The 144179-nt window shown below is 36.0% G+C and overlaps 5 protein-coding genes and 1 long non-coding RNA gene across 6 annotated transcripts; 3 read left to right on the top strand and 3 right to left on the bottom strand.

Moving 5' to 3' along the window:
• The first annotated feature begins 40335 nt into the window (after window positions 1-40335).
• On the top strand, window positions 40336-108427 carry LOC142504360 (uncharacterized). The gene is made up of 4 exons (XM_075617238.1): window positions 40336-40772; window positions 41272-41515; window positions 43186-43339; window positions 108175-108427. The coding sequence occupies exons 1-4, from the start codon at window positions 40482-40484 to the stop codon at window positions 108425-108427; spliced, it is 942 nt and encodes a 313-aa protein (XP_075473353.1). The 5' UTR covers window positions 40336-40481.
• Window positions 77697-79166, top strand: LOC142555112 (uncharacterized). Its single transcript, XR_012822330.1, has 3 exons — window positions 77697-77875; window positions 78114-78190; window positions 78746-79166. It is a non-coding gene; the product is annotated as an uncharacterized LOC142555112 (long non-coding RNA).
• On the bottom strand, window positions 92093-93118 carry LOC142504610 (uncharacterized). Its single transcript, XM_075617479.1, has 3 exons — window positions 92923-93118; window positions 92495-92821; window positions 92093-92263 (listed from the first exon to the last, which is right to left on the bottom strand). Exons 1-3 carry the CDS (start codon window positions 92966-92968, stop codon window positions 92103-92105), a joined length of 534 nt encoding a protein of 177 aa, XP_075473594.1. The 5' UTR covers window positions 92969-93118; the 3' UTR covers window positions 92093-92102.
• Window positions 104591-105797, bottom strand: LOC142556538 (uncharacterized). The gene is made up of 3 exons (XM_075667998.1): window positions 105578-105797; window positions 105150-105476; window positions 104591-104918 (listed from the first exon to the last, which is right to left on the bottom strand). The coding sequence occupies exons 1-3, from the start codon at window positions 105621-105623 to the stop codon at window positions 104758-104760; spliced, it is 534 nt and encodes a 177-aa protein (XP_075524113.1). The 5' UTR covers window positions 105624-105797; the 3' UTR covers window positions 104591-104757.
• Window positions 108428-132249: 23822 nt separating the features above from the next.
• On the top strand, window positions 132250-132585 carry LOC142504359 (uncharacterized). Its single transcript, XM_075617237.1, has one exon. The coding sequence runs from the start codon at window positions 132250-132252 to the stop codon at window positions 132583-132585; it is 336 nt and encodes a 111-aa protein (XP_075473352.1).
• Window positions 132586-141118: 8533 nt separating this feature from the next.
• Window positions 141119-143517, bottom strand: LOC142504358 (uncharacterized). Its single transcript, XM_075617236.1, has 3 exons — window positions 143056-143517; window positions 141516-142908; window positions 141119-141288 (listed from the first exon to the last, which is right to left on the bottom strand). The coding sequence occupies exons 1-3, from the start codon at window positions 143515-143517 to the stop codon at window positions 141119-141121; spliced, it is 2025 nt and encodes a 674-aa protein (XP_075473351.1).
• Between the last annotated feature and the right edge of the window lie 662 nt (window positions 143518-144179).

Raw genomic sequence — 144179 nt, 5'->3', positions numbered from 1 at the left:
TTTTGTGTTTCAAACTTCATTTTATCAGAGTATGAAAATAATTTGAATAATATATATTATGTGAACTGGTTTCCCTAAAATAGATGAGACTCTTCCTTCAAGAAAGTTCTGCAGGTTTATTAAAAGTTTTAATTGGATTTTACCCTTTTTAAATCTTAAAAAAATTGCATACTCGAAAGAAAAATAATCAAAACAAAGTTAATTGTGTTAATTGGATTATACCCTTTTTAGCGTCAACTTTTATTTCCATGAAGTGCATCCAGGATTCTATTGTTAGACTTCAGGAAACTGCATGTTTTATTTTATTTTTTCAAATTTTAGTTGTATTAATTTTTACTATTTCTGTTTGAAAGTACCTCTATGTTCCATTGATTTTGAGCTTAAGGTTCTGAAAACCTTGAGTCAGATTTCTGCTTATTTACATCATGGCCTGTACCGAGATTTTTTCCCCGTATTTTAGCTGCCAATCTTAACACCTCTTTTTGATCCAAACATAAACATGTCGCCAATCTTAATACCTCTTTTTGATCTAAACATACACATGTTCGATAATTACTGTCAGATTTGTTGCTCTTGACTGTTGTAATTCTTTACTAGGAGGTTGGCATGATTGCGCTACAGCTGTATATGGATGGGTATTAGGACAAACGGTACTAAGTTTACTATTATTGTGGATATTTTATGTTTACTTGAATGCAAAACAAGAATAGAAGACTGGTGGTAAAATATTTTAGTGTTTTCTGTTCATATATAAATTAAGTAATACATTCATTATTTGGTGGTAATTATATTTTAAATTAATATTTGTTATGATTGTGAATGGTTTATGCTAATATGTAGATGTCTCAAAGTTTACTGGCTTCATTTAGGATGTCGCAACGTATCCATGGTTGGGCTTGATGCATGTACTGTATCTACTTGAAGCTTTCCTTCACATTTCAATTTACTTTTGTCCAGTTGCTTGCTTGGTTATTGGCAGACTTTGTGGGTTCAGAATTATGAAAAGAACAAACTAGTTGTCACACATATTATCAAATGCTTATTACTTTATATTTGCTACAATCGACTATTTTTTTCCCTTTCTATATGGCATCAAGTTTTCTATCTTTAGGCCTGACGTGATTCTCTTTTTTGTGTTTTATTGGTTCCGTTGGTGATTCTTGAGATTGAATACTTTAACTGTTTCTTCTATGATAAAGCTATTGTTTCAAATATTTTGAGCGATCTTTGTGGGTGCCATTGATCTTTTCTTATATCTTATAGGACATTTTATCATTATATATATATATATATATGATCGAGCTCTTGTCGTTTTACCAAAAGTTATAGCTGGTGATAATGGTGCAACTCATCAAATTTTTTAAACCGCAAAGCAACTCAAGCATCACGGTTTGATCGCTCTAGTAAGCATAGACAATTATTGGACCTAACAATCTCTCTCCAAATAATTGCACTCTTTGCAAATCGAATCCGTGACTTTGGCTCTGATACCAATTGTTAGGACCGAGCACTTGTCACTTTACCAAAAACTATAGCTGATAGTAATGGTGCAACTCAAATATTTTAAACCGCACAGCAGCTCAAGCACAATGGTTATATCGTTCTACTATACAAGGTCAATTATTTCATCACTTGTAACTCATCATTGTTCTCTTTTCATAAAATGTTGTTCTCTTGGGTTGGTACATATTTGTTTGATCACACTCCGAAGTTCCCAGGATTGCATAAACTTTAGTTGTTTAATTGTAGTGTTGGAGTTAGTGAGTTTTTCTCTCAAGAGTGGTGGCTCGCTCGGTTGAGAATTGATCGTAATTCCATGCATTCTATTCATTTTACATGAGTTTTGATATTGCAGAAATTGTTTTCACTTGTTCTTTCATTATTCTGCTAATCTATTCTTTATACTAAAAAAAAACTAGGAATTGGTTAAGAATTAAATTTTCTATTTGATATATGATAGTGATTGGAATTATGATATTCTTTCCAACATATGTTTTTATGGTATTTATCTTGAATTTTCACTTCCCTATTTTTAGGGTTTACTCTCCTTTTCCAAGATATCTCACCTTCATAAGCTCAATGTGTGTGTTTGGTTTATTGTGATTTATATTTGGATATTTAGTTTCTTTCTATATGGTGATTTAAACAAGCATAAAGTGATTTAATTTGGTTTATTGTTGTTAATTTCTTTCTCTCGGATAATGAGATTTATATGTATATTTAGTTTGTTTGACGGTGTTTTTTTTTTTTTTTTTTTGAGTTTTAGATTCTTTCTTTTCTTCTGGATGGATTTATCAAACCGGATACAGTAATTTTGGTTAATGACAAGTTGGAAAAGAAAAATACGATAATTCAAAATAGTGAAATAGGAGAATATATGTTTTAGGATTAAATTTTTGATATTTTTATGATTTTTATTTTATTTTGTTCGTCATGTATACTTAGAAACTGTAAGAGGTTTAAATTTGTATTGATATTTAAAATAATTATTGTTTAGATTTGTTGGTTATAATAATGTTATTATTTTTAGAACTTTTTTTACATGTTTCCATATTTTATATTCAAAATAGATTTGTAACTAATAGTCTAATTAATAGGTAAGAAACGATGTCTTTGCTAAAAAAGACAGCATTTTTTACATGTTACAAAAATGTTGTTTTTGTTAAAAGACAACGTTTTTTATCTATTGTTAAAGCGTTATCTTTGCTAAAAAACAACGATTTTACTTGTTTTCTTTGAACGGATTTTTTTAACATTGCTTTTAACAACAATTTTTCAGTCACAAAGACAACAAATAAAAAGCGTTGTAAGACAATAGATTAAAAAACATTGTTTTTCAACGTTTTTTTTGTATTGTTTATAAGTGGGCTCGGGTACCAACCACCGATTATTAATATATTTTTTTAACTCCCACAGTATGAATTATATGATACACGCTTGAATTCAACGTCTATATTTGTAAAAGAAGTGTTGAAAAAATACATTCGCTTGTTGGTATATTGTGATTAAAATAATTTTTATTAAATATATATGAGCATACGATATAGGGGTGGTACGGTACGGTATACCGTATCGAACTACGGTACCGTATATCGTACCGAAAATAAAAATTCGAAATACGGTACCGTATACCAGTACCGTACCGACACCGAAAATTTTGTCGGTATACCGAACTTAAATTTAACGGAAAAAAAATTCCGTACCGATACCGATACCGAAAATTTCGGTACGGTATGATACCGATTTTTTCGATAAGTTCGGTATTTTTTCGGTACGGTTTTTCGATATTTCGGTATTTTTCCCACCCCTAATACGATGTGTCTTTTTAAAATCTATAATTTTTTTTATTCTCTCTCACACGTATTGATTTATGGTAGCCATGTAATCTACATGATTAATATATATTAATCCTAATCCACATTAATATGAGGTCAATATAAAATTTTATAAGTGTATATATAATGTCTTTCGATCAAGTAATTAACTTGACTGATGAATCATTTTCGTAAGCTCGAGAACGGATATAAAACAATAGTTATCACGTATGTCAAATCTGTTTAGGTGGTCTAGGTTTTGTAAAATCGAAATCAACTTGCTATGCTTTTGTATTTGAAACCTAGAATCAAGCCACGAATGAACTAATCGAATCGAATCGAATCGAGAATTACATTGCATTGGTTTCAATTCGAATTATGAGGCAAATTGCAACTTTTTTTTTAAATTATTTGCCACCTTTTTTTGGGTGTTTTTGTTCGTTTTATTTATACCATAATTTTTCTAAATTTTTCACAAATAGAAAAATTTTATCCGGTTATTTTTTATTGAAAAGATAACCACAATATAATAATTTATTGTAAAGTTATTGAATAAAGAAACACTTAAAAATTTAGATCTTTTAAAATTCTTACCAAACTCACCCTTACAACGTCGCCAGTCAGTCTCCAACTAATGAATCAGGGATCTCTCGTACATCTGCACCAAACAAAAGAAATCAATAAATTTATCATATACCTTCAAAACCAATTAAAATAGCTCACCAATTTGCCAACCATATATATTGGTGGTCAATACAAACATTTGCACTCTCTACCAACAAACATTTAGAGTATACAACTACGAACTATCTAATTAGAAAAAACTCGATTAATCGATCTGTCAACGAGCTGCAATTTTTTAATTTAATTTTAGTATAAAACTAGGCTTATTTGTCCAAATTTTAAGGAAATATAGTCGATTTGGCCCTTTAAGTTATCATGATTTCTATTTTTATCCTCCAACTTGTCGAAGTTTGATCATATAACTTCGCTTTTTGTTGGTATTAGTTGTATTCAACTGAAGTGCAGACGGGGCAAAAGACATGTCAGAAATTTCTCGGTGTCATGATATGGGTTGTTTTTGCATGTGTTATTATATTTTTTAAAATTTATTATTGCATGATTTGGTGTCGAGTCTGCATTTTATCCTTTTTATTAATAATTTATGCATATTTTTCGTTCTTCACGTGTTTTGGGTTGATTTGTAGGTGGATGCTATTAAAAAGAATGGAATTGTGGCTGGAAGTGCGAGCAGGGCAAGCTAGAGTGGATTTTTTGTCCGCCGCAGGACAAAAAAAAAGGAAAAAAAATCAAATCTTCAAATAGCTTGTGCTAGAGCAAGTGTTTTTGCCCGTCCCAAAACATACGAGGGAAAGTGAAAAATTAATTCCATCAGCTTGCACAGGGGCAAGTGTTTTTTTCCGCCCTAGCACGATCCAAAAAGGAAACAAGATTTTGCTCGATTTGTTTCCGATTTTCTGGACTCTTGGCGTCATGGGTAGCCCTGATACACGAGATTTGACCATCATTCAACACTTTTGACATATCACTTTCACTTTGTAAAGCCCCAGGCGATACGGAATTCACTCCATATTTTGAACCACATGAGACGCCAGTGAGAAAGCAAGAAAAAAAGGTGTAGGACCGAGTGCTTACCACTTTACCAAAAACTATAGCTAGTGGTAATGGTGCAGCTCAAATCTTTTAAACCGCACAGCAGCTCAAGCACCACGGTTCGATCGTTCTACCAAGCAAGGACAATTATTGCACCCAACAATCTCCTTCCCAATAATTACACTCCTTTCAATCAATAGAAATCGAACCCGTGACCTTGGCTCTGATACCAATCGGGCACCGAGTGCTTACTGCTTTACCAAAAGCTATAGCTAGTGGTAATGGTGCAACTCAAGTTTTTTAAACCGCACAGCAGCTCAAGCACCACGGTTCGATCGTTCTACCAAGCAAGGACAATTATTGCACCCAACAAAAGGAGAGCAAGAGATCAAGCAAAATACAATAATTTCATAGTGTTGGAATTAGAATTTCGGAGTTTAATAAATATTTCAAAGATTGCAGAACTGATCGACTCAATTGAATTAATTCGATCTTAAACTGAAGTTGCCCGAAATGATAATTAATACGCAAAATAATCGAAGGCTATCGAACTGATCAAAGCTAAATGAACCATCAGTTAATACTGATCAGTTATACAGACAACTCAACTGATCGGCTATTTAGTAAACTGATAATAAGTTTAACATGTCATCGGTTAAGAGCGTAGCTAATAACTGACAATTTGTACAAAAACAGACTGTAACTCGTAGTGGAAGCGCCGTATATCAGAATCCCACAGTGTATTATTTTCAGAAGAATGTTGACACATTCAGAAAAGACAAATCAACGGATATAAGTTGTTGGAAACTAAATTTCAGTGATTTGACAAACTATGCATCGAATTTATTGGACTAACTGATCAAGTTACCAAGCTTCGCAAATCGACTATCACTTGTCTAACTGATGATTAATGTGCTTAATATTAAAGGCAATTGATACCATCGCAACTGATTTACCGCAATTGATTTACGCAACTGAATGAGCAGTCAACTGACTGGTCAGTCGTAAACCTATATATTCAGCCGAGATCACTCTAGCTATTATCCTTCAGCTGATCTCTCAGTTGTACACGTCACCAGTTGAGAACGACAACCGACAAATAGTACAACAGATTGCAACTAGTAGTGGAACCCCGCATTTCAGAAGTTCAGTGTACGAATGTCAGAGAATAATGACGTGGCAATCAACGGATATATGGATTCAAATGTTATTTAATATTACCGTTGAGAGGGAAGCCTATAAATAAATGAAGAGGGCAGCTGAGAAGATAATATACGGACTACTATTCTATTCAAGCTTGCTGTTACTCTGCTAAAATCACAACTCGTATTCAGATATCCAAAGCTTACTTCTTATCAGATATATCAGTAGCAATCAAGGCTATATTTACGAGCTTGCTAGCACTTTGAAATCTTTGTTAGATTCATTCAGTCGTGTTTAAATTTCAGTCACGCACTGTAAAAAGTTTTTGTGTACTAAGAGTTTCAGTTTGGCAGTGTTAAGTCCAAACTGAAATGGGTCAATACAACTCTTGTATTCGATCAAAGTCTTTTAGTGGAAATCCTATCTTCGTGATAAAAGGGGTGACGTAAGAGTTATTCCATTCTTTGAACATCCAGAAACAAACCGTGTTCACTTTCATTTCAGTTATTACTATCAGTTAGCTATTCTATCTATCAGTCAGTTTACTTCTGCAACTGTTTTTCTCAGTTAAACTGATTGTTATCGACTGACGAGTTACCGAGAATCAGTTTGTTACTAAACTGAACTCAATATTCGAAAAGAATACAAAATACGCGAGTGTTTATTCAACCTTCCCCCCCCCCCCCCCCCCCTCCCTTTCTAAACACTTTTCACCTTCTAACCGATCCTTTCAAGTGGTATCAGAGCAGTTGTATCTCGTCTCAGAATACTTCTACTCAAACTAATTATCATGGCATCCTTCAACAAGATCCCAATGTTTTCCAGAGAAGACTTCGATGATTGGAAAATCAGGATGCAGGCTCACTTAGCTGCACAAGACGATGATATGTGGTACGTCATCACTGACGGACCAATGAAGATTCTGAAAGCCAACACAGCAGTTGCAATCACCGATGGGGCACCTCACAGAATTGAAAAGCCCAGAGATGAATGGACTGCCGAGGATAAAAGAGAAGCAAATTTGGACAATGTGGCAAACGATATACTGTACAAAACGCTGGATAAAATAACTTTCAACAAGATCAAAATGTGTAAGACAGCTAAAGAAATTTAGGAAAAGCTGATCCAGCTTTGTGAAGGAAACGAACAAACCAAAGAGAATAAACTTTCTGTTGCTGTTCAGAAGTTTGACAACATAAAGATGAGAGCTGGAGAATCGATGCATGAATATGATGAAAGAGTCAGCTGTATCATCAATGAACTTAATGCACTTGGAAAAGTGTATACCAACAAAGAAGTTGCCTTAAAAGTGATCAGAGGTCTTCCCAAGGAGTGGGACGTAAAGACCATGGCAATGAGGGAATCCAAGGATCTAAACAAGGTTGAGCTTCATGATCTATTTGCTTATCTGAAGGCCTATGATTTTGAGCTGCAAACTCAAGAAGGAGAACCATCCACTCCAGCAGCCACAACTGCCTTAGCTGCTGTAAGAACAGAACCAACTGGTTCAGTCGAGAAGGTTGCTGATCAACTAAGCAATGACGCTATGTCATTGTTCATCAAGAAACTTGGAAGGTTCATGAGGAAGAATCAAGGGAACTACCAGAAGCGTTATCAGAGAAACAATTCTAAAGAGGAATCAAATGCTTGCTACAACGTTGGCAAACCTGGTCACTTCATTGCTGACTGTACCAAACCCAAGAAGGACATTCAAGGCTCGACTGAAAGAAAGAAGAAGTCATATGAGGACAAAAGGAGACCCAAGGATGATAAGAAGTCTCTCAGGAAGAAGCATGAGGTACTCTTAGCTGAAGAGAGTAAATCTAAATGGGCAGAAACTAACAGCGAAGAGTCAGAGCCAGAAACCTCATGCAGTTCCAATGATGAAGAGGAAGTGAAGTGTCTAATGGCTTGTGATACAGAAATGGAGTCAAGCACTCAACAGGTATTTGACTTCACCTCAACTGATTTCACTAGAGAAGAACTTAATTCAACTCTTCATGACATGGTTAATGAGTACCAAAAGCTTGCCTTATCTTTTGAAAAGGCCAAAGAAAAGCAAACTGATCTCATAGACAATAAAACTAAAACTGTTGAATCAGTTGATGAGTTGAGTCTAAAAAGGAGAGATTGCTGAGATCAATGCTGAAAGAAGCAGGAATCAATCAATGATTCAGAAGTTGATGCTTGAAAATTCAAAGCAAACTGAGCTTATTCAGGCTTGGAACAAATCATATGCTGCATTAACTGATATACAGAACTCTCATAAATCAATTACTGAAAAAACTGGTTTAGGGTTCAGTAACCAAGATGAAATGACTTCCAATGATACTCAACCAAAACTGAATATGGTCAAAGGGAAATACATTCTGATAGGATCGATTAACGTATCAAGAGTGTTTAGAAGGGGGGTTGAATAAACACTCACAATTAAAACTGATCTTTTCGAATTTTGAGTTCAGTTTGGTGACAAACTGGTTCTCGGAATCTTGCTGGTCAATGACAATCAGTTAAACTAAAGTAGTTGCGGAAAATAACTGACTGAAAGATAGAATACAAAACTGAAATAAAATACACAAGGATTGTTTCTAGATGTTCGGAGATTTCAATTACTATTACGTCACCCCTTCTATCTCAAGGATAGGATTTTCACTAAAAGACTTTGATCGAATACAAGATTTGTACTGACCCACTTCAGTTTGGACTTATCACTGCCAAAAGCTGAAATTCTTAGTATTACAAAATGTTCTCAGTGCGTAACTGATCTTAGCACTATCGAATTTAACGATTATTACAAAGTGCTAGTGAGCTCAAATTGTAGCCTTGACTGCTACGAATAAACCAAGTAAGAGAGATCTAAGATTTTGGCAGAGTAACAGCAAGCTTTGAATATAGTGATCTTTTTTTTTTTAGCTGTTCTTCTGTCATATTTATAAGCTTCCCTTCCATCGGTAACTTGAGATATATTTGAATCTTTGTATCCATTGATTGCCACTTCATTATTTCTTGGGCATTGTTTGCTTCATTTATTGTAATGCGGCGTCTTAACTGCTTTAGCCGAAATGCGTTGTTCTAAGCTGTATTGATTGAAGTGCGGCGTTTCATATTCAGTTGCAGTCTTCTATGTCTCTTTGTCGGTTGAATGTTCTTTCCCGAGACATGTTCAGTTGAAGGATGCTTAGCTTAAAAGTATACGGCTGAATGTATCAACTGATCGGTTTCCAACTGATCAGTTTTCTTTATTAGATCAGCTGATTTCAGTTGTAAAGTCCAGTTGCTGAATATAATTGCGCGTATCAATTGGTTCATATTTTGTCAAACGCCGGAATTTAGTTTCCTAACAATTTCCCCCTTTATGGTGTTTGACAAAACTAAGTAAATAATAACTGAACGTCTAAACTCATTGTAGATAAAATAAGAGATTGATCAACTGAATAATGGACTACACGAATCTGTAGAGATTTTTCTTCAACGAGAAGATTTCTTTTGTTGTTCTAGAACCTCTTTGATCTCTTCCCCCTTTTTGTCAAACAACTCCATCTTCAATGAGAATTTCCGAACATATGTTGATAAAACATTGATAGTAGTGGATATGCTAGAGACAACATAGAGCATTGTGTTTTGCAACGAGTCTATTTTTCTTGTTACAAGCGTCTCCAGATTTTCAACTCGTTTGCTGATAACGTCTTGAGTGATGGAGAGACTCTCAGCCAAACCTTTGTTCTTCTTAATTGCTTCCATTGATTGAAACAGAGAGTTTAAGGCTTCTTGAATTGCTTTCAGTTTCTCTGAGTTGAATGCCTCAGAATGTTCTAGCTTCAGAGAATGTTCTAATTCAGTATGCTGAATCTTGTACAGATCATTAATCACTCTATATATATCATGCTGAATTTCATGAATTTCTGCAAGAACAAAATCAAGATCTTTGGCGGAGTTAAGATTTGGCTGATCCGACGCTCCAGCTTCCTATGAGATTTGATCAAAAACCACCATGGTTCTTTCAGATATCATTGTTTCAGCAATATTCGGTTCTGGAACATCTGTTTCAGTTACTGCCACTTGGACCAGATGAGGTGAAGACTGATGTTGTTCAGCATTTGAGCTTTCCTGCTGAATGTGAGAGTTTGCAGGATCTTCAGCTAGTGAGTCATGAACTGATGCTTCTGCTTGATAGTCATCTGAGATTCGAGCTGACTCTTTAGTTGGAGGATTGTCAGAAATAGGCAACAGAGCCTCCAGATTCTCAGCAATTTGTTGATCTGGTGATTGAGCGGACATCATTCTTGGATCATTTGGTTCAGAAATGGCGGCCTTAACTGGCTCTTCAGTTAAGATGGTATTCTCTTCAGTTGCTTGATCAGCGGAGTGAATCAACTGATAAAGGTTCATTAATAACAGATTCTGTCACCACTGCTTGAATAATTTCATCAATGTTGGCAAAATTCAACTCGGCTTCAGAGTACAGCTGATGTTCCACAGCAGATGATTGTGGCACATCCTGAACTGTTTCTTCAGTTGTAACAATAGTTTGTTCTGAGGGTGGCTCTTTCTGCTGAGAGGAGGGTTCTTCTTCTTCTTCTTCAGAGGCTTCCTCAGGAAGAACTAACTCCTGATCCATTTCCCACACTTTTATCTGAGCTTGCAAGCTAGTAAGATCTGTATCTAGCTGATCGATCACAGATCGATCATTATAAGCAGTTGGATTGGTGGGAATGTAGTTTGCCTTCAATTTCTCAAGCAGTTGAGATAGCTTCTTAGCTCGAATTTGGTCAAAAAAATAGGTTTTCCTCTCCAAAGCCTGAACAATTGTGGCAGCTTTGACCATCTTGAGGACAATTGCTTCCAGTTTGATAAACTTGTTCAGCTGGGATTTTTTTTTCAGCTGCTTAGCAAAAATCTGAGTTCTGTAAGCAGTCCAGGCATCATAGGATTGAAGTTTTGATGCTGCAAAATTATTAACCTGTTCCCAAACAAGGTCAATATGAGTTTGAATGGGATTGGATGGCCTGAGCTCTTCAATCAATTTGCCCTTGCCTTTTTCAGTACTGAGGATGTGTGGAATTTCCAATCCAGTACGAGTAGTATCCACCAGTTCTATAATCTTTATACCTTTGGGTCTGGCAGGTGCTAGAACAGCAGGACGATTGATATGGATTAGAGGAGCTTTGATCCTAACTGCTTCCTTTGTTGCACCAGCTGAGATTTCTGGTGGGATGATCTTCAGAGGAACTGCTTTGATAGGCTATTGGGCATCCGAAGATTTCAGCCTTTCAGTAGGAATAGATTCTACTGTGGTTGGTAATTTTGTCCTTTGTGTTCTTGGTTTCTTGGCAACTTTTGGAGAGGGCGTCTTCTCAGAATCGGATTCACTGATAATCAGTTTTCTTTTAACTGTCTTCAGTTGAGCCAATGTCTTGGTCTGTTCAACTGATTTTGGAGCAGCCTGTTGCGTGTCAATCTCCTTTTTGATCTTCACGAACTGATCAGGAGAGATATCTAATTTAGTCTTAGGTGGCAGAACATTCTTCCCATTGAAAATTTTGAATTTAGATAATCGCTCCGAATCATCAGCCACCAACCCTTTGACTTTCATCAAATAGCTCAGCGGCACTGCAAATCCTTTGGATTGCTTGGTGGAGGAAAACATATTCTTCAAGATACTGTAGTCAGGGCGGCATACGATCCTGCCTTAGCCAATAGCCCTTTGGCTACGATATCAGCCAGCAACTGAACCTCATGCTTCAGTTCCTTCTTAGGATCGGAAACTTTGATTTTCCGTCCATCAGCTGAGAGTGCAGTTTGCATTTCTTCAATATCTGATGCTTTAACATCAGCAAGGTGTACCAGTCCATCAGAAGGTAATGAAAAGATTTTTCCGAAAGAATCTTCAGAAATGGTCACCAACTGACCATTAATAGTGGAAATGATGCTTCTATCAGAGTTGATATATCCATTTGAGTAGAGGTCCTGGAGTTCTTTTGGTTAAATCTCCTGCGAGTATTGCCCCAAGAATATCCTCAGCCCAGCTGATTCAAGCTTCAGAAATACATTTTTCACATCGAATTCTTAGACTGATAAAGCTGATTCAAAGTTGATAGCCATAGCATTCAATATATGAGCAGGGATCTGATTTGCCATTGCTGAGAGTAAGGAAACCTGAGATTTTGCGAAATTCAAGCTCTGAGTGTATGAGTTTGCTCTGAGAGATGATGTACGTGTAAGAAAGAAACTGAATTGAAGCGGGGAATTATTTATATGTATGTGACTGTTTAAATTCTGGACACATGTCAGTCCATCAAAATTTTTAATAAAAACGTGTGCTGTAAGCGTGTGTACAATTTAAACGGTTCAAATGCTTCCACGTTTTTTTAAAATAAGATTCATCATTAGATAGTAGACAGTCACGTCACTTGATTTGGAATATAATATGATTAATTAGTTAACTTATGTGAGAAGATTAGTGAAATACCCAACTGAACGATCAGTTGTAAGACTGTGTCCTTTCAGTTGAGAGTTTACTAACATTTGTCTTCTCAGTTAACCTCTTAAAAACTGATATTCCCCCTTAATCGGTGCATAGAATAATTAAAGTGACGATATAAAAATAAATTTAAAGGTCAGAAAGATTATCGTTTGCTGAAACGTTGACGGCCCTTCAGCTTCCATGATTTTCGGCTATAAATAGAAGTAACACGGTTAGTTTCAGTCATATTGGTGAAAATATTCAAGACAAAAAGAATGGCAGACGAGTAGCTCGAGTGCTTCGCCGTTTGCTCTGGAGACCAGGAAGGCTGTTATAGAAGATGAGTCTTCTATAAGAGTCTTCACTACTGGGAAAAGTTACAGAAGCTTGAGTTCCTGTATAATACTCGAGAGGCTACCACTCCCGAACTGGTGGCAGAGTTGAAAAGAGTGCGGGAGCACTTGAACATAGCTATGAGGGTGGACATCTTTAAGGATGGTCATATCTATCAGCTAATGCTTCGAAAGGAACTGAAAATCCTTAAACGCGTAGCTGTTTCTCAGAGCTTTGTCAAGACATCTACCGCACCTTTATCCACTTGGTTGAACATGTGGATAATTTTTGTAGAGGAAAAATATGATGATGTAATCCGTGCAAACGTTTATGGTTGAATGAATTATTTATATGAGCTTAATTTTGTTTTTCTCTTTCTTATATAAGTTGACTATGAACTGAAATCAGTTAAGCATTAAGTAATAAATGACAAACTGATATCAGTTGATAATGAACAACTGATAAATAAGAAGCCTGGGTAAATGAGAAAAACGCTTCGGTTGACTTGAGGACTCTTTGGTTTCTTCAACATTTAATGTCATCTGTCTATAAATAAGACAAGAGAGATAAAATGTGAGACAATAACAGTTCAATATGTCGGATTCAAGTAATTCTGATGCATGCAGCAGTACGCATATTCAAGTTACTGAACAATTAAGTCCTTATTTAGAAGAGTTGAAGAAAATGATGGAGGAATATGTCTTGACGAAAGTGATGTCAACATGGTTCAAAATTCATGATTTGCAGAGGATAAGTAGTAGTGGTGCTGCTCCTTCTCGTGCTCAAGCAGCAACAACAAGAAAATACATTGATCATTTTGAAGTCAGGCATGTTACAGACCTGGTTGATGACAATGTTCTGTTACAAGCAATGCTATGGAAGGAATGGCATGTGATTGAGAAGATTTCTACAACTGAATCATTTTCTAGAATCCGAATTTATGAGTTGAGTAATTGGATTACAGAATGGCAAGATACAGTTGGTCCTAAGTTATCTTCTGTAAGATGGAATCGATTTTATTCTTAATAAAGTATCATTTCCAATTTGTTGTTGTGTTCTTATTTTCTGCAAAGAATTTTATTAGTAAAACAACATCAATAATAATTTTAAGACAAGTCAATTAAACCAAGAATATTGCGAAAGTAAGAAAACTTAGTCTCGGGTAATGGTTTGGTGAAGATATCAGCTGCTTGTTGCTCAGTTGAAATATACTCCAGTCTAATATTCTTCTTCAAAGCATGATCTTTAATGAAGTGGTGCCTGACATCTATATGCTTGGTCCTTGAGTGAAGAACTGGATTATAGGTGATGGCAATTGTGCTCGTATTGTCACAAAATATGGGCGATTCATTTGTAATTACTCCATAATCTCTCAGTTGTTGCTGGATCCAGATCAGTTGTGCACAAAAACTACCAGCAGCAAGGTATTCTGCTTCAGTTGTTGAGGTAGCTATTGATGTCTGCTTTTTTCTGAACCAAAAGATCAGTCTGTCTCCTAGAAACTGACAAGATCCACTTGTACTTTTACGATCAAGCTTACATCCTGCATAATCTGCATCTGAATATCCAACTAAATTGAAAGTAGAGTCTTTAGAATACCATAACCCAACATTTTGTGTACCCTTAAGATATTTCAAAATTCTTTTAGCAGCTGAGAAATATGATTGCTTAGGATTTGCTTGAAATCTAGCACACATACAGACAGCAAATACAATATCAGGACGACTGGCAGTTAAGTACAACAATGAACCTATTAAACCTCGATATAATGTTGCCTCAACTGATATTCCCCCTTGATCAGTGTCCAATTTTACTGATGAGCTCATGGGAGTATTTGCAGCTGAACATGATTCCATGCCAAATTTCTTCAGCAGCTCCTTTGTATATTTAGTTTGACTGATTAATATACCAGTCTCCAGTTGCTTCACTTGCAGTCCAAGAAAGAATGTCAGTTCACCCATCATGCTCATTTCAAACTTATCATGTATTAGCTTAGCAAACTGGGGGTTGTTCAACATATACTTCCTCTTGTAGTTGACCGTTCAGGAATGCACTCTTTACATCCATCTGATAGACCTTGAAGTTCTTGTGTGATGCATAAGCAAGAAAATTTCTGATTGCTTCCAGTCTTGCAACTGGAGCATACGTCTCATCATAGTCAATTCCTTCTTCTTGCCTATATCCTTGTGCCACTAATCTTGCTTTGTTGCGTACAACTGAACCATCATCGTTCAGTTTATTTCTGTATACCCATTTTGTACCTATAATAGTTTTTGAAATTGGTCCTGGAACTAAGTTCCAGACATTGTTATAAGTGAACTAATTTAGCTCTTCTTGCATTGCATTTACCCAGTTAGGATCAGCAAGAGCTTCATCAGTTTTCTTCGGTTCTAGTTGTGAAACAAAAGCTGAATAGATAAATAAATTTAGCATTTGATTGCGAGTTCTTACTGGATCAGATGGATTTCCTATTACCAGTTTAGGTGGATGTGATTTTCTCCATCTGTACTCAGTATTTGTTGTATCAGCAATTTCTTCACTTGGTAACTTAACACAGTTTTCAGTCTCAGTTGGTGCTTCGTCAACTGGTATTTGAATGTTATCATTATGCTCTATCAACTGATCATCAGCAACGACTTCCTGCACATCTGATTGGTCCAGTACTTCTGGTTCAGGTGTTTGAAGTACGTTTTGATTGCCATGACTTTCATTTTTGTCATCATCTTCCAAACTGATATCTGTAAATCGATCAACTAGCTCAACTTGATCAGTTGGCTTATCAGTTAGTTCAGTTTCATCGAAATCAACATGAGCAGATTCTTCAACATTTAGGGTTTTCTTGTTGAAGACTCTATAAGCTATACTAACTGATGAGTATCCAAGAAATATTCCTTCTGCAGATTAAGCATCAAACGCTTTTAAATAATTTTTACCATTATCAAGAATAAAACATCTGCAGCCGAATATTTTGAAATAAGTAATTATACTTTTTCTTCCATGCCAGATCTCATATGGTGTTTTCATATGATTTTTATTAATCATTGATCTGTTTTGAGTGTAACACGCAGTGTTTACTGCCTCTGCCCAAAATCTTTGAGAAATACGTCCGATTTCTCCTCTCAGCTACCCCATTTTGCTGAGGAGTTCTGGCTGCTGAGAGCTTATGCTTAATTCCAGCATTTTCTAGGAAATTTGAAAGAGTTTGATTGATGAATTCAGTTCCTCGATCAGATCTGATTCGATCAATTCCAACTGATTTTTCATTTAAAAGTCTTTTGAAGAGCTTTATTAGTTGCGAAGCAGTATGGTCTTTAGATTTGAGAAAAATAACCCAAGTAAATCTTGAAAAATCATCTACGACTACCAAGGTGTATTTCATTCCTCCTAAGCTCACGATTGGTATAGGACCAAAGAGATCCATGTGCAACAGTTCTAAGCATCGGGATGAAGATTTACAGCCCTTATTTTTAAAAGAGGATCGTACTTGTTTACCATACTGACATGTTGAGCAAAGTGTTTCTTTTGAAAAGTCTATTTTGGGCAAACCAGTTACAAGTTCATGTTTACTCAGATAGGCAATGGTTTTAAAGTTTAAATGATTTAGTCTCTTATGCCACAACCAGTTTTTAGACGATTTGGAAGCAATAAAACAAACTGGTGCATAAGTTTGATCATTCCAACTGACTTTATATGTGTTTCCACAACGTTTGCCAGTTAGTATGATTTCATTAGTTGAAGTTTTGACTGAACATGAGTTTTTGTCAAATTGTACTGAGAATCCACTGTCGCATAACTGACTGATGCTAATCAAGTTATACTTCAGGTTTTCTACTAATAAAACATCTTTAAAAGTAAAGTTGCCATGGATAAGCTTACCCTTACCCACAGTTCTACCTTTGGAATTGTCCCCGAAACTGATGTTTGGACCACTGTATTTGATCAGTTGAGATAACGCATTTGCATCTCCTGTAATATGTCGCGAACATCCACTGTCCAAATACCATATTGATTTCTTGTTTGTACCTGTTACCTGCAATCACTCACATAATATAACTTGATACCCATATCTGTTTGGGTCCTGAACTGATTAGTCCCTGAGGAACCCATACTTGGATTAGTCTAACAGACTTTCCAGTAGCTGTATTCCAAATGGTTTTTCTCGGCTTTTGTGTGCTTGGTGTGTAGTGTACAGATGATACAATATGTGTTTTAGCTTTATTCAACTGATTGTTCAGTCTATATCTCTTCTGAACTGGCTTGCAGTTATAGTAATTGAAATAGCTATTCGAATAGTTCTTGTGAAACCTCTTTGATGACTGACTTTGTGAATTAGTTGAGAATTTTTTATTATAACCAATCACATATCTTCTAGCCTTGTTCATATTCTCAGTAGGTTGCTCAATCAGTTTACTGGGCTCAATTTGTTCTTGTACCACTGTTGTTTGGACAAAGTGAATGTATTTTCCTTTGTCTGTTTTTAGCTTTGGTTGAGTATCATTTGGATACATTTCTCCTTGAGTGTTGAACCGTAAACCAGTTTTATCAGAAACTGATTTTTGTGAATTCTGCATCTCATTCAGTGCAGTAGATGACTTGTTCCAAGATTGAATGAGCTCAGTCTGTTTTGAGTTTCAAGAATCAACTTCTGAATTAATGATTGATTTTTGTTTCTCTCTGCTTTTAACTCAGCAATTTCCTTTTTTAGACTCAACCCATCAACTGATTCATCAGTTTTGGTTTTATTGTCTGTGGGATCAGTTTGCTTTGCTTTGCTTTGATTTTTTCAAATGATGATGCAAGATTTTGATACTCATTTACCATGTCATGTAGTGTTAGAATGAGTTCTTCTCGTGTGAAACCAGTTGAGCTGAAATCAAATACCTGTTGGCTAGATGATTCTTCTTCTGCATCATCAGGCATCAAGCACTTGACTTCCTCATCATCACTAGAGCTGCATGAGCTTTCTGGTTCTGACTCCTCACTGTCAGTTTCTGCCCATTTAGATTTGTTTTCTTCAGCTAAGAGTACCTCATGTTTCTCTTTGAAGGACTTCTTATCTTCCTTGGGTCTTCTTTTGTGTTCATATGATTTCTTTCTTCTATCAGTTGAGCGTTGACTGTCCTTCTTGGGTTTAGGACAATCAGCAATAAAGTGACCTGATTTGCCACAGTTGTAGCAAGCATTTGATTCATCGTTGGAGCTATTCCTTTGGTATGGCTTCTGGAAGTTTCCTTGATTCTTTCTCATGAACCTTCCAAATTTTTTGATGAACAATGACATAGCATCACTGCTCAACTAATCAGCAAATTTCTCGACTGAATTGATTGGTTCTGTTCTGACAGCAGCTAGAGCAGTTGTGGCTGCAGGGGTAGATGGTTCTCCTTCTCTGGTCTGCAGCTCAAATTCATAAGCCTTTAAATCAGCAAACAGATCATGAAGTTCAATCTGGTTCAGATCTTTAGACTCCCTCATTGCCATGGTCTTGACATCCCATTCCTTGGGAAAACCTCTCATTACCTTCAGTGCAATCTCTTTGTTGGTATACACTTTTCCAAGTGCATTTAACTCATTGATGATACTGCTTACTCTTTCATCATAATCCTGCATTGATTCTCCTGCTTTCATTTTGATGTTATCAAACTTTTGAACAGCAACAGAAAGTTTATTTTATTTGGTTTGATCATTTCCTTCACACAGCTGGATTAGCTTTTCCCAAATTTCTTTGGCTGTCTTACACATCTTTATTTTGCTGAAGGTTAATTTGTCCAGCGTTTTGTACAGAATGTCTTTAGCCACATTATCAAGATTTGCTTTTCTTTTATCTTCAGTTGTCCATTCATCTCTGGGCTTTTCTATTCTTTGTGGTGCCCCTTCTGTTATGGCAACTGCTGTATTTGTTTTTAGAATCTTCATGGGTCCATCAGTTATGACATACCACATGTCATCATCTTGTGCAGCTAAATGAGCCTGCATTCTGATTTTCCAATAATCAAATTCTTCTCTGGAGAACATAGGAATTTTGTTGAATGAAGTCATGCTAGCAAGTTTATAGATCAAAAGTATTTAAGAACAAGATTCAACCCTCTGATACCACTTGATAAGATCGATTAACGTATCAAGAGTGTTTAGAAGGGGGGTTGAATAAACACTCACAATTAAAACTGATCTTTTCGAATTTTGAGTTCAGTTTGGTGACAAACTGGTTCTCGGAATCTTGTTGGTCAATGACAATCAGTTAAACTAAAGTAGTTGCGGAAAGTAACTGACTGAAAGATAGAATACAAAACTGAAATAAATTACACAAGGATTGTTTCTGGATGTTCGGAGATTTCAATTACTCCTACGTCACCCCTTCTATCTCAAGGATAGGATTTCCACTAAAAGACTTTGATCGAATACAAGATTTGTACTGACCCACTTCAGTTTGAACTTATCACTGCCAAAAGCTATAACTCTTAGTATTACAAAATTTTCTCAGTGCGTAACTGATCTTAACACTATCGAATTTAACGATTATTACAAAGTGCTAGTGAGCTCAAATTGTAGTCTTGACTGCTACGAATAAACCAAGTAAGAGTGAGCTAAGATTTTGGCAGAGTAACAGCAAGCTTTGAATAGAGTGATCTTTTTTTTTTTAGCTGTTCTTCTGTCATATTTATAAGCTTCCCTTCCATCGGTAACTTGAGATATATTTGAATCTTTGTATCCGTTGATTGCCACTTCATTATTTCTTGGGCATTGTTTGCTTCATTTATTGTAATGCGGCGTCTTAACTAGCTTTAGCCGAAATGCGTTGTTCTAAGCTGTATTGATTGAAGTGCGGCTTTTCATATTCAGTTGCAGTCTTCTATGTCTCTTTGTCGGTTGAATGTTCTTTCCCGAGACATGTTCAGTTGAAGGATGCTTAGCTTAAAAGCATACGGCTGAATGTATCAACTGATCGATTTTCAACTGATCAGTTTTCTTTATTAGATCAGCTGATTTCAGTTGTTAAGTCCAGTTGCTGAATATAATTGCGCGTATCAGTTGGTTCATATTTTGTCAAACGCCGGAATTTAGTTTCCAACACATTCACTTTGTCAAATCAGTTATGGTACAAGAACAACCTGAGCCAAGTAAACTGGTTGAACAGCCTACTGAAAGTACGTACAAGGCTAGAAGATATGGTATTGGTTATAGCCCAAAAGTTTTAACTGACTCACACAGTCCGTCGTCAAAAAGATTCAGCAGGAATTATTTAAATGGCTACTCCAATTACTATAACAACAAGCCAGTTCAGAAAAGATATCGGCTGAACAATCAGTTGAACAAAGCTAAATCACATGTTGTCTCATCTGCACACTACACACCTACCACACACAAACCGAGAAAGACCATCTGGAATACAGCAACTGGACAGTCAGTTATATTGATCCAAGTCTGGATTCCTAAAGGACTAATCAATGTAGGACCCAAATAACTAAGGGTACCAAAATTATATTTTGTGTGTGATTGTAGGTAACAGGTACAAGCAAGGAATCAATATGGTACTTGGATAGTGGATGCTCACGACACATGACAAGAGAGGAAAACTTGTTATCTCAGCTGATCAAATACACTAGACCAAACATCAGTTTCGGAGATAATTCCATAGGTAAAATTGTGGGTAAGGATAAGTTTATCCATGGTAATTTTATCATTAATGATGTTTTATTAGTTGAGAATCTCAAGTATAATCTGATTAGCATTAGTCAGTTATGCGATAATGGATTCTCAGTTCAGTTTGACAAACATTCGTGTTCAGTCAAAGACTCAACTGATGAGGTCATCCTAACTGGCAAACGGTGTGGAAACACTTACAAAGTCAGTTGGAATGATCAACCTTATGCACCAGTATGTTTTATTGCTTCAAAATCTTCTAAAAACTGCTTGTGGCATAAGAGATTAAACCACCTGAACTTTAAATCCATTGCATATCTGAGTAATCACGATCTTGTCACTGGTTTGCCCAAAATGGATTTTACCAAAGATAAAATTTGTTCAGCATGTCAGTTTGGTAAACAAGTTAAATCTTCTTTTAAAAACAAGGGCAGTAAATCTTCTTCCCGATGCTTAGAGCTGTTACATATGGATCTATTTGGTCCAATGCCAGTCATGAGCTTAGGGGGAATGAAATATACCTTGGTGGTTGTGGATTATTTTTCAAGATTTACCTTGGTTATTTTTCTAAAATCAAAAGACCAAACTGCTGCACAACTGATCAAGCTTTTCAAAAGACTATTAAATGAGAAATCAGTGGGAATTGATAAAATCAGATCCGATCGAGGAACTGAATTCATCAATCAAATTCTTTCAAATTTTTTAGAAAATGTTGGAATTAAGCATGAGCTCTCAGCAGCTAGAACTCCTCAGCAAAATGGTGTAGCTGAAAGGAGAAATCGGACCCTCAAAGAAGCTGCTAGAATAATGCTTGCTGATTCTGGCAATTTCTCAAAGGTTTTGGGCAGAGGCAGTAAACACTGCGTGTTATACTCGGAACATATCAATGATTAATAAAACTCATTTGAAAACACCTTATGAGATCTGGCATGGACAAAAAAGTGTGGTTTCCTACTTCAAAATATTCGGCTGCAGATGTTTTATTCTTGACAATGGCCAAAATCATTTAAAAGCCTTTGATGCTAAATCTGTAGAGGGAATATTTTTGGGATATTCATCAGTCAGTAAATCATATAAAGTGTTTAACAAGAGCACACAAAATGTGGAAGAGTCTATACATATTGTTTTTGATGAAACTGTCCTAACAAACAAGCCAACTGATCCAGTTGAGCTAGTGGATAGATTTACAGATATCAGTTTGAAGGATGATCATGAAGAAGAAAATCACATCAATCGAAACATCCTTCAAACACCAGAACCTGAAATTGTGGATCAATAAGTTGAACAGGAAGCTGTTCCTGATAATCAGTTGGCAGAGCCTATTGAGGAAAATCAGCTACCAACTGATGCAGCAGCAACTGAAACTGAAGAGAACACCCAGTTACAAACTGAAGCAGTTGCGGACATGGATACAACAAACGCTGAATACAAATGGAAGAAATCACATCCTCCAGAATTGGTAATATGTAACCCATCTGATCCGGTGAGAACTAGAAATCAGATTCTCAACTTATTTATTCATTCAGCTTTCGTATCGCAATTGGAACCGAAGAAAACTGATGAAGCTCTTGCTGATCCAAACTGGACAAACGCAATGCAAGAGGAGCTGAATCAGTTTACACATAACAATTTCTGGAACCTAGTTCCAAGACCCGTTTCAAAAACTGTTATAGGTACAAAATGGGTGTACAGGAATAAACTGAACAAAGATGGTTCAGTTGTGCGCAACAAGGCGAGACTGGTAGCACAAGGATATAGGCAAGAAGAAGGAATTGACTATGATGAAACATATGCACCAGTTGCAAGACTTGAAGCTATAAGAATATTCCTTGCCTATGCTTCATTCAAGGATTTCAAAGTCTACCAGATGGATGTAAAGAGTGCTTTCCTAAATGGTCAGTTGCAAGATAAAGTCTACGTTGAACAACCTCCAGGTTTCATCAATCACCTTTTTCCTGATCATGTCTACCATTTGAATAAAGCCTTATATGGTCTTAAACAAGCTCCAAGAGCTTGATATGAAACTTTTTCAAAATTTCTAACTGATCACGATTTTTCTGTTGGGTCAGTTGATAAGACATTGTTCAAATTTTCAAAGAATGATCATATTTTACTCGTTCAAATTTATGTTGATGACATTATATTTGGGTCAACTAACCCCAAACTATGCGAGAAGTTTGCTAAGTTCCAGGATAAATTTGAAATGAGCATGATGGATGAACTGACATTTTTCCTTGGACTGCAAGTGAAGCAACTCTAGACAGGAACGTTTATCAGTCAAACTAAATACACAAAGGAGTTGCTGAAGATATTTGGCATGGAATCGTGTTCAGATGCAAGTACTCCCATGAGCTCATCAGTTAAACTAGACACTGATCAAGGGGGAATATCAGTCGAGGCGACACTTTACAGAGGTTTAATAGGTTCATTATTATACCTAACTGCTAGTCGCCCTGATATTGTATTTGCTGTCTGTATGTGTGCCAGATTTCAAGCAAACCCTAAGCAATCACATTTTTCAGCTGCCAAACGTATTTTAAAATATTTGAAAGGCACTCAGAATGTTGGGTTATGGTATTCTAAAGACTCCTCTGTCAATCTAGTTGGCTATTCAGATGCATATTATGCAGGGTGTAAGCTTGATCGAAAAAGCACTAAGTGGATCATGTCAGTTTCTAGGAGACAGACTAATCTCTTAGTTCAGCAAGAAGCAGACATCCATTGCTACTTCCACAACTGAAGCAAATATCTTGCTGCTGGAAGTTGCTGTGCTCAACTGCTCTGGATTCAGCAACAACTGAGAGACTATGGAGTCATCGCCAAAGAATCGCCCATATTTTGTGAAAACACAAGCATGATTTCTATCACCTACAATCCAGTTCTTCACTCTAGGACCAAGCACATTAGATGTCAGGCATCACTTCATCAGAGATCATGCCTTGAAGAAGGACATAAGACTGGAATATGTCTCAACCGAACAACAAGCAGCTGACATCTTCACCAAACCATTGTCTGAGACTAAGTTTTCTCACTTTCGCAATATACTTGGATTAATTGATTTATCATAATCAGTTTTATTGCTAACATGTCAGTTGTCAATTAACTTGTGTTATATATCAGTTCTTACTTTCTAACTGATGTCAGTTTGTTATTTGTCATTTATTATGTTCATCAACTGCTGAGATTAATCTTTGCAGGAAAATAAAAGACAAAGATAAACTGATAAACATTTCATTCATCTAAAGAAATTATTACGGATTACATCAAAGTATTCTTCTTCAACAAAAGACCTCCACTTGGTCAACCAACGGGTTAACTCTCCGGTGGAAGTCTTCAGGAAGCTATCTGAGTCAGCTATACGCTCTAGGATCCTCTGTTCCTTCTGGAGCATTAGCTGGTAGACATATGCATCTTCAAAGATGTCCACCGTATCAGCAACGTGCAAGTATTCTCGATATTTCCTTATTTTTGCCCACAGTCCGGGGGAGGTGGCCTCTCCACACTCGTAGTGGAACTGGAGCCCTTGAAGCTCCTCCCAGTATCGAAGGATTTTGTGGAAGACTTCATCTTCCATAGCAGCCTTTCGGTTCTCCAAAGCTGCATCCATAAACGCCTTGGCCATATATGGAGATCTTTCGATTGTTATTTGCTGATATGAGTGAAACTAACCAAGTTATTCTTATTTATAGCCCAGGGTCAAGGAAGATAAAAGGACAAAGTCATTACGACAGACGATTAAACTTCTAAGCATAAGATTTTATTTGATTCATCTTGCTAAAATTCTCGTAACCGTTATATGCATTTGTTAAGGGGGAATATTGGTTTAAGAGGTTATATGAGAAGCCAGCAGTTAGTAAATCTTCAACTGAAAAGACACAGTTTTACAACTGATCGTTCAGCTGATTATTTCACTAATCTTCTCACATAAGTTAACAAATTAACCATTTTTTTTATTCAAATTTAGTGACGTGACTGATTATCCAAGCATTAAATACTATCTTTCATCAAATGACAGGTTAAGACGTGGATCTTTTTAATCCATGTATTTTCAACACACGTTTTTACCACACGTACACACGTCCTTTAGATCAAAAATTTTCTGGAATAACACGTGTCCGATAATTTGAATAGTCACGTACATAAGTACTTTGTCCGCTCCATTTCAGTCTAAAATTTTCAGAGCAAAAGCAAATTCAAGCTTTCTTTTTCGCAAGAAATCATTCAGTGCTAATGGCCAATCAAATTCCCACTCACATGTTGAATGCTATGGCTATCAACTTTGAATCAGTTCTATCAGTCGGCGAGGCTGATGTCAAGAACGTCTTTCTGAAGCTAGAATCGGCTGGGCTGAGGACATTTTGGGGCAATCTTAACAAGAGATCTACCCGAAAGGAACTTCTGGATTTCTATTCTAATGGAAATATCAATTCTGATGAAAACATCATCACTACTGTCAATGGTCAGTCATTGATCATTTCTGAAGAATCATTTGGAGAAATGTTCTTATTGCCTTCTGATGGGCTGGCCAACCTTGCTGAAGTTAAGGCATATGATATTTTCTGATGGGCTGGCCAACCTTGCTGAAGTTAAGGCATCTGATATTGAAGAGATGCAAACTCTTCTCTCTGCTGATGGATGGAAAATCAAAGTTTCCGATCCCAAGAAGGAACTGAAGCACGAAGTTCAGTTGTTAGCTGATACTGTAGCCAAGGGGCTATTAGTAAAGGCAGGATCATTTGCTGCCCTAACCTTGGAGCAATTTCAAGCCATCACTGTCATTATGGCTAGTAGACGACTGAACTGGAAGCACCTTATTTTCAATATCTTGAAGAATATGTTTCTATCCACCAAGCAGTCCAAAGGATTCGCCGTGCAACTGAGCTATTTGATAAAAGTCAAAGGATTAGTGGTTGATGATTCAGAGAGATTATCGAAATTCAAAGTCTTTCACGCCAAGAATGTTCAACAACCCAAAAATAAACTTGACATCTCTCCTGACCAGTTTTTTAAGATCAAAAAGGAGATTGGGACGCAGCAGGATGCTCCCAAGTCAATCAAGAAGGGAAGAACGATGGCTCAAGCGAAAACTGATTGTCAGTAAATCAGATTCTGAGGAAACACCCTTTCAAATGATTACCAAGAAACAAAGGACTCAGAAAACAAAGCCAGTAGCAATATTGGCATCTGTCCCAACTGATAGACTGAAGCAAACCGACGCTCAACAGCCCATTGAGGCTATTCCATTGAAAGCTATCCCAACTGAATCCTCAACTGAGGACCAGTTACCCCTTTCCAAGATTCTACCTCAGCAGAAAGTCACTGAATCTAGTGACAAGAAAAATCTTGTTGGAATTACGGCTCCACTGATCAAAATCTCTGCATATAATCCTTTACCTTTTTCCCGACCAAAAGGCGTCGTGATTAGAGAAGGTATCGATACAACCACCTCAGGATTAAGCATTCCACATATTCTTACTGATCCAAAGGGCAAAGGCAAGATACAAGAAGAGCCCAGACCCACGAATGCTATTCAGACACACATTGATCTCATTTGGCAGGAGATTAATGAATTTGCAGCAGACAAGCTTAAAATCTATGATGAATGGGTCAAATTTAGGACTCATGTTATTGCCAAATAATTTCAGAAGCAATCTAAACTGAGGAGGTTTATTCATATGGAAAAAGTGGTGAATGAAGACAGTGAAGGCATCTGCAGTTACTCAAGTTCTTGAAAGGAAGAAGTATTTCTTCGATCTTATGAGAGTACAAAGACTACAGCGGTTGGTTGCTAAGCTACGGACAAACTTTGATCCAACCAGTCCTCTCGCATTCAATGGTAAAGTACTGTATGCTCAAATGGAAACTGATCTTATCAGACTGCAAACTGAAATCAAATACTGTGAGATGGATCAAGAGTTAATCATCCCAGCAGCCACTCAAGATTTCTCAACTGAAGATTCAGTTCAAAAGTCTCCTAAGGACGATGTTCCTTCCTCTCAACAAGCAACTGTTCCTTTAACTTCCGATGCTCCACAATCACAAGTGTTTGCACCTCCTACTGATAATCCTCAGCTTTACTCTGAAGCTGAACTGACATTGGCAAATTTAGATGAAGTCATCGAGTCGGTTTCGAATGACATTCTGCTTGCATCAGTCAGAACAGATGAAAATATGACTATAACTGAAGAACCAGCAGATGTTCACACTGCTGCCACTGAAGAACAAGCCGAGATGGCTAATTTTGAAGTACTTTTTGAACCAGTTCAGTCGGAGGTTGTAATTGAACAGGCAGTTCTTAGTCCTCCAAAAGAGGCTCAACTGACTTCAGCTTCGACTGAACACATGCAAACTGAAGAACCATCTTCTTTGGTGGATCCTCCTAATATCTCTTCTCCTCCACAGAATCTGCAAGAGTTGTTGCATGCTGAAACAGAGATTTCTGACCGGACTTTGGTAATATTTGATCAATCTACCAAGGAACAAGAACCAGGGCCGTATGAATCTCCTCGTCCATCTTCTAACATGGACTTAGTCCTTGAAGAGATTCAAGACATTCAGCTCAATATGTCAAAAATAATGCAAGAAATAAAGGAGACTCAAAGTACTCAGCTTGCTCACTCCCTGAAGCTGAACTCCTCCAGTGAATTCAACTCAAAAAAACTGAAATATATTCAAACGGCTGTGACCTCCATCTCTTTTGTGATCGACGAGCTTAAAAAGAACAGAGGCTTAGCTGAAATTTTCTCACTTACTCAAGACTTAATCAGCAAGCGAGTAGAATCTATGGAGACATCTGTTTCAAAGAAAATCGACTTGCTGCAAACCACTGTGTTGACTGCCGTCAAAGACATTGCAGCTGATGTTAGAATTTTATCTCTCAAAGTCTACGTGCTTGACAAAAAGCGGGAAACAGCTAGATTGATGAAAGAATAAGAAAGGATTCAAAGAGAGTATTCAACTGAAGAGACAACTATTATTAGTTGAAGCTTATTTGTTTTCTTTGTACGAATCTGTACACTAGAAAAATTATTTTATCTACAAGGATTCTTTTACTTCAGCTGATCAGTTTATTAAATTCCAAGTTTTGTCAATCACCTAAAAGGGAGAAATTGTTGGAAACTAAATTTCAGTAATTTGACAAACTAAGCATCAAATTTATTGGACTAACTAATCAAGTTACCAGGCTTCGCAAATCGACTATCACTTGCCTAACTAATGATTAATGTGCTTAATATTAAAGGCAACTGATACCATCGCAACTGATTTATCGCAACTGATTTACGCAACTGAATGAGCAGTCAACTGACTGGTCAGTCGTAAACCTATATATTCAGCCGAGAACACTCGAGCTATTATCCTTCAGCTGATCTCTCAGTTGTACGCATCACCAGTTGAGAACGACAACCGACAAATAGTACAAAAGACTGCAACTAGTAGTGGAACGCCGCATTTCAGAAGTGCAGTGTACGAATGTCGGAGAATAATGACGTGGCAATCAACGGATATATGTATTCAAACGTTATTTAATATTACCGTTGAGAGGAAAGCCTATAAATAGCTGAAGAGGGCAGCTGGGAAGATAACATACGAACTACTATTCTATTCAAGCTTGCTGTTACTCTGCTAAAATCACAACTCGTATTCAGATATCCAAAGCTCACTCTTATCAGATATATCAGTAGCAATCAAGGCTATATTTACGAGCTTGCTAGCACTTTGAAATCTTTGTTAGATTCATTCAGTCGTGTTTAAATTTCAGTCACGCACTATAAAAAGTTTTTGTGTACTAAGAGTTTCAGTTTGGCAGTGTTAAGTCCAAACTGAAGTGGGTCAATACAACTCTTGTATTCGATCAAAATCTTTTAGTGGAAATCCTATCTTCGTGATAGAAGGGGTGACGTAGGAGTTATTCCATTCTCCGAACATCCAGAAACAAACTGTGTTCACTTTCATTTCAGTTATTACTTTCAGTTAGCTATTCTATCTATCAGCCAGTTTACTTCCGCAACTGTTTTCTCAGTTAAACTGATTGTTATCGACTGACGAGATACCGAGAATTAGTTTGTCACTGAACTGAACTCAATATTCGAAAAGAATACAAAATACGCGAGTGTTTATTCAACTCCCCCCTTCTAAACACTTTTCACCTTCTAACTGATCCTTTCATCAGTCATTTAAACACATTCAATATTACTGTTGGAATCAAAGCCTATAAATACCCGTGAAATTCAGCTGAGAAAAAAGGCTTTTTGTGAACAATTACTCTGAGTGAATTTTGAATTCAAGCTTACAAGCTCAGCTACAATATTCAGATAGAAAAACTCAGAGTAATATTCATAGCTTCCAGGCTATCATCTGAGCAAAAATATTAGCACATTACATTGTTGTATAGATCTCGTAAGATCAGTTGTGCTAAGATAAGAAAATCAGTTGTATACTGATAAGTTGTAAAGATACTAAGAGTTTCAGTTTGGCAGCGTTAAGACCAAATTGAAGTGGATTATTATAGTTTCTGTAATTAATCGAAGTCTTTTAGTAAATATCCTATCTTTGTGATAGAAGGGGTGACGTAGGAGCATTTGAAATCTCCGAACATCCGTAAAATCTTTTGTGTTCTTTACTTCAGCAATTTCTTGAGTATTCAATATGTTAGTCAGTTTATTTCCGCACTTATACTAGTTAACAGATTGACATTGACAACAAGATTCTTGAATTCATTTTATCGCTAAACTGATTCACCTTTATCGAAAAAGAGTCAAATATATTTAAGTGTTTATTCAACCCCTCCTTCTAAACACGTCGACCCTTATAATCGATCCTAACAAGTGGTATCAGAGCGATTTCAATCTTGTTTCTGAATATTTCTATTCATACGTCTGATCACCATGTCTTTATTCAACAAAATTCCTATGTTTCAAGAGAATAATTCGATGATTGGAAAATCAGAATGCATACTCATTTAGCTGCACAAGATGACGACATATGGTACGTTATAAATGATGGACAATGAATATTATGAAAGCTAACACAGCTGTTGCTCTAACTGATGGAGCACCTCATCGTATCAAAAAACCACGTGAAGAGTGGAAAGTTGAAGACAAAAATAAAGCAAACTTGAATAATGTGGCCAAAATTCGACAAAAATAATTTCAGCAAAATAAAGATGTGCAAGACTGCCAAAAAAAATTTGGTAAAGCCAAGGGCAATGAGCAGACAAAGGATAACAAACTCTCAGTCGCAGTACAAAAGCTCTGATACCAATTGTAGGACCGATTGCTTATCGCTTTAACAAAAGCTATAACTGGTGGTAATGGTGCAACTCAAATCTTTTAAATCGTACAGCAGCTCAAGCACCACGGTTCAATTGCACTCCTTGCAATCAATGAGAATTGAACACGTGACCTTGGCTCTGATACCATTGACATGATCGGTTAGGGGGGTCATCGTTGAGCTACAATAGCTCGGTTCTTGAAATATTGAACACCGATGAATTAAATCGAGTTTGGTTTAAAAATCAAGCGAAAAATTCTCAAATAATCATTCGTAGAAACCGGTTAAATATTTTGTAAAGTATTTAAAATATATGCAAGTTGAATGAGTAAAAAATAATTTGGTTGAAGCATTTTATCAAACACTTGATATGAAATAATTTTGTATTTGAAGAAAACATAAAATGCTTCAACAATACATCCTTAAAACAATGGAAATGATAAGTGAATGCAATAAACAAATAGACACGAATTTGTTTATGGATGTTCGGAGACTTCAAATGCTCCTATGTCACCCCTTCTTCCTCTTGGGAAGGATTCACTAGAAGATTTTGATTTATACAACTCTTTGTACAAACTCATTCAGCTAGGACTTACGCTACTGCCTAACTGAACTCCTAGCACTGAAGATTGTAGGCAGCACCTCACAATCAACATATTGTTTAATGTCTCATATGCAAAGACTACACACAAGTTTATTGTCTTTGTGCAAGACTCACTCAACTAATATTTGAAGTTCAACTCTCTTGTATATGTGTGAGTGATTGTGTGTGAGAAATTTATCCTTTACAGTGTACATCTCAAATGTATCCTCAGACAAGGGCTTGTGCTCTCAACTAGCTGATTTCTTCATGCTAACTGCCCATACTTTGAATCCCATTCAAAAGCTCTTGTTTGATCTTTTAGATGTTGTATTTATAGGCTCCAACAATGATATATACGTTATATACAAGAATATGATCGTTTGGAAAGTTTATGTACTGTTTTTGATATTGCAACGGTCAAATTCACCTTGCTGGATTTTTTCTCGACTGGTCAACTCAACTAGTCGTTCAGTTCAACTGGTCAGCAGTTGGTTCCGTTCAGTTTAGTTGGTCAGCTGTTGGTTCCGTTCAGTTCAGCTGGTTCAGTTCAACTGGTTTGGTTTAGTTTCAGCTGGTCTGGTTCAGTTCAACTGGTTCAGTTTCAGTTGGTCAGCAACTGGTTCAGTTCAGTTCAGCTGGTCAGTAGCTGGTTTGGTTCAGTTCAGTTCAGCTGGTGTGCTGAAATCATCCTAGCTAATTTCAGTTTATGCAGAACCACTAGCTTCATCTTCATTTATCAGTATCTTAAGCTTCGATTCGGACTTTGATTTATGAAGATGATTTGTAGACATCGTCTTATCTTTCAAATGCATACTGAATCGCTTCATTCTAATAACCAGTTGAGAGATATGACCAAAATACCGCAACTGCTCATACCCAACTGATTGCTGTTTTTGTTCAATCAGTTTGGTAATTCAGCGATCAGTTAGACCTTGATAACATCCGAATTTGCCCAACTGATGTGAAATACAACTTGTTTCAAATTGAGTTTTCTGATCAGTCTAGTGGGCGGATTGTCATTTGGATGATCCAGTTGAGAGATATCATCAAAATACCGAAGCTTTCCAGAAATTCAGTTTGTGCATAATTCAGTTTCAGCTAACTTCTTGTTTTAATAATTTCACACTTGAGTAAATATGTTAGAAACACAATAAAAAGTTTTGTTAACATCAAAATAAAGATTGTGAACATGAAATGTTCCAACACATCAAAATGAAGATTGAAGAATCTATGAACGAGTCAGCAACATCATAAAAGAATTGAATGCACTAGGGAAGGTGTATTCAAAGAAAAGAAGTTGCATTTGAGCACAGCAAAAGAGATAAGTATGATAAAAGATCATTTAAAAAGAAGCATGAAGTCCTGATAGCTAAAGAAAAAAAATCCAAATTGGCAGAAACTGATTGTGACAAATCAGATTATGAGAGCTGTAGCAGCTCCAGTGATGAAGATGAAGTAAAGTGTTTAATAGCTGATGACATAGACTGAAGTCAAACAGTGAATAGGTATTTGATTTCAGTTCAATTGATTTTACAATGGAAAAACTTATTTCAACACTCCACGAAATGGTAAATGAGTATCACAAGTTTGCTCTCTCATTTGAGAACGTCAATGCAAAGCAAAATGATCCCCAAGACAACAAAACTGAAAATGATGAATCGATTGAATGGTTGAGTCTGAAAAAGGAGATTGCTTAGCAGAAAGCTGAAATGATTGAGAACCATTCTTTGATTCAGCAGTTAAAACTTGAAAATTCAAGAAAAACTGAGCTTATTCGAGCTTGGAATAAGTCATCAGTCACGTTGATTGAAATAAAAGATTTACATAAATCAGTTACTGATAAAATTGGTTTAGGCTTTATTAGCCAAGATGAATCTTCTACTAGTGATACTATACCAAAGCTGAATATGTGCAAAGTGAAATATATTCACTTTGTAAAATCAACCATGGTACATGAAACCTCAGAACCAAGTAAACCAGTTGAGCAGCTGATTGAAAAGAAGAACAAGGCTAAGAATTATGGAATTGGATAGAGCCATACAAGTTCAAATGATTCGCGAAGCTGGTCACCTAAACGGTTCAGCTATAAAATCAAAACTCTAAGAGTGATTATTCCAATTATTATAACAATAAGCATTTTCAGAAAAGATATCGAATGAACAACCAGTTGAAAAATGTTAAAAATCATATTGATTCATCTGCACACAATACATCGAGCACACATAAGCCGAAAAAAACCATCTGGAACACAACAACTGGAAACTCAGTTAGACTGGTCCAAGTCTAGGTTCCTAAAGGACTAATCAGTTTTGGACCCAAATAGATGTGGGTACCAAAATTATTCATCATGTGTGATTTTAGGTAACAGGACATCAAAAAAAGAATCAATTTGGTATATGAATAGTAGATGCTCTAGAAATATGACAGGAGATGCTGATTTTCTATACCAACTGATTAAATATTCTGGTCCAAACATCAGTTTTGGAGACAATTCAAAAGGTAGAAATGTGGGTAAGGTAAGCTTATCCATGGTAATATTGTTATTAATGATATCCTACTCGTTGACAATCTGAAATATAACTTGATTAGCATTATTTAATTATATGATAATAATTTCTTAGTTCAGTTGAACAAGCACACCTGCAAAGTTAAGAACTCAACTGATGACATCATCATAACTGGTAATCAATGTGGTAATACTTACAAAATAAGTTGGGCTAATCAACCTGATGCACCAGTTTGCTTTGTAGCTTCAAACTCTTCTATGAACTGGATGTGACATAAAAAGGTTGAACCACTTAAATTTCAAATCCATCACTTATCTGAGTAACCATGATCTTGTAACTGGTCTGACTAAGATCAATTTCTCAAAAGATAAAATTTGTTCAGAATGTCAGTTTGGTAAACAAGTAAGATCTTCCTTCAAGCAAGGATAATAAATCCTCTTCCAGATGCTTAGAACATTTGCACATGGATCTTTTTGGTCCTATACCAGTCATGAGTTTATGGGGAATGAAATACACATTGGTACTTGTTGATAATTTTTCAAGATTTACTTGGGTTATTTTTCTCCAATCAAAAGACCAAACTCATGTACAACTGATCAAGCTTTTCAAAAGACTTTTAAATGAAAAATCAGTTGGAATTGACAGAATAAGATCTGATCGATGGACTGAATTTGTAAACCAAAATCTTTCTCAATTTTTAGAAAATATTGGAATTAAGAATGAGTTCTCAGCAGCTAGAACACCTCAGCAAAATGGTGTAGCTGAAAGAAGAAATCATACTCTTAAAGAAGCAGTTAGAATAGTGCTTGCTGATTCCGGTATATCTCAGAGATTTTGGTAGAAGCAGTAAACACTGTGTGATATACTCATAACAGATCAATGATTAATAAAAATCATTTGAAAACGTGATATGAGATCTGACATGGAAAGAAAAATGTGATATCTTATTTCAGGATATTTGGTTGGAATTGTTTTATTCACAATAATGACAAAAATTATATAAAAACATTTGATGCTAAATCTGATAAAGGAATATTTCTTGGCTATTCTTCAGTTAGTAAGGCTTATAAAGTGTTTAATAAGCGTACTTTAAATGTAGAAAAATCGATTCATGTTGTATTTGATGAATCTGCACTAACCAATAAACCAACTGATCCAGTTGAGCTAACTCATCGCTTAATAGAAATTATCTTGGAGGATGATAGTGAAGAAGAGGTTCATGTCAATCGAAACTTCTTTCAAACACCAGAACCAAAAGTCGTGGATTAAACAGTTGAACATGAAGCTGTTTCTAACAATCAGTTGGTTGAACAATGCGATGATATTCAAATACAAACTGAAACTGTTGCAACTGAAACTGAAACTGAAACTGAAAGAAATGTTCAATTACAAACAGAAATAGTTGCTGAAATTAATCCAACTGGTTCCAACTACGAATGGAACAAATCACATCCACAAGATTTGGTGATATGTAATCCATCTGATCCGGTAAGAACTAGAAATCAAATGTTCAATTTATCTGTACACTTAGCATTTGTTTCTCAAATTGAACCAAAGAAAACTTATAAAGCTCTGACTGATCTTAACAGGATAAATGCTATGCAAGAAGAGTTCAATCAGTTTACACATAACAATGTCTGGACTTTAGTTCCAAGACCACCTTCAAAAACAATTATAGATACAAAATGAGTTTATAGAAACAAACTGAACGAATATGATTTAGTTGTGCGCAACAAAGCAAGGTTGGTGACACAGGGTTACAGGCAAGAGGAAGGAATTGATTATGATGAAACTTATGCACCAGTTGCAAAACTGGAAGCACTAAGAATATTCCTCGCCTATGCCTTCTTCAAAGACTTCAAGGTATACCATATGGATGTCAAGAGTGCATTTCTAAATGGTCAACTACAAGAAGAAGTCTATCTTGAACAACCACCAAGAAGTCTATCACGTTTATCATTTGAAGCAAAGCATTGTATAGTCTAAAAAAGCTCCAGAGCTTGGTATGAGACATTATCAAAATTCTTAGTTGTTCAAATTTACAAAGAAAAATCATACTTTACTTGTGTAAATTTATGTCGATGATATTATTTTTGAGTCAACTAACCCCAAATTATGCGAGAAATTTTCTGAGTTAAAGCAGGATAAAAGAAAAATTGAAGCGGAATATCTAGCTACTGGAATCTGTTGTTCCCAACTTCCACAACTGAAGCAGAATATCTAGCTACTCGAATTATAATTGGTCGCTGATGTCCCCGCCGTCCAGTACTATGGTTACACGTAGATGGATCAATCGACCTTCAGCTGATACGAAAGTCACAATTAACGATCCGAATTCAATAAAAGGAAAACATATACGTATATGATGAAAAGAAAAATGTATATGATGAAAGAAAAATTGTTTAGATCTATGCATGTTCATGAAAAACTATTTTATTAAAAGTATTTTCATTGTTGTATGTGATTGTATATATATTAATTTTTATCATTGCTAAGGTTTGTTGAGTCAATAGACTCAGTAAGTGTGATTGATGCAGGTGAACATGATGTTGATGTTAATGAGAGACTTGATGGTTGATCTTGCTGGACTGAAGGTGCACACAACCCGATGATCGGCGCTAGTTTTTCCGCACTTATGTTTATGACTTATGCTAATGATTTAAGTATTTTTAAGATTTTAATGCTTATGTATATATATATATATATATATAAGTATGGATTTGGCTGAATGAATAGAATAGGAAAAAAAATTCTAGTATATTTTAAAGAAAAACGAGCATTAGTCATTTCAAAGACATCTTACAGGAATTGGGAAAAACCATTAGACTAATGGGAAGAAAGACATTCAAAAATTCCATAAAAGGAGAATGATAAAAATCTCCAAAAATCATGGATTTGCTCCAAGAAATATATTAGAATATATCACCTTATGTTTCGGTAATGAAAATAACAATATTGAGCTATTTTAGGTGCCCAACTGCCAATTTCTATTTATTACACGATTTCCAACTATTGGACCAACTCTAATTGCTAAGCATATCATCAGTGTTTTAAGCTGCAAACTTCAGAATATCATATGTCTCTGACTGGACCGTTGAGTTGATTTAAGACTTACATTTATCTGATCGGTCGGACCTTAGCATATCAAAGTGGATACATTAATTCCAATCGTTCAGATACAAGTTAAAGTATTAATGAATAATATCCAACTAATTATCGATTGAAAAAAGTTTCCTAAACTGTCTAATGTCAATCAAGTTTTTCATAATATAAGATTTTAAAGTTGCGAAAACAAAGAATCATTAAATGAACATTTAATAATGTCTTATATGATTGAAAGCGAAAAGGCTATTCTATTGGAGATAGTAGAGATGATCATTGAAAATCATTCCGACCATTGGATCTTTTCAATTATAAATATGCAGACTCAAGACAGAAGAACGAGACAATATTTTCAAACTATTCATCATTCCAAGATCTTCGAACACTCTCAAACTATCATATATCAAGTTTCTCATCTAAGCACATGCTTGTCAGATGTTATCAGATCATCTAAGGATCTTTCTACTGATACTCTACTAACTCAACCCGTCAAAGCTAAATGTTTGATTATGTTGTTGCTCTGGTGAATCGAGGGTTCTTAAACATCCAGAAATTTACAATTGATCACTAAGAGTTTCGACTAGGGGTGATCACGGTGCGATTTTGCGGTTTTTTTAAAAAAATTCAAACCGAATTGCCATATGCACTCGGTTAGTATTTTGAAAAATTAATCGCAGTTTTACATGAAAAATTAGCCTTACGGTTTTGAACGGTTTCAAGCGTTGCAGTCGATTTACGATTTTTTTAATGAAAAATATTAGAACATATATATTCTAATTTATTTGAAAACAACAACAATATATTGTCTTCAAATATAAAATATAGTTCAAACATGTAAAGATCAAAATAGATAAAACAATAATCAAGATTCAAAACTAAGTTAATAATTTAACAACACAACACATTCACAACAAAAATGATATTTACACTATTTATCCTTTTTTTTACTTTCAAACTTTAAACAAAACATTGTAGCAAAAGAAATATATACTTTAATAAAAAACTAATATGATGAATAATTAAGAAAAAGATAAGTTTTATTTGTAAGAATAATAATTTTGAAGAGAGTTGAGATATAATGAATGATGACTTCTTTATTTGAATATGTTATTTACAATATTATTATAATTTTAGGCTCCATATTATGGCAAGCGGTTTAAGCGGTGCGTTTGGTGCGGTTCTTGGCCAAAAAAAATAACCGAACCGCGTATGCGGTGCGATTTATGATTAATATTTTTAATCATGATTTTTATAAAATATTATGAAAAACGGTGCGGTGCAATTCGGTTCGGGTGGTTCGGGCGGTTAATAAAAAATTTGATCACCCCTAGTTTCGACATAGGTAGAGATAAGTCTTCTTCGAAGTGAACTGATACAAAAGTTTTAAAACCAAAGTCTTTTAGTGGATTCATTCCCAAGTGAAAGAAAAAGTGACGTAGGAATATTCATATCTGAATAGCGATACAATACTATCTCATTCACTTACACATTTCATTTTTCTTGATTATTTCTAGCTGTTGCTATTAAATTGTTGATTGCGCTAAATATATATACTTTATCATTAGCCTTGTGGGACCGTTTCCGCATTCACTTATTTTTAGTGGTCTAGCAAAATCTAGCCGATCAATTAAGAACTTTAACAGCTTAAAAAATGTTAAATCAAACTCGTTTTTCACAAATAGTTTAAAGTTTTTATCTATCTCCCTCTAAACATATTTTTTATCCCAACAAGTGGTATCCGAGAGGATTTTTTTTACCTTTGATACTCATATATTCATTATGAATTCTTTTAGTAAAATCCTTATGTTCTCAAAAGAAGAATATGATGACTAAAAAATTCACATGCAGGCAGACTTGGCTGCACATGATGATGAAAATGTGGTATGTCATCACCGACGGTCCAATGAATTTATAAAAGACAATACAATAGTAGCAGTATCTGAGGGTTCTCCATAGATGGTGGAAAAATCTTGTCGAAATGGACATCAGAGGATAAGAAAAAAGTTAACCTCGATAATGTAGCCAAATATATACTTTATAAGAATCTTGATAAAAATAGGTTTAGTAAGATTAAAACTTGTTTTACTAACAAATAAATTTGAGAGAATATATCCCAACTTTGTTAATGAAATGATTAGACTAATGAGAAAAATTTTATTGTGTGCATTTAGAAGTTCGAAAATGTAAAGATGAAGATCGGAGAGACTATGAATGAGTTTGATGAGGGGTTTAGTTGCATTGTGATCAAATTTGAGTTGCATGACCTATTTGCAGACTTAAGCCGTGAAAGCTAACCGTTTTTTGCACTTATTTTTAGTCGTCCGGCAAAATCTAGCCACTAAAAAAAGAATTTTGATAGCTTAAAAGATATTAAAGCCAAATTGTTTTTTGTAAATAGTTTAAAGTGTTTATTCACTCTCTTTCTAAAAACTTTTTTGCAAAAAAATGAAATAAGAAGAGACACAATACTATGAAAAGGAACATGTGAAGATTGATCTAGTAGCAAAGTATTTTGCAGAAGTTGAGAAAAATATGGAAAAGAAATGGGAAATGTGATTGAGAGAACAAGAAAGAAAGGAGATTGATCAAGAAAGTCTAATAATTGATAAAATATTAACGATTCAAACATGAGTGACATTCAAAGTGATTATTATATAAATAAACAAAAAAAATTATTCGTAAATAATTCAGTTAGTAATTTTTTTAGTTCATAGTTTTTATGAGTATTTGTAATTTTTTAAAATTACGTGTATTTTAAAAAAAATTGCGTGTAAGTTTTTAAATTATATGTAATTTTCTAATTATATGAACTTTTTCTAATTATTTGTAATTGTTCTAATGATGTGTAATTTTTAATTATGTTTTAATTATTTTATTTTTTAAATACAAATTATTAAATTGAATAAAAATATTATTAAATAGAATAAAAAATTAATATTTCAATACAATCTCCGCAACATCATCTCACCATTGTAAGACCATATGATAAAATTATCAATACTGACATCATCATGAGATAAGATTGATTACTGATTCGTTATATCATTGAACATGTTCTTAGAATTAAAAATCAACTAAAATATATGTTACATAACTTATATGTCGCGCACGGATTAATTGACAATTTTCCCAAAGTTCAAATATCGATTCTTGAATAAATTTAACATATTTATAAAATTTATATTTTATCATAATTAATTTTCAAAACCTCATATATCTTCTAATAAAAATCATTAAAAGTTTTGAGTTTAAATTTAGTTTTCAATAATTGGCAGTTGAGTGGGGGTGGCCAAACAAACGTATGGTCCAACCACTAGCTAGAATGCTGCGCATGCAACCCCCAAAAATAGAAGATAAAACCCTTCAGATAATTGGTGGAATTTTTATTTTTATTTTCTAAATATTCACTTAATTTCTACTTTGAATTTCGTATGTCAATAATAATTAATATAAATTACGAGCCTTTAAAGAAATTCTTCAAGAGCTCTCGTCCCTTTTTAGTGTCACAATTAATTTTAGAAAAAAATTTGTGTGAGACTGGTCTGACGGGTCGTATTTTGTGAGACAGATTTCTTATTCGGGTCATCCATGAAAAAGTATTACTTTTTATGCTAAGAGTATTACTTTTTATTGTGAATATCGGTAGGGTTGACCGTCTCACAGATAAAAATTCGTGAGACTGTCTCACAAGAGACTTACTCTTATAGTTATTGACAGATGTAATTCTTCGATTTTTATTCGTTGATTGATTTTTATATAAAATAATATTTCTAAATATATGGATTTTGTGTACAACTACAACCTGAGGTTACTACATCATTGATAAATATCAAACATTTCCAAGCATATTTCATCAATTTTATTTAAAATTATATCATGGATTCATTAAATGGGAAAAAGGTAAAATCGATCAAACAAGTGTAACTCCATCAACTTTTGATCTTTTAATTAGTCATAACTTAGTTTTAACACAATGAATTTAGTTTTTTCATATTTATTCTGAAAGAATCCTGATATATGTTCGAACATTTTTAATAAAGTTCAGGCCAGTTTATTTCACGAAATCGAAATCGTTACGAATTAAATTACGAAAACATATATATAGGTCATTATATATGACCCATTCGTTTCTTTGTTCTCCTAATTAGTGTGAAGATATATTTTAGGAATTTAAAAAGATAACCACTTTGATTATTTTTGAAATTGATAGAAAAATATAACAAGTATAAAATATGGAACGTGACACCCTCAATTGAATTCACATACATGTTTCATTCTCTACCATATGTATCTATAACTTGACAACACATCCTCTATATATATATATATATATATATATAATTTTTATAAATGTATAAATAAATAATATATAATTTCCTATCTCCTATTCTGACAATACAGCAAGCCCAAGAATCCCTTTCGCTAAATGTTCAAGATTCCACTCACAAAGATTCCAAAAAGCAACCACTGGTTCCTAAGAAAACCCCTCTGATCCGATACGATTTCCTCAGCAGATGAAGAAGAAAACTTATGCTGATTTGTTCAAACCCCAGAAAAACATGGCACTCACCGTTGATGAACAGGAAAGTGTTCATCTCAGTGTATCGGAGATCGGGTCGGGCTCGTCGTTGGGTGCTTCGTGCTCGTCTGGTCTCAGCACGCCGTTCGGATCCGAGCTGGGCTCGTCGGGGAGCGAGGACGAAGAATTCATGGCGGAGCTGAGCCGGCAAATGGCGGAGTGCATGCTTAACGAAGAAGAAGAAGATAGCAATACAGATTGTACCTCTGTCTGTGAGGGTTTTGAGGTTAGTATATTTGATTTCATTTTTTTTGTTTTTTTGAAAATCATTTTGTAACTGTTGCAGTTTGACTTTATTTTAATATTTTTTGAAATTTTCGAGTTCTCGAACAAGTCATAAGTTTCGAGTTCGAACTCGAAGAAGATAGAAATTGTTATGTGTCACGTATATTACATTTTTTATTGACATTGAAGGTGTAAATTTCCCACAATATGAAAAAATCTTCCCACCAAGTGGCCACATGCTTTATTTAACTAAAATTTTAAACTCTAGAATCTTTTAATATTTTAAATTGATCTACCCGAACTAATATTATATTATTCTAAAATTATACAAAATTTACGTATAAATTTTTTTTAAAAATATTGGACCACCCGGGTTAGCTCAGAAACATGAGCATGTGGCTCCGCCCCTGGTTGCACGTACACACCTTTGAAATTTCATGATTTTTTAGTTGATAAAAAAATTTTGATGTTAGGGTAATAAATTTTGTATGTAATAACAGGTTTACCAATTAAAGAATCAAACTCAAGAATCTGGTGTTGGAGAAAGTCGGGTCAAGGGCAACAAGCGGGTTCCGAACACGGGTCGGGATTTTGTGAACTATAAACGTAAAGGTCATGGAATGGTCGGGTCGGGTATGAAGGCCATTTTCCTTGATAACTCCGGATCCAGTTATGGGGCGGGTGGGACAGGGGTTTTCTTGCCCCGTTGCCCAAATGACCCGACTCGAGAGAAGAAGAAGCCAGGTAAACCACCAACTACTTTAATGAGTGTTGTTTAGAGGACTTTTTAATGATGGGACATAATTATTATTAGCTAATATTATTATATATAATAGGTAATTATATGAATAATAATAGTAAATTATGTGTGAGAAATAAAAATTCGAATAATTTATTATTATTATTATTATATAAATATCATAGTTTTCGTTTAAAAATGAGTTATCTTTTTGTCGTCCCACTGAAAAATATCAAAATTATTACTCTGATGAGATGTGTTAAATTAAAAAGTACCAAATATGAATTTTAGACAATTTTTTAAACTAAGAAAAATTCATCAATTAAATGAATAAAAAAGAATATAGAGTAGGTCTCTTGTGAGACGGTCTCACGAATCTTTATCTGTGAGACGGATCAATCCTATATTCACAACAAAAAGTAATACTCTTAGCATAAAAAGTAATACTTTTTCATGGATGACCCAAATAAGAGATCTGTCTCACAAAACACGACTCGTCAGACCGTCTCACACAAGTTTTTACCTATAATTAATTATCGTTATTCCGATAAGTACCAAGTTTAATTTAGATGAAAACTCGGTATATCTTCTTGGCAAAAACTTGTGTGAGACGGTCTCACAGGTCATATTTTGTGAGACGGATCTCTTATTTGGGTCATCAATGAAAAAATATTACTTTTTATGCTAATTGTATTACTTTTTGTTGTGAATATAGGCTTGACCCGTCTCACAGATAAAGATTCGTGAGGGCGTCTCAAAAGAGACCTGCTCTTAATTATATATGCCTTATTTTCCAATGGTTTCGTAATTCAAGGCATCGTTTGGCACATCCAAAATAAGAGATACCAAAACGATTTCCGCCCTAAACAAAGCGAATCTACTCTGATTAATTTTGCCTTTAGATACAACTTCGGAACATGTATTTTCTATTTTTTCCCAGTAAGAAAACCAACCTTCGAACGTGGATTTTCTTTATCTAACTTCTGTATCCAAACACGTCCATGAATATCCCTTGGAAATAATCGAATCGAATCTTCGTAATCTCAGTTTTTTAATAGTAAAATGATTCAAGATTCCGATCTAGTTTGGTAGTGAGTCGTAATCCATGATTGTTTGATGTGCTATGTCCTCCTCAGATTCCTCTGAAATGCTTACCAAAAATGCCATCTTATTCCCATAAACTTTTATATATATCAGAATATGCATCGCACAGTGACTTCATATTGGAATCTTTCTGGTGGGATCCCACTTGTTTTGGCTTTATTCTCATTTCACTGTATGGTATGTGTATATTTGGGGCCGACCAAATAGTGAAGGAATTGAAGAGGACCATGTGCATAACATATATGTTAGCACGTTGAGGTCATAGGTCGAGCCAAGTTTTCATTTTTATCCTGACCCCAATTTTTTAAATCATGGTTGAGCTAATATTAACATATGGAATCTCATGCTATCGGAAAATAAGACAAAATTTTATGTATTAAAAATATCTGATGAAAATATATATCTAATATATGGACGTCACTCACACTTCAGCGATACTAACATAACTGGCCAAGCGTACATATGCATATATGACAAGTGATTACCATTTATTAATTTATAGTGAGTGATAACTTAATTGTCTCTTTTTTTTTTAAATTTGCGAATTTAATAGTTTCGGTTTTGGTTTCAGTTTGCTCGGTTTTGATGCCGGTGAGGGTTTTACAGACCCTCGAGCTCCATTTTAGCAGGCTTTCGGATACTTCTTCTCCGGTAAGCCGTGGCAGTACCAGTCCCCGTTGCATCGGTCATGACACACCTAATTGGACTCATCCCAGGTCTCAAAGGTAATGTTTTATGATCGTATGTGAGAAATCATGATTTTTAAAATAATTTTTCGAATAAAAGTTGAAGTAGTAGTGAATTTTTTTTAAAAAAACAAATGGCCTTTTTTTTTATTAATCAAAAGATTAATGGAAAACATAAAATTGTGGGCATTTTAAAAAGTCATAACTTCTGACTGTGATGCGTTTAAAAGTATTGAAAGAGAACCAAACAGTAATAGAGCCATTAAAATTTCTCTCATTAAGTCAGTATATGCATGCTACACATTTATGGTACGGGTGAAGACTTAGAGTGCGTTTGGCTACAAAAGTATTTTGTTTTCAAAAAATTATTTTTTTGAGTAAAAATTGTGATATGCTTGTAATTGGATATATATAGATTAAAAAAATTCATTTTTTTAATTAATAAAATTAAATTTAATAAATGTTTTTTAAGCGTTTGGTTATTAAAGTATTAATTTTAAGAGATTTTTTAATCGAAAAGCTTTTTGAAAGCTCCAAATTTGGGATTTTATAAAATCACTAATTTAAACTTAATTAAATGTTTTTGAAAAGTTCTCATTTATAAAGAACCAACATTTACTGTTTTATCAAAAACTTTACGATTCAAAATTTTTTAACAATTTAAACGGGACGTTTCGAATTGTTCATCTGCCATGAATACTAATTCATTCATTCATTTTCAGATACAAGAAATGGCCTATTTCCCCTGCAAAACGATGATCCAAGACTCGAAAGTCAGGCTGCAAATGAAGAAGAAGAAGAAGAGATGCAACTACCTAAAGAATGGACTTATTGACATTCAAATCCATTGAATAATGTTTGAGATAGCTGGCTAGGGACCATAATGTCCCACATTAATATTAAATGAATCTTTAGAATGATAATATAATATTATAATGTTAAATCAATAGCTAGCTGTAGTTTTCTAGCTGTCTAAGAAGTTAGAAGATTAATTAAGAAACCCAAGTTGTATGTGTATATATCCAAAAGTTGTATGTGTGTGTGTGTGTATGTATATATATAATATAATATATATATGTATAGGTCGTCCGCAGATAGATGCGAACGGTTGGTTGATTGTTTAAGCAAGCCTATTTTATTGGAGAAGTGTATTCATTTTCGTTTGCCTAATAATGGAGATGCAAATGTTTGGGGGAAAGCAATAGTATATATTTGTGTTTGTGTGTCTGTTTAATTTTTTATATGTGTACTGTGAAGACAGTCACACATATCTTTATCTGTGTGACAAATCAATTATATCCATATTTTGATATAAACAGAATATATGTTTAACAAAATTGACTCATGAGACTATTTCATAAAAGTTTTTGTGTTTAATTTTATAATATATATATATATATATATATATATATATAAATTATTCACAATAATTGTGGCTTTTCTTAAAAAATCTGTAACATGTGAGTTTTGATTGATACTGAAGAGTACAAATGGATTGGGATTTGTGATCAAGATGTGAATAATGCTAAGTCAAAGAAAGGACCATAGTACTTGAGGAAAAATGGTCGAAAAATGTTGGTATAATCCTCATGGAACTTGTAATGGAGGTGGTGCAGTATGGTAAAGATTGTTAATTATATCAATATAAGTTTTTTAGGTTGTGATTGGATAGAAAGATTTGAAGTTATGAATTTTAGATCCATCTGATTGCTTGGATGATTTTTTTTTTTTTTTGAATTTCAAATTAATCACTTACTAATCCATGTAAATACAATGATAATTATGATGTTTTGAAATACATTCATGATATGTGTCATTTCAAATACATTCTTTCTAATAAAATTTTCTCATTCCAGTGCAACTCTGCCTGTAGTGCTTTCTAACTTAAAAAACACAAAAACTCATATGATATTTTATCACAGGTCAATTTTGTGACACTGATATTTGACACACCAAACTCATGAAAATTATTTCTTTTTATGATAAAAATATTATTTTTTACTACAAATATGGACTGATCAACCCATATCACATATATAAATGCGAAAGATAATATTACGAGATACCTATACTTAGATGAAGTTGTCAAACGTATACATTAATCATATTTAACTACAAATTCTAGTTAAAAAATGTTTTTTTTTTCTATATTTTTACCTTTATGTGATTAAGCTATGTCATATTGTCAAACCTCCATAGAAGGACTAAAATTACAAAAAAAATTAACTTAAAATGTTACAAAAAAATTAACTTAAAATGAAATTTGACAAAAAAACGATCATACATGATTCAGATTAATTTTTTTAGTAAATTCTAAATTAATCATGATACATTTTGAAATTGTAAATACCTAGAATGAGCACCTATCTTAGCATTAGTGAAATGTCATCTTGTACATCCAATAAATGGATGACAGTTCAGTAGGTGCTCACATACCTAAAGTTGGTGCTCAACACACATACACATATAGACCCCACAAAATGAGTCCGGTACACTCTCGCGCTACAAGAAAAATACAAATCAACAACGCACCTACGACAGCGGTTTTTACTAAGAACATTGTCGTATGCTTTTTAACAACGATTTTAGTGAAAACCGTTGTCGTGAGTGCGTTTTTTAAATCAAAAGACAACGGTTTTATGTTTTCGGGGTCAAAGACAACGGTTATGTTTTCGGGGTCAAAGACAACGGTTTTCAGGGTTAATGACAATGGTTCTATAAAATCGTTGTCATTGAGCGTTTTTTAAGGTCAAAGACAACGGTTTATAGAACCGTTGTCTATTAGCATGTTTTTTGGATTACCGACAACGGTTTTCTAAAACCATTGTTGATTAATGTGATTTTAACAACGTATTTAGCGACGGTTTTACTGAAACCGTCGATCGTCACTAATTTAAAAATAGCAACGGTTTTGCTTAAAACTGTCGCTACATTTAGCGATGGTATATAATATGTCGCTATATATAGCGACGGTTTTAAATCGTCGCATGTTTTAAATTAGCGACGTTTTCAGAAAATCCGTCGCAAATTTTAAAAATGCGACAGTTTTTGGTTAAACCGTCGCTTTTAGCGACAGTTTAACCAAAAACCGTCGTAAACTGTCTATAAATATCCGCACATTCGGTCCATTTTAACACACACCACTTCACAACATTTAAAATTTTTCTCTCTTACACGATTTTACCACTTCACATCACTTAAAATTTTTCTTATTACACGATTTTAGTTTCGATTTAGGGTAAATTTTTTCGCTTTAATTTTTGGTAAATTTTTAAATGTTAGTTAAAAACATGAATATTATTAGCCTATTCAAATTGTAAGTTTTTTTTATATTTATTAAATTATTAAAAGTAATTTTTTTTATTTTACTGAAAATATTAGCGACGGAAATCATGAACCAACCGTTGCTAAAATTAGGGACGGAAATCATGAAACAACTGTCGCTAATTTTAGCGATGGTTTAATTAGCGACTATTTTGCATAAGCCTTCTCTAATTAGCGACGATTTTGCATAAATCCGTCGCTAATTTTATTTGAAAATCCGTCGGAAATTGTAGCTACAACAACAGACAAAAACTGTTGTCTTTGTGCGCACCCTTTAACCACAGGAATTTTAACAACGGTTTTTCACCGTTGTCATAGGCCTTTTTTTTTGTAGTGTCGACAACACCATTGGAGGCACAATAGCCAGCCCAGGTCACACTTAAGGATCATACAGGAGCTTCTCCTAAGACCAATCAACCGAGCTTCCCAACAACAGTTATTTTGTCAATTACAAGGATCATTTATGCGTTTTAATGAATTTTTAGCATTTTTAACATTCAAGCAGTTTAGGCAACACATTAACTGAAAATATCAGTTTAGTTACATTCAAACTAACTGGATAAACATGATGTTTATTTAAACGATTAAGCGTCCCTTGCATTATACATTAAGCACGCCGTCAAGTGTGTGTATATATATAAAATAAAAGTTCCAACCATATTTGAAATTCAAATGAAATAGTTTAACAACATAAAAGCGTCATACGTTTGCAAATCTTAACTTAGCAATAAAGCTAAAACTAAGAACATCTAAAAAACCACTCAAAAGCATAATAAAACTAGTAAAAATCCTTAACATAAACTTTTAAATCATAAATGCAGAAAAACTAGCGCTGATCCTCGGACTATGTGCACCTTCAGTCCAGTAAGATCAACCATTAAGACCTCCACTAGCATCAACATCATACTCACCTGCATGGATCACACATAATGAGTCTAAACACTCAGTAAACCATATTCTTGATAACAAATAATACGTATACAATCATATGCAACAGTGAAAATACTTTTACTTAAAATAACATTTCATAATCATGCATAAATATAAACATTTTCATATCATCATAAACATATTCATATTCATCATAAACGTACACGTATTCCTTTTCGTTGAATTCAGATAGTTAATTGTGACTTTCATATTCGTATTAGGGGACAATGGATCCATCTACATGTAATCACTGTACTGGGCGGTGGGGACATCAGCGACACTCTCACCCGTCAACTGAGCCTCGACCTTAGGTATTTACATATCATCGTATTCCTATTAGTCACAATTACTTCACTTCCTTCAACATTTCATATTTCCATCACTTTATAAAAATTCATGTGTATAAATATCATTTCTTCTTTAATTATGAATTATTAATGCGTTTTAATCCCGAATTAAATTAAAACTTTAATATAAAATTCCCAAATTTAAAACATAGACTTTTTATATTTAATTTGCCCTCTTGAACCATGATTCGACCCCCGTTGAAGCATGATTCAAACCATAACCATTTTAATCCGAAGTTCGAACCCTTAACCACAAACCCTCGAGCCATCAAGCAATTCCTTCGAGCCATGCTTGATCCACCCCGAGCCAACTCCTGACCAAGCCTCCCCTGGACCCTACTGAACCCATAGAATCCCTAGGACTCGACCCAGGCCCGACCGAAGTCTCCTACACCAGCAGCAAGTTGCGGCCGAGAACACCCTTTGTACCAGGACTCTTCGAAACGTGCTAGAACTCTAACCACCGAGTCAGCCCTTGACCCAGCCCATCGTGCACCCTCTCAGGACCCTAGAGAGCTAGCCTAGCCCAGCCCTAACCACCTTGGCCGAGCCACAAGTCCCTGTGCACACTGCAACACCAGCGCGAGTACCCTCGGCTGGAGTCCTAGCTTGCTAGGACTCCTTCTCAGCCACTGCTCTCGAGTCCTAGCGTGGCTAGGACTCCTCTCCCGACCCAACATGACCTAGCCCAGCCCTGGTCGCACCAAAGCCGAGCCATGCATGGTTCCCCTTAAAATCGATCACCTTGCACATAAAACACAATAGTTCGGTTCATGATTGTTCTAGCTTCGTGTGCTGCCTGTCTTGTGCATCTTAGGATCCTTAGACTTGTGTAAAAATAACCCATATACATTCGCTAATCATGGCATCCCCTTCATGTAAACATATCTCAATTTTTGGTGCAAAAATGAACCCTTAAACTCATGTATATGCATAAAAACGAAATAAATAATAAAGGGTACTTGTTTTTCATACAAATCAAGATCAAATACATATTATTGTATGATAGATGCGAAAATGAAGAATTATGGCATGCCTTTGCATAATTTATGCACGAAAATTCGTTGACGATGCGAAAAACGACGACGAGAAAACCTTGGCTAAAATCCCTTGAAAATACCGAAGCCTTGCTTTGAATTTGTGTGTTCCGTGAGTTATTTTGAGGGGAAAAGGAGTCTTGTCAAAATTGGGGTGAGGGAGGCGTGTAGTTTATGAAATATGGCATAGGGTTTGGGCTTAAATTTTTGATAAATAATTAGTTTGCAAGTTTGGGCCCATTAGTATGACATAATAGGCCCAATAAGCCCAATTATGTATTTAAAAATTATTTCTTTTAGGAAAGTTCGTGAAATTATTACCCGAGTTGTCAAAACGTTCGTATTTTTGTTGAAAATCAAATACAGATAAAAATTACGTCTCGATGTATAAAATCACCTCAAAACTTCTTATTTTCAAAAATAATAAAAAGCATCAACCTTATTTTAAATAATAAAAAATAATTATTTAATTAAAACATTTTCCATTTTTCAGCCTTCGGAGTCCGTTCCTCGATCGCATCTCGAATAACCTTTAAAATTATATTTTAATGCATTCAAGTAGAAAACTACTTTAAAATAATATTGTAATGCCCCAGATTCGACGACTATTCTCACTGTACCAAGACGAGTCTTTCCAGCGTGTTTATGTCCTCACTCACACGCACCCTAGGAAACTTCCCAAGAGGTCACCCATCCCAGAATTGCCCCAAGTCAAGCACGCTTAACTTTGAAATTCTTATATGATAAGCTACCGAAAAGAAGATGCACCTTCGTGATATGAGTAGTACCAATCAAATCTTTTAAGCCCTCTTCAACTGTACAGTCCATTACATTGAACAGTCTCGGAATCCCTCTCATTCCGGTGTGGGATCGGTTCATTCATGTTCCCTCCACCTAGAAGCCTACCAGGAGCCGTTCATTGTCCATGCAACCTCATGGCACCGGCGATCACCCCCCGCCCTCTTCGGCCCCGAGCCTCACACATATAAACATATCGACATAATTAATTTAGCAGTAAAAATCAATTAATTAGCTATTTTCCATTTTCCCTAGATTTGCATGCAGTTAGATTACGTCGTCTTATTTTTGGACCTTACAGCTACTTAACTTAGCAAATATTTAAACACCATCAAATATCAGTTAGTTTATACATAATAGAACTGAATATATCAATAACTGGTTGCCTTGCATGCTTTGAATGCTGCATCGATCTTGAGTCTCTTTTTGCCACAAGAGCAACTAATTTGCCTTGGACTTGATCTTTGTGTTGGGTAACTGGTCGAGCTGACTCAAACTGGACTCAACTGATGCTGAACCGCATTGATCATCTACTCTGATCTGATATGGCAATTAAGCGGCGGTATACTGCTGATGATTAAGCTCCACTTTAAAAATCAAATCTTGTCCACCGATCAGTTTTGCTGTTATGCTGTTAGTTGAACTCAAAACCATGCAAGTTGCTAAAATAACAAAATCCGGAGTCGAGAGAAGTGGCTACAATGTTAGTTGCAGATCCAACAACCTTCTCTCTTCCCACGTTAAGCTCATATAAAATTTTAAGAGGGTTTTGAAAACCATTTTAGGTAACATTTTGAAACATATTTTAAAATATTAGCTTTCAAATATCCTTCTTAGAACAACTAGCTCTGATACGAATTGATGGATCGGTTCGAGCACCTTTGAAGATTCTTAAAACACAATATTCTCAATGAGCTGCAATAGCTCGTGTTCTAAGAATGTAAACAACGATGAATTAGATCGAGTTTTGTTTTAAACTAAGCGAAAAATAACCGAAATAACCCTTCTTTAAGTAAGCTAATCAGTTTAAAGTTTTTAACTTGTGTAAACTGAATAGCTGAAATAAGGGGGATCAGTTTTTGCATATATAATTTGTGTTATAGTGAGAACTGAATTGATAATAGCTTGAACTGATCAAATCATTTTTAAAACAGAAGTTAGGCAATTAAATACACAAGATATGTTTATGGATGTTCGGAGACTTCAATGCTCCTACGTCATCCCTTCTACCACCTAGGTTAGGTTCCAGTAGAAGACTTTGATTTATACAAAGATTTGTATAAACCCACTCAGCTTAGGACTTACCCTGCTGCCTAACTTAACTCATAGTCTAGACTAAAGGCAACACCTTCCAGCCAACACTTGTTTAACATCTATGTATCAAAGACTACATACACAAGGTTTACGTCTTTGTGCAAGACTCACTCAGCTAGTCAATAAGCTCAACTATCTGTATATGTGAGGGATTGTGTGTGAGAACTGAACTATGAATACAACACGAAGGTGTTCTCACACACTGAAAATTTTGCTTCTATACTAACCAGTTGGCATATAACGTACCGTATTTTTTACCTCTTAAAATTTGCGGAAAAATTAAAAATTTTCTTAAAAGAGTAATCAAACTTCAATTTCGATAACGTAAACCGTACGTCCCAAAAGTAGTTGCAACAAAAGATCTAAAAATAAAGTTTGACAACAGTATTTGTTGAAATCTCATAACCGGTAGCGTTAAATCAAAGTATTTTACATTTCATAAAAACTTAAAAACTTGGGTTGTCCTCGGGTTTAGCCTCCCGCTCAGTCCAAGCCAGCTCCTTGGTCCCCACCCCTAGTCTCCTCAAAATCATCCTCACATGCATCAATCAATTCCAGTGAGTCTAAAGACTCGACACGTATAAACTGGAAGTAACAAGTAATACGTAAAAAAATCACAAGCAACTTTAAAATAGGAAGTACATACTGAAACTTGAACGTACATATGTACATACATAGACGTGCCATAAACATAAAGCTTTTCTTAAACGTGCTTGCGTACTTGTACATACATGAACATACATAAACTTCATCATTTTGCGTAGAGGCATGCTTCAAAGAAAGTGACCCATAACATAAATCGCCTGATCAGGCTAAACCAAAGTACTGGGCTGACAGGGAAGATCCACTGCCACATACATGAGATCCATGTTCATGCTTTAACGGGTGGATTGGTCCCCGTTCATGCTTTAACGCTTTCTAATTCTGATTTAAACCCGTTCATGCTTGAACGGGGTGGATTGGTCCCTGTTCATGCTTTACCGCTTTCCAATCCCATACATAATTGGTCACAAGACATTTAGTATACCTCAAAAACTTGAAATATTTTCTTTGCACGTCAAACATACTTACTTGGCATTGAGAGATTCGTAGGATCTCGCTTGGGGCCGTTGCTGCACAAACTTACATGAGTTTGAAATACTTAACTTTCATAACTTAGACTTAGGTACTCAAGCTCACCACCGAAGTGAATAAGTAGCTTATGACATTCTAGTTCTCTCAGGACTTGACCTCTTTTAATCATCGTACTAACCATTATCTTAAACCCCAAAACAAAACCTGATTTGAAGTCTAATTTTCTTTCCAAAAATGTGAAGTACACGGACCCCGCTCTCGGGTCTGTGTATGGGTCCGTGTAGGTTCGCAAAAGAAATGCTCGAAAAGAAGTGAGGACACGGACCTCGTGCTAGGGTCCGTCTAGGGGTCCGTGTAGGCTCGCAAATTTGACACTTCCAAGGAAACAAAGGCACGGACCCCGTGTCAGGGTCCGTCGAAGAGTCCATGTAGGCTCGGTTTACTGACAATAAGGATGAAACAAGGGCAGGACCCCGTGCCAGGGTCCGTGTAGACTCGGTGTGTGTGAACCAACGAAAATTCATATACTCAAGGCTTATTTCTCCTAACTCGATCATCCCGACCAAGAATCGACACCCCGAGACCCCTCCTAGGATACTATAACCTTGAATCCAAACCCGTACAACCGCCCCAAAACAACGACATCCACCCTACGACACAATACAACTCAAAAACACGGAAATTAATCCCAAATCGTTTCCTACGGCTTCTACTGAATTCAAGTGCCTATCGACACTACCCGGCATACCAAATACCAACCCAACATCATACTAAACATACCTAAATGCAGCAACGATCACCCGTAGATCTCCAACGAAGCCTGCAACAATAAAACTTCAAGAACACGTCAATAACATAATTTTTCAGAAAACGCAGTTTGAACAGTCCCACAAAATTATCATAACTCTCTCAATTTTTATCCAAATATTTCGAATTTTATATCAAATCGAAAGTATCAAAAAGTTCTACAATTTTTGTGTGGAAAGTTTTCTCAGAATCACGACCGAAAAATCGCAGTTTTTGAAAAGACAGCAAAAACGTGATTTGTGATCCAAAATCTGTTTCAAAATTGATCCAAACATCATTGCTCAAGCTTCTACACATCACACATGTATTTTTACGCATAAATAACAACACAACGCATAATATGACGAGTTCGATGCAGAAATAACAGAATATACATGCCTTATGATGTTAAAGTTTACCGAACCGGCGATAGCGAAGCGGGAACGGAGCGAGGCTTGATCCGGAACGGTTAGTGGCTCGTTTTCTTGCACAAAAACCAACAAAAATTGCTGTAAATATTTCAGAGAAGTGGGGCGGCTTCTACTAGAGACAAGAACCCTAGTTTTCTTTCAAAATCTGAAAAATGAAAATGTGTAGTGTGTGTTGTGTGTTTTGGCCGTGTAAGTGTGTGTGTGTAGGTGTGTGTGCGTGAGTTACCACCTAATTAAGGGGATAGATTGCATAATTACTCCATTAACTTGCTAATTAAAAATGCTAATCAAATTGCTACATAAATTGCTAGATTAAATGCTAATAAAATGCTAACCCACTAAAAGGGAATTTTAAAAATACGTAGTTGAAAACCTTTAAAAGTTTTTAAAAATCTAAAATTCACCTGATAATTAAATTAGTCTTTAAGATGATAAAAGCTTAATAAACTATTCAAAACGCCCCATCCTCGACTTAAAATTAAAATACCACATTTAAAATTGCCACAAGCGTCGCCAGTTTCTTTTCCTCAATCCCGCCTCGAAATCGCCTGAAACGTGAACTCAAGAAAATATCTTAACGTGCATCACGAAATATAAATAATTTAAAATAATGCATTTCAATAAATCATGCACCATTAAGACTCATTTTAAAATTAAATAAATGCATGGGTTATACGTGTACTGAATTTGGGCTCTACAGTTCCTCCCCCACTTATATAAATTTCGTCCTCGAAATTAAATCTTACCGAACAACTCCGGGTAGCGATTCCTCATGTCCGCTTCTGTCTCCCACGTGGTCTCTTCCACTGATTGGTTCAACCACTGAACCTTGACCAACTTGGTCACCTTGTTCCGAAGTCTGCGCTCCTGTCTGTCTAGGATTTGGACAGGTCTTTCCTCTTTTGACAGATCTGGAGCCAACTGCAACGGCTCGTAGCTCAAAACATGCGAAGGATTCGCCAAGTACTTTCTCAGCATCGAGACGTGGAACACATTGTGTACCCCAGTCAGATTCGGCGGAAGGACAACACGATAAGCTAGTGTCCCAACTCTGTCGAGAATCTCAAATGGTCCAATAAACCTCGGACTTAGTTTGCCTCTTTTCTCAAATCTCATAACACCCTTCATAGGTGTTATCTTTACGAAAACGTGATCGCCCACTGCAAACTCTAGGTCTCTTCTCCTCTTATCGGCATAGCTCTTTTGGCGACTCTGGGCGGTCTTCATTGTGTCTCGAATCTTGACCACCACATCTGCAGTCTGCTGACTATCTCTGGACCAAGTTCGGCTCTCTCACCAACCTCATCCCAATGAATTGGTAATCTGCACTTCCTTCCATACAATGCCTCGTAGGGAGCCATACCTATAGATGATTGAAAACTATTGTTGTTGGTAAATTCCACTAGAGGTAGCTTCGATTCCCAAGTCCCCTGGAAATCGATCATGCATGCTAGCAATAAATCCTCCAAAATTTGATTCACTCGCTCAGACTGGCCATCTGTCTGCGGGTGAAAAGCTGTACTGAATAGCAACTTCGTCCCCATGGCTGTATGTAGGCTCTTCCAGAAGGACGATCTGAACCTCGGGTCCCTGTCGGACACAATGAAAACTGGGATCCCATGCAATCGGACTATCTCCTTGATATAGAGCTCCGCATACTGCGTCATGGAGAAAGTCGTCTTCACTGGTAAGAAGTGTGCTGACTTAGTGAGTCGATCCACTATGACCCAGATGGCATTAAAACCTCTGACTGACTTTGGCAAACCAACCACGAAGTCCATTGTGATATTCTCCCACTTCCACTCGGGGGTAGGGAGTGGCTTAAGCATTCCTGCCGGCCTCTGATGCTCTGCCTTCACCTGCTGACAAGTGAGGCATTCGGATATAAATCGACGGATGTCTCGCTTCATCCCTGGCCACCAATACAAAATCTGCAGATCCTTGTACATTTTGGTGCCTCCTGGGTGAATGGAATACGGCGATGCATGTGCCTCTGACAAAATATCTTCTCTGATCGAGTCAAAACTAGGCACCCACATTTTACCTCTGTATCTCACAATACCATCAGACACTGTGTAGAGTACACTGCCCTTGGCCTCATCTTTCAGCCTCCATTTCTGCAACTGTTTATCTGAAGGCTGTCCTCTACGGATTCGGTCTAGCAAATCAGACTTGACTGTCAGATTAGATAGTCTGGGAGCTCTACCCTTGGAATAAACCTCTAACCCAAGCCTCTGAATCTCAGACTGAAGAGGTCTCTGCACTGACAACTGAGCTACAACTTCCACCTTTCTGCTCAAGGCGTCTGCGACAACATTAGCTTTTCCCAGATGGTAGCTAATTTCGCAATCGTAGTCTTTTACTGACTCCAACCACCGTCTCTGTCTCATATTCAGCTCTTTCTGCGTGAAGAAATACTTGAGACTCTTGTGATCAGTGAGTATCTGGCATTTCTCGCCATACAAATAATGTCTCCAAATCTTCAAAGCAAAGACAACGGCGGCTAACTCAAGATCATGAGTCGGGTAGTTCTTCTCATGCACCTTCAACTGCCTGGAGGCATAAGCTATAACCTGACCATGCTGCATCAACACTGCGCCTAATCCGATCTTAGATGCATCGGTGTATAACACAAAATCTCCTTGCCCTGATGGCATGGCTAGCACTGGCGCTGAAATGAGGGCTTGCTTCAAGGTATCGAAGCTCTTCTGACATTCGCCATTCCACACGAACTTAGCATTTTTCTTTGTCAATGAGGTAAGTGGCACTGCTATTGACGAGAATCCCTGAATAAACTTATGGTAGTACCCGGCTAAACCCATAAAACTGCGGATCTCTGAAGCTTTCTTCGGATCAACCCATTCCTTAACAGCTGCCACTTTCGCTGGATCCACCTCAATAACACTGCTTGACACTATGTGTCCCAAAAAGGCTACCTTCTCCAACCAGAATTCACACTTACTGAACTTCGCAAATAACTTACGACTCTGTAGGGTCTGTAAAACTCTCCTCAAATTCTTGTTGTGCTCCTCATGGCTCTTCGAGTAGATAAGAATATCGTCAATGAATACTATGACGAATTGATCTAGGTAGGGCTGAAATACTCGATTCATCAAGCCCATAAAAATCGCTGGAGCATTCGTCAGTTCAAACGACATCACTAAGAACTCGTAATGCCCATATCTGGTTCTGAAGCCTGTCTTGTGCACATCTACTTCTTTCACCTTCAGCTGGTGATACCATGATCGAAGATCTATCTTGGAGAACACTGTAGCTCCCTGCAACTGATCAAACAAGTCTTCGATTCTAGGAAGTGGGTATTTATTCTTGATCGTCACTTTGTTCAACTCTCGGTAATCGATGCACAGTCTCATGCTCCCATCTTTCTTTTTCAAAAAAAGCACTGGTGCGCCCCACGGTGAGAAGCTAGGGCGAATGAATTCCTTGTCGAGGAGCTCCTGAATCTGCTGTTTGAGTTCAAGCATCTCAGCTGGAGCTAAACGGTATGGTGCTTTGGAGATTGGCACTGTGCCTGGCATAAGGTCAATAGCAAACTCTACCTCTCTCTCTGGTGGAAGACCTGTGACGTCGTCAGGAAGGATGTCTGGAAAGTCTCTGACTACTGGCACATCTGATAATGATGGAGTGGGTATGTCAGGTGTTGAAATGATGCTGACCAAGAAAGCCTGACACCCCTTGGAAATAAGTTTTCGTGCCTGCATGTAAGAGATCATGCGAGGGAAACTTCTCCATCTGGCTGGTTCAAAAAGAAATTGCTCCATACCCAACGGTCTAACCAATACTGACCTTTTCTGAAAATCTATCAGGACTCAGTTCTTCGTCAGCCAGTCCATACCCAAAATGATATCAAATTCTGGCATCGGCAACACTATCAGGTCGGCATATACTAGGTGGCCCTGCAGTTCAAGATCAATGTCTCTGACCACTCTAATAGCTGACAACTCTTCCCCTGATGGGACTGTTAATGAATAATTCACGTTGAGTCCAATAGACTTGACGTCTAGATGACTAGCGAACGATTCTGAGATAAAAGAGTGAGTGGCTCCTGAGTCTATCAGGGCCTTCGTGGATATTCTCTTTATAAAAATATTTCTTGAGATACGTTAGCACAACACAAAACTTATATCCCTAAAATTCTACATTAACCTCAAGCATCGTAGAAATTAATATCCCAAGTCATTCAAAAATATCACTAGCACACTAATAATTCCCCAAATCAAGAACAAACATGCAAGGCAAAAATTGAATACTGTACTGAATTACATAAATTACCAGTCAACAGTGTCGTGTCTGGGTTCGCCTCCTGGGAGTGCATGGCGAATACCCTCCTTTGTGTCGGTTGCGTCCACTGGGGGCAGTCTTTTAACATGTGGTCGCTGGCTTCACACTTAAAACATTTTCCTAATCCCCATAGGCACTGTCCCGGGTGCTGGCGGTTGCATTTAGGATACACTGGGAAATTACCAGGCCTCTGAGGCACCTTCTTCTGTTGAATAGGACCCTTGTCCTTTGGCGGTCCTTGATATGGCTTCTTCCCTGGCTGTCCTTGGAACGGACTCTTAAACTAAGGTCGTTGTTGCTGCTGCTGATGTGGAGCCTGATAGGGCCTCTTGCTCTGTCTGTCTGCCTCAATATCCCTCTGATCATGCTCTGCCGCAAAGCTCTAGATACGGCAATTCCATAAGTCGTAGAACCAGCAACTCGAACATCACGACTCAAGATCGGCCGCAACCCATCCATAAAATGCCTCAGCTTAACCTGGGCATCATTAGCTATCAGGGGCACAAAGTGACACCCCCTCTCAAACTTCCACACAAACTCTGCAACGCTGCTATCCCCCTGACGCAACGTCATGAATTACCTGGTCAATCTGGATCATACTTTCTCACTGAATTACTTGGAGTAGAAGACCTGCTTGAAACCGTTCCAAGTCAATGTCTACAAATTGACTGATACTGACGCACTCTCCCACCATAGTCTGGCGTCCTCTGTCAGAAGGAACGTGGCACACTTGACCCTGTCTGCGTCTGTCAGCTCCATGAAATCGAAGATTACTTCGATGGACTTAATCCATCCTTCAGCTATCATCGGGTCAATGGTCCCCGAGAACTCCTTTGGGCTCATCCGTCGGAACCTCTCGTACACTGCCTCTGGTCTGGACCTCGCTTTTGTATTTTCCGTAGCATGGTTCCCCGCAAATTGTGGGAAGAACTGAGTCATACCTGCAAGCATATGTGCCTGCATATCTGGCGGTCGAGGAGGAGAAGCGTCTCTCCCCTCCTCTCGAGTCTCTTCATCCCCATCCCTTGTTTCCCGGTTAATCAAACGTCTAGGAGGCATACTGTTCCTGAATTTACCCAACACGTAAGCCCCACATGCATGAACATGATATCAATAATATAAGATGCACGTAAATTAAATTTAAAACAAGGACATGCTGGAATTAGAACTTCATGCTTACTACATAACATAAATTTAAAACCTTAAAACTTACAGACTTGAGGTGTGACTTCGTGAGCTTCTTGCGACTGACAGTAGGCATAACCCTTTACAAGAACACCGCTCTGATACCAATTGTAACGTACCGTACTTTTTACCTCTTAAAATTTGCGGAAAAATTAAAAATTTTCTTAAAAGAGTATTCAAACTTCAATTTCGATAACGTAAACCGTACGTCCCAAAAGTAGTTGCAACAAAAGATCTAAAAATAAAGTTTGACAACAGTATTTGTTTGAAATCTCATAACCGGTAGCGTTAAATCAAAGTATTTTACATTTCATAAAAACTTAAAAACTTGGGCTGTCCTCGGGTTTAGCCTCCCGCTCAGTCCAAGCCAGCTCCTTGGTCCCCACCCCTAGTCTCCTCAAAATCATCCTCACATGCATCAATCAATTCCAGTGAGTCTAAAGACTCGACACGTATAAACTGAAAGTAACAAGTAATACGTAAAAAAATCACAAGCAACTTTAAAATAGGAAGTACATACTGAAACTTGAACTTACATATGTACATACATAGACGTGCCATAAACATAAAGCTTTTCTTAAACGTGCTTGCGTACTTGTACATACATGAACATACATAAACTTCATCATTTTGCGTAGAGGCATGCTTCAAAGCAAGTGACCCATAACATAAATCGCCTGATCAGACTAAACCAAAGTACTGGGCTGACAGGGAAGATCCACTGCCACATACATGAGATCCCTGTTCATGCTTTAACGGGTGGATTGGTCCCCGTTCATGCTTTAACGCTTTCCAATTCTGATTTAAACCGTTCATGCTTGAACGGGGTGGATTGGTCCCTGTTCATGCTTTACCGCTTTTTAATCCCATACATAATTGGTCACAAGACATTTAGTATACCTCAAAAACTTGAAATATTTTCTTTGCACGTCAAACATACTTACTTGGCATTGAGAGATTCGTAGGATCTCGCTTGGGGCCGCTGCTGCACAAACTTACATGAGTTTGAAATACTTAACTTTCATAACTTAGACTTAGGTACTCAAGCTCACCACCGAAGTGAATAAGCAGCTTATGACATTCTAGTTCTCTCGGGACTTGTCCTCTTTTAATCATCATACTAACCATTATCTTAACCCCAAAACAAAACCTGATGTAAAGTCTAATTTTCTTTCCCAAAATGTGAAGTACATGGACCCCGTGCCCGGGTCTGTGTATGTGTCACGGCCCGGGACGGAGGTTGGTTGACACCGGCGTTGCTTTCAAATTTACATTAAAAAACAACAAGCCTCAGAAGTACAAAATTCAGAAACCAGTCTTTTTATTCATAATACGAATATTCAATGTCTGATACAACTCAACTAATAATGTTTTACAGCGGAAATGTAAAACCAGAAATACAATGTTTGAACCTATGCAGCAATATAAATCAGAGCTGATAAACAACGATCTTCTTCACCAGCCCCAGAATTGAATCTGCTTTTCTTCTTCTAACTTTTCTTCCTCGTTCTTATCTAAGATGGGTTTGGTGGGTGAGTTATATGGTTGTCACTCAGTAAGCAGGGGCGATAATAGCTCCCAATTTCGAAATCGTTTTCAACAGAAATAGTAATACAATAATATACAGAAACTCTTTATTTCAGAACAGAAATCAGTATTCAGAAATCAGTAATCGAAAATCAGTGTTCGTTATTCAGTAATCAGAATTTAATAAGTAAGCACTGAGCATGTTCGGGAATTTCATGGATAAACTGATATCAGTCCCCTATATGTTCTCTCCTCTAAGGAGTGAGGCCAGTAATCAGTAATGTTCAGAATATATATTCCCACCATTTGTTCACTAGGTTTCAGTGCTTCAAAATCAGATATCAGAAATCAAGAATATACTTTGCTTTAAAACAGAAATCATCAAACGGGTTTCAAGATATTTATACATAAGCCCACTTACTGTAATTTGCTAGAGTTTTTCGATTGAAGTCTGGAAATCTGCTTGCCTCACTACTGGATTTTACAGCTTCGAAAAATGCACTCTCTTAGCTCTAATTTCAAGTGATAACTCAAGATTTTGGTAACATCAATTCAGAGATTGAGGGTGCTATTTATAGACCAAAATCTGACTGTTAGCCTTCCAATTAATGACCATAATCTGCCATTAATAGCCTTTATACCATGTTAAATGCTTCAGTTACAAGTCCTGAGCAGAACCAATAGCTATCTGCTAGAATCTCGCTACTGAACTCTTCTGCTGCTGGATTTTTGTCTGCTGGAAAAATATCATCTTCTGAAATCTAAGTTGCTGCTGGAATTGTTAGCTCATGCTGAATATTACTAGCTGCTGCAATTATTACTAGCTGCTGCAAATTGCTAAGTAATACTGAAATTTCAGGTTCTCACATCCCTCCCTCCTTATGAGAAGTTTTGTCCTCGAAACTTGGCTATACATGATCTTCAAAGAGATAAGGGTATTGTGCTCGCATCTTTTCTTCCAACTCCCAAGTAGCTTCTCTTTCGGTATGGTTGGACCATTGTACTTTGACGTAAGGAATAGTTCGTCGCCTCAGTACTTGGTCTTTGTTATCCACAATTCGGATTGGAATCTCTTCATATTTCAGTCCTTTATTTAAATTTCCCTCAACCAACAGTGGTCCAGCTTCAAGAATATGACTAGGATCGGAAATATATCTCCTCAGTTGCGAAACGTGGAATACATTGTGAATTCTTGACATGTCGGGTGGAAGTGCTAATCTATAAGCAAGTGTTCCCACTTTCTCAAGAATTTCAAATGATCCGACGTATCTGGGATTCTGTTTCCCAGCCTTATTGAATCGAATTACACCCTTCATGGGTGACACTTTCACATATGCCTTTTCTCCAACTTCAAATTCCACGGGTCGTCTTTTCTGATCAGCCCAGCTTTTCTGTCGATCTTGTGCAGCTTTTAATCTTTCCTCGCTGTTTCTTGGATCATTTCGGTCCAACAATGGCTTTTTCCCCTACCTCATTCCAATAGAGTGGCGATCGACACTTTCGTCCATACAGAGCTTCGTATGGTGCCATTTCAATACTGCTGTGGTAACTATTATTGTACACGAACTCAATTAAGGGCAGATGTTCGCTTCAATTACAACTGAAATCTAGAGCACATGCTCTCAGCATATCTTCTAGAGTTTGAATTGTCCTCTCTGTTTGGCCATCGGTCTGAGGGTGATATGCCGTACTAAGAGTAACCTTAGTCCCCATATCTTGTTGAAAGATCTTCCAAAATCGAGATGTAAATCTAGGATCTCTGTCTGATAGTATGCTAGCTAATACTCCATGTAATCGCACGATCTCGTTCATGTACAAGGTGGCTAGCTTGTCCAAATTATAATTCATGCGGACATGTAAGAAATGCGCAGATTTTATGAGTCTATCTACGATTACCCATATTCCGTCATGACCTTGTCTCGTCTTTGGTAAACACACTACGAAATCCATAGAAATATGCTCCCATTTTCATTCTGGAATTTCTAGAGGTTGCAGAAGTCCTCCAGGTCTTTGGTTCTCTGCCTTGACTTGCTGGCACACGTGACACTTGAAAACAAATATTGCCACGTCTTTCTTCATTCCACTCCACCAAAATTTTTTCTTCAAATCTCTGTACATCTTGGTACTGCCAGGATGGACTGAAAATTTCGACTTATGTGCCTCAGACATTACTTCTTGTCGAAGATTATCGATGTCTGGTACGCACAATCGTCCTTTCATCCACAAGATTCCTTTGTTATCCGTCTCAAAATCTGGTGATTTTCCTTCTTTAACTTGCTCTTTTAGTTTCACCAAAGTGGAATCTCTATCTTGACTTATCTTGATTGTCTCTCGAAGACATGGTTGTGCTGAAAGTGATGTCAGGATCACCTTACTCATATTCTTTCGACTTAAAGCATCTGCTACCTTGTTGGCTTTGCCTGAATGGTAGCTTATTGTCAAGTCGTAATCCTTCATGAGTTCGATCCATCATCTTTGTCTCATATTTAGTTCCTTTTGTGTGAACAAATATTTGAGACTTTGGTGATCGGTGAAAATCTCACACTTGGCTCCATAAAGATAATGCCTCCAAATCTTTAGTGCGAATACCACTGCAGCTATTTCGAGGTCATGCGTTGGGTAATTTTGTTCATACGGCTTCAAATGCCTTGATGCGTATGCAATCACCCTTCCCTCTTGCATGAGTACACATCCTAAACCTTCTTTAGATGCATCACTGTAGATGGTGAAGTCTTTGCCTTCAGTTGGCAATACCAACACTGGCGTGGATGTAAGCTTCTTCTTCAAAGTCTCGAAGCTTTGCTCACATTTTTCATTCCATTGAAACTTAGAGTTCTTCTGTGTGAGCTTGGTGAGGGGTATGGCTATTGAAGAGAATCCTTCAACAAATTTTCGATAATAGCCTGCTAGTCCCAAGAAGCTTCGAATTTCTGTCACATTCTTTGGTCTAGGCCAATCTGAGATTGCCTCTACTTTCTTAGGGTCCACAGATACTCCTGCTACTGATATTATGTGTCCCAAGAATGTGACGCTCTCTAGCCAAAATTCGCATTTCTTGAACTTGGCGTACAGTTCCTTTTCTCTCAGCGTCTGGAGGGTGAGGCGAAGATGTTCTTTGTGGTCTTCTTCACTTGACGAATATACCAGAATATCGTCGATGAATACCACAACAAACTTGTCAAGAAATGGCTTGAACACCCTGTTCATGAGATCCATGAACACTGCTGGAGCGTTGGTTAATCCGAATGGCATTACCATGAACTCATATTGTCCATATCTTGTTCTGAAGACTGTCTTCGGAATATTGTCTGTCTTGACCTTCAATTGGTGGTAGCCTGACCTTAAGTCGAGCTTGGAAAAGACTGAAGCTCCTTTGAGTTGGTCAAACAGGTCATCTATCCTTGGAAGCGGATACTTGTTTTTGATTTTGATCTTATTCAGCTCTCTGTAATCAATACACATCCTCATGCTTCCGTCCTTCTTCTTTACAAATAGGACAGGAGCTCCCCACGGGATGCGCTTGGTCGGATTTGCTTCTTATCCCACAATTCTTGAAGTTGCTCTTTGAGTTCTTTCAACTCTGCCGGAGCCATTCGGTATGGTGCTTTTGAGATTGGTGCAGCATTGGGCACTAATTTAATCTCAAATTCCACTTCGCGGTCGGGAAGTTCGCCAGGGAGTTCTTCGGAAAATACATCCGGAAATTCTTGTACTATCGGAATCTCTTCTAAGGTAAGTGTGGTTTCTTTCTTTACCTCGCTTAACATAGCTAGGTAAACTTCTTCTCCACTTTTCATGGCTTTCCAAGTTTGAGACGCAGAAAGAAGAGTCTTTCGTTCTTTTGTCTTACAATGAAATAAACGTTTCTCTTGGTGTGGAGCTTGGATGGTTACCGTCTTTCTATGACAGTCTACTAAAGCATGATTCTTGGCTAACCAATCCATTCCAAGAATTACATCGAATTCCACCAGATTTAGTTGAATCAGGTTTGCCTTGAAGTTCTGATCTTCTATGAGAACACTAATATCCCGATATAGAGTGCGAGTTTCTAAAATTCGATTTGCATGAGTTGCTACTCTATATGGTTCTTCTAAGTTATCAGGCTTAGCTCCTAACTTCTTAGCAAATCTCTTAGACATGAATGAATGCGTGGCACCACAATCAAATAACACATAAGTAGGTATATTATTGATTAGAATGGTACCAGCTACGACATCATTCGAGTTGTCAGCCTCTTCTTGAGTGATAGCGTAAACTCGAGCATTTGGCTTGTTCTCCTTAGTCTTGTTTGGAGTTGTTCCGCCTGCTGGACCATCTCTTGGATTTGGAAAAGGACATTGAGCGATGCGGTGGCCCATCTTTCCGCAACGGAAACAAGCTCCAGAATTCTTACGGCATTCACCAGTGTGATTGAATCCACAATTTTGGCACTTGACTCCTTCTTTGCTTGATGGAGAAGAAGTGGTTCTTTTAGATGGAGCACTGGTAAATTGGTTGCTTGAAAACCTAGGCCTCTTGAATTGCTGGCCCGGTTGGTACTGGCTTGGCTGAGGACGCTTGAGTTTGTTCTCACCTTCACGCCTCTTAATGTCATTCTCAGCTCTGATGGTGGCTCCCATAAATTCATCAAAACTATCGGGTTCGATAACGGCAAGGGCAGATTGAATACGGCTGTTCAATCCCTTCTTGAAGCGATGCATCTTCAAGGCCTCGTCTCCCATGATGGTTGGGGAGTAAGTTCTCAATGAGTGGAACTTGGATGAATACTCCACCACTGTCATGTTTGGTTCTTGAACCAAGCTTTCAAATTCTGACAGCTTCTGCACTCGAACTGCTGTCGAAAAGTACTGCCTCAGGAATGCCTCTCGGAACCTTTGCCAGGTGATAGGTCCCGTTGCTCGCATAGCTGATGAGACTCCTTCCCACCATTTGGCTGCTCTATCCACAAGAAAAGGTGTAATCACATCTACTTTGATCGCTTGTGGAACTTCAAGTAGTCGAAGATGATTCTCCACCTCCTTCATCCAATTCTGTCCGACCTCAAGATCGGAGCTTCCATCGAAGTTTGGAACTCTTGCTCTTCGGAGAGACTCATAGTGCTGCTTGGTCCCATTCTGAGCTGGAGGTGGTGGTGGTGGCTGGTTAGCATTAGGGTTCACTAACCCTTGTAGCGTGGTAGCCACAATCGTGGCTATAGCCATCAAGTCCACTTGACTGAGGCCAACTGCTGGTGGTTGCTGTGGGGGTTGTTGTGCATCTTCGTCATTACGGTTGTTGTAACGAGGGTTGCGGTTGTTTCTCACTGGTCTTCAGTCCATTTCCTACAATTATGAAAGTTCTAAGATTGATGACAGAATAGAAACTAAACAAAGGAAGCACGATGATCGAGTAATTGCTCAAAATTTAAATATGAAACCAATGGATAGAATAAATTTTATTGATTTCCACAAAAGTGCAATTACAACTGAACTTCGAAAATTAGAACAGAAATGCAAATGGAACAAGTGTCATTACAAAGAAAACTACTACTGATGTCCTAATCTATCACTTCTCCTAATCCCAAATCCATAGGATCCTCTTTGAATTCTTCATCTTCTTCGGGATCCTCCTCATGTTCATCTTGGTTGGCTATTACTGCTTGTAGGTGTTCAATATGACCATGCAGAACTGCATTCTGATCACTAAGAACTTCAACAGTACTCTGCAACTCATGAATCTGTGCATCAGTCTGTTCACTATACTGATTATGCTGGTGCACGAGTTGGTGATTTTGATCCTTAAGTATTTGGATCTTCTCAACTAGTGTATCACGTAACTCGATGAATTCTGCCACAGTCTCTTGGGAGGTTTCAAACTCTTCTTGAGCCTTCCTACTCCTCTCTTCTGCTTCATGCAGATAATGAGCATAACGTTGAACATCACTTCTCAAGTGTTCTGCTCGACGCTCTAATTCGTCTTTGTCCAGCTCTAGACAATAGTTATGTTCCTTGAGTTTCTCTAGCTTCCTTTCTAAGCTCTTAATGTAGCTACTCTGGTAAGCCATATCCTACATCCAAAACATGAGAGTGAAGGTTCAGAAACGATATCAAGAATACAATTCGAACTATAGAAAATTATTGGAATGAACAGAATCAGTATGCCTATAACATTTAGTAGAAGAAAATGGCTCAAAAAATTTTCGATCTCAGAATAGCGTGAAAATTTTACTAAAATTTTATCACATCAAGAAAATGAATGGTACCAAGTTTGGTGTAAAAATGCTAAGCTGTTTGGAAATGAAAATTCCTCAAATTTTCGAAAAATTGGAAAATTTTACGAAAATGATGATATCACTATCTTAACGAAGGATTTTCAGGTTCGTCGGTGGTGCTAGAATGATTGAATGGTTTTAAGTTAGGTTCTCCTCGTCGAGAGCTTTCCAACGTCTACTTTTAATAGTAAAAATTCCTCCTGGATCAAAAGTTATGGCTGTTTGAAGTTTCCGCGAAAAACACCTCAACTTCCATGCCATTTGCAAGGTCTACTACATGCGCCTGCTGGAATACAATATCTACTGCAATTCTGATGCTTCTGCAATCAGTCTGCTGCTTTTCTAGCATTGTCTGCTGCTTTCCAGTACTGTTAGAACCAGTCTGCTGCATTCCGAGTCTACTGACCCAGTCTTCTGCATTCATATCTACTGGTTCTGGTTTCGGGCTACTGGTTTTGGGTCTACTGATTTTTTTTATACATACTGCTGAAACACTCAGAGCTCTACGGTATTCTGATTTGTTTCCCCACTGATTTTCCTAATTGTACGTAGTCAGTCTATCATTTTAGTAGTCTATTACAGTAGTTTATTTTCAATAGTCTATTACAGTAGTTTTCATAACTTATTTTCAGAAGTATATTAGAACTTATTATTACTAGTTCCTCCTCCCCAGATTATGAAACCTGGTTTTCTCTGATACCACTTCAATGTGGGGTTGGTTGACACCGGCGTTGCTTTCAAATTTACATTCAAAAACAACAAGCCTCAGAAGTACAAAATTCAGAAATCAGTCGTTTTACTCATAATACGAATATTCAATGTCTGATACAACTCAACTAATAATGTTTTACAGCGGAAATGTAAAACCAGAAATACAATTTTTGAACCTATGCAGCGGAATATAAAATATAAATCAGAGCTGATAAACAACGATCTTCGTCACCAGCCTCAGAATTGAATCTGCTCTTCTTCTTCTAACTTTTCTTCCTCGTTCTTATTTGAGATAGGTTTGGTGGGTGAGTGATATGATTGTCACTCAGTAAGCTGGGGCGAGAATAACTCCCAATTTCGAAATTGTTTTCAACAGAAACAGTAATACAATAATATACAGAAACTCTTTATTTCAGAACAGAAATCAGTATTCAGAAATCAGTAATCGGAAATCAGTGTTCGTTATTCAGTAATCAGAATTTAACAAGTAAGCACTGAGCATGTTCGGGAATTTCATGGCTAAACTGATATCAGTCCCCTATATGTTCTCTCCTCTAAGGGGTGAGGCCAGTAATCAGTAATGTTCAGAATATATATTCCTACCATTTGTTCACTAGGTTTCAGTGCTTCAAAATCAGATATCAGAAATCAAGAATATACTTTGCTTTAAAACAGAAATCATCAAACGTGTTTCAAGATATTTATACATAAGCCCACTTACTGTAATTTGCTAGAGTTTTTCGGTTGAAGTCTGGAAATCTGCTTGCCTCGCTATTGGATTTTACAGCTTCGAAAAATGCACTCTCTTAGCTCTAATTTCAAGTGATAACTCAAGATTTTGGTAACATCAATTCAGAGATTGAGGGTGCTATTTATAGGCCAAAATATGATTGTTAGCCTTCCAATTAATGACCATAATCTGCCATTAACAGCCTTTATTCCAGGTTAAATGCTTCAGTTACAAATCCTGAGCAGAACCTGTAGCTATCTGCTAGAATCTCGCTACTGAACTCTTCTGCTGCTGGATTTTTGTCTGGTGGAAAAATACCATCTTCTGAAATATAAGTTGCTGCTGGAATTGTTAGCTTCTGCTGAAATTTAGCATTGCTGCTGAATATTACTAGCTGCTGCAATTATTACTAGCTGCTGCAAATTGCTAAGTAATACTGAAATTTCAGGTTCTCATAGTATGGGTCCATGTAGGTTCGCAAAAGAAATTCTCGAAAAGAAGTAAGGAAACGGACCCCGTGCTAGGGTTCGTCTAGGGGTCCGTGTAGGCTCGCAAATTTGACACTTTCAAGGAAACAAAGGCACTGACCCCATGTCAGGGTCCGTCGAAGAGTCCGTGTAGGCTCGGTTTACTGACACTAAGGAGGAAACAAGGGCACGGACCCCCTGCCAGGGTCCGTGTACGGGTCCGTGCAGACTCGGTACGCGTGAACCAACGAAAATTCATATACTCAAGGCTTATTTCTCCTAACTCGATCATCCCGACCAAGAATCGACACCCCGAGACCCCTCCTAAGATACTATAACCTTGAATCCAAACCCGTACAACCGCCCCAAAACAACGACATCCACCCTACGACACAATACAACTCAAAAACACGGAAATTAATCCCAAATCGTTTCCTACGGCTTCTACTGAATTCAAGTGCCTATCGACACTACCCGGCATACCAAATACCAACCCAACATCATACTAAACATACCTAAATGCAGCAACTATCACCCGTCGATCTCCAACGAAGTCCGCAACAAAAAAACTTCAAGAACACATCAATAACATAATTTTTCAGAAAACGCAGTTCGAACAGTCCTACAAAAATGATCATAACTCTCTCAATTTTTATCCAAATATTTCGAATTTTATATCAAATCGAAGGTATCAAAAAATTCTACAATTTTTGTGTGGAAAGTTTTCTCAGAATCACGACCGAAAAATCGCAGTTTTTGAAAAGACAGCAAAAACGTGATTTGTGATCCAAAATCTGTTTCAAAATTGATCCAAACATCATTGCTCAAACTTCTACACATCACACATGTATTTTTACGCATAAATAACAACACAACGCATAATATGACGAGTTCGATGCAGAAATAACAGAATATACATGCCTTATGATGTTAAAGTTTACCGAACCGACGATAGCGAAGCGTGAACGGAGCGAGGCTTGATCCGGAACGGTTTGTGGCTCGTTTTCTTGCACAAAAACCAACAAAAATTGCTGTAAATATTTCAGAGAAGTGGGGCGGCTGCTACTAGAGACAAGAACCCTAGTTTTCTTTCAAAATCTGAAAAATGAAAATGTGTAGTGTGTGTTGTGTGTTTTGGCCGTGTACGTGTGTGTGTGTAGGTGTGTGTGCGTGAGTTACCACCTAATTAAGGGGATAGATTGCATAATTACTCCATTAACTTGCTAATTAAAAATGCTAATCAAATTGCTACATAAATTGCTAGATTAAATGCTAATAAAATGCTAACCCACTAAAGGGAATTTTAAAAATACGCAGTTGAAAACCCTTAAAAGTTTTAAAAATCTAAAATTCACCTGATAATTAAATTAGGCTTTAAGATGATAATCTTAATAAACTATTCAAAACGCCCCATCCTCGACTTAAAATTAAAATAACACATTTAAAATTGCCACAAGCGTCGCTGGTTTCTTTTCCTCGATCCCGCCTCGAAATCGCCTGAAACGTGAACTCAAAAAAATATCTTAACTTGCATCACGAAATATAAATAATTTAAAGTAATGCATTTAAATAAATCATGCACCACTAAGACTCATTTTAAAATTAAATAAATGATTTACTAATTAAATAAATGCATGGGTTATACGTGTACTGAATTTGGGCTCTACATGGCATTCCCTATTTCTCTTTAGATGTTCACAGACTTCTTGTTCTCTCATCTTCTGTGAGAGTCCAGCCCAAACGAAACCCCAAAGCCCAGCCCATTTAGGAATAAGTTAAATTAAAAAAAAATGAAATGAAAATCCTGAATCTTCTTCTCTCTCCATCGACCGAACACTGTATATTTCTTCTTTTTCAATTTCAAATCTTCTTCCGTCGATTGTGGCCACACCGGCGATCAAAAAATTAAAGTAAATATATATCCGGAAAGCCCTTGACGAGAGCTACATTTTGGTACCAATATTTCAAGGTATTTCCCTTCTTCGATTTTCGGTCGTCGGAGTTGGTGGCGATTTTCCGGTCATTTCTTGACTGAATTCGGTAGTTTTGGGTTGTAGGTTGCTTACAGTTGAGTTTATGATGGTTTTTCGCAGCTAGTTAACTCATTTTCGGACGAGTTCAGTCCCCACCGCCGCTGACTGTTGTTCCGGCCGAACTCCGTCCCTACACCACCGCACGTTGCCGCCTGTTGCCGGTTAGCTTCGGTTTAGGCTCGATTTTAGCCACTTGTATTGGAAATACAAGGTGTATTGGTGCGAATTGTTGTCTATGTGAAGTTAATTTAATTTCGACTCAAATAATGTATCATTATTGATTAATTATTGGGTTATTGTTGTAGGTTCCGGAATTGTGCAAGTTGGAGGTATAATCTGGTGAACCTAGAATTTATTGCAGTCGCATAAATATTAGTTTAGCGTCATTTAAGTCTAAAAAGAATATTTTGCGACGATAAAATAGAAATAATTGATTTTAGGCATTTTAGACGAATATTGAAATTTTAGGAATTTAAAATGCCAAAATTGTTGAAATTGGATTTTTAGCTAATTTAAATGGTTCTGGAATTTTTATATGATGATAAGACCATTTAAATTAATATTCAGGTGATTTGTTTGAGTTGGCATTTACCGGACTTTCTTGAGGATTTAAGATATTTTGTGGTAAATTAAAGTCAGTTGAGGTACGCATGAACTGTTTTATTATGACGTCTATATGATATGAAATGACGTTAAGTATTTTGTAATGAGTTATGGAGTGCCTTATGTGCTTCTGTGAATACGTGATTGCATTCATGCATTTATTGGAGTTGATACTATTAGTGCATAGCAATTCGAGCCTTGACTCCTTTGATTGCTATTGATATTGATCTATCGAGTTGTAGCGTCATCGATGGAGCGAGTGGGTAGGATTAGCACTCCTGATGACTTGCATGAGGACTGAGCGGGTCGCTCCCGTACCCTCGATGCTACGTGCATGGATGAGCGGCGGCATGATATTATGTTGCTGCAGTCCTGGCACGGGTGGCCACTGTTCTTGTTGCTGATGCGTTTCATTTGGACTCCGCTTTGGTATCCATTATTTTGTTGTTACCGACACGCATTGCATTGCATTTCATTGCATTTTACTTGATTTTATTTAATGTTAGTTATATTTGTCGTAATATTACTGGTTCGTCGTACTGGGGCCCGACCCCTCGTTTCTTTTTATGCTGTGGTTGTTTTTGATGCCATAGCAGGTTATCCAGGAGGATTTGACGCGTCTGGTGGAGCGTCAGGTAGCGGTGCCCTGTAGTTGGATTGTGATTGAAAGTTCCCAGATATATACTATATTATGGAGTCATACATTTACCGGAGAGATGCCCCGTGTAGCTGTACTGTTATTTTTACGATATTTTGAATTGATAGTTGTGTGATCGAGCCTTGCCGGCTCTATATGTGTTTAGTCCTGGCCAGTGCGGCTATAGGTTGTGAATTGATGTTATGACTTTATTTCGAGTATATAAATGTTGTTTGTGTTGTTTTGATTTTTTTGGGATGTCCTATTTACGAATAGGTCATGCCGAAATTTCTATAGGCCCAAAATAGAAAATTTTAATCGCTTTCGCTGTTTACATTAATGAATCCTGGTTGTTTGGTCATTAAATATTAATCAGGAGCACGGGCCCCTACAGTTGGTATCAGAGTGTAACTGGGATATGCTCGAATTAGAGTCTAGGGCACTTGAGTCTAGACATAAATAACATGATTGTGCATGTGTTTGACTATTTGCTCTTATTTGAATTATTTGGTGTGATTTACTTGAATTTACCTGCGTTAGAACGACTAGCTGATTAGGCATGGTATATAGTTTCGAAATTGCCTATAACTTTCTTTTACCTGTTATCTGCCTGTGGATTTAATCCTCGTGTCTTGTAGAATGGCACCTGGAGGAAGAGGTAGAAAAGGAAAAGAAATAGCGCAAGAATCTGAGGCGCAAAATGTTCGAGGACTTGCAGATATCATTAGAGGTAGACGTGGTCGACCTCGAGGACAAGTCACTCAAAATGTTGAAGAAGAAGTGAACCAAGAACCTCCTCGACCTGAAAGACCTGGAGCTAGACATGTAGCGATTGAGCAAGAAGTGGAACAGCTGACACAGAAAGTTGGAGGAATGCAGTTAATAATTTCTCAGTTTCAAGAACTACGTCATCCAAAATTCTTTGGCAACGAGAGCGGAGAAAAAGCAGCAGGCTGGCTGAAAAGTATAAATCATCTATTTAATTTGTTGGAGTATTCCCAAGATATTAAATTGAAGCTTGCCATCTACCAACTTAAAGACCGAGCACAACTCTGGTGGGAAGCCACAGAGGAAGCAATGAAAGACTCTGGTGAAATTATTACTTGGGATGATTTTCGTGCCCATTTTACCCAAGAATATGCACCACCATCATATTATGCTGCTAAAGAAGAAGAGTTCAATCAGTTGGTGCAGGGAAACAAATCAGTGGTGGAATATGGTTCACAGTTTTCTGCTCTTTTGCCCTATGTTCCACATGTTGCTAGGAATGATCAGGCTAAACTATCACGTTTTCTGCACGGGTTGCAGCGGACTGTTCATACTTTGGTTATGACTGGATCGCCTAATACGTATATTCAAGCAGTGGAAAAGGCGAAGAAAATTGAAGCAAGTTTGCTCAGAGGAGAACCACAGCCAGGTCCATCATCTGTTTCTTAGGGATCTGGGAATAGTATGTCAATGCCAGTGGATTTACCTCCATATCAGCCTGCACAGTCATACCAACAACCCAAACAGCAGAGGTACAAGGCAAAAGGAAAGCAATTCAAGAAGAAGTCTCAATCCAGCTCTTCCAGTTCAGGAAGTGCACGAGGAGGAGGTTCGGTTGGGTCGTCTAGCACTGTGCATTGTGACCGATGTGGTGGTCGACATTTTAGTTCCCAATGTGTAGGAGTTCAAGGAACTTGTCATATTTGTGGTCAGCTTGGACATTACGCCAGAGTATGTCCTAATGCAGGGAGACAGCAGTTCCAGCCACAACAGTTCGGTCAAGTTCCCCGTGGACCAGTCTTTAGACCATATGCTCCTACCCAATCATTCCAGCAGTCTAATTATCCACCTCCCAGAGGTCCTATTCAGCAGCCATTTCCAGGGCCACAGCAAGCCCAAGTCCATGCTTTGACTCAGGACCAGGCCCAGGATGCACCAGGAGGAGTGATTGCAGGTATTTGTTATGTTTTTGACTATCCTGCACGCATATTGATAGACACAGGAGCATCTCATTCATTTTTATCTGCTGCATTTGCTGATGAGCATGAGATTGCTACTATTCCTTTGTTGGATACTGTTTCAGTTGCTACTCCTGCCGGTGTATATTTGATGTCCCGTGAGATAGTTTTGAACTGTGTGATTAGATTTGAGGGTAATATTATGATAACAAATCTAATCAAATTAGCCATGACTGATTTTGACTGTATTCTGGGTATGGATGTGTTGACGAATTATCGAGCCACTGTGGATTGTTTTCATGGAGTTGTCAGATTTAGACCGTATTATGGCAGCAAATGGAATTTTTATGGTTATGATTCACAGTCTCGAATTCCATTAGTATCTGCAATGGAAATGTTCAGGTTGTTGTCAATCGGCAATGAAGGATTTTTTATCTATGCTCTTGATGCAACACGGGAAGAACGATTGAAAGTTTCAGACATTCCCGTTGTCAAGGATTTTCCAGATGTATTTCCTGATGAGATTCCAGGCTTTCCGCCTCAAAGGGAAATAGATCTTAGCATTGAATTAATGTCAGGGAAAAATCCTATTTCTAGAGCACCATATCGTTTAGGTCCAACAGAGTTGAAAGAACTCAAGGAACAGCTTCAAGATTTACCGGAGAAAGGCTATATCAGACCCAGTATGTCGCCCTGGGGAGCTCCAGTATTGTTTGTAAAGAAGAAAAATGGAACGATGAGAATGTGCGTCGATTATCGGCAGTTAAACCAGGCTACTGTGAAGAATAAGTATCCTCTGCCGCGTATTGACGACTTGTTTGATCAGTTGCAGAGTACATCTGTGTATTCCAAGATTGATCTTCATTCCGGATACCATCAGCTTAGAGTCCGAGAGGAAGATGTTCTTAAGACAGCATTTCGGACACGATATGGGCATTATGAATTCTTAGTTGTGCCTTTCGGTTTGACTAATGCACCCGCAGTGTTTATGGATTTAATGAACCGTGTATTCCGAGAATTCATCGATAGATTCGTTATTGTCTTTATTGATGACATCTTGATTTATTCCAAGTCACAGAAAGAGCACAAGGAACATTTGAAATTAGTTCTCCAAACACTCAGAGAATCGCAATTGTATGCCAAATTTTCTAAGTGTGAGTTCTGGTTGGACAGAGTTTTATTTTTAGGCCATGTTATATCTTCACAAGGAGTATCTATTGATCCTAGTAAAGTTGAAGCTGTTATCAATTGGCCTAAACCAACCAATGTGTCTGAGATTCGAAGCTTTTTGGGATTAGCTGGGTACTATAGGCGTTTCATTGAAGGATTTTCTAGAATAGCTAGGCCTATGACCTAGTTGACACAGAAAGATCGACGTTTTGTATGGACTGCAAAATGTGAGTCTAGTTTTCGGACTTTGAAAGAAAAGTTGACCACATCTCCAGTGTTAGCTTTGCCTTCAGGCTCAGGTGGATTTGTTGTCTGTACAGATGCTTCCCTAAATGGACTGGGTTGTGTTTTGATGCAAAATGGACGAGTGATTGCGTATGCATCTCGTCAGTTGAAGCCACATGAGACTCGATATCCAGTTCATGATTTGGAATTAGCTGCCATTGTGTTTGCATTGAAGATATGGCGTCATTATCTGTACGGAGAACAGTTTGTGATTTATTCTGATCACAAGAGTCTGAAGTATCTTTTCACACAGTCCGACTTGAATATGAGACAGCGTCGATGGTTGGAATTGCTTAAAGATTTTGTTTGTGAGATTCAGTACCAGCCAGGGCGAATGAACCAAGTTGCAGATGCTCTGAGCAGAAAGGTTCAGCCTAAAATGTTGGCATCTTTAACTATTTCAAAAGTTCATGAGCATTTGGGAACTTCAGGATGGACTTACCAGTCTAGGGGCGACTACTTTATAGTTTCATCTATACAAGTTGAACCACATATTTTTTTCTAAAATCAAAAAAGCACAGAGAACTGATCCACATGTTCATAGATTGAAAGAATTGACTCAGACAGGTCAATCAGATAAGTTCAGTGTTGCGTTAGATGGATGTCTGCGTTATAATGGTAGACTTGTGGTTCCGAATTTGATAGATTTGAAAGAATCTATACTTCGTGAAGCTCATTGTAGTCGGCACAGTGTTCATCCTGGAATCAGAAAGATGTATCATATTTTGAAATCTCATTACTGGTGGGAAGGTATGAAGAAAGAGATTTCTGACTTTGTGGCTAGATGTTTGACGTGCCAACAGGTTAAAGCTGAGAGAATGAGACCTGGTGGTATGTTACATAGTCTTGAAGTGCCACAGTGGAATTGGGAGCACATTGCTATGGATTTTGTGACACACTTACCTCGTTCTAATCGTGGTTGTGATGCGATTTGGGTGATTGTTGATAGATTGTCTAAATCAGCCCATTTTATTCCGTATGATCGTACTTGTACTTATAAGAAAATGGCAAAAATGTACATCGATCATGTGGTGAGATTGCATGGTGTGCCTGTAACCATAGTATCAGATCGTGATCCCAGGTTTGCTTCGAAGTTTTGGGGTAGTTTGCAATCAGCATTGGGTTCAAAGTTGGCGATGAGGACTGCATATCACCCAAAGACAGATGGTCAGTCTGAGAGGACCATTCAGACACTCGAGGACATGTTGCGAGCAGTCGTGATGGATTTCAGGAGTGGTTGGCAGGAATCATTGTCACTTGTTGAGTTCTCTTACAATAACAGCTTCCAACCAACCATCGGAATGGCACTATTTGAAGCCTTGTACGGTAGAAAATGTAGATCTCCGATATGCTGGGAAGATGTAGGAGAAAGACAGATGTCAATGCCATAATTTATACAAGAAATGAAAGAGAAGGTTGAAATGATTAGGAAAAGAATGAAAGCAGCACAGGATTGTCAAGCCAGCTATGCTAATAAAAGGCGTAGGCCTTTAGAATTTCAGGTTGGCGATCAGGTTTTCTTGAAAGTATCACCGTTTTGTGGTACTATGAGATTTGGGCGCAAAGGGAAACTAGCTCCGCGTTATATTGGTCCATATGCGATTGTTGAGAGGATTGGCACTTTGACTTATCGTTTGGACTTGCCGCAGAATTTGTCTGCTATACATGATGTGTTTCATGTATCTATGTTACGAAAGTACGAGCCAGATCCTTCTCATGTCTTGAGGACTGATGAGGTGGAGTTGGATAGTTCCCTTAGTTATGTTGAGCATCCAGTGCAAATTCTTGATCGTAAAGAAAAGCAACTTAGGAATAAGACGATACCACTGGTTATGGTGCAGTGGAGTAGACATGGGAGAGAAGAAGCAACATGGGAATTAGAGGCTAAGATGCGTCAGGATTGGCCTCATTTGTTTGAAAATGTAATAAATTATTCCATGTATTCTGATTTTCCAATGTACTATCAGTGGTAAATGTTTGTAAACCACTTTTGTATAAATTGTGTATACTAGATTTCGAGGACGAAATCTTTTATTAGTAGGGGAGAATGTGAGAGTCCAGCCCAAACGAAACCCCAAAGCCCAGCCCATTTAGGAATAAGTTAAATTAAAAAAAAATGAAATGAAAATCCTGAATCTTCTTCTCTCTCCATCGACCGAACACTGTATATTTCTTCTTTTTCAATTTCAAATCTTCTTCTGTCGATTGTGGCCACACCGGCGATCAAAAAATTAGAGTAAATATATATCCGGAAAGCCCTTGACGAGAGCTACATTTTGGTACCAATATTTCAAGGTATTTCCCTACTTCGATTTTCGGTCGTCGGAGTTGGTGGCGATTTTCCGGTCATTTCTTGACTGAATTCGGTAGTTTTGGGTTGTAGGTTGCTTACAGTTGAGTTTATGATGGTTTTTCGCAGCTAGTTAACTCATTTTCCGACAAGTTCAGTCCCCACCGCCGCTGACTGTTGTTCCGGCCGAACTCCGTCCCTACACCACCGCACGTTGCCGCCTGTTGCCGGTTAGCTTCGGTTTAGGCTCGATTTTAGCCACTTGTATTGGAAATACAAGGTGTATCGGTGCGAATTGTTGTCTATGTGAAGTTAATTTAATTTCGACTCAAATAATGTATCATTATTGATTAATTATTGGGTTATTGTTGTAGGTTCCGGAATTGTGCAAGTTGGAGGTATAATCTGGTGAACCTAGAATTTATTGCAGTCGCATAAATATTAGTTTAGCGTCATTTAAAGCTAAAAAGAACATTTTGCGACGATAAAATAGAAATAATTGATTTTAGGCATTTTAGTCGAATATTGAAATTTTAGTAAATTAAAATGCCTAAATTGTTGAAATTGGATTTTTAGCGAATTTAAATGGTTCTGGAATTTTTATATGATGATAAGACCATTTAAATTAATAATCAGGTGATTTGTCTGAGTTGTCATTTACCGGACTTTCTTGAGGATTTAAGATATTTTGTGGTAAATTAAAGTCAGTTGAGGTACGCATGAACTGTTTTATTATGACGTCTATATGATATGAAATGACGTTAAGTATTTTGTAATGAGTTATGGCGTGCCTTATGTGCTTCTGTGAATACGTGATTGCATTCATGCATTTATTGAAGTTGATACTATTAGTGCATAGCATTTCGAGCCTTGACTCCTTTGATTGCTATAGATATTGATCTATCGAGTTGTAGCGTCATCGATGGAGCGGGTGGGTAGGATTAGCACTCCTGATGACTTGCATGAGGACTGAGCGGGTCGCTCCCGTACCCTCGATGCTACGTGCATGAATGAGCGGCGGCATGATATTACGTTGCTGCAGTCCTGGCACGGGTAGCCACTGTTCTTGTTGCTGATGCGTTTCATTTGGACTCCGCTTTGGTATCCATTATTTTGTTGTTACCGACACGCATTGCATTGCATTTCATTGCATTTTACTTGATTTTATTTCATGTCAGTTATATTTGTCGTAATATTACTGGTTCGTCGTACTGGGGCCCGAACCCTCGTTTCTTTTTATGCTGTGGTTGTTTTTGATGCCATAGCAGGTTATCCAGGAGGATTTGACGCGTCTGGTGGAGCGTCAGGTAGCGGTGCCCAGTAGTTGGATTGTGATTGAGAGTTCCCAGATATATACTATATTATGGAGTCATACATTTACCGGGGAGATGCCTCGTGTAGCTGTACTGTTATTTTTACGATATTTTGAATTGATAGTTGTGTGATCGAGCCTTGTCGGCTCTATATGTGTTTAGTCCTGGCCAGTGCGGCTATATGTTGTGAATTGATGTTATGACTTTATTTCGAGTATATAAATGTTGTTTGTGTTGTTTTGATTTTTTTGGGATGTCCTATTTACGAATAGGTCATGCCGAAATTTCTATAGGCCCAAAATGGAAAATTTTAATCGCTTTCGCCGTTTACATTAATAAATCCTGGTTGTTTGGTCATTAAATATTAATCAGGAGCACGGGCCCCCACATCTTCACTAATCTTCATCTTCTATTTGTAGGCGCGAAGCTTGATCGTACAGTGAGACTCAATTATTGTATATGTTGCTTTTTGAATCCATTCCTCGATATTGGTCTTGTACTTTCCGATAGCTATTCTGGAAAATTTTGGCGTTACTCACTGCTGCAATGTCTATTATTATCCTTTGACTGGACAAAAGCTTTTCCTCAATGCCCATAGCTGGATTTCACTGAATAAGCTTGTCGTGTTTTGCAAATTAATTGATTCCTAACTGATATTTTGAGCTGATTTGTTGAACTGATGTTGAACTGGTTCGGTGAAATCAGTTGGCTCGTCAGCTAAACTGATTTCACTACTTCAGTCGAATTGGTCAGCTGGACTCTTCATCAGTTGAGCTCTTTCTCAGCTGGCCGGGCTTATCAAGTTCTTCTGCTGAACTGTCTATCAGCTGGACAATCAGTTGAACGGGTCTTTTGATATTACAGTTGAATTGGTTCAGTTTAGGCAATTGTTTTGTGTCTTGATAGCTTCAGTTTTGTTTCGATAACTGAGTTCCAGTTTTCTGTGCACTTAGGTAAATTCATTACAAACAAAATAACAAATTTTGTTAACATCAAAATCAAGATTGCGAACATGAAATATTCCAACAATTATTACTTTCAATCATATTTGTGCTATATAATATATCATATTATACAAAAATCATAATATCACATATTATTATTAAATGACGTATCTTGTAAATTTGCTACTAATGGTCTTTATTTAAAATAAATCAATAAATTAAATAAACACATTATTTTATTTTTAATCAATTTTTTAATAATTTAGTTTCTTGTAAGGACATCTTTTTATCATGTATAATTAAAATCACATTCTAGTAATTTATTTAATTAAAAAATCCATAATTTTATCGAAATTAATTTCAAGGGTAAACTTGTCAAATTTTCATAAAATATCAATTTAACCCATAGTTTTATAAAATTGTGAAATTGCTCGAGACATGAAAAAAGGCCCACGGGCCCGGGCTACCTGATACAATCTCAAGAACTCTGCCCATGCCTTGCCTGTTGCCCAAAATTTTCAGGCCGCAACCGCGGGCTTCTCATCTACGTTAGGGGTGTGCGCAACCCTACCTGAAAACACTATTTTGTTTTTTTGCAATTTTGCATAGAAGTGAACTGCCATAACACTTCGGGCAGTGGTGATAAAAATATTTTTTTAATTAAAATATGTAAAGGGGAGTCGTCGTTACCCGATTGTACAGTGGTTGTCTGTGGAAAGTCGTTTCACGTGTGCATTGCCCGAAACTATTTCGAGTAGCCGCACAAAATAAAATTTTTTTGGTTTCAAAAATCAAATTTCATAGGCTTCATACTATGGAAAATTATCACATGGCTAGAAACAATTCACTCAAAATAATTTAAACAATAAAAAATTAAATCATACAATTGAGAGCCTAGGCTCTGATACCTGATATATAGTTTTCTCGTATCTAAGACAATACAAAAATTTATATTTTTTTAAATTTGACAATCAAATCACGCTTGGTGTCATATGATTCTGAATCTATCCATAAGGTGTTCATTGAAAGTTTATCTTTAGCATTGAATGCTTGACTCCAACTTTTTCGGATTTTAAAAGGAGCTAACTCTTCTTACAAATACTTTGAATGATTTATTGGATCAAACGTCGTTCTTCGATCTCCAAACTAAGTCCACGATTTATCACTTGTATTCCTATTCTAATTTGCACTAGAAAACTGGAATGTTCCGGTGGTGGTGGTGTAGCGGTGAATGGTTGTGGAACGATGGTCAGGCAAGAGGTTTCCTTCAAAAGGTGGTGTCCGATTTTGTGTATTGGTGAAGAGGGCAAAAATTTCTAGCATGTAAATTTGACATGCATTGTTATATTTATAATTATCTTGTGTTAAGTTAGAATTCTACTAGGACTATTACTTGGGAGTTTTACATTGTCAAAAATCTAACTCTATTTTTACTTGGTTAAAACTCTCAGTAGTAGTTTATATCTTGTCAAACCCCTACAATGGATTTTGTCTAACTATGAGTCATACTACTTAGAGTTTTATTAGTATTTTCCAACTTTATTAATCAAATAATCCATGATAGTGATTTCTTCACAATCCCAATCGACGATTAGAAATCACCAATCTAACGAGGGTAAAAAAAACTCGTTATTATGATGCAAAATGAAAATTTAGAAGATCAAATTTTCCACTTATTTATTTTTTACAGCTGCTAATTTTGAAACTCCTTCCTAAAATTTAAACAATTGCACTCTCTTCACAGATTTAACAATCATGCTAACTCTCACAACTTCTAGATATGGAATCCACTAATAAGAACCTTTATAAAACATTTATTTTTTTATCTTCACCAAACTAAATGATCAAACTCATCTCCTTGAATTTGACTGAAGACAAAATTGAAATCAATACTTCTGTGACCTTCAATGGTTTAGGGATACAAATAGTTGTGGGTTCATGTGATTCTAAATAACATTTATCTCTTATATGGGTTTACTTTTGCTAGCCTCATTTTTTGCATAAACTCTTTGATCACAAGAATGTCAAAACTCAGTTCTGATTGCATTCATCAATCATCATAAGAGCTTCTAATAAAATCTCACCATGATATATTTATATTCATATCTTTATATACACACACACACACACACACATGCATGCACTTATACTATATGTATAGATATATTATTTAAAATTAAATAATTATTTTTTAATTTCCTTGATTAACTTATTAGCTAATGAATTCTAGACCCTCTAGATTATTTTATGAGAATTTTGTACATATCAGGAGTCACTACTACTAATAATATTATTTAATCAGTAAATTCTAAATTCACTAACTAAATAATTGTGAACTCATTATAACATCGATGACGATCTGACAGCGCCGATGTATCAAGGATTTAAATTTTATTTATATAATTAAAACTGAAAATTTTTAAGATCTAAATTTTCACTGATCGATTTTTTACAACAGCCAGTTTCGCGAACTCCTTCACCAAAACAGAAATTTTCACTATCTTTACTCAATTAGCAGTGAAGCTAACTTTTATTTCTTCAATCCTATGGAATCAACTTATAAAATTTTTTAAAAGAATTTTGTTTGATCTCCATCAAATTATAGTCGGCAATTTCAACTGCTTGAACTTTGACTATCTCAACGGGAACACATAAATTCAATACTTGTCTGACCCTCAATGGGGATACAGCTAGCTGTGGGTCCACATCTCGATGTGATTCAGAATAAAATGTATTCTTATTCGGGCTTACCCCAATTAGTATAATTTTTTCCATCAACACCTTGATAAAAAATGTAAAATATCATTTCTGAAGGCACCCATCGGATCACGATAAGAGCATAGAGTAGCATCGTCCATGATACCCTATGTATAACTGATAGTGCCTGCAAATACATTAAGTTATGGTTAGCGTAATGTAAAATCCCTTCAACTCATGTATCCCGATCAAATCTACAATCATTGGTATATCGAGAGTTGCATATGAATTCGATAATGATGTGTTGTATCTTTGAATAATAATAGTGACATTGTATTTGCAACTGAGGAAACATCTTTCCAAAATGCACGTGTCTTATGCTGTTCAGATATTTCTTGCACTATTAATTCACCATATCATAGAGGATATATTCACATGTAGTCAAACGGTTAATCTTTGACTACAATGCATTTTCTCCAATGTATTTTGGAAATACACCCAACCTCTCCACCTTATGATCCTCAATTGAGTCGGTAAACGAATCAAAGTGCGTGCTAGTACGTAGGGTCTCTACGTTGTCCCGGTTCAAACGAATAATGTCGTACAACCATAACCACGGACTATTACACTCAATAAATGATAACCACTTGGGCAGTCAGAGGGGTGGGTTGTTCAGCGAATCATCAAATGATTATCCATCTGTATGAATGGTGTCACGCCCCGAGACCGGAGTTAGTTGACACCGGCGTTATTCAACAATCACATAATTGCTAAACAACAAGCCTCGTAGTACAGTATACACCAAAACCAGTTTATATATCATAAATACCATAAAAATGGAATCGTCTTTACAATAGAACATTTGAAACGATAAAAATATGCGGAACCGTTTATATCTTGGATTAGAAACTCACAATAACATATTCTTAATTAAAATTCTTCATGCGTCCACTATCAGTCCAAGAACTGGTGTCCGATTCTTCTTTCTCTATTTCTTCTTCTGATTTATCTGGGGATGATAGAATAAGGGGTGAGTATTTTGGGAAATACTTAGCAAGTGGGGGCCGTTCGAGCACAACATAAAAATATTTACACCATTTTCGAAAATAACACATAAACATATCATGCTTTTCATAACATATCATCATAGTTATTCGAAACATATCAAACCATATTCTGAACGGTGGAGATCGGATTCCGAACAACTGAGCGAGATAAAAAAATTTCTGAACTTCGAAAATATTTTGATGACTCGTGTAGAATTTTAGGAGCAAAATTTCGAAAATTTGGGGAGGAACTCGAAAAATTCATGTAAATTCTAAATGAGAGGGTCCTCCTATTTATAAGGGTGATGTAAAAATCATATCATAATTCGATTGATATTTCTTCCATAATTTCGAGATAATTATTCCATAATTATCGAGATACTTATTCCTTAAATATTAGGATGCTACCTTGTTGATAAAATCTACCTTGTGTGTAATATTTTTTTCCAAATTTAGTAGATGCCCAGCCTTAATTTATCGTGTATCTTGCACCGGATTTCGATTTTCATGTATTATTTATATTTTCGAATTTATTATAACTCGAAAATAAATTCTTATACATGTCTATATTTAATTAATTACGTGTCCAAAAATTTGGGTTCTCATATTCCTCCCTCCTTATTGGAAGTTTCGTCCTCGAAACTTGAGTCGGCTTGACCTTGGAAAAGGTAGGGGTATTGGTTGCACATTTTCCCTTCCAACTCCCATGTACTATTCTTGTTCTGTGTAGTTTGACCATTGCATCTTGACGTTGGGAATGATACGTCGTCTCAGTACTTGGTCCTTGGTGTCCATCATATGAATATAGACATATTTATATTTCAGCTCTTTCCCCAAGTTACCTTTGATCGTGAGCGGTTTAATTTCCACAACATGACTTGGGTTTGGGATGTATTTTCTTAGTTTGGACTTGTGGAACATTGTAGATTCTAGATATATCTGGTGGCAATGCTATTATGTAAGCCAATGTGCCAATCTCTCCAGAATTTTGAATGGTCCTATGTACCGAGGATTCACTTTTTCAATTTTACTGAATCTAATGATTCTTTCATTAGTGAGACCCATATATAAGGTGTTTCACCAAATGTGAATTCCATTGGTCTCCTTTAAAGATCAGACTAACTCTTTTGTTGGTCTTATGTAGCCTTGAGTCTGTCTTTGATGGCGGCCACTTTTCCATTGTCTCTTGGATTAGTTCTGGCCCAGCTATGGCTATCTTCACTATTTTGTCCTAGTATAGTGGTGATCGATACTTTCATCCGTAAAAGCTTCAAATATATTCATTCCAATATTTCCGTGATAACTGTTATTGTAGGAGAATTCTATCAGGAATATATCTTCACTTCAATTACTACTGAAGTCTATGGCACATGCCCTTATCAAACCCTCTAGGGCTTGAATCATTCTCTCTGTTTTGCCATCAGTTTGAGGGTGATAAGCCGTACTAAGAGTAACTTTTGTTCTCATGGCTTCTTGAAAGCTCTACCACAAACGTGACACAAATCTTGGATCTCTATCCGACATTATGATTGTAGGCACTTTATGTAGCCGTATAATGTTATCCATGTATAGAGTAGCCAACTTGTCAATATTATAATTTCTTTGGACGAGTACAAAGTACGCAGATTTTATGAGTCTATCTACGATTATACGTACCCTGTCGTGACTCTGTATTGACTTTGACAATTCTACAACGAAATCCATGGAAATATGTTCTCATTTCCATTCTAGGATTCTAAGGGTTGCAGTAGTCCTTCTAGTCGTTGATACTCGACTTTCACTTATTGGCATACTTGTCACTTAAATATAACCTCGACGACATCTATATTCATTCTGTTTCGCCAGAAAATTTCTTTCAAATCTTTATACATCCTTGTACTAACTGTATAGATCTGGAATGTTGACTTATGCGCCTCTTACATCACTTCTTATCGAATATTGTCGATGTCTGGTACACACAATCGTTCTCTCATCCCTAGGATTTCGTCTGGATCCACTTGAAAATCTGACTACTTTATTTCCTTGACTTGTTCTCTGAACTTTTCTAGTGTCATGTCTCAACTCTGATTTAACTTGACTGCTTCCCGAAGGCATTGTTTCGCGGAGAGTGATGCTATGTTATCTTACCCATGTTTGAATCAAAGCATCGGCTACCTTATTTGCCTTGCTGGCGTGGTAGCTTATTGTGAAGTCAATGTCGGCCTTGAGTAACTCTATCCACCTTCTTTGCCTCATTTTTAATTCCTTTTTCATGCACAAATACTCGAGGCTTGGTGGTTTGTGAATATTTCACACTTAGCATCGTAGAGATAGCGTCTCGAAATTTTCAAAGCAACGATCACTGCTGCCAACTCGAGATCGTGAGTAGCATAGGTTTGCTCATGCGGCTTCAGTTGACTCGCCTGTCTCGCATGAGTACGCATCTGATATCTTCCTTTGATGCTTTACTGTAGGTAGTAAAATCGTTGTCCTCAGTAGATAATACCAAAATTGGTGTAGATGCTAGCTTCTCCTTTAATGTTTGAAAGCTCTTTCACATCTTTCTCTTTAGTTGAATTCATAGTTCTTTGTGCGAGTCTCTCAGTGATACGCCTACTGAATAGAAGCCATCGACGAATTTCAGCTAATAGCATGGTAATCCAAAGAAACTTCTAATTTCTGTTGCATTCTTATGTTTCGGATAACTTAGAATTTCATCTACTTTCTTTGGGCCCACTGATAGTTTGATTTCGATCTTACATGACCTTATTCTGAGTGCTGACATTGGGGTGTCTTCTGCTCTGACCTATAGCTGATGATAGCATGTCCTCAGGTCAAGCTTGGAGAAGACTATAGCTCCTTTACGTTGATCGGAAAGATATTTTATCATTGGAAGAAGATATTTATTCTTGATTGTGATCTTATAGAGTTCTCTATAATCTATACACAATCTCATACTTTAATAATTCTTCTTTACAAATAGAACCGGGGCTCCCCAAAGAGATGCATTTGGCCTAATCCATTATTTTTTTTATCTAACAACTATTGGAGTTATTCTTTTAGCTCCTTGAGTTCATCTGGAGCCATTCGGTACAGTTTATTGGAGATTAATGCATCACTGGTGCCAAATTTTTCTCGAACTCTACTTCTTAGTCCGAGAACATTCCAAGAAGCTTTTCTGGAAAAACGTCTGAAAATTTTCGTATTACTTGACTATCTTCCAATTTCAGCTTATCTCCTTCTTGCACTTTGTTCATCATTGCTAGGTAAACTTCTTCTCCCGATATTATGGCTTTCCAATTCTGGGTAATAGAAAAAATGCATTTATGTTCCTTGGCATAGCCATGGTATCTGATTTCTTCTTGGTTTGGGGTTCAGAGTGAGACATTTTTACTTTGGCCATCTACTCTCGCACGGCTCTTAGCTAATCAGTTCATCCTTAGGATGGCGTTGAAATCTACCGAAGTGAGTTGAATTAAGTCGGCACTGAATATATACGAATTGATACTAATTTTATCTTATCTTGAAATTATCCCTATTACTATCTCAAAACTTAAAACCCATATAGAATATTGAAACTTAACTCAGTATTGGTCTATAGCTTATTGACTTAAATCTCGAAAATTATAACCTAGTCGTTACCTCAAATAATTATTCTTTTACTAAATCTTACTTTCATCAAGATCACGAGTCTATCACGCTCTAAAACAAAGGAGTTCATTGAATGTAATTCTCTTTGAATCATTCTTAGTACCATAAAAGTCAAAACTTATTTTATTGTACTATACTTTCCTTGATACCCATCAATATCTCATAACTTACTTTTTTTACGTAACGTCGTAGCCTACTTGTTATCCCAAAATAATATAAATTCCTTAACCTGATGATATTTTCTCACAAGATATTCCAATGTCCTACATATTTAAAGTTAGCGCTTAATATTCTTAATAACATAAACATATTGCTCACACAATTAACTATCGACACAAAATCAACTTCTATAATACAGTACCCAAAACTTATGATATAATCCTTATATCAATTTTCTCATATAAGTTTTCATAAATAACTTATTATTCTCGAGTCAATTTTTTTTCCTTAAATCAGAAGCTTAAATCAACTTATCTCTGATAGATATATTCCCAAAATAAATACAAATACTAATTGTCTTCATAATAAAATTTCAAAAAAAATCGACAAGTAGTTCAAGAAACACGTTGAACGAGATTTTCGAGAAAGTTTCCAAAAGTAGAAAGTTTGGACATTGACCCATGGATAGAAAGAATACGTCGAGAGGATTCTAGAACAGTCGACGGAATTAAATTCTGAGTTTCCTATGAAAAGTTAGGAATTCTACGAAACTTTCCTAAAATAGCAAAAAATGTGATTTCGGAGGTCTAAACGAAAGATTTTCTCGTTTTCGGACCCCGCCTCACATCAAAGTTGTGAATAATACTTGTTGGAAGTTTCGAACGGGACTGCATCAGCCTTTTGCCATAATTTGACAAATTTTTCTTCCCAACTGGATTATGAACCTGGCGGCTCTGATACTACTTAAATGTCACGCCCCGAGACCGGAGTTAGTTGACATCGGCGTTATTCAACAATCACATAATTGCTAAACAACAAGCCTCGTAGTACAGTATACACCAAAACCAGTTTATATATCATAAATACCATAAAAATGGAATCGTCTTTATAATAGTACATCTGAAACGATAAAAATCTGCGGAAGCGTTTATATCTTGAATTAGAAACTCACAATAACATATTCTTAATTAAAATTCTTCATGCGTCCACTAAGAGTCCAAGAACTGGTGTCCGATTCTTCTTTCTCTATTTGTTCTTCTGATTTATCTTGGGAGGATAGAATAAGGGGTGAGTATTTTGGGAAATACTCAGCAAGTGGAGGCCGTTCGAGCACAACATAAAAATATTTACACCATTTTCGAAAATAACACATAAACATATCATGCTTTTCGTAACATATCATCATTTTTATATCATAACAGCACTGCGATTTTTCCACCTTCTATTGTTACTGATATCAGTCCCTAAGTTTTAATCCTCTAAGGGGGCGAGGCCATAAAACAGTTCTATCCCACCGTAAAGGGCCATATGTTGGAATTTCACCCATTTTCAGGGAATCCTCACAGTGCCAACACGTAACGTACTAAAATCGCAAAAATACGTAGAAACAGAGCGAAGGTGCTCAACCGAAACTTTCGAAAATGAAATAATTCATACGCAACATATTTTAAAACAAGCCCACTTACCTTATACTGGAAGAACACGTGAAGAACTCTGAAACCATAGAAGAATCATGTTTCAAAAACGCAACATCACATCTACCAAAAAATCAGCCGTCTTGTAAAATTTCTTGCACCTTATTGAACCGCTGGATCGGGCTCAAACTTTTAAGGTACGTTCACAAGTATGTTAAATAAATTATGAACGATGAAGATCGAGTTTGGAAGTCTTTTTGACCTGCTTATGAACAAAAACCGTAGGTATGCTGAATTTTCGCCTAAAATCTGGGCAGTTTTCTTGCAAAGGCTATAAACAAAAAACTAACCGTTGGATTTTTCTGAAATTTAGATATGTTATTCGAAACATATCAAAGCATATTCTGAACAGTGGAGATTGGATTCCGAGCAACTGAGCGAGAGAAACGAATTTCTGAACTTCGAAAGAATTTTGATGACTCGTGCAGAATTTTAGGAGCAAAATTTCGAAAATTTGGGGAGGAAATCGAAAAATTCATGTAAATTCTGAATGAGAGGGTCCTCCTATTTATAAGGGTGATGTAAAAATCCTACCATAATTCGATTGATATTTCTTCCATAATTTCGAGATAATTATTCCATAATTATCGAGATACTCATTCCTTAAATATTAGGATACTACCTTGTTCAGAAAATCTACCTTGTGTGTAATATTTTCTTCCAAATTTAGTAGATGTCCAGCCTTAATTTATCGTGTATCTTGTACCGGATTTCGATTTCCATGTATTATTTATATTTTCGAATTTATTATAACTCGAAAATAAATTCTTATACATGTCTATATTTAATTAATTACGTGTCCAAAAATTTGGGTTCTCACAAATGGACATCTTCATGCCCTTACCAATGAAACATGACGTTCACATTACCGATACTAGTCTCAAACTAAAGCGACCTTTACCTTTATTTTAGGCTGCTGATTCGACTAGGAACTTATTTATAATATATGACACATTTTTTAATAACTTTCATGATATAAGTTGAGAGGCATACCTCATGGTACTTATTATATATTAAATAACTTTATCTATGCATCTTGCATGAGTATACAGATAAAGTAAATCTAATAATTGGATAAAATCGTAAAATAATATTAAAATAAAGATTATTTTTACATTAGAGCCATTAAAGCTGTTGGGTTCTCACAAATGGACATCTTCATGCCCTTACCAATGAAACATGACGTTCACATTACCGATACTAGTCTCAAACTAAAGCGACCTTTACCTTTATTTTAGGCTGCTGATTCGACTAGGAACTTATTTATAATATATGACACATTTCTTAATAACTTTCATGATATAAGTTGAGAGGCATACCTCATGGTACTTATTATATATTAAATAACTTTATCTATGCATCTTGCATGAGTATACAGATAAAGTAAATCTAATAATTGGATAAAATCGTAAAATAATATTAAAATAAAGATTATTTTTACATTAGAGCCATTAAAGCTGAAGTCACAAGTTGGCTCGCTGGATACCTACTCTAAAAATATGCACCCTACCTCAGACCATTCTTCAAAACCTAAATGTTAGCTCTGATCCCTATTTGCTTAGACTGAACCTCGATATGTAAATCTCGGACTATAATCTTCGGGAACCCACCGGAAAAGCCACGAACAACCGGCTCCCTTACCTTGAACCGAGAGAACCGGGCCTGGACCGATCCAACTTGAGTTTGGATTCGAATTTCTGAATGTTTAGATTTGATCTTATCACGTTTCTTCGAGATTTGACTGTAATTCCGAGGGTAAAAATAGTGTATTCGATTTTATTTTATTTTGGCTCGATTTAATTTATTAAATATCGATTATTGTTATATTTTTGGTATAGGTACCGGAGTCACCGATTTTGAGGTATAATTTGATTAACCAAAACTTGGAAATGAATCTTTAGCATCGATAATTAGGAGCTAAAATGTTATCATGATTATGATAATTAATTTAGTGAGTTTTCGAGTTGAAATATAGTTATGGTAGAATAACTATCATGAGTTTCGGAAAAATGATTGGATTTATGATGATGAGATCATTTTCAGGAATTAATTGGTGAATTATTGTGACCTTGATAGTCATATGCTGGAATAACTATGAGTTTTAGAAAAATGATTGAATTTACGATGTTGATATAATTTTCAGGAATTAATTGGTGAATAATTGGACCATTGAATCGAATGATTCACATATTTTTATAGTAGTATTTTTTTTGTGTTGTACTAGGAGTTTAAATTTAGTCAAGTGTTAATTATATCCTAAATTAAAGTAGGTTTGTATAAATTATTGTTTAACCAAAGTATTATAGTAAATTCTTCTTGGGTGGAAGAAGATAAGACGTATAAGAATTAGTTTCTTGAAATTCCATAAAATCTCTTGTGTTTCCAATCGTATATGTCCAGTCGAGAAAATAACTTTTACGGTTAACATCTGTTGAGTATGATTTGAGAATCATCTCATGCACAAATATTTCGAAAACTTTAAACCTGATCCTAACACTAGTTATACACACACACACATATCTGTGAAAATAGTTTTAGAGCTTTATCATACACATTTAACTTATAAAAACACACAACTATTTTATATTTATAATTTAGAAAAATTCTTATATTTTGGAAAATTTTATAAAAAATATTTAACAGTATTTATTAATTTATTCAAGTAATTTTCATATTAAAAAATTTTGTTAGCGAAAAATTAATCAAAATTTGTGCAGGGTATAATGTTAATTTAAGAAAATATGCAATGAATTTTTGGATAATTAAAATGTTTGAATAACATCTTTTCAAAAACATTATGGATCTTCTCTTTGTTTGAAAGAGGGAGCGCTTCCGGTTCGCCTAAAGTTTTTTTAAAACAAATTATTCGATTGCTTTTTAAAATAAGTTGTTTGAAAAAATTATTACCAAACACATTTTAAGAGTGTAGTAGTTTTGAACAGTTTATAAGTTCTGTCAAATGTTATCTAAATTTTAAAACAATTCAACTTATTGTACTAAAATTGAAATTTGACTATAAAAATAACGAGACAATTATATCAATCTAATTTAAGTTTTTCCTACAAAATTAGAAACGGTTAACATTGATGATCATTTTCCAAAATTTGTTTGGCAATCAAAAATTGAGAGACATTGTTCTAGTTATTATCCCCTAAACTCAAAAATCTTGTTCAAGTTTTTTTGATTAATTTATTGATAATGATTGCATGAGTCCTTAAAACAGAACATTAACTGCATTAAATGTATATCTTTACAAAGGCCGCATTTGATGTACTACATATAATTATATACATGCATACAAATGTCACTGAAGAATAAGATTACAAACATATATGTATGTAATAATCCGGAAATTTTATGATCACATCGGAGGCGGTGCGCAGTCAACAGAAGATGAAGATGGAGCTGAAGCTGAAGAAACGGGAGCAGATGCGGCTGCCGCTGCGCCGGAGCTCAGAAGTTGGAACATGGAACGCCTTGTATTTAACCGTTGAGCCTTGCATAAATCTGGTAAAAATACTCCTGTTGAAGAAATGTCAATTCATGTCACGATATTATGGAGTAGTAAAAGTCTATACAACAAATTATTGAATGATACTTCAATATTTTCAAATGTTTTCTCGTATTTGTCATTTGTAATTCTATTTATTTTTCATGGATATTGAATTGAGATAAATGAAGGGTTTAAACTTATGTGATGTTTCAAAGGAATAAAGAGTTCAAATAAAATATAAAAATAAAAGCAACTCTCACCTTCTGCTAAAGCCAAATTGTAGTATAGATCAACAATATTAGGGCAGTGCTGGTAACACTGTTGGGAACATAGCTGAGTGGTGAAACGAGTCTCAAGGAGAGCATCTGATGAGATGCCGACAGAGGATTTGTCAACTCCACACGCTCTCACACATTCATCACTCTCTATGTATTCATCCATTCTATTCGCCATCACTTGTGATGTCTTGCATTGGTATGCCACAGCCCCATCAGTTGACTCGAATGTCTCGAGCAAGCAACGGTAGCCTGAGAAGGCGACTGAGAATGAGCACTCTCCAACCGGCAATTGTTCGCAAACTAGTTCTCCTGCACACACATATTTACAAAAAATTATATACGTAATATCATGTCGCGATGTTGTTGTAGAAAATAACCATATAATAGAACATAGGGACGAGAATTAGTACCAAGAGTTCCTTGAAGGAAGAGTAAGAAGACGACGAAAGCGAGCATTTTTGCTATTTTAGTGCTGATGTTTAGCTTTCAACAGCCCGAGAAGATATGATTTACTGGGAAAAGGAGCTTATTTGGTTGTATAGTGAAAAGGGAAGAAGGTGTTTGTTTATATAGGTGAGAAAGCTTGGGAAAATGACAATTTATGAGCATTCTTTGGGAAGGAAATGTGTCGCAATGAAATCGAATACGTTTCTTGTTAGTAAGAATGATAACTTGTTTTGTTCGCACAAAATACATTAGATTTCATTATTTTGGATTCTTTTAAATAAAAAAATTTATAAACTATATTTGTAATTTTTTTTAAATATTGTAAATTTGGTTTTCTAAATTCTATTTAGAAAGATGTATCTTATAAACTTTGAAAGGTATAATTTTTTTAAAAGAGATCACAACTTTTTGAAAAATACTTTGGGTCATCCCAACAAAATATTTTATATTAATATTTTTAAAAGGCCAAATTATCCCTACGAATTTTATTATATTCAAAATATACTCTACGAAAGTTCATAATAAAATATTTCGAAATGTCTAATAAGATTTATTTTCATTATCTTTATATAGGCTTGTCAAATTGGGTCAGGCCCGTCGGATCGGCCCGCCCCGCCATAAAATTGAGCGGGTTGGGTTGATAAAATAGCAGCCCGTTTGGAGGTGGGCCAAACGGGTTGAGCCCGTTTGGGTTGCGGGCCAAATGGGTTGAGCCCGTTTGGGTTGCGGGCAATTAGGGTAGAATTTTATATTTTTAAGTTTTATATAAAAATTCCTATTTCTTCCTTATTTTTTCTCATGTGCCTAACTTCAATCACTCTGGTAAAATCTATATGCTTCTATTTTTTTTGAAGATGTTATACTCTTCAGTCCCCTCCCTTTTTTTAATGTTTAACTCGAACTAATCCAGAATTATCAAAATAATATAGTAAATAAAGTAATTATCTGTATTATTGAAAACATAATATTACATGAGTTAATTTTTAGTACATGTGTACGATGAAATCTTGTGTGAATTAGAATAAACACTTTATTTTTTTTATGTATTATGTTGATTGTTGTATGCTTTCAATGTCTTATTTCAATGTTTTTAAGTTTTTAATGAAAATATTTGACTGAAATATATTTTTCTTCTATGTTTATTTTAATACTGTTTAGTATTTTTTTTTAAAAAAAATAATAAGCGGGTTGGCCCGCCTAGCCTGCGGCCCAAGGTGGGTTGGGCTGGGTTGGCCATTTAGATGCCCGCCAAAATGGCGGGCTGGCCCACCCAGCCCCGCCTAATGGCGGGTTGCGGGCTGGCTGGCCCGCCCCGTCAGCCCGTTTTGACATGTATATCTTTATAGCACTAGCATCATTCCTTTTATTGTAATTATGTTACTTTAAAAATAATTAATAATTCAAAAAAATAATTTTTTTGTGTATCAAATTTTGTGTTGTGTGTCGGTATTGTCAACTCATATTCACAACATGTAGCGGAATGTATTATTTATCACATACAGTAAAGTTTAATAACAAAAATATAACGGATTAAAAATATATACAAGTATAAATACTTTTAAAATTACTCGGGCAAAATAATCAATAGAAAAATTTTAAATCGTTTACAAAAGTCAATACTAGTGACATGTATAAAACTGTATTCTTTGTGAACCCAAGGAAATAAATTGCATCTAAAATATACCCAAAAAAAAACATAGATGCAAATATTGTGTTGCTTAAAACGGACACCGCCAATAACTCTTTAGCTAAAACTTCACACGAGTGTTGTTCTTCGAGTGTCTTCAACATGGATCGGCAACACAACAAAGCGAAATATTGAACACAAAAATTCTTCTCGTCGAAAATGTTCAGCACTCCGTTATATTTCTTCTCACTTCTCAATTAAAAACCCCTACGACCTACTCTCTTCTTATATACCCTTTATTTGGCCTAGCTTTTATTCCATAAAAGAGATCTACATTACATGAAAACAAGAGTTTTATTAGGAATAAAACTATTTTAATCAAAAATACAATATATGGGGAAAATACCAAATTAAAAACCAATCTTGTTAGTCCAAGAATGCAAAACTCTATATATATAATATTTCCATATTATAAAACCGAAAATAAACCAAGGAATAAGATATTTTTTTTCTATCCCCTCTTGTTTGTCTTTCTGGACAAAAATCCAAAAATGATGATCTAGTTTATCTCTACATTCAGCTAAGCTCCCCCTGAGTTAAAGTTCATCTCATCCTAAATTAACTATGTTAGTACAGTGTTGTTACGTTGGTGTTGTTGACAGTGTTGTCAACACGAACCTAAAACACTTGAAGACATAAGAAAAAAATTTATATTACTGGAATGCTAACAGATATTACACTTGCATTACACCATCACAAGCGAAATAACATCACATACTACAAAGCTTCTTCATCTATTCTTGATCTTCAACTGTATCCGTGAGCTCGTCTGTATCGTCAGCTCCAATCGCTTCAGCATCAGAATCATCCACCATTTTCATTTTCATTTTTGGTTCTACTTCTTTTTTTGACCAGAATATACGTCAACTTCCAAAAGCAACTCGTAATCAACCACTTGGGCTTCATAGAAGGCAATGGTCTCTCGAGCTTTCTGAATTTTTTGACATCCAAAGTCGATTTGGGCTTGAATGTGGGAGGTAGAAAGCACCACATACTCAGAGGGTGTCTCCCTCGAAACAGATTCAGCAACTCTTGGTGTGGTGCCAGATGTTGACGCACACTTGTGTTGTCAACATCTTGGGCAACATAAGAAGTAATCCAGAGGAGATCAACCTTCTGGTTCCCCTTAAAGTATGTTAGTGCAATCTTCAGCTGGTCTCCGACCTTCGTCAATTTTTCATCAATATCATTGATAAAGCCTTGGGATTCCAATATCCCATAAATCAAGGACAGAAACTTCAACTTGACGGATTTAAATCCACCATCGGAAAACTGTAGAACAGTATGAAACGCCAAACGCCCAAAATTAAAAGTGGTACACCCAGTAACAATCCTGTAGAGAACTACGACCTATGGTTTGGTAACCACTGTGGTGTTGGTCGAAGGTGTCCAATTCCTAATGGAAGTTTTGAGTAACAAAAAATAGAAGGAAGTCAAATTCGCCGCAGACAAACTTTTGGGGTGGTCTGGGAAGACATTGATAAAACCATCGGTGAAGAAAGTAGAAATGAGGTTGAAGTCAGGTGTTTCTTCCTCGTTTTCATCTCTAGCAGGGGTATTGTAGAAGGCATTAATTACCACATGATTAAAGCTGTGGATCCTGTCACGGACAAACACCCTGCCAAACTTTACCGATCATTCATCTCCAACACTAGACAAGAGATTGCAGTAGAATTTCAAAACAAGTATTTTGGCAGATGGGATCGCAGTGCTAACAGTGGCAAACATCCCTCAATTCCTAAAGAAAACCGTTAGATTTTTCTGTCCGTAAGCCTTCACATCAATATTTCTCTGTTCAACAAATACGCGGAGCTTTATATCAAGGAGATAGTTCGATTGCATGGGATCCCAGTTTCTATTGTCTCCGACAGGGACCCGAGATTTACATCGTCCTTCTGGAAAAGTCTACATGCAGCCATGGGGACGAAGTTGGTATTCAGTACAGCTTTTCACCCGCAAACAGATGGCCAGTCTGAGCGAGTGATTCAAATTTTGGAGGATCTATTGCGAGCCTGTATGATTGATTTCCAGGGGACTTGGGAATCGAAGATACCTCTAGTGGAGTTTACATACAACAACAGTTTCCAATCATCTATAGGTATGGCTCCCTACGAGGCTTTATATGGAAGGAAGTGCAGATCACCAATTCATTGGGACGAGGTTGGTGAGAGAGCAGAACTTGGTCCGGAGATAGTTCAGCAGACTGCAGCTGTGGTGGTCAAGATTCGAGATCGAATGAAGACCGTCCAGAGTCGTCAAAAGAGCTATGCTGATAAGAGGAGGAGAGATCTCGAGTTTGCCGTTGGTGATCACGTTTTTGTAAAGATAGCACTTATGAAGGGTGATGAGATTTGGGAAGAGAGGCAAACTCAGCCCGAGGTTTATTGGACCGTTTGAAATTCTGTACAGAGTTGGGACACTAGCTTATCGTGTTGTCCTTACGCCGAATCTAGCCGGGGTACACAATGTGTTCCATGTCTCAATGCTGAGGAAGTACCTAGCTAATCCTTCGCACGTGTTGAGCTATGAACCGTTACAGTTGGCTCCAGACCTGTCTTATGTGGAGAGACCTATCCAGATCCTAGACAGACAGGAGCGTAGACTTCGGAACAAGGTGACCAAGCTGGTCAAAGTCCGGTGGTTGAATCAATCAGTAGAGGAAGCCACTTGGGAGACCGAGGCGGATATGAGGAGCCGATACCCGGAGTTGTTCGGTAAGACTTAATTTCGAGGACGAAATTTTTATAAGTGGGGGAGGAACTGTAGTGCTCAAATTCAGTACACGTATAACCCTTGCATTTATTTAATTATTAAAGCATTTATTTAAGTTAAATTGAGTTTTAGCCATGCATGATTTATTCAAATGCATTATTTTAAATTAATTATGTTTATGTGATGCACGTAAAATGTTTTTCGAGTTTCATGTTTCAGGCGATTATTCGAGGCGGGATCGAGGAAAAGACCGGTGACGATTTTGGCATTTTAAAAGATGGTATTTTATTTTAAGTTGAGAATGGGGCGTTTTAAGTAATTTATTAAGTTTAGCATTTTAAAACCAAAGTTATTCACTTAGTGATTTTAACATTTTAAAACTTTTAAAGTTTTGCTAGTGTGCACTTTATTTTTTTTACCAGGGGATTTTTTTTTTACTTAAAGATGAGTGGGGGTAATATTTTAATTAATTGTTAATTGAGTTAACTTTTTTAATTAGCACCTTGTTTAGCATGTTAATTATTGTATTAAGAAATAATTTTTCCCTAAATTTACTACCTATCACATGCACACACACACTTTTACACACACTCCTCGCGTAAAACACACAACACACACACACTTTTACACACACTCCTCCTGTAAAACACACAACACACACACACTTTTTATTTTCAGATTTTAGTATTCTTAAAGAGCAAAACCTAGGGTTCTTGAACAAGAGAGCAGCCGCCCCTTCCCTCCCCTTATTCCAGCAAATTCTCGTGAGTTTTGCAAGATTCTAGTGCCACCATCGCCCCGGATCAACCTCGCTTCTATCTCCGCTTCGATGACGTCGTTCGGTAACGTTTAATATCAAAAGGCACGTATAATCTGTTATTCCTGCGTCGATATTGTCATAGTACAAATTTTGATGCGTTTTGTATGAAAACATGTGAATGTTATGTAGTAGTTTGAGCAGAAATTTTATTGGATGTGCTTTGAAGAGAATTTTAGATCTGAAATTTCGAATCCTTCTTTATTTTGAATTACTGGGATTTTTCGGTACAGATTTTGGCAAAACTTTCAACACGAAAAACGTAGAATTTTTTGATAGCTTCGATTTGATATAATATTCAAAATTTTTGGATGAAAAATGAGTGAGTTATGACGTTTTTCGTGGAACTGCTCAATCAGCGATTTTTACGAAAAATTGTGTTTTTGAAGTTATTTTTTGCAGGTTTCGATGGGAATCGACGGGTAATCGCTACTGCGATTAGGTTAGTCAAGAATGATATTGGGAGTATTATGTGGTGTCTTACTTCGTGTCGTTAGGCACCAAGTTGAATCAAGAGTCGTAGGAAGAAAAATGGTGTCGAATTTCGGGTTGTATCGTTGGTTGTTGCTTGTCGCTCTTAGGAACCATTTTAATTATTTACTTGGGTTTGGTACAATGTCGTAGCGTCCTAGGATGTGTCTCGAGGTGTCGATTCATAGCCATTTGGGTTGGTTGAGGAGAATGAATTATCATGTCAAGTTTTCACGCAGGTTTCGACCTTCAGTGCTTAGCCGGACCCTCACACGGACCATGACACGGGGTTCGTGGCTTTGTTTCTTCTTGGTGCCATTTTTGACCGAGACTACACAGACCCCCACACGGACCAGTGCACGGGGTCCATGTCTTCCCCCTTCTGCACGACAAAGTTTACCGTGTCTACACGGACCCGGAGCAGGACCTGGGCACGGGGTCCGTGTCCTTGCTTCTTCCGAGTGTTCCTTTTTGCGAGCCCACACGGACTCCTACCCGGACCCATGCACAGGGTCCGTGTGCACCATATATGTTTGGGAAATATTATTGTGTCTTGGAGTTTCATGTCTTGGGTTAGTACGATGATTAAAATGAGGTCGAGTCCCGAGCGTTTTAGGATGCCTTAAGCTATTTAATTGATTCGGGTGAGTACGATTACCTACGTCTAGGTTATGTAAGTTAAGCTTAAATTCATGTTAGCATGTGCAGTAGTGGCCCCAGTCGAAGTCCAACAGATCCCTCAACGCCAAGTAAGTATGTTGACGTGCAGGAAAATTATTTTCAAGTTTTTGAGGTATGCTAAATGTCTTGTGACCAATGTATGTATGGGGTTGGAAAGCGTTAAATCATGAACGGGGACCAACCCACCCGTTTAAGCATGAACGGGGATCTCATGTATGTGGCAGTGGGTTCGCCCCTGTCATCCCAGTACTGTGGTTTAGTCTGATCAGGCGATTATGTTATGGGTCACTTGCATTGAAACATATCTCTACGCAAAATAATGAAGTTCATGTATGTTTATGTATGTACAAGTATGCAAGCATGTTTATGAAAGTTTTTACATTATGACACGTCTATGATATGTATGAATGTTCAAGTTTACTTCAAGTTCAAGTTTCAAGTATGTATGTTCTATTTTTAAACTGCATGTGGTTTTATTATGTATTATTCGTTATTCTCAGTTTATACGTGTTGAGTCTTTAGACTCACTAGACTTGATCGATGTAGGTGAGGGTGTTTATGAGGAAACAGGAGGTGGGAACCAAGGAGCAGGCTTGGACTGAGCGGGAGGCTAAACCCAAGGACCGCCCACGTTATTTTTACGATTTTTATGCAGTTTAAAATACTCTGATTTGATTTGGGTTACGATATTTGAAACAAGTATTTTGTCAGCAAATTTTTATTGGTGAATGGGTGATGTAGTGATGACCGTATTGATTTTATTTTCGTATTCAAGAAAATTTTTAATTTTTTCCACAAATTTCAAGTAGTAAAAGTACGGTACGTTAGAGTTTTGGGTACCCAAACTTTTTTCACATGAGGTTTTTTGACTACTGTGTTGCGTTTGGTGTTGGGAAACACCTTGGGCAACACCCAATTTGCATGCCAGTTCATGTAGTCATCTCTCAGCTTAAAGAAAATAGGTTTGATGTGACCTGACTTATTACGATAGTGACAAATAAACCGACAGTTTCTTTGTTTCAGATTTTGCACTGAGTCTGGCTTGTTGGTTGGACGAAAGAAGGTTTTTGAACGATCGAATAAAAAAAGAGTAAAGGAGAACGAGTAATTCATTTATATAAAATATAAATGACATAAAATAGAGCGTAAAATTTTGTTACATACATACGAAAATATTTATTTATAAATGACACCCTCTTGAAAAAATATAATCTACCCAAGTAATGAACAGATGAATATAAAATTTATGCTATATTTTATATATATAAATTTGTTTATGGTGTTTTTGAATATTTAAACATTTCAAAACATATATAATTTAAATATATAAATTATATCGAATAAAAAAAATAACAATAAGGTTGTGAACTTGACTGCTAAATGATTTATCAACAAAGTTGAAATTTAAACAGATTCAATTTGATGGCAGCCAAACCATTGAGTGAAGGCGTGTAGAATATCAGAAACGACCAAAAGGGGGTACAATAAGACATGAGCTCCTTGATAGTAGCCTACCTCTGTGGACGTGTTTGTTCAAATATAACACTTGCAGGTGGCTGTAAATGTCAGTAGCACAGCTTCCTCAAATCGTCTTTGCAACTTGTTTGACATGGAAGCTAGCATATAGATATTTTTTATAAATCATGGTCCAACTATTTCTCAAACTTGTCCAATACCTCAGCAGGGGCATTGGCAGTAGCTTTTTTTGGAAGATCTTTCTTCAGCACATATATTATTTTCCTGTAATTCAGAAAAAATTTTCTCATTCAATCTTGAAAATTAGATTTCGGTTAGCTTGTTTTCATCAGGAATAACGGAAATGGATTATGTGACGAAATCACAAATATATTGTTATGAAACAAAAAATCAATACCGACTATTTTAAATAATTTATAAGAAACAAAATATGGACTTTTGTTTTTATGAATTGTCTCCCACTATTTTTTGACATTTTCATTATCCTCTGGAAAAAAAACGGGAAATTCAATTTCCTTAATGGGTACGCAAGGCTCAATTATTAAATCATGATCAAGAATAATATCGGTCAATCATAATTTCTAATAGTTAGAGTCCAATTGCAATCATTTGCAACCCTTACGTAATTATGATCAAGAATAATATCAGTCAATCATAATTTCTAATAGTTAGAGTCCAATTGCAATCATTTGCAAGCCCTTACGTAATTTTGTCTTACGTTTGAGGAGGGTCCAATAATATGATCTCATTCTCTTCACGTGTCGAGCCCAACCCATCAATTCCGGACCTTAGTGGACGATCGCCATGAGATCCGCAATAATATGAGCCGTTCATGGGATTTACACGTAGTTCACATCAATTATGTCAGTCACAAAATTCCGGCATCCAGGTCTCCCCAATAATATGAGTCAGACACTAACCGTGGGTAGCGTTCATCATGCTACCACCATTGATGAAAGGCAAGAAAATTTCAAACTTTCTTTTAATTTTCTTTTTAGTGGGATTGAATTAATTTTTGGATCTTATCCAAAATGATATATTTAATTTTAAAAATTTGTCCCATCATCTATTTTGAAAATTTGTGTCATGTTTGTTTGTATGCTTAACGGATTCATGCAACTCTTGTTATGGAGGAGAGAAGAAATTTTCTCGTGTTGTGTCTTTAGGACTCTTTATTTTTATTAATTAAATTCTCATGAAATATGTATAGACATTTTATTTAAAATTAAATAAACATTATTTAATTTAATTGATTAACTTATTAGTTAATTAATTTTAGACTCCTCTAAAATATTTTTTGAGAATTTTGTACATATTAGTAGTCAATACTACTAATACTATTGTTTAATTATTAAATTCTAAATTCACTAAATAAATAATTGTGAACTCATTATAAACCGATCGACGATCTGACAGCGCCGATGTATCAAGGATACAAATCTTGTTCATATAATGAAAATTAAAAAAATTTAAGATCAAAATTTCCACTGATTCATTTTTTAAAACTGTCAGTTTTGTGAACTCTTTCACCAAAAAGAGAGTTCCGCTCACCTTAGTCATTAGCAGTTAATCTAACTTCTATTTCTTTCATCTTATGAAATCAATATATTAACTCATTTATAAGCATTTTGTTTGATCTTCATCAAACTACAGTCGTCAAATTCAACTTTTTGAACTTTGATTATATCAACGTAAACACAAAATTCAATACTTGTATGACCCTCAACGGTTCCGGATTACAGCTAGATATTGGTTTACATCTTCATGTGATTCAAAATAACATTTATTCTTATTCAAGCGTATCCTAATTAGCCACATTCTTTTCATCAACATCTTGATCAAAAATGTCAGAACTCATTTCTTATTGTACCCATCATATCATAGTAAAAACGTCTAGTAGAATCGTTTCATGATCCTTAGGTATCGCTGATAGTGCTTGCAAGAATCTTAAGTTATGGTTAGATTACGATACAGTCACTTCAACTCATATATCCCGATAGATCTGCAACCAATTGGTATATCGAGAGTTTCATATGAATTTGATAACGATGTGATATATCTTTGAATAATAATAGTGACATGATATGTGCAACTGAGGAAACACCTCTAAAAAATGTACATGTCTTATAATGGCCAGAGATTTCTTGCATTATTAACTTGTCAGATCACATAAGATATCTCTTAATGAGTTTCATGATCTTACATAGAGAGGCAGATCTCATTGTACCTATTATATATTCAAAAACTTTATCTATATAGCTTGCATGAGTATACAAATAAAGTAAATGTCATAATTTGATAAAACCATAAAATATTATTAAAAAAAATATTGTTTTTACATTAGATTCATTAAATTTAAAGCCAATTGGCTTGCTTGAAACCTACTCTATAAATATGCACCCTATCTCAAACCATTCTTCAAAAAATTAATGTTAGCTCTGACCCCTATTTGCTTAGATTGAACCTCGATATGCAAATTAAATCTGACAATAAGCTTTCTTTTGCCACCGAGAACCGGCCGGGAACAAATCGAAAAAGCCACGAACAGCTGGCTCCCTTACGTGAACCGAGATAATTGGGCCTGGACCGATCCAACTTGAGTTTGTCTTCGAATTTCAGAAAGTTTAGGCTGGATCCTACCATGTTTGTTCGTGATTCAACTGTAATTCCGAGGGTGAGTTGTTTATTCTATTTTAATTTTTTTTGGATCGATTTACTTTATTAAATATCGAGTATTGTTAGATTTTTGGTATAGGTACCGGAGTCGCCCATTTTGAGTTATAATTTGATTAACCCAAAGTTGGAAATGAATCTTTAGCTTCGATAATTAGGAGCTAAAATGTTATCAAGATTATCAAAACTAATTTAGTGAATTTTCGAGTTGAAATATAGTCATGCTGGAATAACTACGAGTTTTGGAAAAATGATTGGATGTTTACGATGTTGAGATAATTTTCTGGAATTAATTGGTGAATTATTGGACCTTCATAGTCATATATTTTGTTGAACGGTTGAATCGAATGATTCACATATATTTACAGTTGTTATATGGTAAAAATTTGTGTGAGACGGTTTTACAGGTCGTATTTTGTGAGATAGATATCTTATTTGAGTCATCCATGAAAAAATATTATTTTTTATGCTAAGAGTATTACTTTTTATTGTGAATATCGGTAGGGTTGACCCGTCTTACTGATAAAGATTCGTGAGACCGTCTCATAAAAGACCTACTCTTGTTATATTTTATTTGAGTTGTATTATAACTTTAAATTTAGTAAGTGTTAAGTCCTAAATTAATGTAAGTTTGTATAAGTTATTGTTTAACCAAAGTCTTTTAGTGAATTCTTCCTGAGTAGAAGAAAACGACATGTAGAATAATTAATTCCTCGAACTTTCATAAAATCTCTTGTGTTTTTTATTTTCTGTATTTATTATTTCCGGTTTGAGATGCTAAAAGCTTACTTATTTGATTGCTTTTTATATAAATTGTTTGCAAAAATTATTATCAAACACATTTTTAGAGTTTAGTTGTTTTGAAGAGTTTTAAGTTCTGTCAAATACTATCTAAATTTTAAAACAATTGAACTTATTGTATTAAAATTGAAATTTGACGATAAACATGGAGACAATTATTTCAATCTAAATTTTTTTTACAAAATTAGAAATGGTTAATATTGCTGCTCATTTTCAAAATTTGTTTGTCGAGAAAAAACTCTGAGTTTTTTCTAGTTATTATCCCTAGTTGGACCTTAAACACAAAATCTTGTCAAATTTTTTTGATTAATTTATTAATAATGATTGCATGAGTCTTTAAAACAGAATATATACCACATTAAATGTATATCTTTACAATGACAGCATTTGATATATAACATATAAATTATATACATAAAAATGTCACTGAAGAATAAGATTACAAACATATATGTATGTAATAATCCTGAAATTTTATGATCACATCGGAGGCGGTGCGCAGTCAACAGAAGATGAAGATGGAGCTGAAGCTGAAGAAACGGGAGCAGATGCGGCTGCCGCTGCGCCGGAGCTCAGAAGTTGGAACATGGAACGCCTTGTATTTAACCGTTGAGCCTTGCATAAATCTGGTAAAAATACTCCTGTTGAAGAAATGTCAATTCATGTCACGATATTATGGAGTAGTAAAAGTCTATACAACAAATTATTGAATGATACTTCAATATTTTCAAATGTTTTCTCGTATTTGTCATTTGTAATTCTATTTATTTTTCATGGATATTGAATTGAGATAAATGAAGGGTTTAAACTTATGTGATGTTTCAAAGGAATAAAGAGTTCAAATAAAATATAAAAATAAAAGCAACTCTCACCTTCTGCTAAAGCCAAATTGTAGTATAGATCAACAATATTAGGGCAGTGCTGGTAACACTGTTGGGAACATAGCTGAGTGGTGAAACGAGTCTCAAGGAGAGCATCTGATGAGATGCCGACAGAGGATTTGTCAACTCCACACGCTCTCACACATTCATCACTCTCTATGTATTCATCCATTCTATTCGCCATCACTTGTGATGTCTTGCATTGGTATGCCACAGCCCCATCAGTTGACTCGAATGTCTCGAGCAAGCAACGGTAGCCTGAGAAGGCGACTGAGAATGAGCACTCTCCAACCGGCAATTGTTCGCAAACTAGTTCTCCTGCACACACATATTTACAAAAAATTATATACGTAATATCATGTCGCGATGTTGTTGTAGAAAATAACCATATAATAGAACATAGGGACGAGAATTAGTACCAAGAGTTCCTTGAAGGAAGAGTAAGAAGACGACGAAAGCGAGCATTTTTGCTATTTTAGTGCTGATGTTTAGCTTTCAACAGCCCGAGAAGATATGATTTACTGGGAAAAGGAGCTTATTTGGTTGTATAGTGAAAAGGGAAGAAGGTGTTTGTTTATATAGGTGAGAAAGCTTGGGAAAATGACAATTTATGAGCATTCTTTGGGAAGGAAATGTGTCGCAATGAAATCTAATACGTTTCTTGTTAGTAAGAATGATAACTTGTTTTGTTCGCACAAAATACATTAGATTTCATTATTTCGGATTCTTAGTTATTTGTCTTTGAGAAGTGACCCTCACCGATAAATTTTCTTTAAATAAAAATTAATAAACTTATAATTATGATAATTAAAAATATTAATAATTCAACATCTTTACTCCAATATCTTTTATATATTTATTTATTTATATATATGGAAAAAAATAAATTTTTGTGTATCAAATTCTAGTGTTGTATGTGTCAACACCTATTCACAACATGTAGCGGAATGTATTATTTATCACACATAGTAAAGTTTAATAACCAGAATATAACGGATTAAAAATATATATAAGTATAAATAATTGTAAAATTACTCGGACAAGATAATCACTAGAAAAATAGTAAATCGTATACAAAAGCCAATACTAGTGACATGTATAAAAACTGTATTACTTGTCAACCCAAAGAAATAAATTGCATCTAAAATAAACAAAAAAAACATAGATGAAAATATTGTGTTGCATAAAACTGAAACTGCCAAGAATCTTTAACCAACACTCCACACGAGTGTTGTTTTTCGAGTGTCTTCAACATGGATCAGCAACACAGCGAAGCGAAATATCGAACATGAAAATTCTTCTGGTCGAAAATGTTCAGCACTCCATTATACTTCTTCTCACTTCTCAATTAAAAACCCCGACGGCTGCGCCTTGCTCCCTTCTTATATAACCTTTATTTGGCCTAGCTTTTATTCCATAAAAGAGACCTACAATACATTAAAACAAGAGTTTCATTAGGAATAAAACTCTTTTAATCAAAGATAAAATATCTGGGGAAAATACCAGATTAAAAACAACTCTTGTTAGTCCAAGAATGCAAAACTCTATATATATAATATTTCCATATTATAAAACTGAAAATAAATCAAGGAATAAGATATTCTTTTCAATTTCCTCATTTTGCCTTTCTGGACAAAACATCCAAAAATGATGATCTTGTTGTTTATCTCTACATTCAGTTAAGCTCTCTCTGAGTTAGAGTTCATCTCCCTCTAAATCAACTATGTTAGCGCAGTGTTGTGATGTTGGTGTTGTTGACAGTGTTGTCAACACGAACCTAAAACAGTTGAAGACATAAGAAAAAAATTTATATTACTGGAATGCTAACATATATTAAACTTGCATTACACCAACACACGCGAAATAGCATCATAGACTACAAAGCTTCTTCATCTATTCTTGATCTTCAACTGTATCAGTGAGCTCGTCTGTATAATCAACTCCAATCGCTTCAGCATCAGCATCAACATCCATTTTCATTTTCATTTTTTGTTCTATTTCTTTTTTTACCAGAATGTACGCCGACTTCCAAAAGCAACTCGTAATCAGCCACTTGGGCCTCATAGAAGGCAATGGTCTCTCGAGCATTCAGAATTTGTTGGCGACCAAAGTCGATTTGGGCTTAAATGTGGGAGGTAGAAAGCACCACGTACTCAGAGGTTGTCTCCCTCGAAACAGATTCAGCAACTCCTGGTGTGGTTCCAGATGTTGACACACCCTTGTTGTCAACATCTTGGGCAAAATAAGAAGTAATCCAGGGGAGATCAACCTTCTGGTTCCCCTTAAAGTATGTTAGTGCAATCTTCAGTTGGTCTCTGACATCCGTCATTTTTTCATCAACATCATTGATAAAGCCTTGGGATTCCAATATCCCATAAATCAAGGACAGAAACTGCAACTTGAATGATTTAAATCCACCATCTGCAAACGGTAGAACAATATGAAACGCCAAACGTACAAAATTAAAAGTGTTACTCCCAGTAAAAATCATGTAGAGAACTATGGCCTATGGTTTTTGTAATCATTGTGCTGTTGGTCGAAGGTGTCCAATTCCTAATGGCAGTTTTGAGCAACAAAAAATAGAAGGAAGTCAGATTCGCCTCAGACAACCTTTTGGGGTGGTCTGGGAAGACATTGATAAAACCACCGGTGAAGACAGTGGCAATGAGGTTGAAGTCGGGTGTTTCTTCCTCGTTTTCATCTCCAGCAAGGGTATTGTAGAAGGCATTAATTACCACAGGATAAAGCTGTAGATCCTGTCATGGACAAACACCCTGCCAAACTTTACCGATCGTTTATCTCCAACACTAGACAAGAGATTGCAAAAGAATTCCAGAACATGTCTTCTGCATATGGGATCGCACTGCTCACAGTGGAAAACATCCCTCGATTTCTGAAGAAAACCATTAGATTTTGCTGTCCATAAGCCTTCACATCAATATTTCTCTCTTCAAAAATTTCTCTATGTATGTAAAGTAGCCATAAGGCTAAAACAGCTTCAGAGTAGAACTTCTAGGAGAAGAAATGGCTCACATCATAGTCCACAAAGTCAATGTTGTCATCAGTTTTGGCAACATTGGACTCAACATCAACAGCAGCAACGTCATCACTTGATTCACTCTAATCACCCACAGTTCCTTCGAACTCATCATCACCATGTTCTTCTGTCTCAAATTCAGATTCAGAAGAGGAACTATCAAAGGGGTCTGGGTGATTGTCCTCAAATTCTCAGATCTTCTCATCATCAAGTTCATCATCATCAGAAATGACCTTACTTTTTCTTCTTTTAGATGTGAAAAAAACTAAGCCAGTGATTGTTCATCATAAGAAGAGTCAATAGGTTCACTAGTACAAGAAAATATATCATCAACAACACTCCTACGACAATGGTTTTTATTAAAACCGTTGTGTCTTTTCTTTTAACATTGGTTTCAACAAAAATCGTTGTCGTAGCCTAAAAAACCCACTTAAAGACAACGGTTTTTTAAAAAAAACCGTTGTCTTTTATGTGTATACGACAACGGTTTTTAAAAATCGTTGTCTATGAGCGTTTTTTTTTGGGCTACAACAATGGTCTTTAAAAACCATTGTCTAAGAGCGTTTTTTTGGGCTACAGCAACGTTTTAACAACCGTTGTTTATGAGCGTTTTTTTTAGGCCACAACAACAGTTTTTAAAAACTGCTGTCTATGATCATGTTTTTCTGGGTTACGACAACGGTTTTTTAAAACCGTTGTCTATATGTGTTTTTGTTAAGGGTCAAAGACAACGGTTTGTGTAAACCGTTGTCTTTCAGGTGGTTTTTTTAGAACTACGACAACGGTTTTTTAAAACGTTGTCGTTTTTTAGTATTTTATTTATTTAATGACGACGGTTTTTGAAAAACTGTCGTCATAGTTCTAATTTTTTTTAATAAATCGGTTATCTTAATCTGTTGCAATATAGCGACGGTTTTTTTAGTGTTTTATTTGGTTAACGACAACGGTTTTTGAAAAACCATTGTCGTAGTTCTAATTTTTTTAAAAGAAATCGGTTATCTTAAACTGTTGCAATATAGCGACGGTTTTATGAAACCTAAAACCGTCGCTAATTTTAAATTAGCGACGGTTTTAACAAAAACCGTCGCTATATTTAGCAACGGTTTTAATAAAACCGTCACAATTTTAAATTAGCGACGATTTTATGAAACCGTCGCATTTTTAAATTCTCTTCCCTGATTTTAATTTCGCTTCAATTCTAAGTGTTAAGATTATAAATATTATTAGTTTAGTAAGATTGTAAGTTTTTTTGTTAGATTTATTAACTTATAAAAGTAATTTTTTTTATTTTACGTAAAACAATAGCGACAAAAATCATATGAACAACCGTTGCTAATTAGCGACGGAAATAATATGAAAAATTGTCGCTAATTAATCGTCACATTATTTAGATTAACAACGATTTTTTAATGCTACGACAATGGTTTTTCACCGTTGTCTTTGAGCGCACCCTTTAACCACGGGGCCTTTAAAAATGGTTTTACAAGACCTAAGACAACGGTTTTTCACCATCGTCTTTAGACGTCTACGACAACGGTTTTTCACCGTTGTCTTTGAGCGCACCTGTGAGGCCCGGGGCCGAAGAGGGCGGGGGGTGATTGCCGGTGCCATGAGATTGCACGGACAATGAGCGGCTCCTGGCAGGCTTCTAGGTGGAGGGAACATGAATGAACCGATCCCACACCGGAATGAGAGGGATTCCGAGACTGTTCAATGTAATGGACTGTACAGTTGAAGAGGGCTTAAAAGATTTGATTTGTACTACTCATATCACGAAGGTGCATCTTCTTTTCGGTAGCTCATCACATAAGAACTCCAAAGTCAAGCGTGTGACTTGGGGAAATTTTGGGATGGGGGACCTCCTGGGAAGTTTCCCAGGATGCGTGTGAGTGAGGACATAAGCACGCTGGAAAGACCCGTCTTGATACAGTGAGGGCAGTCATCGAATCTGGGACTTTAAAGCACCTTTTAACCACATGGCCTTTAACAATAGTTTTACAAGACCTACGAGAACGGTTTTGCACCGTTGTCGTAGGCTTTTTTTTGTAGTGTTTGGCTCAGCAGTGGACGATGATTGAATAGCATGAGATGATATTGTTGCGCTCTTCGGTGTAATAGTAAGTATTGGTCTTGCGATCAATTCGAAGTCTTAATCATCGGAGTCATCTCTGGATGAGAAATCAGTATCCAAAAGATTTGTGGTGGAGGAAGAAGCTCGAAACTTCTTGGAGGGTACAAAATCAGGGTCATACCATGCCTATCTTTTTGAACGTGTGTGTCGTGGAGGAACATGGAATACACAATTCAGCTCTTCAAATTCGGTGGTTTATCAACATCTATATCATTACCTAGTTCTTTACGGGCAATGATTTCAAGAGGGATTGGCTCCTCTACAACCGCAACAATCTACCGTAGACTGACAGTGGGATGTTCTGTAGGCGGTATTGTCACACGGGGTGGAACACCGACACTACAATCCATTTTCCTTCTAATATCCTGAGGGTCGTAGCAAGAGCCAGCCATCTAAGGATAGGAATTGGAGAGTATTGATTAATTGGGCAGAGAAAAAAGTTTGCACAGAGGGTAACATGTGAGCAGAGAAGATCGAACAAAAAACTTAGATCACTGAGTGTTTTTTGTGTTCGCAATCACAAAGCATAAATACTTAGGGTTCAAAGGTGACAAGGACGAGCACAATGATGCCCGTTTTGGTTCTAACAAATCACACGGAATTGTTAACGGTAATTTTTTTTGAAATTAACCCTAATTTCTAATCTGCATTCCACCCTCACAGTTAATGGTAAAATGAATTCAAATTAGTGCAATGATATTCTTAGATATTAATTCAGTTATAACGCCACATCGAATGTTACCCACTGATGTATATGCTACCACACTAATTCAAAATCAAGAAAATCAAGGTTTTCTTCAAATGTTGTGTGTTAGACACTGATACTTTGCTGACCATGATTAATTCATGAAAAATCAAAATGCATGTCCTAATTATTCTTAAAATATGATGAAATATTATAAAACTCATGCAATGAACAAATTGTGTATGTCTGAACTTGGTGTTGGCAACACCTCCTGGCAACACCCTTGAGTTTGAGTCAATATTTCAAAAAATTTCTTTTGATTCAGAAATTGTAGCTCCCACACTGGAAGAATTATCTTCAATAGACTCCTCTAGGTAGATTTTTCCAACGCTATTTTGATTTAGAAGTGGTAAGAACGGAATTCAATGGATTTCTTTAGGTAGCTTTTTCCATTTCTTTCTAATATTTTTATTCTTCTCTTTTTTGTTTTTCTCTTTTTTGCTCATATTTTCCAAGTCACTTTCACATTAGACAATATCATGATATACATGAACATCATCAACTACTCAATGACTTAGATTGATCATAAATCACTCTTCAATACTTGATGAGAAGATTGAACACTTAGCAAAGTATAACTTTCAGAAATTTCCATCGCTGTTCAAAATTTTCACAAAAACAGGATGAATATCAATATGAAATATGTCTAGCACCCTATAAACGATCATGCATGCTTGGTGTTGTCATAGGTGTTGCAAGACCCATGAAAACATACATGGAGTTATTATTGTGCACAGAAGCTGAGAGAATTCCGAATGTTGGAATATCTCTCAAAATCTAAAGGTTTCGTGAATATATCAGCCAGTTGGTTCTCAGACCCTTTTTCAACTAAATCTCAAATAAAGTAGTGCATTATGTCAATGTGTTTTGTTCGAGAGTGTTGGACTGGTTTTTTTGAAAAATCAATGGCACTAGAATTATCAGCGTAAATAATCATGGTATCTATGTGAAAGCCATAATCCTCAATCATTTGGTCCATCAATACAATTTGAGAGCAACAACTACTTGCTGCCACATATTCAGACTCAGGAGTGGATAAGGACACACAATTTTTCTTCATATTGTAGCATGACACCAGATTATTCCCAAAGTACAAACAACCTCCAGTTGTAATCTTTCTATCATCTAGGTTACCAGCTCAGTTAGCATCAGAAAATCCTACCAAATTTGTGTTGGTCTCTTGCGTGTACCATAATCCTAAATCTCGAATACCTGCTATGTATTGTAGAATGCGTTTAACAGCTTTTAAATGCGATATTTTATGATTTTCTTAGTACATGGCACATAGACAGAGGCTAAACATGATATCGGGGCGACTAGAAGTCAGATATAAAAGACTACCAATGATGATGCGGTAGAGAGTGGTGTCTACACCATCGGCAACATCGTCTCTGGACAGTTTCTCACTAGACCCCATGGGAGTTCTCATGAGCTTAGAATTTTCATTTTAGAATTTCTTGATCAAGTTCTTGGCATAATTGGATTGACACAAAAATATACCATCATGCAATTGCTTAATTTGAATCCAACAAAGAAATTTAATTCGCCTACGATGTTCATTTCAAATTATTATGACATACATCCAACAAAGTTATCAGCATGTTTTTTTGGGATGAAACGCCAAAGATAATGTTATCTACATAAACTTGACAAGTCAAAAAATGCTTCATTTTTTGAATAAAGAGGGTTTTATCAGATTCACCTCGTTTAAAGCCCAAGTTAATCAGATAATCAGTCAACCTACCATACCGTGCTGGTGAATCCTGTTTTAATTCCTAAAGAGCCTTCTTCAGCTTGTAAATATAGTCCAAGTGATTTGGATCTTCAAATCGTTTTGATTTATTTAAATAGGCTTCCTCATTTAAAATCCCATTTAAAAACACACTCTTTACGTCCATTTGATACAGCTTAATACGCATGTGGCATGCTATGGAAATCGGCAATCAGACAGACTCACTTCGCGCTATAGGAGCAAAGGCTTCATCAAAATCAACCCCCTCAACATGTGTATACCCTTGACTAACCAATCGTACTTTGTTTCTAATGACATTACACGTTTCATTAGTTTTTTTCTTAAAAATCCATTTAGTTTCGATTAAATTTACATTTTTAGGTCTTGGAACTAAATCTCACACATAATTTCAAACAAAATATTCAAGTTCTTCATGCATAGCATTGATCCAAAATTCATCTTTTAATGCATCATTAATATTTTTTGGTTCAAGGTATGACACGAAGAAAGAGTGACTTACCTGGGAGTATACAGAGCTCATGCATACTAACCCGATCATTTTTTGCTAGTCGACTTTCTCCTTTTTCCTTGTTTGCACATCTTCATGTACTTCACCAATGATTTGTGATTATGGGTGATTCTTCTGAATTTTGATGGAAATTTCTTTTCCACCATTGATTACCGCATCATCATCTTCATCCTCATTATCCACTGTTTTTGTGCAGCTTAGTGGCAGTGTTGTGCTGGTTGTTGCAGCACTTGGCTCAAAACCAGCCTCAACACCAATTTTGGTTAGTGGCTCGCACGTGTCCAACAATCTTTCTACATCATCCTCCATTGTCTTACATTCCTTATCTGCAAGATCATCAAACACAATGTTAATAGACTCGATAGTCGTTCTAGTTCTCAGATTAAATACTCGATAAGCACGATTGTTCGTAGAATATCCAAAAAATATACATTTGTCACTTTTGGAATCAAACTTTGCTAGATGCTCTCGATGAAATTACACATAACATACACATCCAAAGATATGAAAATATTTAAGGTTTGGCCTCCTTCCCATGATAATCTAATACAAAATCATTGTGGAACCATTCCTTAAATACACAAGATTCGAGATATGACATGCAGTGTTCAGAGCCTCGGCTCAAAAACGTATGAGATATTTTTGAACTTAGCATGACCCCAGCCGTTTCTTGCAATGTTCGATTTTATTTTCCAGCTATACCATTTTGTTGAGGATTCTTAAGGGTTGAAAATTCATGAATTATCCCCTTCTTATCACACAAAGAAGAAAATTGAGAATTTTCAAACTCCTAACCATGGTCGGTTCTGATCTTACCAATATTCAGATTAAGCAAATTTGTAACCCTAGCATGTAGTTTCTTAAAAACATCAAATGTGTCTGATTTCTCTATAAAAAAGCTTACCCAAGTGAAACGTGAGAAATTATTAACACGAACAAATGAGTATTTATTACCACCCAGTCTCGACTTCCATTGGACTCGTGAGATCCATGTGCAAGAGTTTAGAGACCGTGTTGTCCCAAAGTGTTGAAACATTTGGTGCGGAACACGGGTTTGATTACCTTTTTGGCATGGTCCACAAACGTATGTTGTTCATTAGCTTAGATTGGTCAAACTCGTACAACATCATACTTACTAAGGTTCTTCAGCGTCTTGAAGTTTGTATGACCCAATTTTTGATGCAATAAGTCGATTTCACTTACATTGCTATTTCGATAATCATGGTCTTCACCCAATTGGTAGCAATGATCAGCAGATCTAGATCCTGATATAACACAAATATTAGCTTTATCAAATACTTCACAATTATTTTGGTTAAACTTAACATGCAAGTCATCATTACATAGTTGACTTATACTTATTAAGTTTGAGTTGATTCCCTCAACATGAAGCACATTGTGAAGTTTAGGAAGTCCATCTACATTTAGGGTTCCTTTCCCGACGATTCTCCCTTTTGCACCACCTCGACAGGTTAAACGTCCACTTTTTATTTCAACATAGTCAGTTAGGTGTTCCTTGGACCCAGTTATGTGGCGTGATCACCCACTGTCAAAATACCATATACCTACAATGTTAGTTTTTAATGACGTATAAATGACATTGCATTGAATTATAGTTTTGGGTACCCGAACTTTCTTCATATGAGACTTTTTGACTATTGTGTTGCGCTTGGTGTTGGGAAAAACCTTGGGCAACACCCGATTTGCATGCCAGTTCATGTAGACATCTCTCAGCTTAAAACAAAAAGGTTTGATGTGACCTAAATTATGACGGTAGTGACAAATAAACCGACAGTTTCTTTGTTTTGGATTTTGCACTGAGTCTGGCTTCTTAGTTGGAAGATTTTACACTAAAGGACCAGTCTTTGAAAGATCAGAGTGACTTTCTTTTCCATTACAAAAATAGTTGATTGTGCTCCCGAGTTGGATGTTTCTCCATGTTCATATTCACTTTTTACATAACCAAGACTAGCTCTACTGTCCTTTCCCTTCATTAGCATTGATTCAAGTTTTGTTGAACTTGAGTTGAATTTTGCAAGTGTTTTTGAGTTCTTCTCAAGATCATCCTTGACTTTGCAAAGCTCAAGATACTTTGTACTTAGCAAAACTTCAAGTTGAGATATACTCTTTTAGATATGCATTCTCTTTTGAGAGGATCAAATTTAGCTTATTTCTTTTTCATACATAGTCTACACTTTCTAAGATGAGCTCATCTTGATCAACATCGTGGATTTCTTGATTGCTCGAGTTACCGAGAGATTTAGCATTGAGACACATAGATTTTGATGTGATGTTGCGACCCGTTGTTGCAACACCTAGCGGGTTGATTTGCCGCCAGCTTTTTTCCTTCAAAATAGCAGACAAGGAAGAGTGATCTTCTCTTTTACTAGATTCATATTCTTCTTCCGAGTCATCATCACTCAAGGAGACTGTCATGCCTTTGTTCTTACGAAGTCTGTTGGCACATTCATTTGCGTAATGACCGAACCCAGAACATTCTCGGCACTATACCGAATCGAGTCTTTTAAGATCTGGTCGAGTCATTAATTCATTCATTAGTCTAAGATGCCCTTGAGAAAGTGTAGGTCTCATATTCTTTTCAGAAATGGTAGACGGAGAAATGATTTTCTTTGTCTCTCATATTTTTTAAATAATCACCGAACTTCTTTGTAATCAGCAAGATCAAATATTCACATTGGTCAGACTAATTGACTTCCTGAATTAGACCATCGAAGGATTCATCAGAAACTTGCAGTGCAATAGCCTTTCCATTGTCTCTTTTTTGTAAGTCTAGATTCATCTCGAATGTTCTGAGCGAGCTAATCAAATCCTCCAGGTTAAGCGTAGAAGTGTCCTTAGACTCGTCAATAGAACATATTTTAATGTTGAAGCATTCTGGAATAGATCTCAAGTAACCAGTCTTTCATTTGACATTTGACCAACAAGACTAAAGGATTCATTCGCGATATCACGTAGTCTTCGATCATATTCAACAATATATAGTCTCGTTCTCTTCCATTCTCAAACTTTCAATTTGGAGTTTAACATCCTTAGTTTGGTTATGCTTACATTCTCATATCCTTCGCAGTGCTTCTGAAGGATATCCCATTTCTCTTTGGCAAAGATGCGACTGGTGATAAGGCTAAACATGTTGACATCACCAGAAGTGAAGATAGCATTAAGCGCTTTCGAGTTGAAACTCGAGGTTTGGACTTTATCGATTGTCCACGCACTCTCCGTTTTTATGAGGCTATCTCCATCAATGTCGACAGTTCTAGGAAAATACCAACCATCTAAAACTCGTCGCTAAGCCCTTTCTTCAATGGATTTAATGTAAACCCTAATCTTAACTTTCCAAAGCGCATAGTTGGATCCTTCTAGAATTAGTGGTCGAAAAGCAGAGTGAGCAGACAACACGTACATTGAACTTTTGCTTCTATAAACAAGAAAATAACTAGAATCAACACTTAGTATATCAAAAGTTGGCTCTGATACAACTTGCAAGGGATGTTTAACATTTATGTGAAAGAACAATAAATTTGTCGGTATCAGATTTTGTGTTGTCTGTCGGTGTCAACACATATTCACAACATGCATCGAAATGTCTTATTTATCAAACATAGTAAACTTTAATAACCAGAATATAACAGATTAAAAATATATACAAGTTTAAATACTTGTACAATACCTCATGAAAAAATAATCACTAGGAAAATTGTAAATCGTTTACAAAAGCCAATACTAGTGACACGTATAAAAGCTGTATTACTTGTCAACCCAAGGAAATAAATTGCATAAAAATAAACCAAATATAAAACACAGATGCAAATATTGTGTTGCTTAAATTGGAACCACCAAGAACTCTTTAACCAACACTCCACACGAGTGTTGTTCTTTGAGTGTCTTGAACACAGATCGGCAATGCAGCAAAGTGAGACATCAAACACGAAAATTATTATGGTAAAAAATGTTCAGCACTCCGTTATTTTTCTTCTCACTTCTTGTTGGAATTTATAAGTTTCAGAGTTTGACAAACTGACCAGTAACCTATCAGAAGACCTGAACTGAACCAATAACTAAACTGAAAGATTCTAACTGAACTGAATTAGATTTATCAAGCTTAATGGACAAATTAGAACTGAAGTAAACAAGCAAAAGTTCTCAAAATAAAGTCTCAAACTGATGAGTCAAAGATTGACAAACTGACCGATACCAGATCTGAAGAACTGAATGTGTTATTCGCAGAACTGATATAGCATACGGAAAACTGAACTGAAGTATTCAATTGAAAGGGTATCAGTTAGAACTAATGTGGACCAGTTGAATTGATCAATCGACCAGTTTAACTCCTGATCAGTTAGTCTCGTCATCAGTTACAATTAAAACGTGTTGAATCATTAGACTCACTAGGTTTGAATGGTCCAAGGCCATTATGATTTTGAGGGAGGCACTGACGCTTGAGTGGATCAGGTCCTGCAGTACACTACCTAGGGACTTTATTTTCCGCATTAGATTAAGATTTAAAGTTTGAAGTAAAAAATTTTCAAGATTATTTATTTAAAGATTTTATGCTTTATTTTGAAGTTTTGTCGTTATTAATTTAAAATTGAAGTACGAATTTGTGGTTGACGATTTATGGATTTTTATGAAATTAGGGTTTTGAAATATTGAGTTATTTTACATTGGATGTTTCGAATTTTAAAAAAAATTGTATTAGGATTTTAAAGTTAAAAGATATTGAACATTTCATGATATCATGCCATAAATTGAAAAACGTTACAACCAAGTATATTTAAAATTTGAATTTTGACCTTGGACTGGATGGTTGAAAGTAGACTGATTTTTTGTACAGATTCATAATGTATCTAGACTGCACTGAAATTTTCTAGCTTCCTTGTTGAGAAAAAATGTCTTGTATGTAATATTCTCTTTGAAATTTGATGGATATCTCAGCCTTTATTTTCAAGATTATTACATGTCTTGCACTGTATTTCGGATTTCATGTATTTTTTGGCTTGAAATTTCAAATATCATGTAAAATTTAATATTTTTGAAATTCTTATTTCTACAATAATATCTTAACTCGAAAATAAATTCTTATACATATCTATATTTAAATAAATAAATACATGCACAAAAATTTGGATTCTCACAATAAAGACCTTAAATATAACATGTGATCAAATGGTTGACACAAATAACAGTGCTAACAAGGGTAAGCTCGTGTAAGGGACACAAATTGTCTCGAATCACATGAGTTGTAAACCCATGACTAGTTGAATCCTTGAACCATTGAGGATCACACAAGTGTTGATTTTTGTGTTCCCGTTGATATAATCAAATTCAAGGAGTTGATTTGATGACAGATTATGCATGGATTATCCAAGTAAAACCCTAACTAATAGGTGTCCTATTTAGACAAAAATGCTCGGTAAAAGTTTGACTCATTGGACTCGAGTATCCTAATAAAACTCTAACTATATGATATCACATTATCTAGATCATATCTAGATAAGATTACATTATCTAGATAATCTCATAGTAAGATAAAAATATTAGTAGAATTTTTTACCAATTGAGACAAAGCATCCCTCTCAAACACCTACTAGTAGGTATCCTAGTTGGTCAAAACTACTAGCAAGAATTCTAATGATATTCTATATCATTAATGAATTTTATAAATAGACATTGAATGCAAAATTTGCACACAAAGACAATTTTTCTCTCCTCTCCTACACTAGTTTTTGGCCATCCCTACTCCTTGACAAGGAATTCTCGACCGAGCACCACTCTCACCACTGCACGCAGTTGTTGCCCCATCGCACAGCTGTCGTGCCACCACCAGATTGCCACCGCTTCTTGATTATTGATTCTCCATACAAATTTCGTCTAGATTTCTGGTGCAATCTAGAAAAGGAACATATATTTAATCGTGGACCTAATTGTTGGAGATTGAAGAACAACGAATTCAATTCATTGTTCGTAGTGAGATACAAAAGTATTACCTCTGATTAAAATCCATAACAGTTGGAGCCAAGAGTTAACGCTAAAGGTAACATTCAATAAATTCTCTGTGAATGGATTTAGAACCATACAACATCAAAGCAATTTAAAAATATAGAAATTAAAAATTTTAAACTGATGCAAGAAAACAATACAACATAAGTAATATCAGACCCTAGAAATCTCATCTTCTTAGAGAACGAGTTTCTAATAAATACAAAAGACAAGATAATATAACTCGATGAGATTCGAGAAGCACCCACACCTATGATTTTAGAACCTACACTCCAACAACGAATCAAAGAGATACAACACTTCTAGGAGATCTGGAAGGATGTGAAGACCACCTATGAAGTTAATCTGTTTCTTGAAGGAGGTCATGATGAGCCTAACCCTAGATGTGATCAAAGGAACATCAAAGAAGCAATATCTAGTCTGATTCACCGAAATGGCTTGAAGCCATATAGTTTAAGATGAACTCAATGTATTTGAACCAATTTTGATCCTTGGTAGATCCAACTAAGAGAATCGTTACCGTAGAATACAAGGTGCATATGGAAGGTAGTAACCTTCAAAACTAGACTGGTAAAAATAAGATATACTCAAAGGCAAGGATTAATTGACTATTGTGAAATTTTTTCTAAATGAAATATTAAAATCCATTAGGATTCTACAAGCCATATTAGCATGGTATGACTAAGAAATATGAAAAATGAATGTGAAGAAAATATTCCTTGATGGTGATATAAAAGAATATATTTGCATTTCTCAACTTGAAAGATTCATATCAGTAGGAAGTGAGCACAAGGTATGTAAACTTCAGATATTGGTTTATTTTGTCAAACATGCATCAAGAAGTTGGAACCTTAGATTCGATAACACATTCAAAGAGTTTGATTTTGTTAAGAATCTCGACGAATTTTGTATGTACAAGAAAGTTAGTAGGAATGTTGTGACATTCCTAGTACTTTTTGTTGATGATAATACTAATTGGAAAATATGTATTATTACATCAATCAACTAAATTATATATATGTAGTAAATTCTTCATGAAGGAAATAAGTGAAGCATCATATGTATTAGGAATAAAGATCTATAGGGATAGATCAAGAGGATCTAGGACTCAACCAAACCACTTATAATAATATCATACTAACGAGATTCTCTATGGAATAATCCAAGAGAGGATATCTACCAATGTATCACGATATGACTATCCAAGTATGTGTCTTAAGATGGATGAGAAGGTAAAAATCATGACACACATTCCATATGCATCTGCTATTAGTAATATTATATACGGTATGATATATACTTGACATAATATATCATTTTCATTGAGTGTTGCAAGTACATATCAGTCGAACCCCGATCCATTTCATTGGAAGTCGCGAAGGATATTCTTAAGTACCTGAGAGAGACTAAGAATTTGTTCATGGTCTATGGTGGATAACTAAATTTGGAATTCGAACTCATTCTAAATTCTAATTAAATGTGGATGATTCAAAATCAACATCTAGTTTTGTATTCGTTCTCAATGGTGGTCCTGTCTCTTGGAAAGGTTACAAGCAAAACTCAGCGATCCAAAAATATATTGAGAAAGTTCGACATCATCCAAGAGATTGTGGGAATAGAAGACATAACAGTTGAAAGAGTCGCCTTTGTAAATAACATTATCGATCCACTTACGAAGACCCTTCAGGAACCATTGGTTGAAAAGCATCTTGAAGCAATATGTTTAAGATCTATGCGAGTTGGCTATAGGACAAGTGAGAGATTGTTAGAGTTGGTGTCCATCAATTCAACTTGTGTCTTGGGCTTTACTGATTCTTATATAATAAAAATTATTTATTTAATAATATTTTATGTTTAAATACATTCTGGCACTTGCTTTTTCTGTATACACATGCGAGTTTCAAAAATAAATACCTTGAATTTACTCTAGTACAATAAGGTCGTACAAGTCATGGAGATCAGGAAACTTATTTAAAATTTATTGTATATTCTAAACTCTTTCCTACCTTATTCAACCTCCTAAAATGAGGATAAAGGTTAATCAAAACTAGAATCTATGATGTTATATGACAAGTTTCACTTGTAGGGAGATAGAGATATCCCATCATACATGATAAGTGCTCATGTTATGAGTCACTTAACAATCCCCCTTACAAATTTCAAGTGGTTATCATTTATCGAGTGGATAAGTATGTGGTTATAGTTGCACACCATTATTCCTTTGATCCAGGACAACATAGAGACATTACGTACTAGTACTGAACTTTGACTTCTTTAAAGACTCCACGAAAATCATCAGATGGCGAGGTTGGGTGTATTTTTGAGATACATAGGAGCCGATTCATTGTATTTTTGGATTCACAGCCCACCTACGGGTGTGAAAATCCTATGTGATCTGATGAGTTAATAGTGTAAGTATTCCAGAGTAAGAAGTGTGCTTTAGAGAAAATTGATTCTCTAGTTGCGCATACGATTCCACTATGATTACTCAAAGATGCATCAGCTATAGAATTCATATGCTACCCTCGATAAAACCATGGTTGCAGATTCTGTCTGGATATATGAGTTCAAGAGAGTGTATTGTATGCTAACCATAACTTACTGTTTCTTGTTGGCAATATCAGTGATACCTAAGGAATCATGGGGTGATGTTGCTAGATTATTTTACGATAACTCGATGGATGCAATAAGAAAACTGATCTCAAGTTCTTGCGATCAAGAGATTGATACAAGGAATGGGGCTGACAAAGTAAGTCCTTGTAAGAGACTCATGTTGTCTAGAATCATATGAGTTGTTAACCTACGACTAGTTTTATCCCTGAACCACATAAGGTCTCACAAGTATTAATTTATGTGTTCTAGTAGTTATAATCAACTTCAAGGAGTTGAATTTGAGGACAAAGTTTGATGGAGATAAAACACTTGCCTTATAAATATGTTTATAAGTGGATTCCATATTTGAAAATTGTGAGAGTTAGCATGACTTCTGAATTTGTGAGGAGAATACAACTGCCTGAATTTTGTGAAGAAGTTCCAAAATTGAGTCAGTAAAAAGTTAACTTTTGAACAGTTGACTATGACTCAATGGTTTTTTTAAAAGTTCGGAAATAAAATTTTTACACTCGTCACATCGATGATATCCGATCGTCTATTGGGATCATTATGAAACCATGTTAACTTATTATTTGATAAATTAGGCTTGGAGTATCCTAGTAAAACTCTAACCAGTAGGTGTCATAGTTAGACTAAAGCACCCGGTAAGAGTTTTGCGTCTTAGGACAGGAGTATCTTAATCAAACTGTAAATAGATTGGATTTCATTATCTGTATATTATCGAAATAATATTACATTATCAAGATAATGTCCTATTTAGATAAAAATACTAGTAGAAATTTTGGCCAGTTGAGCAGCATCATCCCACTCAAACACCTACTAATAGGTATCCTATTTTGTCAAAACTTTTTTCAAGAATCATAATGAGATTCTATATAATCCATAAATTTTATAAATATGAAATTGCATGTTAAATTTAAACACAAGACGTCCTCTCCTACACTATTTTTTGGTCATCCCTATTCCTTGAGAAGTAGTTCTCGGCCGAGCACCATTCTCACCACCACACGTCGTCGATGTCCTGCCACATCATCGTCATGCCACTGTCGGATTTCCACTGTTTCCAAGCTATTGATTCTCAATGCAAATTTCGTCTAGATTTATAGTGCGATCTAGAAGAGAAAAATAGTTTTCAATCGTAGACCTAATTGTTGGAGATTGAAGAACGATAAATACAATTGATTTTTCATAGAGAGATACAAGAAGAGTTATCCTTTCTGAAAATCCGGAATAGTTGGATCAAATGTTAAATGCTAAAGGTAACATTCAATAAAAGCCTTATGAATAGATATATAACTATACGGCGCTCAAGAAATTTATCTATGACGAAAATTAAAATTTTAAATTTCTGATGCGTCTTGGCCACGAGAAAACGATACATCATCAAATGAAGCCCTTGCGAATGCCCAGAGGGAGAGATGGGATTCAATAAGAACATCGTGCCAACGACAGCAGATCTACCGGGAATCGGAGCGTTTGACATAAAAGAAATCATGTTTTCAATATTTGTTAGGGATGGGGGCACCATAAAGGAACTGATAGTTGGGCCGGCAGAAAAATAAAAAAGTGCCCTCTTTTTACCTCTTTTGGGGTAGGATGTAAGGTCCAACATCTGATTATTTAATCCAACTGCATGCAAATCTAGAAAAAATGAAAAATACCTAATTAAATTATTTTAATTGCATTAATTAAATGTGGTAGGCATGTTTACATGTTTAAAATAGGGTTTCCTAGCAAGATGCATAAAACTGTGTTTTTAAGGGTTATTCGAGACGTGATCGAATAATGGAGACCGGAGACCATAAAGAGAAAATATTTTTATTAAATAATTATTTTTAATTGTTTAATATACGATATATTTTATATGGTATTTTATAAATTGTGCTTTTTGAGATTTTTTTATGCGCCGAGTCATATTTTAAACCGATAATCGATTTTTGACGAAAATAAGGACTTTTTGAGAACTCGGCTAATATTTTCAAAAACTTTCCTGAACGAAATATTTTACCTACACTATAATGGGCCTATTATAATAAGGTTATTGAGCCTAAACTCCTACCCAATTATTTATATCAAATCAGGGAGTGTTTAAACCATAAAACACTTCATATCACACAAGAAACCTAGAGTTTTCTCTCCCCGCCCCTCCTCCACAACACATAGACACACACCCACATTTTTGAAGGCAAGTTCACGTGAGGTTGAAGGAAAAATGCATCTAGCTTCCTCCCCCGTCTCTCCGCCAATATCCCCCGCGTTAAGGATTGTTTTTCATGCATGAAATACGTAAAGGCACACCTTAATCTTCCTTCACTCATAATTCATACCATATTATATGTGTTAATACATGTGCGCATGAAAACATGATTCACTTCCTTTTATTTTCATTTTTATGGCAAAACACGAAAAAACTTGAGTTTTTATGTTTAAATTAATGTTTATGATGCACAAAGAGGCTGCCATGGTAGGGCTGTGGGAAGGGAAGTTTTTCAACATGTTTAAGGGTCCATAGGGGCATGGCTAAGGGCTGGACAAGGTAGGGAAACATGCTGAACGAAAATTTGGGATTTAACAAGACTAATGTTTTTGTTTTAGATGGCTTGAAGGGGCATGCTATGGGGTGTTGTTGGGTCATGTACAGGGGTCCTAAGGGGTCTAGTTGTGGTCCTAGATGGCTTGAGGGAAGTTTAGTGCAAGGGCTAGGGAAGGTGCATGCGATAAGGGGACGCGCAAGGCTTAGGTCACGGGTTGAGGGTTAGTAGTGTAGGGGATCTAGGGCTTGGTCCAATAGCTTGTCTAGGCTTTGGTATAGGTCCTAGGATGGTCAGCTAGGGTCTAGTTGGGTCGGCCATGGGCTAGGGTCGAAGGAGTTGAGGGTTTGTTCAAACTAGGGTTTCGAAACTAGGGCAGAATTTTTCCAGCAAGGTTCTAGGATTGATCAAGGGTTTGAAATGGCTTGATTTGGGTTGCATAGGGCACGCTTGATGTTAATAAACTATGGTTCTAGTTTGGTCAAGTTTGATTAAGTTTCAAGTCGATTCGAGTTAAAACTGTGGCGTACGTTTAGGTTGTAAAACGAATTCTGAAATTAGTCGAGGTGCTTAAGTTTACATCAATGAAATGTTTATGGGTGTATTTTAAGGTATTATGTTAAGTTTGGATGGATTCAGGTCGTCGTTTTAAGATCTAAGAATAAATTGAGAAAGTTAGGGTTTCATGGGCAAAACGGTTATTTTACACATGAAAAATGTTATATGACTTATGCTAATGTTTTACGTACTTTTAATATTTTATGATTTATGATGATTTGTGAGGTTGTTGCGGGGATGTTAGAGTTAAGTTAGTTTTGAAATTGTTAAAGCTCAGTTGGTTGACGATTTACGATTTTGATGCTTTGAATTTCTTTATTTTGGATTTTTAAATAATGGTTGGTGGATTTATTTTAAATGGTGCAGAAGTATTTTTAAATATTTAATTATGGATTCGGCCGAATGGATAGAATAGAAGAGAAAAAAAAAATTTGTATAGTTTAATGAAGAACGAGTAGTGGACGTTTCAGTTGGTATCAGAGTAATGTTCCTGCAAAGAATTGTGCCACCGCCAGTTCCAGAAAGTTCAGTCGTCAAGTCTCAAGTTTGTAAGTTTAAATATTTTTAATGTTTATAATGTTATCACCTGCATGTTTACATGATTCGTATGTTCAAGCTACATGTTTAAACACTTTTTGAAGTTAAATGACATTTATCTTTAAGTTTGCATGATAAATGATTTTTATGAATAAACCTGCACGGTCGCATGATTTTTCTCACGCTAAAAGATTAGATGATTTAGAATTTTTATGCATGTTACGATATGGAATAAGAAATTATATGATTTTCATGTATGCTGGCTTTGTGGTGGAATTGGACATGTTTAATAATTGGGGTTAATGCGCGTTAGGAAATGTTGAAAATGATTTGACTATATTGATTTTTGGATTTTGGTACTGATATTCTACTTTTTGGGTCATGAGTTAATCATGAAGATTATGAATGCTTTTGGGACATGTAGATTTTCTAAAAAAATGTTGATAATTCGTGGTTACTAGTTGAGTTACTTTTTGGGAATTACACATAAATAATAATGATTCGAAGACTGCGATAATCTTTAGAAGTATGATAATGTATAATTTGGGATTTTAGGTTTTGATGGAAAGTTAAGATTGGTTATGAAAATTGATTTTGGGTTAATATGCTTAAAATTATTGAAATTTATGTTATGGGAAACCTATAGAAGGGAATTAAGAATGCTAAGAACTTATGGGTTAATTGTAGAATTTTCGAAATTTAGGACCAATCAGATAGTCCTCGAGGAAAGTAGGAATTCATTTTTTTCAACTGTTAAGAATTTGAGGGCATGAATGGCAATTTTCAAAAATCTAGGGGTCAAATTGCAAAATTCGAAAACTAGGAGAGCCTAATTGTACTTGGCCGAGGTTTCAAGGACTAATCCGAAATATTTAAAAGTCCAGGGACTGAATTTTCGATAATCGAAATATCTAGGGTAAAATCTAGAATTTTAAAAAATTCAGGAACTATGTTGCAAATTTTAAAAAGTCTAGGGGCTGTTAAAATGTTGGGTAAATAGGGGCTGTTTTCGCAATTTCTTGAATTCTGGGGGTTACAAAAATGATTTATAAAAGTTTAGGGTCCAAATTGATAGAATGTGAAAGTCATGAGGCTAAGATACAAATCTTCGGAACTGTTTGGACTAAATGGTTAGAACTCGAAATCTTATGGAATGGAAAAAAAATTCGAAATTATGTAGGGTGAAATGGTGAATTTTCGAGGAATATTAGAGCTAAGTATTAAATTTCGAGGATTTTGGATTGGAAGGGTATTTAGAACCTCGAGATATCTTGGTTATAATGCTGTAAGTAATGGTAATCAAGGGCCTTGTACAATGAATCAATATTGGGCTTGAAAATCTTAGCATTAGTGGAATAATGTTGTGGCAAATTAAAAATTTAGAATGAGGACAATTTAATTTAAAGTTGATCAATGAGTTAAGTTATATGATTAGACATTAAGTTAGTATATTTTTGGGACTTAAGGTTTGATGTATCATAAGTTTTAGTCATGATCTTAAGAGTTAACATTATACCCTTGTTAGAGTTAAATTTTTGAGGAAGTTGGGTATGACTGATGGTTAGGTTACTTGAAAAACGTATATAAGAAAGATAAAACCATGTCTTAAGAAATTTTTGAAAGTCATTAAGAAACTTGGATATGTGTGTTGGAATTATGTTATCTAAGGCTATTTCGGTTGTCTAAGCTTGAATTACAAGTTTATGATATAGGTGTTTATATGAAAATTTTGGGTGAAACTTAAGATTTGCAGCAATTTTATATTTGGGATGTACTTGTAAATAATTAAGATATTTTAGTAGGGTGCCGTAAGATAAATGTTCGATTCAAGGATCTTAGACTAATATTATTATGGGATTGAATAATTGTTAACTATTGAGTGTATTACCCAGGATAGAAGTCGATTAGTAAATCTTGGTGCTAAGATCTCTTAAGATGAACTTCGTAAATGCTAAGATTTGGATTTAAAGCCTTATAATGCACCTTGAGTTCAATAAATTTAATAAATGATGCTTTTGGGATTTTAATGTTGAAATATAATAAGTTGATGAACATCTTGGGTATAGTATAAGGAAAGTAATATATGATAAGTTTGAACCTCCCTTTCTAATACTGGAAATTGTAAGAAAAATCGAAACTAGAGGTTATATTAAAATAGAACTAAGTCACCATAGGTCGTTTTAAGTCGCGATTCGCTAACGAGGATCTTGAAGGAAAATTTTAATTAGGATTGAAGACACATAAGGACAACCTAAAACTTAGTTTATCATAGTGGCGCAGCGGAAGCGTGGATTATTGGATACTAGAATTAAGAGTCTAAACTTTTTGATTATTGAGGTAGGCGAATTTCGGGGACGAAATTCAATTTCGGGGGGGGGGGGGGGGGGTGGAGGGAAGGAGGCGGGGGAAATTATAACGTCCTAAAAATTTGAAGGTCCACGTGAACCACATGCATGCAAGATTATCAAATTTCTTATGTATTTTAATTAATTTGTTTTAATTGCATCTAGTAAATAAGGTAGGCATGTTTACATGTTTAAAATATGGTTTTCAATTAGAATGCATAAAACTGTGTTTTAAAGATTATTCGAGATGAGATTGAATAACGGAGACCGGGGGCCATATGAGGGAAAAATATTTTTATCAAATAATTATTTCAAATTGTTTAACGTATAATATATTTTAAATGGTATTTCGAAAATGACAAGTTTTGGTGTGTTTTTACATGCCGAGTCTAAAAGAGTAGTATTTTTAACCGGTATTCGATTTTCGATAAAAAAATGGGGACTTTTTGATAACTCGGCTATTATTTTCACAAACTTTCCTAAACAAAATATTTTAATTATTACTTAATGTGATTATTGGGCCTATTATGCCATATTAATGGGCCTAAGCTTACACTATTGGTTTTAATTAAAATAAAAAGCCCCAAACCCTACCCAGCCTTCCCATAATCACACGCCCATTTCCTAGAATTTTACTAGGACTCCTTCATCAAACACCACACCCACACACGAAAATTTGAAGGGAAACACATGGCTTTTTGAAGGAAAATTCAGCAAGGTTCGCCTATCCGCCAACGTTCCTCGCATCATCAAATGGTTTTTCGAGCGTAAATCCAAAGGCATGCCTTAACTTTCTTTCAAACATATTTCACATCATATTTTATATATTTGATTATGTTTGCATGAGGAATATGATGCACAAGTTTTATTTTCGCTTTTATGGCTACACATGCACAAAACTAGTGTTTTCATCTTTTAAAATTCCTCCTAATGATGCACAAAGGGGCTGCCATGGTAGGGGAACATGAAGAGATGTTTTTTCACATGTTTAAGGGTCCATAGAGGCATGTTAAAGGGGCTGGACAGTAGGGTAACAAGGCTTAACTAAAATATGGGTTCTAGAGTCCTAGGGTTTCAGTTTGGCTTCCTAGGAGGGTGCGGCCACCAGATGCTGTTTATGGCGCGTCCAGGAGACTAAAAGAGGCTGTATTATGGTCCTATGGTGGCGGCACAATGGTTGGGACGATGGCTAGAGTGATCGCACGAAAAGGGAGTCGCGTTGGGCTTGGTGGTCCCGGGTTGGTGGCTGCGGCTTCTAGGTTTGGTAGGGTCGGTCCAGTAGCTTTCTAGAGATTCGATCATGGTCCTAGGAAGGTGGTCCAGGGGCTGGTATTGTTGGCTAAGGGCTAGGGCCGAAGCTTGCATGACCATGGGCTATCCCGATCTTGGGCTCCATCGGGGGCCTTGTCCCGTCTTGGGTTCCCACTGGGGCCTTTTTCCTCATGGGCTTTCCACATGCGTCATTACTCATAGGACTCTCTACACCAGGTTGGTGGAGTGATACCTCCCCAAGTCTCGAACCCATGACCTTCTAGCATAAGTACATAGTTCAAAGAGACTTGGTACCATTTGGGCTACTGGTACCAAGTCTCTTTGAACTATGTACTTATGCCAGGAGGTCATGGGTTCGAGACTTGGGGAGGTATCACTCCACCAACCTGGTGTGGAGAGCCATATGAGTAATGACGCATGTGAAAAGCCCGTGAGGGAAAAGGCCCCAGTGGGAACCCAAGACGGGACAAGGCCCCCGAGGAAGCCTAAGATCGGGATAAGCCATGATCGTTACAAAAAAAGGCGCCTTTTATTACCATCCTAACGACCCATGACCAGTAGTGGTGCGTGGCTATGGGATAAGGCCTTTGTTGGTTCAGCCTAATGGCTCAGGATCGTTACAAAAAAGGCGCTTTTCATTGTAACGACCATGGGCTATCCCGATCTTGGGCTCTATATGGGGCCTTGTCCCATCTTGGATTCCCTCTAGGGCCTTTTCCCTCACGGGCTTTCCACATGCGCTATTACTCATAGGACTCTCCACATCAGGTTGGTGGAGTGATACCTCCCCAAGTCTCGAACCCATGACCTGCTGACATAAGTACATTGTTCAAAGAGACTTGGTACATCCCACACCGGAATGAGAGGGATTTCGAGACTGTTCAATGTAATGGACTGTACAGTTGAAGAGGGCTTAAAAGATATGATTTGTACTACTCATATCACGAAGGTGCATCTTATTTTTGGTAGCTCATCACAAAGAACTCCAAAGTTAAGTGTGCTTGACTTGGGAAAATTTTGGGATGAGTGACCTCCTAGGAAGTTTCCTAGGGTGCGTGTGAGTGAAAGGACATAAGCACGTTGTAAAGGCTCGTCTTGGTACAGTGAAGACAGTCGTCGAATCTGGGGCATAACAGTTAGTATCAGAGCCGACCTCTCTTAGTACGGTGTGGTTCGGGGATGAACCAAGCGGAAGCTGGTGGGCATGTGAGGCCCGGGGCCGAAGAGGGCGGGGGGTGATCGCCGGTGCCATGAGGTTGCACGGACAATGAGCAGCTCCTTGCAGGCTTCTAGGTGGAAGGAATATGAATGAACCGATCCCACATCGGAATGAGAGAGATTCCGAGACTGTTCAATGTAATGGACTGTACAGTTGAAGAGGGCTTAAAAGATTTGATTTGTGCTCTACTCATATCACGAAGGTGCATCTTCTTTTCGGTAGCTCATCACATAAGAACTCCAAAGTTAAGCGTGCTTGACTTGGGAAAATTTTGGGATGGGTGACCTCCTGGAAAGTTTCCTAGGGTGCGTGTGAGTGAGGACATAAGCACGCTGGAAAGACTCGTCTTGGTACAGTGAGGACAGTCGTCAAATCTGAGGCGTTACACATAGGCTTGATCATGGGTCTTAATGGGCTTGAATTGGGTTGGAAAAGGTTCATTTAGGTGTTATTAAGCTTTGTTTCAAGTTTGGTAAGATTTGGTTAAGTTTCGAGTCAATACGAGTCAAAACCGAGATGTGCGTCTAAGTTTAAAAACAAATCGAGTAAATTATCGAAAAGCTAAATTTTAAGCATGGGGAATATTTAAGGGAGTGTTTAAAGGCAATAGGTTAAGTTTGGAAGAATTTGGGACGTCGTTTCGAGGTCTACGGATAATTATGGAAAATTATAAGTCTAAGGGTAAAACGGTCATTTATATATGAAAAATGATAGACGTCTTGGCAGTGCCCTTAATGCTGTCAATAATTTTAATATGTTTATTTTAAATGTTTATGAAATTTTATGATGAAATGTTAACACTAAAAGACGTGTTGCATGCTTGGTTTAAAAGAAAATGATTTATATATATCTGCATGAATTTTTATAAGTGATGAAAATATGAAACGTTGGAGGAGGCGAGTGATGTGACTAATACGATGATATGATTGGAGATATCGTAAGGAAAAGGCCCCAGAGGGAGCCTGTTTACGGGAAAAGGCCCCAGAGGGAAACCGTGGACCGTATTTCCATCGACATTATATGATGATATGATAGGTCAAGGCTCAGTTGACGGGTGAGAGTGTCACCGATGTTCCTGCCGTCCAGTACTGTGGTTACGCGTAGATGGATCCGTCGATCTTCTGCTGAAACGAAAGTCACAATTAACGATCCGAATTCAATTAAAAGGAAAACGTATACGTATATGATGAAAAGAAATATGATGTGATACGTTGAAAGGAAAAAAGTTTATGTTTATGTTTATATTCATGAAAAGTTATATTTATGTAAAAGTATTTTCACTGTTGCATGTGGATGTATATATATTACTTGTTATCATGGTTAAGGTTTGCTTAGTCAATAGACTCACTAGGTGTGATCGATGCAGGTGAGTATGAGATTGATGTTAATGAAGGTCTTAATGGTTGATCTTCTTGGACTAAAGGTGCACACAATCCGAGAACTGTCACTAGTTTCTACAAATTAAATAAATTAAGTTTATGCTACGTTTATGACTTATGCAAATGATATACGTACTTTTAAGATTTTATGATTTATGATGACTTGTGAGGTTGTTGAGGGGATATTAGAGTTAAGTTAGTTTTGAAATTGTTAAAGTTCGGTTGGTTCACGATTTACGATTTTGATACTTTGAATTTATTTCTTTTGGATTTTTAAATAATAGTTGGTGGATTTATTTTAAATGGTGCAGAAGTATTTTTAAATATGTAAGTATGAATTCGGCCGAATGGATAGAATAGAAGAGAAAAAAAATTTAGTATATTTAAAGAAAAACGAGTAGTGGGCGTTTCAGATTCGACAGAAAAGTTATGCAGACAAAGAAGAATGGATCTACAGTTTGCAGTCAGCGACTATGTGTTTGTGAAAATAGCACCTATTAAGGGTCTTATGAGATTTGACAAGAAAGGCAAGCTTAGTCCAAGGTTCATTGGACCATTCGAGATCTTAGGCAAAGTTGGAGCATTGTCTTATCGAGTGGCAATGCCACCTAATCTTGTTGAAGTTCACAATGTTTTCCATGTATTCATGCTCGGCAAGTACATTTCAAATCTTTCACATGTACTGAATTTAGAGCTGCTGCAGTTCACACCGAACATGTCTTATGAGGAGAGGTCTACTCAAATTTTGAGCAGACAGGAGAGAGGTTGCGGAAAAAGGTGATAAAGATAGTCAAATTCAAGTGGCTGAATCACTCGGAGGAAGAAGCTACTTGGAAGACCGAGACTAATATGAGGAGTCGCTATCCGAAGTTGTTCGATGAGTCATAATTTCGAGGATGAAATTTTATTTAAGAGGGGGAGGATTTGTAATGCCCAAAAATCCGGTTACGCAAACCACATGCATTAAAATTTTTAAATGGCTAAATTAATTTAATTAAATGATTTTGGATGCATGAATGATATATTTTGAGTGATTAAATGACTAATTGTGTAATTTTTCCCTATTGCATAATTTAAAGATTTTCAGGCGAATATCGGTGGTTGACCGATGGCAGAGAACCGAAGACGATTAAGATGTTAAAGATTTAAAAGCTAAATTTTTTTTGTTAAGAAAATATTTATTTAAAGAATTTAAGAATTTTATCATTTTTAAAGTCAAATTTAAATTAATTAGTAATAGCAAAGAATTTTATGTAATTTACAAGGGATTTTTGGAAATATTTATTTTTAAATTTTTTAAATTTGAGGCCTAATGATTTTATTAATCTTAATGAGACCAAGTAATTATTTTAAAAACTAGGGCTAGTTAAGCCCATTAATTAAATATTTAGGAAACCTTTTAATTTATTTTTTAAAAGAGTCCTACACAAACAACCCTAAACACCTACACACACGCACACAACTTCCGTAAATTTGGAAGAGAAAGAATGGCAAAACCCTTCTTTGTTTGCAAGGAAAGTTTTGTATTTTTTTCTCCTTCGTTATTCGATTTTCTTCCTCGTTCTTCCTTCCAACAACGATCACCCGACTCCCTTGCGTCCGAAGGTGGGTTTTCGGTGGGGCTTTGACGAGAAAAAAACGGTAGAAATCGTCCTCCATTCGCCACCGACGTTCCACCGCTTTGATATTCGTATTCCGAGCATTTTAAACATAAGACATGTTCTAAACCTTTCTTTTTATATCATTTAAACCATATTATGCAAGTTTATGATATTTTGAATGAAAAATATGATCAAGTTTTTTTAACGTTGACAGGATCGATGGGGGGGGTCATCGTTGAGCTACAATAGCTCGGTTCTTGAAATATTGAACACCGATGAATTAAATCGAGTTTGGTTTAAAAATCAAGCAAAAAATACTCGAAATAATCCTTCGTAGAAACCGATTAAATATTTTGTAAAGAATTTAAAATATATGCAAGTTGACTGAGTAAAAATATTTTTGGTTGAAACATTTTATCAAACATTTGGTGTGCAATATTTTATTTGAATGACACATAAAATGCTTCAACAATGCATCATTAAAACTATGGAAAATGATAAGTAAATGCAATAAACAAATATACATGAATTTGTTTATGGATGTTCGGAGACTTCAAATGCTCCTACGTCACCCCTTCTTCCCCATGACAAGGATTCACTAGAAGACTTTGATTTATATAACTCTTTGTACAAACCCACTCAGCTAGGACTTATCCACTGCCTAAACTGAACTCCTAACACTCAAGATTGTAAGCAGTACCTCACAATCAGCGTATTGTTTAATGTCTCATATGCAAAAACTACATACACAAGTTTTTTGTTTTTGTGCAAGACTCACTCAACTAATCTTTCAAGTTCAACTCTCTTGTATATGTGTGAGTGATTGTGTGTGAGGAATTTTCCTTTACAGTGTACATATTAAATGTATCCTCACACAAGGGCTTGTGCTGTTAACTAGCTGATTTGAATTCTCTTTAAAAGCTCTTGTTTGATCTTCAATATATTGTATTTATAATCCCCAACAAAGATATATACGTTAGACACAAGAATATGACCGTTTAGAAAGTTTCCGTACTTTTCTAAAATTGCAACGGTCAAATTCGCCTTGCTGGACCTTTTCCCGACTGGTCAACTCTGGTAAACTCAACTGGTCGTTTAGTTCAAATGGTCAGCAGCTGGTTCAGTTCAGTTTAGTTTGTTCGGTTTAGTTCAGCTGGTTCAGTTCAGCTGGTCTGGTTCAGTTTCAGTTGGTGTGCAAAAATCAGCCTAACTGATTTCAGTTTGTGCAAAACCAGTAGCCTCATCGTCATTTATCAGCATCTTAAGCTTTGATTCAGACTTTGACTTCTGATGATGATTTGTAGATCTTCATTTTATCTTTTCAACACATAATGAATCGCTTCATTTCAATAACTGAGCTGAGAGATATGACCAAAATACCGCAACTGCTCAAACCCAACTGATTGCTGTTTTCGTGTGATCATTTCGGTAATGCCGTGATCCGTTAGACCATGATAACATCCGATTTTGCCCAACTAACAGTGAAATACGACTTGTTCCAAATTGAGTTTTCTGATCAATCAAGTTGGCGGATTGTCATTTGGATAATCCAGTTGAGAGATATCATCAAAACACCAAAGCTCGCCAAAAATTCAGTTTGGCTAAATTCAGTTTCAGTTTGCTTCTTGTGTTTGCAACTTCACACATGAGTAAATATATTAGAAATACAATAATAAGTTTTTTTAACATCAAAATCAAGATTGCGAACATGAAATATTTCAACAACCTCCCCCTTTTTGATGATCACAAAACTTTGATAAACAATCAACTCAACTAACATATTTCTCCCCTTTTTTGTGTGAATCAAAAAGACATATTTAAAAAACATTTTAAACAAAATTTTCTCCCCCTCAATAAATGCAATAAACAAATAGACACGAATTTGTTTATGGATCTTCGGAGACTTCAAATGCTCCTACGTCACCCCTTCTTCCCCATGACTAGGATTCACTAGAAAACTTTGATTTATATAACTCTTTGTACAAACCCACTCAGCTAGGACTTACCCACTGCCTAAACTGAACTCCTAACACTCAAGATTGTAAGCAGTACCTCACAATCAGCGTATTGTTTAATGTCTGATATTCAAAGACTACATACACAAGTTTATTGTCTTTGTGCAAGATTCACTCAACTAATCTTTCAAGTTCAACTCTCTTGTATATGTGTGAGTGATTGTGTGTGAGGAATTTTCCTTTACTGTGTACATCTTAAATGTATCCTCACACAAGGACTTGTGCTCTCAACTAACTGATTTCTTTATGCTAACTGCCCATGCTTTGAATCCTCTTCAAAAGCTCTTGTTTGATCTTCAATATATTGTATTTATAAGTCCCAACAATGATATATACGTTAGACACAAGAATATGACTGTTTGGAAAGTTTCTGTACTGTTTCTAAGATTGCAACGATCAAATTCGCGTTGCTGGACCTTTTCCCGACTGGTCAACTCTTGTCAACTTAACTGGTTGTTCAGTTCAACTGGTCAGCAGCTGGTTCAGTTCAGTTTAGTTGGTTCGGTTCAGTTCAGCTGGTTCAATTCAGCTGGTCTGGTTCAGTGTCAGTTGGTGTGCTGAAATCAGCCTAACTGATTTCAGTTTGTGCAGAACCAGTAGTTTCATCTTTTTTTATCAGCATCTTAAGCTTCGAGTCAAACTTTGACTTCTGAAGATGATTTGTATACCTTCGTCTTATATTTCCAACGCATATTGAATATCTTCATTTCGATAACCGAGCTGATACATATGACCAAAATACCGCAACTTCTTAAACCCAACTGATTGATGTTTTCGTGTGATCAGTTTGGTAATTCAGCGATCATTTAGACCATGATAACATCCTATTTTGCCCATCTGACGTGAAATACGACTTGTTCCAAATTGAGTTTTTTGATCAGTCATGTTGTCAAATTGTCATTTGAATAATCCAGTTGAGAGATATCATCAAAACACCGAAGCTCGCCAGAAATTCAGTTTCAGTTTGCTTTTTGTGTTTGCAACTTCACACATGAGTAAGTATGTTAGAAATACAATAACAAGTTTTGTTAACCTCAAAATCAAGATTGCGAACATGAAATGTTCCAAAAAACGTTTTGAATAATTTATTTTAAAGTTTCGAAGTTTTTAATGCACATTTGAGTCGCATTATGATTCCTAGGGACTCGCTGCCATTAAGGGAAAGTGGATGATGTTTAAAAGTCCTAAATGGAGTCCCGTGTAGGGCAGAAAAGGGCTGGAAGGAGAGAGGAAAGTGCCGAGCCTCGGTTAAGATTATTGCATGTGTTGAGTTCGGTCTAGGCACTTGCGAAGGAATCTGCGTGTAGACCGTCAAGCCGTGATCAAGGCCCTTTGTTGTAAATTCATGGTCCTAGAGAGTCCTAGCATAGGGGGAAACAATGGTAGAACGATAGAGAATGGTTGAGGGCTCGGTTTGTGGTCTAGGGTACACGGTTTAGCGGAAAAAGGGGGAAAGATGGCACATGGGGGCTATGCGCGGGAATTGGAGCGTGAGGGGTCCAGTAGGGTCCTAAGAGGGTGTCTAAGGGGCTGGATTTGGTCTAGCTAGGGACTGGTTGAAGGTGGCTCGAGGTAAAGTTGCGACGCGACGCAAATCATGAGAAAAACATGCGGTTTGGCTAAGGCTAAGGGAAGAAGCTGGACCGTGGTCTTGTGTGAGCTGGACCGTGGCTCATGATGGTGGACTAGGGTCTAATAAGTTGTGGTTCGAGTTTGAGAAAAAATTATTATGTTTTTAGTTAAATCTGATTATGAAACGGAATTACAGTTTAGCGATTAATTTAAATAAATTGAAGGACACGAGTTTACATTTAAGAAAATTAGTATAAATAAAAAAATAAGGTTATAGGATAATTCGGGATCGGCTCGAGTCAAGAAACGTAGTTAAAAGTAAAAAAACGGGAAGTTCGGGATCCAGGGGTAAAATGATCATTTTATGTTCCCGGGTGGTTCAAATGTCCCGGCAGTGTCCCGAAGCGTCATAATACATGTTAAATGATTTTTAGAATGATTATGGTGAATTTATGATATTTTTACGATAAATGCTACAATCGAGCGATTTTCTCGTAAATGCTTATTTTACGATTTTTTTGGAGGATATGATATTTTATAAATAAAAAATAAAGGAAAAAAATTTTAAAAGATGTAAATTGACTGTGAAACAGAGGATTTGTTAGGGATCCGTCTTAAGAAGGGTCGGTGAACTTACTTTTTGGCTACGGCCAGTGACGAGAGTTGCTGACGCCCCGCCCCAAGTACATGGTATATAGATTGATCAATCGAACAAAGGATAAATGATGGTCACTTTCATGGATCAAAATTCAGTAAAATGATTTATAATAAGGAAATTCTTTATGATATTATGTTCTTAAATGATTTACGAAAATATTTATATGTTCTCGAGTTTATGCCAGCTTCTTTTATTTAAAGTGTTCTTTTAAAGATGCATGTATATGTATTATTCGATACATATGGTTTGGAAATATTGAGTTGTTAAACTTACTACGTTTGAATGGTTGCATGTGAGGATGATGTTGAGGGAGGCTCGGACACTTGAGTGGATCGAGCATAACAGTACACTTCCGAAGATCTTACATTTTCCGTCATATAATGATAATCAGAATCTTGATTAAGATTTTAAGAATCATTTAAAAGAGAAATTTATTACGCTTTTAAAAAGTTTAGATGATGAATTTCGTATGATTGACGATTTATGGAGTTTTATCGCAGATTTCGATTTTTTTCCAAGTATGAATATATGTCTTGGTAGGGATGAATATCACAATTTTCATCAACACTTGCTGTCATGCCAACCCTTGATTGCCTATCGAATGTTTTTTTTCCGTAGCAAGTTGTCAGGTGGTGGGACAATATATATTTATTTTTGACTAGTCATCTTTGTTGCGGCTAGTATTGAATGCAGTTAAGTGTTGTTAATTTTGTCGATAAATGGACAAATTCAATATATTTAATTTGTTTTTGACTAGTCATCTTTGTTGCGGCCGGGAACCCACCGTAAAAACCATGAACAGCCGGCTCTCTTACCGTGAACCGAGAGAATCGGGCCTGGACCGATCTGACTTGGGTTTAGCTTGGAATTTCAGAAAGTTTAGGCTCGATCCTAGCACGTTTATTCGAGATTCGACTATAATTCCGAGGGCAAAAATAGTTTATTCGATTTAGCTCGATTTAATTTATTAAATATCGATTATTGTTAGATGTTTGGTATAGGTACCTGACTCGCCGATTTTCAGATATCATTTTATTACCCCACCCCAATCTTTAGCTTGGATAATTAGGAGCTAAAATTTTATCATGATTATCATAATTAATTTAATGAATTTTCGAGTTGAAATATAGTTACGGTGGTATAACTATGATTTTTGTAAAAAATGATTGGATTTACGATGATGAGATTATTTTCAGGAATTAATTGGTGAATTATTGTGACCTTGATAGTCATATATTTTGTTAAAGCGAACGATTTACGTATTTTTATAGTTGTTGTATTCTGTTTGAGTTGTACTAGTGAGGTGATAAGTCCTGATTAAAGTAGATTTGTACAAGTTATTGTTTAATCAAAGTTTTTTAGCAAATTGTTCTTGTGTGGAAGAAAACAAGACGTGGAAAAATTAATTATTCGAATTTCCATAAAATCTCTTGTGTTTCTTAATTTTCTATGATTATTATTTCATATTTGTGTTTCTAAAAGCTTTGTTACGGACTTTTCTCCACTTTAAAAAATACATTGAAAAGATCAGGTTCAACTGCATCTGTACGGTCGAGAAAATGACTTTTACAGTTAACAATTGTTGAATCCAGTTTAAGAATCATCTCATGCACAAATATTTTGAAAAAATTTCAAAAGTTTATTCACCTCCCTATAGGGATGTCAATGGGTCCGGATTTTACCCAGACCCGCAATGGACCCGCGTATATGGGTGGGTTTGGGCATACTAAATGGGTCATGGGGTGGGTCTCGGGTCCAATTTTTCAGACTCGTCCGGATATGGGGCGGGTCATGGGTCCTATAATACCCGCCCATATCCGCCCCATATATATATATGTAGATATAAATATTCTAGGGTTTATTAGTTTTATTAATATTCATTTTTTAGTAGCTCACCTCAACCATAACGATCTTAGCTATTCCTATATCAACTGTTGCATTTGGAATCTGGTTTTAGCAATAGTGGAAGAATAGTTGGTCATCATCTTAGTAGATTAAATATTGTCTACTCGCCGATTTTATACTGAGCTGTTTAAATTATGTTATTACTTATTTTTGGAGATGTCAAGATTTTTTTGGAGAGCTAGCAACTCTTTTTTTATGTAATTCTTTATGTCGTGAAAATACTTTGTTTGTTATTATTAAGTGTGGTTGAAGACATGAATTAATTTTCCACAATATTGTATTTAGAGGCTTGTCTATTTCATAATTTAGTCATGTGAGAAGAAAGATTACTTTTTTATTTTAAAAAAATTCGGGTCTCACGAGTCTACCCGGCCCCGTTTCGTATTCGATGTAGGGTGGGTCCGAAAAATATTTAACCGGGGTGGGGCGGGTAATGGGTCAAAGTTTTTTTCATGGGGAGAGTCTTGGGTTTAGCCAAACCCGCCCCATACCCGCCCCATTGACATATCTACCTCCCTATAAACATTAAACCTGATCTTAACAGTAGTTATATGTATGTATATATATATATTGACACATATATATATGTGAAAAATAGTTTTAGAGTTTTATCGTACACACTAAACCTATATTAAAAAAATAAAACTATTTTATATTTATAATTTAGAAAATGCTTATATTTTGGAAAAAATTTTAAAAAATATTTAATAGTATTTTTTAATTTATTCAAGTACATTTGATATTAAAAAAATTGTTAGTGAAAAATTTAAAGAAATTTGTGAAGGAGGATTTAAGAAAATATTCAAGGATATTTTGGAAAACTAAAATGTTTGAATGATATCTTTTCAAAAAAACGTTATGGATCCTCTCTCTGTTTGAAAGAAGGGGCGCTTCCGGTTCACCCGAACTTTTTTTAAAACAAATTATTTGATTGCTTATTATATAAGTTGTTTGCAAAAATTATTATCAAACATATTTTAAGAGTTTATAAGTTGTTTTAAAGAGTTTATAATTTCTGTCAAATAAACTCAAAATTTTAAAGCAATTCAATTTACTGTACTAAAATTGAAATTTGACTATAAAAATAACAAACAAAGATACATCTATATCAATATAAGTTTTTCCTGCAAGTGTTACAACAAAATTAGAAATGTTTAATAGTGTTGTTCATTTTCGAAAAAAAAAAAAAATTGGCGAGTAGTCATCAATAAAGGTAATGAAGTAGAATTGATCATATCTTGTTCTAATACTTAGTGGACCACAAACATCTGTATAGATCAAATCCAATAGATCATGTGCAGGGGCGGAACCAGAATTTCAAAATATGGGGGGCTAGAAAGTAAAAAAAAAATAATAATCTAGAAATTAATACAACATTTTCCACATGAAATAAAAATTAAGTGCAAACCACGATTTTCACAATATAATCATCAAATCTGGAGAAATATTTTCCAAAAGTTCAAATATTAATCATATGATAGAGTAAGCATAACAAAAAAATACAACTTACGTCAAAAGAGGGTAACTTAAATAAACACTACTTTAGTCGCAACCTTCGATTTTTCAAAAATCAAATCTATCAATTATGTGATCTATATCAATGTCATGAGCAATCTCTCTCTCAATATACAAAACCATTGCATTGTTTAAATATTCCTGCTCCATTTTGTTGCGAAGTTGTGTCTTGAGAAGTTTCATCCCTGAAAATGCTCGCTCAGTTGTAGCAGTGGAAACTGGAAGATTCAAGACCAAACGAATCAGTCTATCAATAATGAAATAAATTATCGATTTCTTTGTTTCAACTAGTAGTCGGCATAATTTAGGAAGAGAATCAACATCTTTAAACCTCGGATCCTCAAATACATCAAGCTTGTAATAATCCAATTGAGTCTTCAAATGTTTAACGTCATCTTTGGAAAAATCATTGGGTAAAATTTATCAATTAAAGAATAAATAGCACTTTTAGAGAATGATTTGAAGCCATCACTGGGATTCAAGGCTTCACAGAGAGTGAGAAGCTCTATTGATTGCTCAGTAAATCGTGTATTCAACTCCATCAGCTGTTTGTCAATCACAACATTGAATACATGAAAATGATAGTATTCTTCCACTGTAAAATGATTTTTCTGTTGACGAGAACGTTTAGTACCTTCAACATAACGAGCTGTCAAATCAGGCACTACAATGTCATGATTATCACAAAAGTTATTCACACTCCATAGAAAATCTTCCCATTCATCATCTCGCATTTTCTGGAAAAGCAATTTTGTAGTCGTGACTAAACTCATTGCATTCAGAATGTCTTGATTTTTTCTTTGCAAAGACTGACATAACATATCAGATGTTTCCAAAACTCTATGCATAAAAAACAAGATAAATAGAAAATCAAATGTCATCATCTCTTTAAGCAAACCTTTATCCTCCGCATGTATACTAAAGGCAGACTTTCCCCCCATGAAATCTTCTAGAAGTGTACAAACTGAACCAAACAATTCAATAACTCGACTAACAGAAACGTAATGTGAACTCCATCGAGTAGATGTAGGTCGTTGCAAAGTACTAGCTTTATTAACTCCAATACCAGTCCCAAGTTCTCCAGATTCTTTCAAATCAATGATTTCATCTTCTCGAATTGATATCAATTGAGAGTGTCTCTTTGAAGAAGAACCCACAAAATTGACAATTGAACTCAATTTAGAAAAAAATAGCCATACATCTGATACCTCTTTAGCTGCTGCGACTAATGTAAGTTGCATCCGGTGAGCAAAACAATGAATATAATATGCAAACGGAGAATCTTTGAGAAATAATGCTTGTAATCCATTCCATTCTCCCCGCATATTGCTAGCACCATCGTATCCTTGACCTCGCATATTTTCAATCAAAAGCTTGTGTTGTGTCAAGATACTACATATATGTGTTTTCAAAGTCAAAGAATTAGTATCATCAACACCAACAACTTCAAAAAATCTCTCCCTGACAAACCCACCACAATCTACATATCGCAAAACAATAGCCATTTGTGATCTACGAGATTCATCAATTGCTTCATCAACAAGAATACAGAATTTAGCATCCCCTACTTCATCACGGATTTTACTTTGCACAAGATCCACAATAATTTTTAGAATCTCCTGTTGAATTGATGGTGATGTATACTTGGCATTTTTAGATGCTTTATCTAAGATAATATCACCAATTTCTTTGCACAATTCTCCTTGAAATTTGACGAGTTCAAGAAAATTTCCACGATTATGAGAATCTAAAAACTCATCATGTCCTCTAAATGCACACCCTTGTAATGCTAGCCATCTTACAGCTCTAATCGTTGTCCTTATAAGCAATCTGTTTTGCTTTACAATATTCTCAGATTGTTAATTCATCCTTCTATCGATATGTTGAGATATATTTTTCAAGTCCTCCTATTTTTGCATAGCAGTGCTATATAATGAATTGCAATCTCCTTCATGTCTTTTCAGTGGACATGTTTTGCAATTCACTCTTTTCCAATTCTTAAATCCTTCAACCGTAAATTTCTTCTGATATGATGAAGGAACATCAAAAGGATAACACGGGAAACAAAATGCACTTTCTTTTATTTTATAAAACTCAAGCCATGGAAACATCACGAACCAAGAAGACTGAAAACTACGTTTTTGATGCTTAAAATCAACAAGTGGATATTCACATGTAGGCTGGTATGGTCCCATACCAACATATTCTCTTCGAACATCATCTTGTTTATCACATGGATATTCCCATATTCTAATTCGTTTCCCAAGATTACGCTCATAATATGGATTATTTCCTTCTAATGGATCGAGAGCATCTTCATTGTCAGGTTTGAGTTTTTTGGTTTTCAATGTAGATCTTGAACTTGACGGAAGAGAATTATTTGAAGTTTTTGATAACTGCTCATTGTTTTTTTGGATGAAATAATCGGTAATGCTTCGTTTTGACATTTTGATTCACCTATAAATAAAAAAACATATAAACGTCATTTTATTTCACCTAAAAGAATGCTCTTCATTTAAATTAAAAGATGAAAAAAAACAAATTTGTCTATCTTTTGAGTAACCAAACATCAAAGACACTAAACAGATAATTCATTGTGATAGGATTCCATAAAAGAATACAATTAATTTATTGCAAGTTTTTAATATTGAACCCAGAATAGACCAAACCAAGATTCAAAAACACTAGAAATGACAAGAATTTTGGGGAAAACATAAACCAATCAACCCCAAATGATCTAAACTTGAAACCTAACAATAATCAAGAAAGATTATGCTTAAAAAAGATTAATTAAATTATTAGAGAGATACCTGGCAAATAACAAGAATTTGAAAGTGACGGATAAAAAGATTATAGAAAAGAAGGAGAAAATTGGGGGAAAAAAAAAAGAATAAGGGTCAAAGAGGGATGTGAAGGAAGGACCGAAGGTGGGACTTGGGAGAATTGAAAGATGAATTCAATTTCCATGCAGGCTGTGAGAGAAGCTTTTTTTTTTTCTTTTTTTTCCTTTTATTTTATTTTGTATCTTATGGCTATATATATAATTAAAAAAATCCAAAATCTTGAGCCCAGCCCAGCCCATACTATCCCTACGCCTCTGATCATGTGC

This window comes from Primulina tabacum, chromosome 9 (assembly GCF_025594145.1).
Source record: "Primulina tabacum isolate GXHZ01 chromosome 9, ASM2559414v2, whole genome shotgun sequence".
NCBI lineage: Eukaryota > Viridiplantae > Streptophyta > Magnoliopsida > Lamiales > Gesneriaceae > Primulina > Primulina tabacum.
This window is presented reverse-complemented; position numbering and strand designations above follow the sequence as displayed.

Bases quoted from the DNA above. Each gene is read 5' to 3' on its own strand.
- LOC142504360 (XM_075617238.1), top strand. From the start codon at position 40,482: ATGAAGAAGAAAACTTATGCTGATTTGTTCAAACCCCAGAAAAACATG. The intron at 40,773-41,271 runs GTTAGTATATTT...ATGTAATAACAG, and splicing joins CTGTCTGTGAGGGTTTTGAG to GTTTACCAATTAAAGAATCA. The intron at 43,340-108,174 runs GTAATGTTTTAT...TAGAACTTCTAG, and splicing joins ACTCATCCCAGGTCTCAAAG to GAGAAGAAATGGCTCACATC.
- LOC142504610 (XM_075617479.1), bottom strand. From the start codon at position 92,968: ATGCTCGCTTTCGTCGTCTTCTTACTCTTCCTTCAAGGAACTCTTG. The intron at 92,822-92,922 runs GTACTAATTCTC...ATGTGTGTGCAG, and splicing joins CTTCCTTCAAGGAACTCTTG to GAGAACTAGTTTGCGAACAA. The intron at 92,264-92,494 runs GTGAGAGTTGCT...TTTCTTCAACAG, and splicing joins CAATTTGGCTTTAGCAGAAG to GAGTATTTTTACCAGATTTA.
- LOC142556538 (XM_075667998.1), bottom strand. From the start codon at position 105,623: ATGCTCGCTTTCGTCGTCTTCTTACTCTTCCTTCAAGGAACTCTTG. The intron at 105,477-105,577 runs GTACTAATTCTC...ATGTGTGTGCAG, and splicing joins CTTCCTTCAAGGAACTCTTG to GAGAACTAGTTTGCGAACAA. The intron at 104,919-105,149 runs GTGAGAGTTGCT...TTTCTTCAACAG, and splicing joins CAATTTGGCTTTAGCAGAAG to GAGTATTTTTACCAGATTTA.
- LOC142504359 (XM_075617237.1), top strand. From the start codon at position 132,250: ATGGATCTACAGTTTGCAGTCAGCGACTATGTGTTTGTGAAAATAGCA.
- LOC142504358 (XM_075617236.1), bottom strand. From the start codon at position 143,517: ATGTCAAAACGAAGCATTACCGATTATTTCATCCAAAAAAACAATGAG. The intron at 142,909-143,055 runs GTGAATTGCAAA...AATATTGTAAAG, and splicing joins GATTTAAGAATTGGAAAAGA to CAAAACAGATTGCTTATAAG. The intron at 141,289-141,515 runs GTGCTATTTATT...TGAATCTTCCAG, and splicing joins CTTCAAATCATTCTCTAAAA to TTTCCACTGCTACAACTGAG.